The following is a 144,179-nucleotide window of genomic DNA, read 5'->3' as shown; positions in this document are numbered from 1 at the left end:
GGGTGACCTTGGGGTATAGCTGGATCCTCGGGCACCACGGAGTTAAAGCTTTTAGCTGCTCCCAGGATGCACTTGGGTCCATCCTCCTCTATACCCCACCCCCGAGCCACAGGCACCTCAGTTGGTAAGCAGCCAAGGCCAGAGGAGGAGACGAAACAGAGAGAAGGAAGACTGGAACACACAAGAACCATACTCACAGAAATGGGAGATGGAAAACCGGTGACCAGTCACAGAGCCCATATGAAGCCAGGTGCGTCAGGGCGGGTGATAACAAAGGTAAATTCTTACCATATCTCTTGTTTTCTACTTCAGGGTCCATAGGGGTCCACAGGGTGACCTTGGGGATGTCCCAAAGCAGTCCAACTAAGGGCGGGGACGCTCCTGTGCTGATAGGAGAACCCGGCACCCAAAGGATGCATCCTGAGAGGCAAAGGTGTTAAACACATAGAACCTCAAAAAGGTCGGAATGGAAGACCAGGTGGCCGCCTTACACAGCTGAACAGCAGAGGCGCCACGGCTAGCAACCCAAGAAGGGCCCACAGACCGGGTGGAATGAGCCTTAACAGAGGCTGGAACAGGTAAACCCTCCTGCATATAAGCCTCAATAATAACAGAACGAAGCCAACGGGCTAGAGTCTGTTTGTTGGCAGGCCAACCCCTCTTGTGAAAACCAAAGAGGATAAACAAAGAATCCGACTTCCTCACAGAACTAGTCCGGTCCACATAAACCTGGAGTGCACAGACAACATCTAAGAAAGCCTCCCCAGCCGAAAGATCAGGCGACTGAAAGGCTGGTACAACTATTTCCTGATTAATGTGGAACCTGGAAACCACCTTAGGCAGGAAATCAGGACGAGTGCGAAGCACCGCTCTGTCCTGATGAAAAACCAGAAAAGGGGGACGACAGGAAAGCGCCCCCAAATCCGAAACCCTCCTGGCAGAAGCAATTGCCAAGAGCAAAACAGTCTTAAAAGTAAGCCACTTGAGCTCCACTGACTCCAAGGGCTCAAAAGGAGGACCCTGTAAGGCCCGAAGAACCACCGCCAAATCCCACGGGGCCACAGGTGGCACAAAGGGAGGCTGGATTCTTAAAACACCCTGGAAAAAGGTGTGTACGTCCATGCCGCAGCAATCCTGCGCTGGAACCACACCGACAGAGCAGACACGTGCACCTTCAGTGAGGAAAGACGTAATCCTAAGTCCAAACCCGACTGAAGGAAAGCCAGAATACGCGAAACCCGGAACACCTGGTGATCATAGTTTCTGGCCTCGCACCACTGAAAGTAAGTGTGCCACACTCTGTGGTAGATCCTCGCGGAAGCAGGCTTGCGCGCCCTCAGCATGGTGGTAATAACGGAGCTAGAAAAGCCCCGAGACCTCAGGACAGCTGTCTCAAGAGCCACGCAGTCAAAGATAGTCGACCCAGATCCGGGTGAAGACAGGGCCCCTGAGACAACAGGTACCGCCGTTGAGGTAGGAGGTACGGAGCGTCGATGGACAGGCTCCGCAGATCGGAGTACCACGGCCTTCTGGGCCACGCTGGGGCCACCAGGATCAGTGTGCCTCCGTCCTGCTTGAACTTGCGCATTACCCGAGGCAGCAGAGATATCGGAGGGAACAAGTAAGCCAGGTGAAACAGCCATTTCACCGACAGCGCGTCTATCAGACTTGCGCCTGCGTCCCTTGTCCTTGACCCGTACACGGGCAGCTTGTGATTGTGACGGGACGCCATCAGGTCCAGCTCTGGCAGCCCCCACTTGTCCACGAGTAGTTGGAATACCTCTGGATGAAGCGACCATTCCCCGGGATGCACGTCGTAACGGCTGAGGTAGTCTGCCTCCCAATTGAGGACTCCCGGGATGAAGACTGCCGAGAGAGCTGGAAGATAGCGCTCTGCCCAAGCCAGGACGTGGGACACCTCCGACATCGCAGCTCGACTGTGAGTCCCTCCCTGGTGATTGATGTACGCCACCATGGTGGCGTTGTCTGACTGCACCTGAACGGCCCTTCCGTGAAGAGCGGTGCCGGACGACTGCAGGGCTCTGTACACTGCCCACAGTTCCAGGATGTTGATGGGAAGAATCGCTTCCTCTGCCGACCAACGACCCTGAAGTGACAAGGAGCCTGTCACCGCCCCCCAACCCCGGAGAATGGCATCTGTCGTGAGCAGAAGCCATTCCGGGATCCAAAAGGGGCGCCCCTAGAGGAGATGAGCCGTCTGTAGCCACCAGGCCAGGGACAGACGCACCTCCGAGGACTACACCAGCATCTGAGAGCGGATCCTGTGTGGCAATCCGTTCAATTCCGAAAGAATCAGCCTCTGCAGGGGCCTGGAATGGAACTGGGCAAACTCCACCATGTCTAATGCCGACACCATGGACCCCAAAACTCTCATCGCTGAGTGCACCGACACTCTGCCACTGCTCAGACAACTGTGAATCCGCAGCTGTAAGGAGGAGATCTTCTCTGGAGTCAGAAAAATCTGTTGCTGACGAGAGTCCAGCAGGGCCCCCAAATGAACCATCCGCTGTGATGGGATGAGGGAGGACTTCTCCCACTTGATCAACCACCCGTGCGCCTGTAGACAAGCGACCGTCAGGTGGAGATGCTGGATCAGTACCTCCGGGGAGCTTGCCAGCAAGAGGAGGTCGTCTAGATACGGTAGCAACCGTATCCCCTGGCTCCGAAGGTGAGCCGCCATGACCGCCATCACCTTGGTAAATACCCTTGGTGCCATGGAGAGGCCAAAGGGTAGAGCCCTGAATTGGTAGTGGTTGTGGAGAATAGCAAACCGCAGAAACCGTTGGTGCGATGTTGCTATAGGCACATGGAGGTAGGCGTCCTGGATATCCAGGGAGACCATATAATCCCCCAGTTCCATCGCCAGAATGATGGAACGCAAAGTTTCCATCCTGAATTTAGGAACCCTGAGAAAACTGTTCAGGGACTTCAAATTGAGGATGGGGCGATGAGAGCCATTGGGTTTCTGCACCAGAAACAGCGTAGAGTAATACCCATCCCACGTTGAGATTGTGGTAGGAGTATAATGACCCCCGCCATCAGCAAGGCCTCTATGGCTTCCTGAACCTGCAAGGCCTTGTTTTTTTCCTGAGAAGGACTCGTGCAAAAAAACTGGCAATGCGGCCTGTGCCGAAAAGACAGGGCGTACCCCTAGGAGACCACTTCTCGCACCCAGGCATCCGTGGTGGTATTGTGCCAGCACTGGGCGAACTGAAGAAGTCAGCCCCCCACTCTGGGGTCCCCCAGAGGGAGGCCCGTCCCATCATGCAGAAGGCTTATCTTCTTGCTTGGAAGAAGGGCGCCTAGGCTTGCTTCTTTGGCTTTGAGGCGGTCTTGGTTGCGGACTGCCTCGGGAAGGACTGACCCTTTGCCTTGCCCTGAACCCGAAAGGAGCGAAAGGCCGAGCTCCGGACCTTAGCAGGTGTCGTAGCTGAAGGGAGGAAGGCTGACTTGGATTTTGCCAGGGTATCTACTATTTTGTCCAGGTACGGACCAAATAGTAACTCTCCATTAAAAGGTAAGGCCTCCAAGCCTTTCTTTGAATCAGCGTCTGCTCTCCAAGACCTCAACCACAAGGATCTGCGAGCAGACACTGCTGCTGCCGAAACCCTAGAGGTCAGCAGGCTAGCATCCAAAGAAGCTTCTCCAATGTAGGAAGCGGCATCTCTCATCTGTCCTAACAACGCCCTCTGGACATCCGGAGCTTCATCCGTAAACGTATCTTCCAAGGCGTTGGCCCAACCCCCATTGGCCTTGGCCACCCAGGAGATGGCCATGGACGGCCGGGCTACAGCCCCTGAGAGAGAGTAAATAGACTTTAGACAAGTCTCCACCTTCCTGTCCGTAGGATCCTTCAGCGAGGATATAGACGGCAATGGCAAGTAGCACTCCTGATGAGGCGTGTTACATGGGAATCGACCACAGGCGGAGTTTCCCATTTCTTACAATGCGCCTCCGGAAACGGATAATTGGATGCTAACCGCTTCTGTGGCAGGAATCGCTTACTGGGCATCTGCCAGGCCACCGCCATGTGATCCGTCAACTGATCAGACAAGGGGAACGCTGCAGAAGTAACCTTAGCTTTTTTAAAACTAGGATACCTTGACTTGGGAGCGGGGGTGCCTCATCCTCAATCAGAAGAATGGCCTGCACCGCCCTAACCAGAGCCCGTACATTGATGGAAGACTTAGTGTCTACCTCCTGGACTGAGGCATCTGAGGCTGAGTCATCCTGCACCTCACCATCATCCGAGGACCCCTCAGAGTCCGAAAAATGCTCAGCCTGCGCCATAACTGTGCGTTTAGACGCCCTGGAGGGCACGTCACTGCGCAACATTGACTGAAAAGCCGAAGATGCTGCCGCCAAATCTTGGACAGTGTGGGAAAGCGCATCCACCCAGGGTGGAGGAGCTGCCACAGGAGCCTGAAACGGCACCACAGCCTGCTGCGCAACAGGGGTGGACTGTATATACATTGGCAACCCCGCATAGGGACCAACAGGCTAAGACCCCGGGGGAGTCTGCAATAATTGTGGGACACCCGGGGAATGGGAGATGGTAGGCTGGGGCAACGCCCTAGTAGGGACGGCAGTCGGGACCGACAGACGGTCCGCAATGGACACCAGCACCTGGGAAAACATCGCCCATGGGGGCTCCTGCGACATAGGAGGTTTAGACATACCAGGGACCGCCTGGCACCGTCCGCACAGGCCGTCCTGTGACAAATCCTCCCTATCCACTCCTGCAGAACAGCGCCTGCAGGAGAACAATACCGGAGCCACGGAGTGCTCAGTCTCCTCCTCAGACATGACAGACATAGGAAGAAAACGTGCGCACTCACCAGTGTGCTGGACAACAGCCCACAATATGGTACTGTGTAGCACACAACTGTATGTGACGGACCTCACAAATACGTGATTTATATAGGTGAGGTCTGTAGAAACGCCCCTCCCCCACACACCTGCGTGCCGTAGAAGGAAAGGGATAGGTATAGGCTGACAGTAAGTAGAAATTAGCACAGACAGGCAGCACTAGCAAAAGTCACATACCATGCAGGAAGATATACTCACTGCACCTTTCCACTACAATCAACCTGCCCAGATTCAGTGTCTGGGAGGGCTATAGTGCTGTGTACACTGGCCCTGATTCAGAGCCGGACGCTCTGACCAGAGCGCTCGCTCTGAATCAGGGCCCACCTCCATTAATATGGAGCGTCCTCCTGGACGCTCCTATAGCTGTGGGTCACCACCCACAGCATATACGAGCGTGCAGGATGGTCGCGATGGTATTGACCATCGCGACCATCGAAACTGCGAGCAAAATCCTGCGGTTGAGTTTTTCAACCGCAAGGCCAGGAGTGATTTTGGCTCTATCAGAGCCAAAATCACTCCCACTGACATCACTAGTGATGTCAGTGGGGCCGGCTTCAGACGGTAGGCGTTCCCTTGGGAACACCTCAGTCTGGCAGGCACGCCCCCGACATGCCCACCAAAGGGGGCGTGCTGTCAGTCAACATCGACAGCACGCCCCCTTTGATGAGACACTCCGAGCAAAGGAAAGTCCTTCGCTCGTCGGGTCTCGCGCATGCGCACGACGGAGCTCCCTCCGTCGTGCGCATGCGCAGTGCGGACCATCAACCCACTTGCGAGCGGACAGCCGCTCGCGAGTGGGTTTGAATGAGGGCCACTGTCCTTTTGCAGGGGAGAGGTACACAGGGGGACCGGTCCGCGTGCTCCCTGAGAGTATCTGCGCTGCCACTGGAGAAAATGGCTGCTGGAGACCTCAGAGGAGGAGTGGCCGAGTATCTGCAGCTCAGCGACGCCAGACTACTAGCTGAAAGGCGCGCTGAGCTGAGGGGAGGAGCCACTAGACAGGGAAGGCTTCCTCCCCTGGCTAGCATATTAACCCCCGGGTTCCCAGCATCCCGCTTGCCGCGTTATTCAGCCTGGTGGTCTAGTGGTCTGGCGGTGTATGCCTCCAATGGAGGGGGAGCCCGCCGCCACCACTAACGCCCCCGGTCTGTCCCCTAGACCGGGGGCATGGGACTGCGTTTAAAAGGAACCCGTGCACCGCCACTAATCAGCGGTGCGCGGCTTACCTTGATCTCCCCGGCGTCTCCGGCAGCAGTCCCGGGGGAAACCAGAGTCCGGCCAGTACAGACCCTGGCTTCCCCCGCCGCGTTCCTCAGTTCAGTACTGGCGTCGCGGCGCCAGCAGGGAGGAGCGGCAGTGTGGGCGTCTATACAGACAGCCCATCGCTGCCGCTCTGGAGAAAAAAACTGTAGTTAAAAAAAAAAATTAAATAAATTTAACTAAGTTAAAAAATAAAAAGCTTTAGGGGGCTGCCCCCCCCCCCCGCAGGGTGACCAGACTCCGGCCGGGCACCAGCTTAAACTGAGGTGCCTGAGGCTCGGGGGCGGGGTATAGAGGAGGATGGACCCAAGTGCACCCTGGGAGCAGCTAAAAGCTTTAACTCCGTGGTGCCCGAGGATCCAGCTGTACCCCAAGGTTACCCTGTGGACCCTGAAGTAGAAACAAGACTTTTTTTTATCCATGGAGGGAGGAACATCCTCTATTTAAATGACATCACAAAGGATTTTAGCTTTCCCCAATTTTCTCAGATTCAGGAGGATATGGCCCTTCCCTCCAATTTTTTTTTCCAATTTTTGCAACTTAGGCATTTCCACTCAAAGGTGAAACAACTTCTAATTAATAGACCCCTTTCCAACTTAAAGGTTCTATGTTTGGGATGCTCCTGAACTAGAGAGCTAACTTCCTCCCTATATACAATGCTTGTTGGGGAGCTGTCTCCACAACGTGATACTCATGAAAGGGCTTGGGAAGTGGACTTGGGTACCTCCTTAGATGATGAGGAATGGGTCGAGATCTGGGATAATGCTGCCTCTAGCTCCATATGTGTTAAAATTAAGAAGAATACGTACAAGCTATTATATAGATGGTATTATGTTCCCTCTCGATTGTGCAGAATGTATCCTGGTACGTCTATAGGTGCTGGAGAGGTTGTACCGCTGAGGGCACCTTTTTTCAGATCTGGTGGACTTGCCCTAAGATAGTAGGTCTTTGAAAGGAAGTCATTGGCCTTGTACATCGCTTGCTCAATATACCCATCCCTTATGACCCTAAGTATATTCTTCTCCCGTTAGATCTTCCCACGCTGACTAGGCACCAAAACAAATTGATGCGCCATATTGTTAATGCAACAAAATGTCAGCTAGCTGCAGATTGGAAAAAGCTTGATTCTCCTTCTATGCAGTCCATTTTATCCCGTATTTGGTATATTTATCATATGGAATATATGACTAGTATCATTAACCATTCCTCTAATTCTTTTGATAAGATTTGGGGCCCATGGTTAGCTTCTCATTCTGCTCCCTCCCCTTTTGCCCTGTGACAAGTTATTTATATTAGCATATGTATGAGTTTCTATATGTATTTATAAGATCTGTATATACATATATGTGTATGTTTATTTTCGGATTTTGGGTCCCACCCCAGGGATTTTTTCTATTTCTTTAAAAAAAATTTCATTTATTTTTATTTAACATTTTTTTTTGTTTTTTTCTCTTTTTATTCAATAATGTACGATTTATATATTTTTTGTTTTGGTTTTGTGTTAAATTGAAAAATGATCACAATTTCTAGTTCTATTTTATGAGACACGGATCTTTCATCAAGTGATAATTTTGAGATTACTGATTACTATGGTCTCTGTTATTTTTTTATGTGATCCTTCTAATAAATAATTGCGAAGTTTGAGCTCCACCGGACTACCCCAGCTCGTGTCTCAAAGGACTTGCAAATAAGAACATTTCGTTGGAATGCTATAAATCATTTATTTGGATCGCAATAACAAAATATTCACATTTATCTACGTGAAGTAATGTTCTGACTCTCAGTTTCTATTAGTCGAACAAATTAAGCGACAAATGTTCCTTTGTGCAGGAATTTACTGCCCTGTGTGTGTGCTGAGAAGCCAACAACAGGTTCTGAAAATTGTCCTCACTCTTAACTTGACCGAGGTACTCTTGGGTCAAAGCAACTCCCCGTTCAGCTGGATCATTCACAACAGAAAAATCGTTAAAAAGTTCACAGGCCTAAATCTGCACAATCATTCCACTCGGCAGGATCTTCATCTAAAAAAAATCAAATTGCAAAGCAAATCTCTTAAACATACATACAGATTCTGGAGAAACAAAGTACATAATTAAAGGTGCCTACACACTAGGCGATATTTTACACGATCCGCCCTATTCAGACGCATCGGAAAGAGAGATTGTGTAAAATATGTCCAAATCGTGAGTGTCCACTCACAATAACGATGCCGATGTGCGTACCCGCTGGTCGTACATCGCATCTTCAGATCCTGCCTGCAGCAGGCAAGATCTGACAATCTCAGTCACGATGCACTGGAATAGTTAGGATGCACGATAGATCGTGGGTCAATTTGGACAGTTTTTAACATCAAATCGTGCCCACGACTGCCGGGGTGGAAAAATCGGACACGATATCGCATCGTGACCACATCACCTAGTGTGTAGGCACCTTTAGGCGGAACAGCCAAGCGCATGTTCTTTTTCGTCTCATCCAGTTCCAAACCAGCAAGCATGGCTGTGACCATGCTGCGTTTTGTCTCCAAACAGACAGCATCATTCAACAGAGCAAACCCAGCTAATTCAGGTGTCAGATACCAAAGGTGAGCACAAAATGTTTTAACAGCATATTCTGAAACTCTTGTTGACATCGCCATAGACATGCAGGCGTTTCATGAAATTAAAATCATGGTATTGGGCAAGTACAGCACAGGAAGCTGTAAACCATGCTCTGACATACACAGTTGTTACAAACAAAGAGAAGTCACACAGTCCCACTTCCTCACGACGCAACAGTTTAAACTGGTTTTTAAAGAGCAAGACCTTCAAAGAATCTATTGCTCGAGCCATGAAACGGGCATCGTGAATGGCACCAGGTGGGGCAAATTTGATAACCTCTTTCAGGACTTCCACCCAAATATATATACAAACAAGCTCGAGAAAGTCTCTGTAATCGTCCCGGCAGTGTGTCTACTTTCACAAAGAAAAAATCATTGGCTAGTTAACATTTAGTAATCGGTAAGTATTAAAGTGTACTTTACTCTCCAATACCTGGAGCTTTTCCATGACAAAGAAGAGTACTTCCTTTGCATTCTGTTTCAGATGCGGTGACAAGTGTCTGTCATCGATCCCTGTGACATATGAGTTTTTGTCTACTTCTTCCAGAGAGTCTCGGAACCTCTTAAAAAAAGAGTTATAAGAATACGGACAGTGTCAACTCGAAAACAACCTTCAGAACCACCTCGAACATATGGTGTAGACAAGCTACTTACAGAAGGTCTCGGTCAAGCATTTTCTCCAACATAACACAGATGCCATTTATGGAACCTGCGAAACATGTTTGGACAAGTATAAGAAAATTACGAAATATATGGCATTCCTGAACAATAAACGCTATTCCTACCTGTGTTGCTGCTTGTAGTGTCTGTGCACATCGCTTGAACTTTATCTGACAGACCTCATTCATTGAGATTTGCAACAGCGTGGGCCTGCGCCTGACCCATTGCATGGTCTAGTTTTGGTGCACCCAATAGCTGCTCTTCCAAATTGTGACTGGTGACAAGGACAGGCAATCTTTCCTGGACAGGTGCTGTACTTGCACCTACCTTCATTCGCTTCCAGTCCCAGTGTGCTGTCAGTGATGGCGAGATAACTTTACTCTTAAAATGATCTTTCACTTTCTGGGCACTTTCTTCTTGCAAGCGCCCTAGAGCACGGTGCAGTGTACTCTTATTCACATTAACAGTTTTCTGGTCTACTGTTAAAGCACCTGCTGAAGCACCTAGTACACAGGCTGACCTTCTAGCACTCAATTTGTCAGTATCCAAGCTTGCTACTAGATGTGGTGTAATGACATTCAATCCTCCTATTTTCTTTTTAGGATCTGGCCCCACCAATTGCATACCCTGTGTTTGCTGTTGCTGCGTCGACAACTGGACCTTTTTTGTGGAGTGAACACCTCCTCCTCACCCGTGGAATCACAAATATCAATGACTGCCGACATGGATGAGCCCGCGGCTGTGTCTGCGTACACAAGAATTGATGTTTTATGATCTATTCATGGCCAATTTCTATTAAAATGAACTTTGTGGCGATTTCTCATCTTCTCCTCCATTTCCACCATCTTCCAACGCATCTCCTCCTTTTCATGCAGCTTTAAATCTATGGTAGTGAGCATTACTCCAGGTCTTCCCTTCATTCTTTGGTTTACCAGGAAGCCCTTGTCTGATTGAATCTTGATCAAATCAATTGCATTCTTGTGCGCGAGGTCAAAAAGATTATGCGCCCCTGCTTTGAGCCTACCACAAATAACAGTACGCATGGCACAAACTTACCCGGAGAACCATAAAGTTTGAGAAAGTCAAGCCTCTTGAGGCTATTCGGATCTTTGAATATAAAGTGACACCCTACCGCCAGGTAGAAAGGAAGGGGCATCAGACGGAGACTGCAGATGGGCCCCCTCCTCCCTTAATACACCTCTGGTCAAAACTAATCGTGATCTATGATACCTTCCCACTACCATTCCTATTCTTGTACAAAAAGTGTTCAGTAAACAAATTTAAATAAATGACTAGTTTATACAAAAAATATCTAATACATTGCATATTATAACCAGTTCACATTATGTCACATTGTAGTGCCCCCAGTTCACATTATGTCACATTGTAGTGCCCCCTTCACTTGCTTACATTTTTTCCCCAACCGCTTGTAGATTTTTTCCTCTAGCTCCTCTTCAGTATTCACAGGCTCTTCACTCACAGGGATGAGGCGCCATAAGTCTTGTGCGCTGAGAGAAAACAACTAAAATGATAGAGATGAGCACATGCACCACGGCGCTGCTATAGGACAAAGGTAGGGAGTACTGCCGCAATTACTACTCACTTCAATTGTGACCTACCAAATATAGAACAGCCAACAACCAGAAGTTCACGATGTCGGACATCCCTGATCTTGTACATTTTAGAAAATAATAGGTAAAGTCTAATTGGCTATAATGGGAAACACCTCCACTATTCCTTTTTAGAAGTTTTACTAAATGTAGCCCATGGTGATCAGGTTTGTGTGATTATACCAACAAACACCAGCAATAACTACTATTCAGTACTTTCTATATTGCAGGATTCTCTATGTACATGTTTATTAGGTTTATATTTTCATGTTGGGTTTGGAAGCAAAAAGAAATGACTCAGGAATGGTAAAATACACAGCACAGATGGTGTAATGGTTAGCGTTACTGCCTCACAGCACTGAGGTCATGGGTTCGATTCCCACTACGGCCCTAACTGTGTGGAGTTTGTATATTCTCCCTGTGCTTGCGTGGGTTTCCTCCGGGTGCTCCGGTTTCCTCCCACACTCCAAAAAATATACTGGTTGGTTAATTGACTCCCCACAAAATTGACCATAGTGTGTATGTGTGTGCGCATGTGGTAGGGAATATACAGTAGATTTTAAGCTCCACTGTGGCAGGGACAGATGTGAATGGTAAGATATTCTCTGTAAAGCGCTGCGGAATATGTCTGTGCTATATAAATAACTGGTAATAAATAAATAATAAATATATTGCGAGTATAGGGTATACTGTGAGTATATATAGTATATACTATAGTGTGAGGATGCCAGGCTAAGGTTTAGCTCCTTTTCATCACTCAGCACTGGAAGATGCACATTGTGCTGCTTAAGAGTTCAGAGTATATCTGTGAGTTCAAAATCATTTAGACAAGCAGCTGGGAAGGGTATACAGTCACATAATCAACAGTGACCATGTTGCCATTCTTAGAATGCCACCAGCTAGGTGCCACTGAGATTGTAGACTTTAGGACTGTATACTCCTTTATATTGTGTTTCTCTTAGTTCCTTCTTCTGAGATAGTTTGATTCTTTATCTCTCCTGTAATTCTTCCAGTATCAGGAGTTGAATAGATCAACCCACACTTTGATTTTCCAGTTTCTTATTCTTGGCATCTTTGAGGATACTATAAGGGGATCCAGGCTGGTATCAGTATTTTTTTTTTTTGCTGCAGTTAAGCAAGAATTAAGGATTGAACTATCTGCAGAGCTTTGATCCTAAGATACTAAATGTTGACGCCATAAATCACAACCTTCATTACATAATCATACTTTATACATGTTTCCTGAGGACCAACAAAATTAAAATATGTAAGTCCCTATGAAAAGATGACACAACCCCTTATCCCTCTGATGTTCTGGGGCTATGGCAACAGTATTCTTATAGTGGGCACACGCAGATTATATTTTACTTACATATGCATTGTACAATGAGGAGCTGGCTATTAAATTAAAACATAACTTTTATTAATGAAAAATAAAAGGCGAAATATGTAAGAAAATTATGTACAAGAAAATATAGTGATTAAAATGATGACAAAAACCTATGTTGTGTATAAATTAATAAAGATTGTTATCCTCTTTGTTTGTCCTTATATTGTCCGCATAATCCACTGAAAGTTAAAAAAAATATATTTACAGCCTTATTATGGCTTCTTAATAGAAAGTAATTGTCAGAAAAGAGAGTATCTTAATACAACTATTATGTTAATACCAAAACCCTGTGACAATATTATGTCACCTCATTCAAGGATTATATAAGTGGGATTCATCTCTTACTAATCAAATAACTTTCTCACATATCAATAGTATTGAACACTCTTCAATATCTATCTAGTATAAAATGTGTGGTAATGCTGCTGTGTAAAGCCTATCAGAAACGAGTGTCCAAATACTGGTTACATTGGACCTCAAGTAAATAGCCATGTACGTTTATGACAATGTCATTAACAGATTAATTTATGCAATATGTTCAGTAACACGTGTCAATTATTGGAGCAGTGTTTTTATAAAGTGGTATATCGTTCTATAACCATCATATTGCTTTTTCAGTTTGTCATTTCTGATAACTGTATCATGTTGCAACAGATCTCAATAGTATCTCATCTCAGAATTGGCCCCTATGACTAAGCCACTGGCGAAACGTGCGTCAGGGTAGGGAGGATACGTTGCTTGGCGTCTCCCCAGTTTTAAGAGACAATACCATATGTCATAATAGTACATGGCTATTTACTTGAGTTCCAATGTAACCAGTATTTGGACGCACGTTTCATGCGTGGTAATGCCGCTTTACACAGCGGCATTACCACGCATGTTATACTAGATAGATATTGAAGAATGTTCAATACTATTGATATGTGAAAAAGTTATTTGATTAGTAAGAGATGAATCCCACTTACATAATCCTTGAATGAGGTGACATAATATTGTCACAGGGTTTGTGGTATTAACATAATATTTGTATTAAGATACTCTCTTTTCTGACAATTACTTTCTATTAAGAAACCATAACGCCGTAAATATTTTTATTTACCTTTCAGTGGATTATGCAGACAATAAAAGGACAAAGAGGATAACAATCTTTATTTATTTATATACAACATAGGTTTTTGTCATAATTTTAATCACTTTATTTTCTTGTACACAATTTTCTTACATATTTCGCCTTTTATTTTTCATTAATAAAAGTTGTTTTAATTTAATAGCCAGCTCCTCATTGTACAATGCATATTTAAGTAAAATATAATCTGTGTGTGCCCACTATACGAATACTTTTTCTTGTTTTTGACCTGGATTATGAGGTCTATTCTTAGGTGCACCTCCCCAAACAATTGAAGAATGTGGAATTTATTAGGGGAACAGATTCATAGAAACATTAGTTCCTGTGCGGATATTCCATATAGCTATGGCAACAGTCCCAGTTTTTCTCTCCTGTTGATTATTCCAATATAAATTGCAGATATTGGCAATAGTCATCGTGATGTACCGTGGTTTTGCATTTCATTTTGTTCTTGAAGTTCCAAAAGGGGTTGTCTTTACTAAGATACCTATTCAGTCTGTTGTACTGCATCTAGGTTTGAGTTGGTGCACATGGTATGGCTTCATATCACAAAAAATCCCCAGATGTCTCATAAGCCCTCATGGGAAGAGGGGGAGAGGGTGACAAGAAATGGCAATAGCTACTGCTAATACATTATCTCCAACAGAAAAGAAAATATTTTATTCACATCAGTACATAACAAATAAAAAAATAATCAAAAAAAAAAGTTTTCCTACCATAGTGCATTGGTGTGTGTGTGTATATATATATATATATATATATATATATATGTGTGTGTGATATAGATGAAAAAAATCCCTGGGATACACCAAGACTATATGTACATAAACACTCAACAAGGACAGTGTTAATAGCAAGATGCCCAGCATATTGTATACAACCGACGCTTTTCAAAAATGTCTTGATAAAGTCTCATCTAGGTTTGGAGGTGGTGCACGTGGGGTTTTTGTCAAGGACATGTGCACCACCTCCAAACATAGATAAGCCAGTATCAATACATTTTTGCTGAATACTTCTACCATGAATTAATTTATTTTTATTGAATTGTTTGAAGATAAAACAGGTTTTCATTTTCCTGTATCCACATATTTATAGATTAGGAAACTTGAGGACGTCTGTACATGTAGACAAGTGTTATTTTTTTACATTTTCCTAGAGACATGTGAAGGATACATCTAAAAGGAAGAATTTCTGCTATTCCTGATATCCATAATTTGTTGGGACTTTGATTTCATAATTTCCCTGGGGAAACTCTCTGACTTACATATTGAACTAGTACTTACAGTATTATTTTCTCCTCACTATAGATTTTTGATGCATTAGCTTTGCTAATTGTGGTTTTAGCCAAAAGGTTTAAGTGGAGACTGCAAGAGTTGGAGTGCCTTCATTGAATGTTATTTGCTATTTTGTATTCCTGTATCATAGCATGTGGCTTTTCTCTGTAAAGAAGATTAGTCAAGTTGTTCTAATACTGAACCATAAAGCTACTTGCACTAGGGAAGAGGAACAGCGCCTCTATTTGCCATCAGGGCGCATGTTGAAAACAGTCTATCTCGTATGAAGCTCGTCACATTGTAATGGCTGCCAAAGAAAAATAGTTACATGCTGCACCTGTTGATAATGACATTTCCCCAGATCATAGAATAACAGACCCCAGTCATATCGCGTTGAGACCGAAGCAAACAATGTGTTCGTACAACAATAAAGTCACAAACATTGTCAGTTCGCTTCATAATAGGACATGCCATAAAGCCCTTTTGAAATAATTTTTGTTTCAAGAACACCTTATACATTACCTGGCCTTTTCTTAAGATATTGCTTGAAAATAAAAATTAAACGAAAGGTTCTTGTTGTTTTGCAAAAACACTTCATACAGACACATACCACTAGATGGCAGTGTAGCCTACATCTTGTCAGCTACAACTATCACAATCCACAATACGTTCTGTCAAAATAAATCAATTTTACATTTATAATGTATGGAAGTTAATTATAAACACCATCATTAATCCATACAGACACATGAACCATGAACTGAACTAACCTAAATTATCAAAATTGAAGGATTATCGTTTTCTAAATCCGGTGTTCAAGCCAATATTGTATTATAATACACAATATCATAAGTAACGAACAAATGTAGAACATTTTGTAACATGTAACACTGCAGCACCAAATTACAGGCGGAGCAACCGGAGTGATCCAACACCTTTGACCTCCAACACCTTTGACCTCGCCCCCCCTACCACCTATTTAAAAGGGCTCAGTTCCCATCTACACCCTAGCACCAAGATTATGGGCCATATTCAATAAAAGGCGAAAAGCCTTTTTCACCTGTTTTTTTTGAGAAAATTCACCTAAAATTTTTTTGCCAAATTCAATTCCAGGACAATTGAGCCTAAGTGGAAACTCGATGCATTGAATTCTCCAAAAAAGATTTTCCAATCAATAGCAAGTGAAAAGAAGTTTCAAAATCTTTATGTTGGGGTGCAAACACGTGGAAACAACTCAGAACCCTTGGGGAAGCCCCGCAAAAGACAAATCTGCAAAAAACCCAAAAATCTAAGAACACCCCAAAAAAGACGTCATTTTTGGGGTAAAAATGTAAAAAGTGGGGGGGGGGACAACCATAAAAACAAGCGAAATAGGCTTCTTGGGGGGCTGCAAGGACGGGTCAGGTGTTTTGGGGATTACAGGTGCATGCAGCAGGTGGATTTTTCACTTTTTTTAAAAGTTCACTTTAGAGATATATATGCTAACACTCATTTTCAAGTACCCCAAATTTGACTGGACTACTTATTTTCACCAAAAAATACTGCTTAATGCCATTCTTCATCACTTTTACATAGACGCTAATAGCAAGCAATTTACACAACTTAAGTACGCAAAATAGTTTTATTAGGGCTATTAGTAGACATCTATATTGATTTCCTATGATAGTGCATATTATTCTTATCTCTATAACCTACAGGATCACACCCCTATTGCTGATTATCTGTCATCCTGTGCCCTTCCCAAGATCGACTCCTCCACCTCCGAGTCACATTTCTATAACTGAGGAAGAGGTCTCTAACGCTTTTAAACTACAAAAACCCTCGAAGGCACCTGGTCCAGACGTCGTTCCTCCTTTCTCTTATTATAACACCTTTCACAGCTCGCTAATTTCCCATCTTACAAACGCTTTTAACTAAATTCTTGAGGGCAGCTTTTTCCCCCCCGGACACCACTCAATCCAAAATAACAATCATTCCGAAACAGAGTAAGGACCCTCAAGTGGTAACTACCAGCCAATTTCCCTCTTGAATACCAACCTCAAAATTTTTTTGCCAAATTGGCTAGATCCCATCCTTCCCTCTATTATCCATTCGGATCAGGTTGGCTTTGTACCTTCCCGCCAAGCCCTCGACAATACCAGATGCACAATAGACTTTATCCACCATGTAAATTCTCCTAGGCTCCCCTCCCTTCTTCTTGTCCTTGATGCTGAGAAGTCCTTTGATAGGGTCTCTTGGCCATTCATGAGCAATACTCTCCTTAATTTGGCTTCAGAGGCAAATTTTTTCAGGCCATCAAGGCTCTCTACCACAACCCCTCTACCAGAGTCCTTGCAGGAGGGCTTCTCTCGGAATCCTTCCCCATCTCTAATGGCACCAGGCAGGAGTGTCCTTTCTCCCCGCTAATCTTTGCTCTAACTATTGAACCCCTGGCTTGTAGGATACGAACGGGTCCGGACATATCTGGCGATGTTCCCTACAAACTCACCAACCCACTGATTTCCCTTCCAAACCTTTTTCAAGAGCTCTCTCTCTATGGACAACTCCCTGGTTATAAAATTAATAATGACAAATCAGAAGCTTTACCCGTACATATACCGAATTCATATTTAGACCTCCTCCGCCTCAACTTCAATTTTACTTGGCGTACAGAATCCATTAAATATTTAGGTATCCATATTACGAAATCTTACCACGGTCTCTACAAAGCAAATTATCCCCCCTTGTTCAGAGCTATAGAACAAGACCTCTCTCATTTACGGACATTGTTTATCTCCTGGTTTGGTTGCATTAATGCGATTAAAATGAATGTACTTCCTAAACGCCTTTACTTATTCCAGACTCTTCTGTAGCAATTCCCCCTCGTGTTCTTTCTTCTTTAGACAATTTATGGTAAACTTATTTTGAATTATAGAAGACCTCGTATTCGCAGAGAAATACTCTTCGAAAGTACTGCAGACGGTGGTTTCGGTCTCCCATCACTGTCCAAATATTACCAAGCCTGTAGACTTGGCCAACTAGTTGTCTAACTTTCTCCCAAAGGTACAAAACGCTGGGTTGAACTTGAGTCTGCTCTCCGTAAGGTCTCTTCTGCTTCTAACCTCCCATGGTTCTCCCAGAAACACAGACCTACCTCAATTTTGATGGTCCCTTCAGTTATACATACTCTCTCTACTTGGGACTCTCTCGATACTATGTTCGTCTTGTCTAATCACCCATCGCCTCAAACACCTATATGGTTTCATCCCTCTTTTCCCCTGGTAACTGACCCCCACATGGTCTCTACTTGGACGGCGGCTGGCATCACTCAGTTTCATCATATCCTGGGTGGATTTGCTCCACAGTATTACTACAGGAGAAACATTCTCTATCACAATCATGTTTTTATCAATATCTCCAGATTAGTCATTTCATCTCTCTTCTCCGGATTCTTTGTATTTATAGGTCCCTTAACAAGGGCATCATATCTCAAATATATCATTCTATTCTCGTTCAGGACTCTTCACCCTTGGTGGTCAACAAACAGACTTAGATACTTCTCTGGGTGAAGACACATAGGAGGCAATACGCCTCAACATTTCAAAATGCTCTATTAGTGTTTCTATCAAGAAAATCTCTTATAAAACGATATACACCCACTGGTACTTTGTTCCAGAACGTTTACATCAAATCTATCCAAACACCTCTAACCTCTGCTGTAGACAATGTGGACAAATCGGTTCCTTTTTCCACGTTTGGTGGACATGTCCATATATTTCCCTTTTTGGTGGATGGTCCAATCCCTTATATCCTCATTAGTCTCTCTCAATCCCCCTCTTACTCCAGCCTCATTGCTATTGTGTGCCCTAGACCACCAATTACCCAAATGTCTTGGAAGCAATGTCCTCCAACAGCTTCTTAACCGCATTTGGTTTGTGGCCAAAATGGAGTACATGTCTCCAAAACAACACTGTGGACAAATTTCTTGCAGTATGGTCTCCTTTGTATAGGTCTCAGGGTGTAACTCCTCCTGGCCTTTTCTAATCACTTGCTCTGTCTCCTCTTCTGTTCCTCTCCTACTTTTTTTTCTTCTTCTCTTTTTATTCCCCCCCCCTTCCCATATCCTATTTTTAGAATTTTCTATTTAAAAAAATATTTTATTTATATACTGTATACATTTTTTTTTAATCCTGGTAACATTCATTAATACTGTTAATAAGTTACTTTACGTCATGTTTTCTAGATAAGCATGTTATATTTGCTTGTTTATAGATTATTCATGAGATTACTTGTTATCTACTGTATATTTTCTCAGTGATTGGTCTGTGTTATTTCTGTCTGACTATTTTTGGTTTTTTCAGTAAAAATTCTAAGCTATATAAAAAAAAAAGTTGCTTCAAATTTTTTTTCAGTAGATACACAGAACAGTATAAGGTAGTACTGCATTCGGGTGACCAGCATTCATGTTTGATATAGTGCATAAGATTTCCCTTAATTTGAGCCCCTCAACATTAAATCAGATTTAGATCATGAATCACAGTCCAGTAATCCCCAGTAGTGAATCCTCGTCTCACTGCTTGATATCAGTAGAGCAGCAGTCTTAGAACTCAGAGGACAGTGAAATGTCACTTATGTTAAAAATGTGGTACAGTTAGACATACATAGTAAAGTATATTTGTTTTATTCAGTTTCCTTATTAGGTATGTAACAAAGGTTCCCACGTGGCTCTCTCCAAACACTTAAGATAGTAATTAACCATGAATTGTTACATTTCTATAGTCGTAGGCGATTGTATGAGTGCAGCCTTTATATGGGGGTGTACTTTATAACTGGTATTGATAGGATTGCGCTTAAGTAACAGATTCTATATGTGCCTCCCACTTAAAACGTGGGAGGCACATATAGAAACCATTGTAATTCCTACACCGTTCACCTGATTTGGATGTAATTATCCTCAAATTAAATCTGAAAGTCTGCAGTTAAAGCACATCTTGTTCGTTTCATTTCAAAGGCATTGTGGTGGTGAATAGAGGCCAAAATATGAAAATTCTGTCAATGTCCCAATATTTATGCACCTGACTGTATATACACACCCATACACAGAGACCCCCTGTGAACCAGGGATCAGGCTGCACTCGGCGGGCTTCAAAACATCAAGTTGCGATTTATTCCATTTATCAACATTTCAAGACAACACAAGTCTTCATCAGGATATACATTAAAAAAATGTTTAATGTATATCCTGATGAAAAGACTTGTGTTGTCTTGAAACGTCGATAAATGGAATAAATCACAACTTGATGTTTTGAAGCCCGCCGAGTGCCGTCTGATCCCTGGTTCACAGGAGGTCTCTGTCTGTACCATTATGATGGATGGCACACCGGCATAATATCCTCTATTACGAGTTCCCCTCTACATGGTGTGGTATGATAGAAATAGATATATATCTCTATCTCTATCAGTTGTATCCAATTAAACCACATTTTTAAAACTTGTGACATTTCACTGTGCAAACATATGAATGCTGATCATAAGACTCCATCGACATACAGTGTATACTGTTCCGTGTATATACAGGAAGAACACATCACTCTAATTTTTCAATTATCTTTTCGGTCTTTATTTTTCCCTATCATTTTATTTTGCGGACATGAACAAATGTATTACCAGTTACTTACATAGCACACACAATTTTCGCAGCGCATTACAGAATAATTAGCCATTCATCAGTCCCTGCCATAGTGTTTACAATCTACAAGGTGTGGCTATTAAATGAGACTAATGCTATAATTTATGTTTTATTACAGTAAGTGCTTTTTAACTCCATTCCCCTTCTATGTACTCCCCTTCTGCATCCTTATTTTGCATTGGTCAAAGTCATGCTGTAGCTCATTATCTGTCACCTGTCAACAGCTCTGTCAATTTCTTCTTTACCTTAGTAGCGGATGCAAAACAAGTACAGATTTGACTTTAGGGAAAAGAAAGAAGTCACACAGTGCTAGGTCTGGCGAGTATGGAGAATGTTCTAGCACTGCAATCTGTTTCTCTGCCAAAAAAATGTTATGGAACTTTGCGAGAGCGAGCGGGCTTGTGCGTTGTCCTGATAGAGGGTGAAACCTTTTTTCTCTGGCTCAGTCTTCTGATTCTTTCCCGCAAAGTTCCATAACATTTTTGTAGTAATGTTGCTTCACTGTTTCGCATTCTGGTACCCAGTCTTCCAAAATAACACCCTTGATATCAAAGAAAACAATTAACATGGCTTTGAATTTGGGATTTGCTTTGATGTACCTTCTTCATTCTTGGTGATGATTGTGTTTTCCTGTGCATGGAGTGGTGTTTTGTCTCAGGATTGTACTGGAAGATCAAGGCTTCATCACAGGTAATAAACTATCTACAAAATGTGAATGCGCTTGAATTTGTTCCGAAATGTCAGTACAAATTCACTTTTGATTTTCTTCTGCTCGGCTGTGAGAAGCCTTGGAATAATTTTAGCACAAACTTTTGTCACGTTAAGATCTTGATGTAAAACTGGTCTAACAGTTTCTTTGTCCATGTTTACCATTTTGGCTATCATTCGGATGCAGAGCCAACAGTCCTTTCAAACAGTTCTCAATTTTTTTTTTCCCACATTTTCATTCATTTTTGAGGTACAAGGCCTTCTGGGACGTTCGTCTTCGATATCCTCACATCTGCCAGTAACTCTCTTGTGCCACTTAAACACATATGCACTTGACATACAATCTTCACCGTAAGTTTCTGTTAGCATACCAAAAGATTTGGTGGGCGTTTTGTTGAATGCAACTAAAAATTTTCAGTTAACACTTTGCTCTACTTTTAAATTAAATTTTTTTATAACGCACGGGAAAAACAACTTCTTCCAATGCTGTGTGACAGCAAACTATCTGTGTAAGAGGGGTGAAACTTGCATAACCATTTTGGGAGAAGTCCAAGGTCATTGTGCCCCCACCCCCTTTTAAACCACGCAGTATGGTTTATTTAATATCCACAACATGTATGTTCCCTACCGAATGCACACATACTGTATATACACATCAGGGATCATTTTTATTGTTGAGCGTGGGGAGGGAATGAACCTACCAGTATATTTTTGAAGTGTGGGAGAATACCCAAGCAAGCACAGGCATAGATACAAACTCCACACTGTTAAGGCTGTAGTGGGAATCGAACCCAAGAACCCACAGTGAATTGTAATAGAATACAGTGCATTCCACACCAAATTACTGATGCCAGAACTGGAAGTGAGGTCTGAACTTTGTACCACATACTGTACTCACGAACTCTAACACCGTGTAAACAAAGCCCTTATACATGAAAGAAATATGTGTGCAATACCTTTATTCAAAAATGAACACATTAAGATCAATGTTTATAGTCTTTTTTGACTTTTGGTGGTGACTGGTTGTTTAAGAGATCCAAATATATGCCAGTGCTGGCGTTCTCCATGAGAATAAAATAGCCGGATAGTACAGGGAGGGTAAGATAACTAACAGTCCCTACCTCTCCCTCTACGTTAGTCTCCCGGATGGATAGCTCTTGTTCGGCAGTGTTCGTCTGGCTTGGTGCGCTATGTGATGACGTCACGCTTCTACTTCCTGGTTCCACGTTCAGTACTCTAACGCATTTTGGGTCTGTCGACACTTTGTCAAGGCTGAGGACACTCCCGGGTTGTTAGAATTTATACTAGAAAAACTTTATTTAAAATAGGAAGTTCCATTCCGGAAGTAGTTAAAAAAGAGCGGTAAGCTCATGTTAGAGTATCTACTCTCTTTTGATGGAATTTTTTAGGTATTGCATATTAAAAATAATTTTAGATGGTTGTGTGAATATATAAAAATTTATTTAGTGATTAAATTAATTCTATAAAAATGCTGGCGAGTTCTATATGCAAACAGGAACAGCGATGGGAACTCCAGTCACACCAAGCTATGCAAATCTTTTTTGAAGCAAAATGGGAGGACGAGAAAATATGGAATAACACATTCAAGGACATCATCAAATGCTGGCATCAATACATAAACTACTTGTTTTACATTTGGGACTGCCCAGAAAGTCATATGGAAGAATTCATTAAATATATAGGAAACAACATCGGACTAGAATTCACATCAACATCGAGTAGAGAAATGGTGGTCTTCCTGGATCTGGAAATTTACATACTATTATCTTTTATCTATACCAGAACACACACAAAAGGAAGTAAGTGGGAACAACATGTTATCAAGAAGAAATAACCATCATAAAAAGTGGCTAAGAATATCCCTGGAGGTCAATTTAGGAGAGTTAAAAGAAATTGCACTGAAAAAGAAACCTATCGGGAGCAGAGCCAGAGAATGAAAGAAAAGTTCCTGGAGAGAGAGTACAAGGAAGAATTCCTACAACAGCAGATTGAAAACAGACCAATTGGAGATAAAAGATCTGATTCAATATAAACAAAAAACAATAGAGGAGTTCCAAATGGCCTTCCTGACCCAGTACAAGAGCTAACATTACCTTTTTGATATATTCTAAGAAAGCATTGGCAGATACTCAGATTAGATGATCAATTAACATCTATACTTCCAGGCAAACCAAAAATTATATATAAGAAAACCAAAAACCTAAAGCAAGAACTACAAAAAGATTTATTCCCATAGATAACACCAATAATATAAACGAAACTAAAAGGATACTTCCACTGTTTAAACTGCATGGCCTGCAGAACTACAGGAATAAAGGGGACTAAACCAAAAATTTATTTTCAATATAATAATAAAAAAAAAAAAAAAAAAGAATAACCTGTGAAACAGAAGGGGCTATATACTTGCTAGAATGCCCCAGTGGCTATCAATGTTGATCAAACCAAACGTAAAATTAAGACCCATATTGCGGAACATATTTATAATATAAAAAGGGGACTCCAGACCCACAGTGCCCCCCAACATTTCATGGAAAGTCATAAGAAAAACCCCAATGAATTTAAATTTATTGGGAGAGAGAAGGTTTCCCTCCACTGGAGAGGAGGAGAAATCACTATAGATTTGAGAAAAAAAATTAGACAAAGGGGATTTACTAAAGACGTTGAAACCGCATGGTCTAAATATAGATATTGTGTTGAATGCATTGTCATAGAATTAATTTTATCATTACTAAATACATTTTTATATGTTCACACAACCATCTAACATTATCTTTGATATGCAATACCTAAAAAATTCCATCAAAAGAGAATAGATGCTCTAACATGAGTTTACCGGTCTTTTTAACTACTTTCGGAATGCAACTTCCTGTTTTCAACAAAGTTTTAAATAAAGTTTTTCTAGTATAAATTCTAACAACCTGAGAGAGTCCTCATCCATGACAAAGTGTTGACCGACACGAAATGCGATGTCCTTGAATGTGTTATTCCATATTTTCCCATCCTCCCATTTTGCTTCAAAAAAGATTTGCATAGCTTGGTGCGACTGGAGTTCCCATTGCTGTTCCTGTTTGCATATAGAACTCGCCAGCATTTTTATAGAATTAATTTAATCACTAAATAATTTTTATATATTCACACAACCATCTAAAATTATTTTTAATATGCAATACCTAAAAAATTCCATCAAAAGAGAGTAGATGCTCTAACATGAGCTTACCGCTCTTTTTAACTACTTCCGGAATGGAACTTCCTATTTTAAATAAAGTTTTTCTAGTATAAATTCTAACAACCCGGGAGTGTCCTCAGCCTTGACAAAGTGTCGACAGACCCAAAATGCGTTAGAGTACTGAACGTGGAACCAGGAAGCAGAAGCATGACGTCATCACATAGCGCACCAAGCCAGACGAACACTGCCGAACAAGAGCTATCCATCCGGGAGACTAACGTAGAGGGAGAGGTAGGGACTGTTAGTTATCTTATCCTCCCAGTACTATCCGGCTATTTTACCCTCATGGACAACGCCAGCACCGGAGAGTACTGAACGTGGAACCAGGAAGCAGAAGCGTGACATCACATAGCACACCAAGCCAGACAGACAATGCCGAACAAGAGCTATCCAGCCAGGGGATGAAGGTTGAGGGAGAGGTAGGACTGGGAGGGTGAGCTAACCATTGAGCTATTTTACCCTCACTGAGAACGCCAGCGTTGGCAATACATTTGGATCTCCTAAACAACCGGTCACCACCAAAAGTAAAAAAAAAAAAAAAAAAAAAGGACTATAAAACATTGATCTTGGGCCCTGATTCAGAGCCGGACGCTCTGACCAGAGCGCTCGCTCTGAATCAGGGCCCACCTCCATTAATATTGAGCGTCCTCCTGGACGCTCGTATAGCTATGGGTCACCACCCACAGCATATACGAGCGTGCAGGATGATGGTCGCGATGGTCTTGACCATCGCGACCATCGAAACTGCGAGCAAAAGCCTGCGGTTGAGTTTTTCAACCGCAAGGCCAGGAGTGATTTTGGCTCTATCAGAGCCAAAATCACTCCCACTGACATCACTAGTGATGTCAGTGGGGCCGGCTTCAGACGGTAAGCGTTCCCTTGGGAACGCCTCCGTCTGGCAGGCACGCCCCCGGCACGCCCACCAAAGGGGGCGTGCTGTCAGTCAACATCGACAGCACGCCCCCTTTGATGAGACACTGAGCGAAGGAAAGTCCTTCGCTCGTCGCGTCTCGCGCATGCGCACGACGGAGCTCCCTCCGTCGTGCGCATGCACAGTGCAGACCACGACCCACTTGCAAGCGGTCAGCCGCTCGCGAGTGGGTCTGAATGAGGGCCTTAATGTTTTTATTTTTAAATAAAGGTATTGCATACATGTTTCTTTCACGTATAAGCGCTTTGTTTACACATAGTACAGCATCCTAATTACAAAGCAGCTATTCAATTTACACATTTAGCGCGACACACTATTATCTGTACCCACAAACTCTGACTTCAGATGCACAAGAGAAAGCAATACATTAACATAATGAATGACAGACATATTGTAGTACCAGCTTGATCAGAACCACAGTGAGCTGCTTCATCTACCAGTCTGTGGCTTCCAGCTCTACTGTATTCCTCTCCTCACATCATATATGCTGCAACTATCACAAGGCGCTGTCCTCACTAACACACGTCATTGTCTCGCACAGAATCAGAACACTTCTCTCTTTAAAAAAACAAATCTGTGCTGGAGCATCAATTCTGATACTGGCTATAGGTGTTTCTATCCTTGGTGCCCAGATAGGCAAGATCAAGACTGAAAAAATGGCAAGGGCTTTAGTCAAACATACTAAGATAATAATAGTTAAATGGAGTAAAAAAACAAATAAACCCAGAACTAAGGCATTTGACTGTTGTGGTTGAAATATATTCAGCAATTTAGGCCTTAAGCTGGGTACACTAGAGCAATATCGGCCAGATTTGCCCAGTTCTGGCATATCGTGCAGTGTGTATGCCCAATTTGTGCACTCCCGAAATCGCATGAGAACGTGTGATTGGTTGTGCTGCACTGTTAAGCACACGATATCACATGCGGCACCGTGCATATTAATGAAGGGCGGAATGAGTGATAATTTCGTAGTTTATTAAATCGGGTAATGTGTACGGGCAATCGTGCAATGTCAAGGTTGAAAGTAAATCACCCTGAACATCGGCACAATTGCTGGTCACTCAAATGTGTACCACCCAGCTTTAATGTTTTAAAATTATAGTAAATTGAATAAACATTACACATAGGGGTCAACATATAGGAGAGATATGGCTTGTGCAAGCCGTTTTCACTCAATCCAAAGCGGCATTTTTTTCTTTTTTTCAGGAGGAAATATTTTTTTCTAAACACCCCCCCCCCCCAGGGCACAATGCAGAGCCCCTTAAGACAGACCCCTTAATGAACTAATTAGGCATTTAGGAGGTTTTCATTTAGCTTAATTTGCCCAATAGTTACATAATTTTGGGGTGTCAAAAAAAGAAAAGTGGCCTCAAATTACCACAAAATCATTTATTTTTGCATATTTCAATTAATTCGTTAAAAAGTTTGTATTTTATAATAAAAAATGTAAATGTATAAAATCAGCCATTTGACACCATTTAAAAACTTCTAGAACTGTCCTTATGCCCACTAATATCCTTCTGTAGGATTCTGCTAATGAAGTGGTCACCTTTTTGGAGTCCAGGATGGGCTCCCCACTTTTTCATGCACTTCTACGAAGTCGCGTGCTATAAAAAACTCACACACCTTCACCGCGAGTAGCGCGAGTTAGCATTTCTAAATTTGATTGCGCGTTTTTCGGGAGCGAGCATTTGTGCAAGTTTTACAAAACAAACTCGCACCTATTTGGATTGACCTCATAGTACCGAAAATAAAAACATGCGCCACCAAGGCACTCTATCACTGCTTTACAACTCCAAGGGGCATATTCATTTAGCGGCGGGATAATTGTCGACTTGGACCTATTCAGTTAGGTTCTGCATCCCCTCCCGCTTAGCCCTGGAGGGTGCACTTTTCCTCACAGCTACAAGGAAAAAAAGTACATGTTAAAATGCACCCTCTGGGTTTTAAACCCATAGATTTCATTCATTTAACGCAAAATCTATGGGTTATTGGCCTACTTGGACATGCCCCCAAGGGTATGATTGCACACAAATACATATACACGTGTAAAGGGACCTGGCATATGCCAAGCACCTCTGTCTGCCACACTCTCCCGTCTTTCTTTTCAGCCCTGCCTCCTCTATCCACTACTCACCACCCCCTACTGCCTCAGGCCCCCCTCGTTCTTGGAGGCCAGCGGGTTACCCACCTCTCCGACTAGGAGCCGTACTCAATTTGAGCTGAGCCGCGATAAGTTAACACGGCCCGGACTTAACACCGACTCTGCCTGTTTTGGAGGCGGAAAAGTATCGCGCGTGCACGCTTTACCCCGTATTCAATTTGAAAGTACGCGTAAACGGGACCCAGCGAAACTGTTACAAGCGGCAAGTAGTCATTTTTGGGGAAATCAGCCTGACACCCCCAAATGATGCTCTGACATGGGGGTTCACTATGGTACCCCCCGATTTGTCATGCTGAAGGTATTTAGTGTTTTTAAACGGGCTCAATAGCTGCTAAATAGTGTTTTTCTATACGTGATGCAGAATAGTATTTAGGAGCATTTTTTTCATAAAATAAGTTATCCCAGCAAATTTGAGGTACTTCAAAATGGGGGCCAGCATATTTAAAGTTGAAAAAGTGAAGTTGAAAAAATCGTGAAAAAATCCACCTGCCGCAAACACCTGCAATCAAAAAAACACTTGGGGTATACTTGGGGACCACGCCCCAGAGTCAAGTTCGCTAGTTTTTAAGTTTGTACCCCACCATTTTTTTGCCCCCTTTTTCAGTCAATTTTTGGGGTGTCCTTAAGTTGTTTTTCTTTTAAGTTTTTTTGACACATTACCTTTGGGGGACTGTCTGAAGGCTGCAGCGGGGTTCCAGCAACATTGCACCCCAAAACCCCAATTCTGCACTTTTTTCCGCCTGCTATTCATAGGCGATACTTTCCGCCTAGGCGGAAAGTCAATGCAATGTAATAGGCGGTAAAGTCTTTTAAATTGAATACGGGGTAAAAGCAAAACAGGCGATAATGACTTAACGCTTCAAATTGAATACGGCTCTAGGTCTGTCCAGTTTCCCTAGCAGTGGAAATTGCTGAAGGGACGGCACACGTCCAGGCTCCCACTGCGCGTGCATGCTAGACACGGGATAGACCTTAACAAAATTATTATACAGATTACGCATATACACACACAAAGCTTAACTGAAATAAAAACCTATAAATAGCACCTTTTGTCTAATCTGACAATATATTAAAAGTAAAATAGAGCCTGAATTTTATTTGTCCAGTAACATTTTCTATGACCGTTCTTGAATGTCAAACAAAGCCCCATATTTTGTAACCTGTTTTAGCAGAAGTGCTGCTTCATGCCATTAAAATTGCATAGGAATCGTGTTTAGTTAAAGAGGCTCAAGAGTGAAATGCTATATGTTTCTCTTTCCAAATGAAATATTTACATGGATGCGGGGGGTGAAGGCTGACAGATACTAGTTACAACAATAGATATGAACCTCAGAAAGCTTTTAAAAGTAAGAAGGCTTACAGGTTAAAGAGGGGTAGAACAAAAATACTTCAAATGTAGACACAGGCAATGTGTAATGGAACGACATAGGGGTAGATCCAAGTGGCGTCGGGGACTTTGCGTATATAGGTGGATCTTCCTCATAGTGTCGGCTCTATAAGCATCCTGCGCGGCCACTGACAATGGTCTTTAAAAAAAAAAAAACCACAAGTCATCGTTATGACAGATGTCACAGGGTCGTTTCAGAATAGCAATTATTGTAGCCAGAAAACAGTACAGTTTTGAAGGACTCAAACTTTCCTATTTATCATCAGAATTTGGTGCCGATAATTATAAATTATCGCAGGAATGTACCAAGTTTCTCTTCCAGGGACAGCGGTGGTGACAAGAGACTGTCCCCATCATGTGGCGATAACTTTACTTCCCGGTTCGGGGGGCGGCCACACTACAGCACATGTGCTACCAGCATTCCACTCCCGGTAAATGTTGCGAAGGCTACAATGGCTTGGTAAACTCTGCATTTTTACTCCCCACCCCCCTCCAAAAGAAAACCTATGGGAGCTGTTTTCGCAGATGAAAATGGGACATCTCCAACATCTGTTGCTGCTCCCCGTAAATACATTCAGGGGATACCCAATATTTGCAGGTACCCCCTGAAAACTGGTGTTTGAAGGATATCCAGTAAGAATATAAAATAAGCCTCAGTAAATCTAAGATACTACACTATGGCCCTGATTCAGAGCCAGACGCTCTGACCAGAGCGCTCGCTCTGAATCAGGGCCCACCTCCATAAATATGGAGTGTCCTCCTGGACGCTCGTATAGCTGTGGGTCGCCACCCACAGCCTATACGAGCGTGCAGGATGATGGTCGCGATGGTCTTGACCATCGCGACCATTGCCAGTGCGAGCAGAAGCCTGCGGTTGAGTTTCTCAACCGCAAGGCCTGGAGTGATTTTGGCTCTATCAGAGCCAAAATCACTCCCACTGACATCACTTGTGATGTCAGTGGGGCCGGCTTCTGACGGTAGGCGTTCCCTTGGGAACGCCTCCGTCTGGCAGGCACGCCCACCAAAGGGGGCGTGCTGTCAATCAACATCAACAGCACGCCCCCTTTGATCAGACACTGAGCGAAGGAAAGTCCTTCGCTCATCGCGTCTCGCGCATGCGCACGACGGAGCTCCCTCCGTCGTGCGCATGCGCAGTGCACACCATCGACCCACTTGCGAGCGGACAGCTGCTCGCGAGTGGGTCTGAATCAGGCCCTTATTCCAAGCCCTCAATATTGCATGAGTTCTATAATATGGTATGTGGCTACTGAAGGACAATGTAAGAGGGTGCTTAGTCTTTTATGGAGGATTACTGCAGAAATCATAACTTCAGCTACCCAATACATGATGCAATGTTACGGGAAGTTCTACATATTTTTATGGGTAGAAGTGCAATGATACAAGATGGCTTTTCATAATGGATAAACGTATTTAGGCAGAATAGTCCTAACCAAAAAGAATGTCACCTGTATGCCAATCCCTGAGCAGCACGAAGAACATTACACCTCAGTAAGCTCACTAATTATATTTGTGAATTGATAGGCTGCATTCAAACAATATATAGGTATGGCCCACAGTATGGCTGTGTATACTGTGGGAAAGGAATTGGGGCACTTTCAAAGCTTATTTCTAGCTCTTTACAGTGTCTAGCAATAGCATAACGCAATTGTAAGCCTCAATCACGCTCAGCCATCCAAGGCCAGGTTAATACAGATTGCTATAGCTTCCTAGTTACATGTGCTTGCGGTGTGGTCAGAATAATTTACATCCGTTCAGTAAATGTGCACTGTAAGGAACAGGGTCCATTAGGTTAATGACAATCTGCATAGTACGGCCTAATAGCATTACAAAGTGATACACTCTAGCACCACAAAATGACCAGTCACACACTTAGTTCATAAATTAGACAGAAAATAAGCAAACATCATCCATTGTAAACATCAAGCACATCTTTCGTGGATTAAAAAAAAAAATTCCATTAGCCAAGTTATTCCACAGTAACGATTCCCATCCAGTGCTCAGTATACTAGGGATCATGGGTAACAAGGACAATGCTTAAAATAACTAAAATATGGATTTTGGAATACGAGAATGGGGAAAATTGACAAAATAAGCCAAAATTTCTTCAGTTTAAATTGTACAGGTGTTTACAAACCTGAGTTTGTTTCAATATTTTAACATTGGTGTCTCGCAGACACGAAAATAAACAATTTAAGTAACTGGCATGTGTGTCACAGCACCACAAAAGACTGAGGGCCTGATTCAGAGACGGACGCTCTGAATCAGGGTATTTTTTTTTTTTTGTGCGGCCTCCTGGCCGCTCGCATAGCTGTGGGTGACCACCCACAGCTATTGCAAGCGGCCAGGATGATGGTCGCGATGGTCAAGATCATCCCGACCATCGGGGCTTGCGACGAGACCCTTGTGGTAGGCAAGCCCCAGAGAGCTTCCTGCTCTAACAGAGCAGGACGCTCTCCACTGACATCACTGGTAATGTCAGTGGGGCCACCCACAAACGGCAGGCGTTTGCATGGGAACGCCCCATTTGTGAAGCCACCCCCCCCGCCATGCCTACAAAACAGGGCGAGCTGTCGATCAACATCAACAGCCGCCCCTTTTGTAGTGAGCCACGGAGCAAGAGAATTTCTCTCGCTCCGGGGCTTGCGCACACGCAGTGCGTGCGCAGAGCACATCGACCCGCTCGCGAGCGGGTCTGCATCAGGCCCTGAGATCGCTGCCTGTGCTACTTTTGTTCAGATGTGAGCTTCCAATGCCAAGATGATTAAAAAATAAAATAAATCCTAATGTTTCAAAGTTCTTGGTGTCCTGTATTAAAAAAAAACAACGTACATGGCAGTTTCTGTACCTATATGCTACCTGTTGGAACAGCATATCCAGCCTCACAACAAGCAGCTACTCGCAGCAATGAGGTTGGGGAACTGTGGCAGAAAAATGTAGAATGGAGGGGACTAGGAATCATTTGCCTCTACGGAAAAAGACAATGGAAAATAAAGTAAGCTCAAGTTTCACGTTCCCATTTCCATAGTCTTTTTTTATTAAGACAGCAGCAGAAGGCACTGCGTTAGGCTATCTTTAACGAGATCAATGATCTTGATGAGAGTTTGTCTTCGTACCGGTTTAAAAAAAAAGATAAAATAAATCCTTGGGTACAGTGCGATATAGCAAAAACACACTCAGGGCGACTATTAGGTAAACATGCTCGTTACTGCTAAAACTGATTCAGCCAATCATATGGCAGCAACTCATACTTCATAAGATCATGCAGGGATAGTCAAGAGGTTCAGTTCAGGCCTCAAGCCAAATTGGGGCACAAATGTTATCAAAGACACTTTGATTGTAGAATGATTGTTAACCTTGTTGTTGCCAGAGAATGATTTGAGTATTTCAGAAAATTATTCAGTTTTACAAAGAATGGTAGGCACAGCAAAAATCATCCATTGAGTAGCAGAAGTAGAAAACAATATCAAAACATAGCACTGTCTCTCCCTTGCTGCTCCATCAATAGCAGGAATGCAATTTACTTTCTACTATAGCAGGTGTAAAAGTGGTTTCTACTAGGTGTGAACAGGGATCCATGAAGACAATACTGCTACATGAACGGCAGGTGATAGTCCCCATACTCAGACAGTGTAATCTCCATCAGCTCCTTTCTGTGCTCAGCGTTCTATCCATAAGGTTTATCACTTTCTGTAGGTAACGCTAGGTATGTTACTTACCAGTAATAAGCTTCAGCATTGAGCAATGGGCAATTAGTTTTGATGATCCTAATGATCTGGTTAATAGGGTGGGGGTGGCTAGTACCGTAGGAGGGGCAAATAGAGGATTAGGTACGTGGTGTCTTTCCATCTTCTCCTGTTCGCATATTATGCGCTTTATTGTAGATATTAGGCTAGAATAGGAAAACGTTATAGCGGTGGGATGGCAGTACTGGCAGCATGAAGGAGTACATTACTAGCTGTAGGATTGTGTACAGTGCTTAGACAAGTGTGCAACGCATCTGAGAATTCCACCCTGCATATACTTTGTAGATCTGAAAAATAAATGGTAAGATGTTGCCAGATAAAGCAGAATACTTTAGGTCCAAACATAAATGTTTTCCGGTACAACAGGATCTCAATGCCTGACCTCTGGCGTAGTAATGGTGGCTCTGGGTAACTGCAGCCTTAGGACTGTCTGGATCAGTGATTGGGTTTAGTGCTTGTACTGTCTGTATGCGCTGACTGTAGTTATAGTTGATCATATCACTCACTGTACAGAGCTGTGAGGCCTCCTCAGGTTGGTTTTCCTAGACAGCATTACGACAGAAATACGCACAGAAGGGTCTTTCAAAGTTATCTCTTGTATCACAAAATAAAAACTAGGCACAGGACAAAAATATCTTTATTACAGATATTATTTATAGATGAATTCTTCAATAAGGTTAACAGTCATCCACTGCGCTATCCCACAGGAGCAAGCAGCAATCCTTTTCTCCAAGTCCAGTTGGGGGGGGGGGGGGGGGGGGGACGCGGGAACACACTACTAACCGTGGGGAAGAGGACACAACGCAAGATTTGGCACTCAATCTGCTACAGTTTAATTTCTTTGTAACGTCGCTCTTCCCCAGTATAAACCCTCCTTGCAATAGCTCCTTAGTCCTCTTCTAACAAAGTCATGAGCATAGGGCTAAAATAAGAACCGTACAATAACATTTATGGTAACCACGGAGCCAGTAGCGTCTCTCAAATGGATTTAGAGAAAATGATTTAACAAACTGAAGTACAAAAACCCTAATTTTCTCACATCCTCTTTGGAGGACACTGTGAAGCTTAGGGATGTGCCGGCCCTAGGGGAGGGTACACACAAAAAATCTGTGAAAGACAAACAGTAGTCACCAAAGCCAACTACTTGGGAGACAGACCACTATACATTAACATTTTGGAAGTGTGCACAGGGAATCTGCCCAGCTATGGCTCTATACCACAACATCCATGAGGTTCTCGCCAACCTGGAAGATCCTGTCCTGAATACTAACAGGGAAATAATCCAAAGCGCACAAGCTATGACGGACAAGACTCTGGCCACCTAATTCATTGCCCTCCTAAGGCAGACGAAAAACAGGCCTGAACCAGGGATGCACACAATGCCAATTGCTGCTGGGATCGAGAATATGCTAATGACTCACCCACCATCTTGTGCCCACCTCCGTCTCACATCCGCCAATTACATACAAAAAGAGAAAACATTAGTTGCACATCGGACCTCCAAGTAACCCTACGCTGTCTCAGAATCAGCGTCTCACCATATACGACAGAGCATCTCCAGCTGCGTACGAATTCGCAGAGGCTCACTAGGGCACGCCCAGAAAACAGATCCGACGCGCCTGCGTTTTTCTAGCCACCACCATTACCTCCCCCAAACACTGACTACCTGCCTCTCACTTTGTGGAAAATATATCCTCTGTGACCGCAGTCACTAACCAATCACCACACACGCGCAGTGCAACTTTAACGCATGCACAGTAGCAAGACAATCGCTCCACTGCAATCCGACATGTCCGATTCAGGCCCAAAGTCTGAACAATGACTCAAATCACTAAGAAGCAATGTTACACAGTGCTGTTCGTACACAGAGTATTTAAGAGAGCATGTGTCATATTAAATGGTTCATACATACTAGACAATTCACTCCATGATCAAAAACGTCTAGTGTGTGGCAGGGGTATGCTTATGGTCATTAACGACATTGAGCAGACACACTGAACGATACCGTTCAGTGCCGGGCACCCTCCCTCATCCCCAAACATGCAACAACCTGACAATATAGTCAGGTTGGCCTGCATATTCGGGCGAGGAACCACAATGACCAACGGCCCGTGGTGAGCGCGCACCGCTGGTCGTTCATCGTTCGTACACACTGGCCAATATAGTGAACGATTGAACGATATCGTTAAATATATCGTCAAGTGTGTACGCACGTTTAGTCGAAACCACTTAGGAGCAGATTCAAATAGCTGTGAACCTCCACAGTAGCCTGGCATTATGTTTCTGAGCACATTACCAGCAATTGCGGGAACGAAAACCACTTATTTGTGTTTGCGCCCCTTTGAGGTGCAAGCAAATATGAGCAAAGACCAAAACCTAAATATCATGCCGAAATATAACACTCAACGCTGATACTGGGATCTTGCGACTAATGGAAATGGCCCATTAATTTAATTCCTTCTTGTTTGTACAATTCACATTTAAAAAATAAAACACAAATCTCCTGAAGCATCTGTGAAAGAGGGAGATCAGCTAATTTGTATAAAGACATGATACAGATAAGGTGCACTGTATGTAGTCTACTCACACACAGCTAGAGCTCCTGGATGCAGGATCGTAACTGAAATTCAGGTAGCTTCAAGTAAAGATTGGCTAAAAGTTGTTAAGCTACATGCAGTATTTCACCACTTCAGTCAAAACTAAGCTAATAATTAACACAAACACACAAAAAAAGAAGCCGGAAACTTCACAAAAGTCATAATTTATTGAATGTTTAGAATTGGCCGATGGTCTCTCACTCCCGGGTGTGGTCCTAAACCATGGCAGCTAGAAGAGATTTAAATGTTATACAATTCTGTAAAAGAGCAAATGACACTTTGAAGTACAGTTGGAAACAGTCGGGCTTCGACACAGAAGCCATCGCAACTATTTCTGAAATGAGATCCACGTCTACAGAAAATAAGAGTGCCCTGTGGATTAGCATAGCACAACATGTAAGCACAATGATTTTTTGTTTTTTAGAGAGGAACAAGGTTTTGAATCTAACCGTCGGCACATATGTTGAAGCAGTTTCCTCTGTTTAATGTAACATCGATTAAGGTAGAAGGTTCTGCAGTAAGTGCTTTGTGACACAATTAACAAACCCCATGCCAGGAATAAGACTTTCAAGGTACAAGTTTAAAAGGTTAGGGAAATCATTTTTCCATTTTAATCAGTTGCACATTGTTTATTTAGAATTGCCAAAAAACTGAGGCGCTCATCCACTGCTGGGCAACCAGACTATGTCCTGAGTGACAGCTAAACAACTTACAGTAGCTATATGGGTGGGACAATGTAGCATCCCGTTCTCAGTCAATGCTGTTTATGAGAACATAGTTGCAGCAGCTCACAGCGCAGGCGGCCTAATTTCCCCAGTCAGTATTATACTGCACACTCCTATGCTGTTCTGTTGGACAGAACTAGGAGGACATACTGACAAAACAACCGGAAAAGTAATTTGAGCTGCAGCAGCTGCCATCATTATAGAAACAGGGAGGTTATGGTTATGGCTATGGGTCCCCCCCCAACCACCTATTTACTACATGCATAAGGGGGCCAGCAGCAGTCAACCCTTATAAGGGATAATAGGGGTAAGATCACCTGCAATTTAGAGTAGGGGTAGGAAGATCACATTAAAGTATTTCATTGCACAGTACAGCCAACATTTGACTACGTGTTGTACAAATATTTGAATCGGTTAAAATATATATATATATATAAAAAAAAAAAAAAACACACAACAGAAACCCCTTACCATATGACAGAAACATAAAGGACAGGTTTGGATACATAAATTAAAATAAAAGGGAAGACCGTATCTGCCCTGTAAGTAAGGGAACAAGGTGATAAACAACAGCATCCTTTTATTGTACAAGCACTACAAAAAAATAACGTGCAACCAACCAGTGACAGAAATGTTTAGTGGTTACGCGCTTACACCACACCTCTGTGTGACAAATACAGATCAAACAGCATTATTTATAGATCCCCTGTGCGTATAAAACTACAAAACGTTTTACTGGTTTGGTTAAATTGATGCAGTGCAAAAAATTAGTTTGTGGAGACAGAGTGAGACTGAAAGATCGTTATAAACTAGAAAAGGAAGAAGAAATCAATAAGATATATATTTTTTTCTTTTACAGTGTTGCGCAATGGGGAGGGGGGGGTTTGGGTGAAAAGAATAAGCAGCATGAAAGAGGCAGCTAAAGCAAGACAGGCTTATTCACAGAGACACAAGCCATATAACCAAACTGGAAACCCTCTCAGCAAAGATAACCATATATTCTAGCACCCATCAGTGACTAATACTAATTTCAACACCACACATGGCACAAATCTGTGCATTTTGGAACAGGGTAGGATGTGTACAGGATGTTACATAGGTACACATGTCAAGAGAAATTTCTATTTTATTTTTGCAAAAAGTTTACTCAACCATTCTGCTTAATGCTGGTTCAATCGTACTTGTGTGTGGGTGTTTGTTTGTTTTTTTAAATATATACATATACTAAGGTACACTTGAAATATGATATAATTTTCTCTGGACCGAGGATGTTAGAATGGCTGTACACAACATTAAAAGGACACCGATTGGGTTACAGAGTCTGTGCAGTTCATTGCTGTGTGCATAGATGTCCAAAGGACTCGGTGCCTTCAGTATCTCATGGTGCTAGATGCTCGAAAGTAAGACAGGAACTTGAAACACAGACTAACTACAAAGTACCAGATGTTTCTTGCCATTTGTGATCTTGCAATGAAGACACGCCAAATTAGGACCACAAGGATGGTATTGAATCCATAGCGAATGTTCCGTAACCTGGAATGTAATGTAATACACAATTAAATGTATGAGGAAAAGTCGAACATTAGTTATCATAAAACACCACAGTCCCCTTTAACAGTCAGACTTCATGTTCAGCTTCTGCAGAAATATTCATTACGTTATCTTTTTGCCATCCTCCGTTGCATGGCCGTTAGAATCAGGTTTGTGCTAATTCAACAAATCCTACAATGGGAACTGCCGTCACTCTTCACTAGTGAATTACAGATGCGTCCACATACATCTTACTTCCTTGTGCATTAAACAGCCCTTTAAGTCGTGCCATGGCGTGAGTCACCGAGCGTCTTTTCACCTTCAAATGCGTCTTATTTGCACAGCGATGCAAACAGGAAGCACAAGCAGCTCCTGCTGATTAAATGATATGCGGCATGCCTGAATTCTGTGTGCCACTGCGGCTGTATCTGCATGCAAAATTCTATGTTACAGTCAGTGGCGTCACAGGGGGGTGACACCCAAAGTGAGGGAGCCGGAACTGCAAAACAGACTGGTCCCAGGGGGGCAGTCCGCACCTCCGGCACCCACGGAGTGACAAAAATGGGGGGGGTTCGGGCTGCGAGGCCATGCACCCTTTTTGCCAGCATGCGGCCTCCTGTCTCTATCTGTCCGGGTGTAACAGGTAGTCCCGGTTGCAGTGTCAGTGTCACAGTCGGATGCATCTGCATGCGAAATGCTATGTTACAGTGTCACAGCCGCTGCATTTCGCATGCCTATACACCTGGAGTCGCACACAGAATATTCACATTTTAATCAGCAGAAGCTGCTTGTGTGTCCTATTTGCAGCGCTGTGCGAATATCCATTAGCAGATGTACTTCTGAGCGATGAAAGACAAAAGATATCCCTTGAAAATTCCAGTGACTGTGCTGAATGATATCTGTCATGTACATGACAGATTTTGGCAAACGATGAACGATATCGCATAACATCATTCAGGAAGTGGATTTTTTTTCTCTGTAGCTCCTGCTAATATCTTCCATCGTTAACCGCATATAAATTGCTAATATCGTCCAGCTATATGCGATAATTGACCATCATGATGGAGAGATGATAAATGTGATTTATCAGCCACGGGAGTGCGCATCTGTCATCGTTCAGGGCCTACCCATTAGCAGATATAATGAACGATAGATCGTTCAATCGTTCATTTTATCTGCTAATGGATAGGCCCCTTAAGACTCATTTGAAAGCAAAAAGTCACAAGAAGACGCATGTCGCTACCAAGTCGCACGGGCCTCACACGTTCTGTTTAATTCGACTTGTAGCACACGGAGGTAAGATGTATGTGGACACATCTGTAGTGCTGCTAATTACAGGTTCTTACTGTAATTAACAGTGGACATAGGCGGAAATGTATCAAGCCTTGTAAAAAGTGAATAAGATCAATCAGCTTCTAGCCAGCATTTAACATTCTAAAAAATGATAGGTAGAAGCTGATATCAGTTACTTCTACTATTTAGAGGGCTTAATACATCTCCCCTTTAGTAGCTACTTTGATAGGGCAGTGGTTGCTGCTGCACCACGGTCAGAGTAATTTTAACATGTGCTGTTTCGCAGGTTTGTACTTCTTTCAGCCCAGCCCACAAATTTACCAGCTAATTCTATGGAGTTTACTATCGTCAGGCTTCCTGACTTCTGATCTGCCGTTTGTATAAGGTGGATGTGCTGGAAGCAGCCAAGGTGTGACTTGTACAGTTTGTATCACGATCGGCCAGTCAAAGGGCGGAATTGGGTTCACAAGCGAACCTCAGAAGTGACGCTAAGAAGGAGACCAGTTCAAACAGAAGAGAGCTGAGGATCGGTATTTCACGATCCTGGAGAAGCCTTACGTAGGTGAAACGCGTTGAGTAAAATCGATCTAGTCACAAAGCTATCAGGAGCATAAGCATTTAAATCCTGTTAATATCTGCGATCAGCGTTACAAGTGCAGAGAAGTACCTTTTTTGATTCCACAAGCAGAATTTCTAAATCTAATAGAATATTGTTGCATCTAAGGAATGCTTGTTACTCGAGTGAGTCCAAAGACTTAAGTACGGTGCTGGACAGAGGTATTTTTAATCATTGCTTGTCTGGGATTTCCTTAATACACTATACCTAATGTTCTGAGCAGGGCCGGATTAAGGGGGCGACAGGGGCGGTCGTCCCCGGGCCCCCACACACAGAGGGCCCCCACACTACTGCTGCATCAGCTTGGGGCAGGGCTGTAGTGTGGACGGCACATAAGTGCCGTCCGCACTACACAGCACAAACACACAGCCACCGGCGCCGGCAGCTGTGTGTTTGTTTTAGCAGCCGATGAGTCACATAGACTCATCGGCTGCTGCGCTGCGGCCCACTACCGGAGCCTCCGTCTTCCGGCTCCCGCAGTGGCTGATGGGAGAAACGTCATGACATCGCTCCCTTCATGCAGAGCGAAATGTGTGTCTGGCCTTTCGGAACGACTACCACTACTATGGGTACTGCTGGGGAGGGAATGGAATACTCCTAAGGTCACTGCTGGGGGGGATGGACGGATGGACTACTCCTAAGGGCACTGCTGAGGGGGGGGGGGGGGGGGGAGGGTTTTGAACAGGCTACTACTAGGAGCACTGCAGGGGGTACCACTAGGGGCACTGCACACTGGTGGGACCACCGCTGGGGGACACTGCATAGAGGGGGGGGTACTACTAGGGGCACTGCTGGGGATAGTACTGGTGGCACTGCACACTTATGTGACCACTACTGGGGGACACAGCATAGAGGGAGATTACTACTAGGGGTACTCCTGGGGGGACTACTGTTGAGGGGGTCTGCTAATGGGGGCACAGCTGGGCTCGGCTCTGTGTGGCTTGAAGGGGGCCCCCGCAACTTAGTTGCCCTGGGGCCCCCACAAAGCTTAATCCGGCCCTGGTTCTGAGGATTCAATAAATAGAGACTATACAAAAGAGAAATCTTCAGAATATAATATTGGAAGTGGACCGACACCTTTGTGCTTCAGGGGCGAACTGTCTTTTAGGTTTTGTATTGTTTTATTTGGTGAAGGTTCTTTATAATATATGTTGTATATACCGGTATTAAGACTTCTTTTAAAATAAACCGGCCTTTTTTACATCAATATAGTGTTGCACTATTTATGAATAAATTATTATCGGTTTTAAATATTTTGTGTATCTAATTTTCTCTGACATAGTATGTGCTGAACTCTTGCTACTCTAGGTTATTTCCTTTGTGGAGTCTGTAGATCCGGGATGGGGAACCTCAGGCCCGGGGGCCGTATAAGGCCCGCAGAATCATTTGGTCTGGCACTCAGCTTTTTTCTGCTAGCCTCATCTGGCTATGAAGGTGCCTAGAATGGCACTCTGCAGCCAGAATCTATGCAGCAGTGCTGCCTGGAGTGTCCTTAGGACGCTTCAGCCGGTAACACCGCTGCCCTTACAGCTCCGGGCATTGCTATAATACTGGTGACTGAGACCCCGGCCACGGAGTCGGCGTGGCCTGCACCGTGCCCACGAATAAGGTTATATCTATCAAAATGGCCCATGGCAGAAAAAGGTTCCCCACCCCTGCTGTAGAGCATCCACTCCATTCTAGCACCAATTTGCCAGAGTTGGACGGTCCTCATTATATACGAGGTGTGACTTGTGCCTACACAGAGTGAATTAGTCATGACTTTACAATAAATAAAACTATAAAAACTCCAGTGAAATGAGACATTGCAACAAAGTGCTACTTACTTGTTTAAGTGCTTCCTGGCTGCGGGGAGACCTGACATTTCCTCATTCAGAACGTATTTTTTGGTTCCCATGCAATAGTTTTCCATGTATTCTGCCCAGTGCAGTTGTCTAACATCAAAGTTAAATACCTGTAAATAAATACAGACTTATATAAACACCGGTAATTCTCAGCAGCAGACGACAGTATGCTTGCGCCAGGTGCAGAACAAAAGTACTTTAGGCAATTTGAGAGTATATATTCTACTCCCCTTAAAGCAGCTTTCCACCAGCTAGTCTGACAAAAGCTCGGAGCAGAGTGTCTGCGGGTTAGTGGGCATGGTCACATGACAGGAGGCGCTCACCTTTTTATCTTCTGGGCTCAGCTGGTTCATCAGCATGTTGGTGTTCTCGTTGTTCCACACCCAGGAGTTACTTGAAAAATATTCCAACAACATCATGGCCTTGTGTAGACGTGTGATCGTCTTCATCATCCTTAACCAAAGCAAGGGCCAGAATGATTGCCAGAACAAAACCATGCATCAAAGCTGGGGCCAAAAACAAAAAACCTTGAAAGCCCCACCACACTTTAAATGGTACTGTGCAGTTTCGTTAGTAAAAGTTTGTATAACAAACATGCACATGTAGTATCTACCATGCAAACACACACACAGATTAGCTTTGCAGGGTAATAAAATCACAATTTTGCAAGAGAAGGTTAATAAATATATATATTTTTTTTATTATGAAGTTATTCTTCCATTTCAGCGCAGATTTTAATTTGCAAACGTGATTGAAACGAAAGCAAGACAGACAGAGGAGGAACATGGAGAGCTGTGAAGGATAAAATCAGCTTGGCACAAGACATCACTTGCTTAGCTAGGGATAAACTTCATTTTACATGGCAGCATACGTCACTGGGCTGCAAGTGGAAGGATCTTTCTGGGAGCTGTGGCTTGGCAGCAGCTCCGGGCTCTAGAGCTTACGTCTATCCCGTGTGCACAGCAGGAGGCTCGCACTCCATCCCCAGCACATATTTTGGATCTATATTTATACATGAAAAAGTGCCGTGATTAATACACCTCGCGCAAAATTGATGCCTTTACTTGACCTAAATAATGACTTGCGACTATCCCCCTCAGGTCACCCATAGGGGCAGTTGGTACTTTACAAATGGCAGCCAGGATGTGTTGACCAGTGGAGGACAGTAGGCTACTCCTATAAAGTCATATGACCAAACATGTATAGCTTATATTACCAACTTACGCTAACAGCCTCCTAAAAGCTACCGATTAATAGCAGTACTGCTAACAAATGCAGTTGGCGTAGTGGTGTGCATTACTGCCTCACCACCCTGAGGTGATGTGTTCAATACCTAACCATGGCCCAATCTGTGTGGAGTTTGTATTGGTTTCTTCCAGGTGCTCACATTTCCTCCTACACTACAAAAAAACATACTGGCAGGTTAACTGGCTTAACGTGTACGTGTGTGTGTGTGTGTGTGTGTGTGTGTGTGTGTGTGTGTGTGTACGTGTGTCTTTCGCTAGTTGTCAGCACTTATTGTAATCCTTTTCAGGTCAGTAATGTCCGCCTGTACACAATGTAACTGTGCATGCAGAGAAGCTAAGTGCACTCCATGTATTGAAAGAAACGCCATTATCAGCAAACTATTATTCAGAGAATCAGAAGTGCGATGAGTCGGTCATGGGTACATTAGGACTCCACTGCAGTATAATGCTTCCAGCAGACTGGATGGAACTCCATGTTTGTGAAGAAAGGCAGAAGCTGGTCAGTTGCAGATCTACTTTGCGGCTTATAACGAGGACCCTCTATAGGACACAAGGCCACCTTACTTTTTATTCCCTGCCATGGTTCTACTTAACAGTATCCAGAACCCTGCCAACTCCATGTCACATTACCATCCCATGTCAATCCCATGAAAATGCCAGGCAGTATTATACAAAAGCTAAAAATTATTCAAAAACATATTTGAAAAACACCTTAAAAGCAACAACTTAGGTGTATAGTACATAGTTAATGTACTAATCTGCTCTTCAATAAACAATGTACATTGTGAAACCAAAACAATTTCACGTTAAAAGAAAAAACAAAAACAGACTAAAAAAACCAACTAATTTTAAATATCATCAATTTAAATGCAACCTGGGAACCAAGATATAGATGCTACTACTGGAAACAAGTTTCATTTAGGGGCAGGTTAGTTAAAATATTTTTGATAGGAACAAACACTACACGGATTTGATTTTTCTGCCTTTGGGTGTCCAAGACATCCAGGATCTGTAAAACTATGTACAAAAAAAACAAAAATAGCTTGCAATCCAAACCTGAACCAGTTCGACCGCCTTTAGCAGAACATAATGTTATACACCAGCTTGTTCTTCTGTTGCTCTGTGTCCATGATTCTCTCTTATGAACAGTCTGCACAGCTGTATGTTATCCACAGCTGGTCAGCTTAGCCAATACAGTACATAAGAGACTTGATTCAGATTTGCCTTGAATGATCATCTTTTTGAGCAATGTGTTTGTACTGGTTTAGAAAAACACAAATTTACTGTGGCACCTCTCAGGGGTGTATTTTTAATGTAAACTAGTTTGCCATATTGATTTGACATTCTCCAAGTTGTGAACTTGACAATACTGATAAGCTTATCTCCTAGACAGACAATAGGTAATGCCAGGCTCAGACACAGACATTGCAATCGGTGCAAACCTTACATAAACCTATAGCACCCGTACTCTTATATTGCACGGACATATTTGCAAATTAGCTTTATAACCATCATGGCTCGAAAACAGTGGGTTAACCGGGGCACAGGAGGTGATGCAAACAAATGACAGCTTCTAGAGGATCTGGGCAGCAGGAGAGAGGAGGGTGGATGAAGCACAGGGGCATAGAGAAAATAAATACATTAAAAAACGTTTTTTGCTCTTAAGCCAAAAAGATTAACTTGCACCTTTCACCTACAGACAATGGAGGGGGGGGGGCATTCTTCTCTTTTTCTAAACATAGATTTTGTGCTCAGATATATTTTACGGGCTGATCCAAAATCCATAAGAAAACAGCATATTGGTTTAGATTGAACCATTGACATGAGGGACTATGTGAACATTTGTAAGATCGCTAGTGGCTGGATAGGCCGCCTCCTTAAGCTGGGCATACATTATGCCATTACCGTTCTGATCAGCTGATTATTGGTGGATCGGGTCGATAATTGCATGGTGTATTGCCCCAACCGATTGGCAGTGTATGCACCCGACATTTCCCCTGTTCCTTCACAGGGGGAACAGGGAAAGCTTGCCCCTTCCCCAGGGGAGGAAAGAAGATACCGTGTGGCCATACACTGTGAGATCTCTCAGTGTATGACAATATCTGCTGGGTTTCAGGCTGTCATAAAAGTCTGTTGGTCTGACAGGCGTTTTATCTGACAGTGTATGACCAAAGCATTACGCTATATTGGTCCAGCAGTGCTTCCACTATATTGTCAGCAGACGACAGGTGCACGTCCACAGGTGGAGCCGAAAATACATAATACTTAATTATACTATGCAAATCCAAAAGGTATCAACTGTGATCTGCTTCATCAGCTTTGCTAAAAGGACTAGGGGGGATCTATTATCTGCAAATGCAGCCTCAAAGGGGTTGCCCACTCTCAGATGACCAATTTATGGGCTTTTGTCAATGAAACTATCATTTTCTATCTTATAAATTGCTCATTTTAGTAGAATTGTTTACATTGCTTACCCTTTGAATACATGCCATATTAGTTATCTGAAAGTAAACAAATCTCCCTTTAAAAAGGCAGTGCTAGTCAGTATTCAGCACTCCAGAGGTTACTGAACCATAGATACACGGCAACACAGGCAGATGAAAGTGTGTAGTTCAGCAACAGCTGGCGGGCCGATTCCTGGCAAACCAAACCGGGATATTGCTGGCGCTAGGAAACGTCAGGCAGCCAGTCTTCACTGGGCTGTTACAACCGCATCTAGAAAGCTGCTGGATCACACAGAAAACTCTGCGACTAAGAGAAGAGACTTATTAGCTTGAGACCTGCAGCATTGTATTACCTCACAGTGACCCAAATACTGACAGAGCCTCACTGCAGTGAAAAGAAGAAAGGAGAGAGAGTTTACAGGAGGAAAAGAACTGTGCAGTCAGCATTGTGCGGACCATTCCAAGCAATGAATCAGCTTGTACCAGGAATGTTCAGCTGTCTAACGAGGGAACCTATTTACAGCTATTCTGGACGGGAGCTAAAGAAGCAAATAAAATTAAATAAAACAAGAAAAAAAAAACTTAACTAGTATACGTTAGGCTTGGATGTGCCAATGGAACTAGTGGGACATCATTAGGATGCAACTTTGGAACCGGATGTAGACTCTCGGACATTGTAATCAAGAACACATTGAACATTGCAAAAGCAATAGCAAGTGTCTACAATGGGTGCGTGTAAGACAGGATTAAAGCTTTGGAGAAATAAGCATTAGTTCTCATCCATTCAGAGAGCTACAATCTAAATTACTTTCAGCCATAGTATAATTACATAACCGCACGGCAAAAGCTGCCCTTTACTCGCCTTTTAAGCTGTTGGTCGAATCCTTTTATTCCGCAAGTCCTTTGTTCTAATAGATATTTAACGCCCGGCTATAAATCTAAAAATGGCTGATATATAGAATACCAGTCAAAACTGACTGCAACTTGTATTAACGCAGAGAAATGTGACAGGCTTGATGGCAACAAGACCGTTAAATTAGTGGGGTCATCTATAAAAGGAGGAACCATTATCTCTAGATTTCCAAAAGGAAAAAAAAACAAAAACCATTCCTGCCATTGAGCCTGCGTGTTCTCCGGACGCCTCCACCAGGATAACTGCAACGCCTAGCTTTAGTTAAAAAAATAAATAAAATGTATTTTACTTTAAACGCAACCTCCTTACCAGGGTTTCTGACCTGTCAACCTGAGAATAGCATCAAACAACACTGCAGGCAATATATGGCTGACAGCCATCCAGTAATGATGCAAAAGGGGATTGTTTCGCAGATTAACATTGGGGCGCCTGAGAGCCTGTTCTAAAGGATTCATCTTGAAGGATACATTTACATAATACTCTGTAGGAGAAATAAGGATCAGATGCAGTGAGAAAATGCACACAGTCTGGGGCTAAACACAGAAGCAAAACAATGATGCATTTATAAAAGGGGAATGAACTACTATACCTAAACTATAAAAATCTCGTTTCAAATTCCAGTTAGTCTTTCTTTCACGCTCAAGTAGTTCTCCCTTCATTTATAGAGGCCTAGATTAACAGATCTGTCTTTCCCTCTTGGCATCACTCATGCAATAGGTCTGCTGGCAATGTTGCTAAAGGCCAACTAAATATAAAACATGAAACTACCTCGCTGTGCTTGGAAGAACTAATACAGCTCCATTATTGGAGGTACAAGCATTTCTGACACCGAGATACAGTGCACCTTCCCATCCTGCAGCCTGGAGGTGAAAGATATGAGGATCTTGACCCACCAATGCTCTGTAGCGTATTGCAAGCGCATTAACCAATTCACCGCCAAAGCCATTGAGAGACATTAAGTACCAACCAATCAGCTCCTGTCATTTTTCAAACACAGCCTGTAACAGGACAGTTAGAAGCTGATTGGGTGGTATAGCACACTTACCCCATAGAAGCTTAGCGAGCAGAGTGCAGGCAGCTTGGCCATTAGCACCTCCTAGCTCAGATACTGTATTAGGATTTAAAGGATATAAACAGCGTGTATTGAGTTGCTATATGTAAGACCATAAAATCTAGAGATTTAGCATTACTATGAGAGATCAAAAAACATTCATATTTTGTTGATATCATGAATATGCAGACCAGATTAAAGTAAAGAAAAAATGTTTTTTATTATACACAAATAAGGCACAAAACATATTAAAAATGAATTACGACAATTCGAGCAGCAGAGACTGGGATGATGTTAGAGAGGACTCAGGGCCTGATTCACTACCGATCGCAACAGCGATTACGCACGCATAATGTATATAATAGTGTATCATTTATGCACGCCCCTGCAAAGGCGTTCAAACGCACTGGCACGCTTGCATTTCCCCGACGGCACTGTCAATCTCTCTCTGCGATGGGTCTGCGTGGTCACTGCAATCGCAGTCTCGATTGCAGTGGCCGGCTTGCGGATTGCAATGCAAATGCATGCGCAGTACGCAACAATCGCCCAATTGCATGCGTATTAGCCGATGTGATCCATGATGACTCAGGCCTTCAATCTGCCCATTAATCAGGAGGATTTTTCAATATTAAAACCGTGCCATTTTTACTTTAAATAGGTCCGCAAAATCTACCTCATATATACCAACTCACACGCGCTGTTTTTCTATACCCATTCACTCCGGTGTCAAGTTTGGTGTACTCAGGCTGCTATTTTTATATTTGGACCACCTCCATTGAAATCCCTGTAGCCCATGATCTTTCATGCATTTGTGTGTGTATTTATATGATATTTCTTGTTCTCATTCTAAACATTATAAGCATTACAGCACCACAAGAGTTTTTTTTCTGCCTAAATAATTCCTATTTAAGGAACCTGTACTGTACTACAGATTATTTCCGGTGCTAGAAGCCATCTTTGAGTTCTGTGACCTTTGCAAAAGAACTTGGCCAGGAGCCCTTTGTCTCAACTTGGTCATGCCAACACTAGCTGCCCTTTGAAATGTTCTTTACACACACACAGAACAGGCACAATTAGCGGAGGTAGCAGTAACCCTGGAATCAGAGAAAAGACAGAGACAGACTGTGTTCTCATTAATATTGAGTCTCAGACCACAAACAAGCCTACACCTCTATCTCAGGGCTGAGCATGCAATTGTCTTCTAAACCAGGAGGCGGAAGCAGCATTGTCAGAATACCCAAAGGACGAAGAGCAATAATGTCACCAAGAGGGAGCCCACACATATATTTGATCAACGTCCATATCAGCTGGCAAATGCAAATAAACCAGAATTAAACTAGATCATAATTTTAGGACTAGGCAGTTCATACCCCTTTCACAAATAGACTGCTTACAGGCTGAGAAAACTACTAATGGACTATCTAGGGCGGTAAGCGTACAGTAACTTTTTCAACCTTACAGGTGTGTCCACATATACTAAGCCACGCCATGCCTCTCGACACAGACTTTTTCATAGACTATGCGCCTTAGTTGCATCGCTACTGCGTCCAATTTACAATACATAGGTACCCTGGATACTGGAGCTGGCACTGTATTTAGCTGGTGTGATTCGGACACTAACCGTACAAACGACGGAGGTTCCATACAAGTGAGCCGCGTCATGCTTCACACTACTAAATGCGTACTAAGATGCAAATTTGAGGAACAAGTAGCACAATGAATAAAAAAGTAGCAAAGTTGAGAAAAAAAAAAAAAGTATGCAGTCTGTGTAAAGGTGCCCACACACAGAGATGTATTACCCGATCTGGCCGATTCCGACACATTGGAACTACAGATCGTGTAAAATATGCCAAAATCGTGAGGAAATCGTGAGTCCCCACTCACAATGCGATGCGCGTCCCTGCAGGTCGCACATTGCATCTTCAGATCTGCTGTACTGTTGGGCAGATCTGACAATCTCAAGTCAGGATGCACTGGAGTAGTTAGGGAGGCACGATCGATCGTGTGTCACATTGCCAGCTTTTTCACACCAAATCTTCTGCAGGACTGCCAGGGAGCTCCTGGGGAGAGTTCAGGGGTAAATTGTGTATATCGGCTGATCGGGAACACATCGCTATGTGTGTGGCCACCTTTAGACGGTAAGAGACAAGTCCGCTAGGAGTGACTCGCGCCATTCATCGTTGTGCTTCATCTGCACCTTTATACAGTACCAATTCCTTTGCAACAAAAAAAAAAATCATCCTTAATGGCAAGTACACTAACAAGCGGCTACGGTGCGAATAAGACGCTAAATTTACGAAAATTTGAGAGCCCAGTAATCGCTACCTCTGGGGCAAAATGGATAGGTGTAATGAGAACACATCTGTAGAACAGGGCCCGTATTATAACACGGTGGAATAATTTGTGCCTAAAAAACATATAAACAGTAGATTACAGAAAAGGAGGCTACCAGATTAACGAGCCATGTGCAGCCTGTAAGCTATCTATTTATCGCTACAGCCCAAGTGGTTAGTATTGGGTTAGGTGAACACATGCTTCCGTAAAACAGCAGACGACCCATCCGCCGAGTGTTTGATTCATGATGATGGAGCTTGACATGTAAGAGGAATAGAAAAATCACAGAGCTATTCACCATTACCTTGGGGTTCTTCCAGTAATCCTGAGGTAGATATCATACAGGAATGCTGGGGCCTTATGGCTTACAGCAATCCAATAGTGATATAATAGGTGATTGGAGGTTAGATTTACATTGGGCCGTCTGAAGGCCTGTTCGAGAGGATTCCTCTTGAAAGTAGAAATTACATGGTATTCTAAGAAAGAAAAGTTGTTGAATAGCTTAACCATGTAATGAACGGGAATTAAAAAAAAAAAAAAAAAAGTTATAGTATAATAATAAAAAAATTAAAAAAAAGTCAGACTAATTAATATATCACAAACATCACAACTACAGAGGGAACATGCCAAGAGGAAAAAAACTGCTACTCTGGGCAACACTGCCTGCCATTATTATCTCTATTTGTCTACAGGGTAAGATCAGCTTGGTATCTGGGTTTTCCTTTAAGCCTATATGTAGCTTTTCTTTTTCTGTTCCTCTTATACTCTTCCCAGTTCCCAGATACTAAATTACCATTGGCAATATTAACGGATCTAAAAAAAAACTCCACAAATTAAGACAAATACTTAAATTTACTAAAATAAATTAAATTCTAGGAAATGTAACATTTACATTTTTGAATTATCAAAAATGTAAAAAAAAGCTGCATTATATTTATACTTTAAACCATCAAGCAAATTAGATTATATAAACTAAAAGTCTAGACGCATTCCCATTTATTTTAGCCAAATAGTTTTCTTAAGCAGAGTTATCCAGATAACCAAGTGATAGGATTGCAAAAGCTTAATTGTCAGAGCTAAGGTGGAACCGGCCAAAGAAGTAATCAAGTAATTCATAATTCATCGGCACTTTTACAGGGTGCTGGAGACTCTCTGCTGAAAAACTTGATTTTTGGTGACAACACAAGTAAATAGTTCACATTTAAAGCTTTAAATACTTTACATAAATCTAAAAAAGGTACAGAAAAAAAACCCCATGAACTAAATAAGCTTAGAAACAAAATAAGGATACAAAAGTGACAGCATACTCAGAAGTGCTTTCCATAACTAATTACTGCAAACTTCCCTGCAAAAATAGAACACTATAAAATAAATAAAAAAACCAGCAGCATTTATCAGCAACGTTTTAGCAATATGCCATATAAAGCTATTATTTAAAGACAAAAAAAAAAAAAAAGAGAAAAGAGAACATACCAACTTCACCCCAGTGGAAGGGATTTGTGCCACCTGTCGTACAATTGTACACTAGAATATTTTTAGGTCTGAAATTAGAGAGGGAAAAAAAAAAAAAAGTAATACATTACATTGATTTGTTAGGAGCTGTGCAGGCAGACTGCATTATTGTAAGAAGTTGGTTGACAATGAATCCGTGTCACCTGCTGTACCTATTCACTCCAGAATACCATGCAGCGGCTACGGTTGTATTTACAACGACATCTACTGGGATGAGATCAGCAACGGCATTGTTAGAAGCTCTCATTGTGCGGAGGATTCCCTTTCCTGCCTGTAAAGTAAGTGAATTAAAAAAAAAATAAAAAAAACACACACCACAGCAATCACTGTCACAAATGCAAGTAAATGTAGCAGATAAAAAAAAAAAAAACAACTTGAAATAACAAAACATCTAAAATCGAAAAACACTGTTAAGATGCCTATACGTTAGGCGACCTGAAAGACTGAACGACCTTCAGGTTGCCGAGGTGCAGTGCCCGCACTAAACGGCGTTCACTGAATGTCATTCAGTGCAGGAGTCCTACCTCCTATCTCTGAACATGCCAAACCAGACGATCGTCGTCAGGTTGACGGGCATGTTCCGTAGATAGTCGGGGGTCGACAAGGACCCACCGTGCACGCGCATCGCTGGTCCTTGCCGGCTATCCATTACACGACTTTGTGAACAGGATCGTTCTAAAAGTCGTGTAATGGATAGGCCCGTTTACAGAGGTTTTAAATTCTAAATTAACAGATTGCCTCTTTGGGCGGATTTAGATATCGGTCACCAAGTGACCACTGTAGTGGTCAGATGTTGTATGTACCACTGATGGTTAATAAAATGAAGTGCTCCACCAGAGTTCTCTGGTTCACTGAATTAAGGAAAGGTTAGGGAGTGTGTTCCATAGTTTAAAGACGGTAACCTCTATAGCATTTCACATACTGAGCAGGAACGCTATCTTACACGGATGAGTTCCAATACGGGCAAAACAGTCTGTTGTCTCAAAAAGCCAACATTTTATAACCAGAAACAAGCCACCCAAAATGAATTGGCTTATTTTCTTGTGAGGGTCTTCAATCACTAGAAAAAAAAGTTACTAAACCAAACCTCTGCTGTCATGTAGCCTGAGCAAGTTGTTCTCATGGCACACTGGAATCCAGAGCAAACTTACATCTCAGGCCCGAAAAAAGGTCTTAAAAATAAAGCAAACACACAACAGACTGGGGAGGCCATTTACTTACAGCAATGAAGAGTCCGCTTGGACCATTGAAATTATCAATCCAGCCCTGCAGAGAATAAAAGCACGTGTTCAGTTCAAACCTACTAGGAGCCAGCTTGTAAGTCAACGTCAATCTATTGTAAACCAACAACATGAACTAATTCAATGTATACGATGGATCTGCTCTTGGCGAGAGCCTGGATACACAGATAGGAATAAGCTGATTGGTTGGGCAACTGCTCCACCTGTTCACTCATTAGAGAGCTTGCTACATCTCCTTACTACCAGTAGGAATGTCAAAGATCCTGACCAGATGATGAGATCAGGGGTCTTTTGACCGTTTGAGCCCAAATACACTGCTGTAAACCACTACACACCCTGTGATTGCTTAGATCAGTATTAACCCTTATTTAAGCATTGCCATGACACCACTATCAGACAGGAGGAGGAATAAAGGACACAGCTTAATAGATGTACTGAAGTTGAGGTGGAAAATAAGCTGGAGTTCTAGACCATACAACCTGCTATAGAGAAAAGAATTTGTATCCACCCATCAATTCACTTTGATAGTTTATAAGTGACAAATATTTTTCCTTTTCTGCAGAAAGTGCTAGAGGGCACAAAACATTGAAGTAATAGGCTCCAAGTTATTTCACAAGCAACACTTAAGGTCAATGATTTACCATACAGACTACCGAAGGAGGATGGAAAGGAAAGTGTACTGTGGCGTTACAGGCGGACTTACAGGAAACGGTTCTTTCCAACTGGCCCCAACAATGGATGGTCTGACAATCGCTATGTTCAGTTTGCTTCCTTCTTGCTGAACTATATACTCTGCCAAGGCTTTCGTATAGGTGTAAGTGTTTGGCCTGTCCCCTATGAGTTTTGGGGTGATATCGTTCACCAAGCCATCGTCCATCCATCTGTAAAACAACAATGATTTCAGTGTTGTTACAGGGAGAAATAGGTGATTTTGTAACCAAAATAGAAAATGTATTCTGCATACTAGTCATTTTAAAGACGGTGACAATTCGAAATTAAAAGTAGATACACAACCTCATCAGCATGTACAACCATCACTGCTCCAGGGAAAACAGCTTGGGGAACAAAGATGAAAAACGCTGCTCTATGGGTGGGGATCAATGCAAATCATTGGACGGGGACCACCGTACTGCACGTGGTGTATAATACGTATCACCCTGGTACACATCTCTTGTTCAGTAATGTAGCAGTACTATACTTTCCTTTTATTAGTAATAATAAACCAGTTAAGATTTTTTTTAAAAGGCGACAGGACCATTTTGCTGGAGTGTTGCATCTAAATCAAGAACCACCGCCTTACATATACAAATTCTGTGCAAAATGTAACTAGTATGGGTGTAAATAAAGACTTACAGTTGAAAAACAATGCAGTACATAATAGGATACAAGACATATAAACATTACTGCATATGCAGACATCATACCCACATGGCAGCACCAGCCAAAGTTCAGTGCCACTGCTAGCATAGGGGAGGTTATGCAGGTATACTGCAAGTGAGGAGAGAGCCCTGCTTGTGAGCGCTTACAATCTATAGGGGAGGCGCGGGCAGACAGAGGTCACAGAAATGCAAGACAGTGTGCAAGGAACACAGAGGGGTGAGCTAGGATTAGAGCTGGAAGGCTTTAATAAAAGAAATGGATTTTGAGAGCCTGTTTGAAGCTTTGGAGAGTCTGGTAGAGAGGCAGGGGTTGTTGGCAAAGCGAAGTGGGCGGGTTTAAGTGTGTAGTGACAGGAGGTCAGGTTTAAGGGGAGAGGATTGGGTGACTGAGGAGTCTGAACTGGGTGCTGTAGGTGAAGGGGAGACGGGATAGGGCTTGGCAGAGAGGGGAGCGCCAACGACATATATTGTACTGATACACATCGCTCAGTGTGTACCCAGCTTTACAAGGAGAAGGGCTACATAGGTTCTTGATAGCAAGTGCTATTTTAAGGCTTGAACAATGCATACACTATAATTCATGTGTTACTTATAAACAAGAGAGCCAGAGGCCTCTACCACCACATGCTTCTTACACACCTGCCCTCTGTAGGCACCCGCATCAACTAGCCAAATACAGGATTACCATATAGGGCTCAATCCAATTAGCCACAAGGCCCCACACAGTGCGAGTAAGAGTGACTATAAGTCGCACTTACGGTACCGCCGGACTTGCATGAGTTTATTTGCAGCCCCATAAGGCTGCATACAAAAATGCGAGAGTCCGGGTGAGACTGGGCCGCTCGCAGCAGATTGGATTGGGCCTATAGAGTTAATACAGTATAACCAATGGGTAGTGGTTCTGGGTTTATTCATCTGTAAGAGACACAAGATCAGATCCGACACTACTTACGGATTTAGACATGCGAGTGCTAGGTGCTTGACATTTGTTATTAGATTTTTTCTTTTTTGTTAAATCTGTTTTATGATAGTTTTCAGATTATCAAAACAATGCAGTGTAAATCAGAGATTGCAAATATTACAGATGAATAAAAAATTGCATCTATTACCAAGAACACTTGGCTTACCTAGCCTGTTAACATTCAAAATGATGCATATGGTGAAAGGTTGCAATCCCATCAGTACAGTATATACAAATATTAAATGCCAAGATAAAAGAAGAAAAAGAAAAGATGATAAGGAGGAGGGGGGGGGGGGGCACACAAGAGGATAGTGGGTATGGGGGAGGGGGGGGGGGGGGAGTAAGAGGAGGGGGGGTCTGAGATAGATAAGTGGACTCTTATACATAAATCTGAGTGTCTTAGCCTAGATACCTCGCAATATAGATTATTACATAAACAGAGTTATAAGTTCTGTAGCAGTTGTCTGTGGAGGAACCACTCCGTCCGATCAAAAAACAAGAGATATGGTAAGAACTTACCTTTGTTATCTCTGTTTCTACGAAGTCCATAGGGTCCACAGGGTTGACCTTGGGGTATAGGTTGGGAACCAAATCCGGGCACCACGCAGTTAAAGCTTTTAGCTCCCAGGATGCACTTGGGTCCACTCTCCCTATAATCCCACCCCCAAGTCAGAGGTACCTCAGTTTGTAAGTAGCCAAAGGCCGGAGGAGGAGAGAAAAAGAGAGAGAAAACTGGAACACTCGATAACCACTCACAGAAATGGGAGACGGAAAACAGGTGACCAGCCACACAGCCCATTTGAAGCCAGGTGCGTCAGGGCGGGCGCCCTGTGGACCCTATGGACTTCGTAGAAACAGAGATAACAAAAGGTAAGTTCTTACCATATCTCTTGTTTTCTACTTCAGGGTCCATAGGGGGTCCACAGGGTTGACCTTGGGGATGTCCCAAAGCAGTTCAACCAAGGGAGGGGACGCTCCTGTGCTGAGAGGAGAATCCGCCGCCAAAAAGGAAGCATCCGGAGAGGCAAAGGAAACCAATGCCTAGAACCTTAAAAAGGTGTGGACAGAAGACCACGTGGCCATCTAGCAAGGCAAAACAGCCAAGGCGCCACAGCGAGCCACCCACGAGGGTTACATGGCCCGAGAAAAAACAAGCATTAACAACAGAAAGGCCTACCCATGGGTAGGCCCCTGAAGAAGACATACGAGGCCGTCCAGCCAACATTTGGCCATAGGCCGGCCATCCTTTCCTGTTAAAACCAGAAATCTCAGACCACCAATAAGGAGTCCGATTTCCGTCAGGAACTTGAACGGATCACATAAATCCACAGAGGCCGGACCACAGTCAATGAGGCCACACCAGCCGAGAGGACTGGGGACTGAATGGCCTCACCATAAGTTCCAGAATAATATGGAACCTAAAAATCACTAAGAAGAAACACAGGGTGAGAGCAACTCACACCCTGACAAGATGCCCTCCAGAAGAGGGAGCCACATGAGAACGCTCCCAATTCCGACACTCACCTGGGTGATATAAACTCCCTGAGAGAAAGAGAGAAAGCCAAAGCAATAGACCATGTAATGGCTATCACAACCAGCGGTTCCATTAACTTTCCCCGGAGTTAACGAAGAACCACTACTAACTCCCAAGGAGTCCCTAGGGAGGACAAATGGAGGCATAATCCAGAAAACACTCCAAAGGATGAACTGGATACCAGAGCGGAGCAATTCCATATCTTAATCATACTGACAGTGTAGAGATCCGCACTGTCAGGAAGGCCAGGCCGAGGGTGAAGCCCAAGCCAGCCGGAAGGAATGCCAGAATATCTGGAAATCCTGGACACCAGAGGATCATATCGACAGGTATAATACCATAAGAATTATGGCTGCCACAGTTTGCGGTAGGTCCCAGCAAAAGCTGATCCATGTGCTCTAATCATTCCAACGATGACAAAGCCAGGGAAGCCGTAAGACCACTGTAGGAACGCAGTCAAAGACAAAAGACCCAGGTCCAAGGCAAACCCCAGGACCCTGAGACAACAGGTCTGGGCAGTGAAGCATCAGGAATGGAGTATCGATGGAGAGACTCCGAAAAACCAAGTACCCCTGACATCTGGGGCAATCAGGAGCCACCAGCAGGAAAGCATCTCCGTCTCGATTGAAACACTTCCCTCGAGGAAGAATGGAGACTGGAGAACACAGGTACGCAAATTGGAAGAACCACTTCACCGACAAAGAGTCACTGAAGGTTGCTTCAGAATCCCCAGAGTTGGACTGTAACACCATAGTGTGATAGAGTCAGAAGGCCATGAGGGTCACCTCAGGAGGACCCCCCCCTGCTCACCAGGAGATGAAACCTCTCTTGGGGAAGAGACTAGTCCCCTGGATGCACGTCGTGACGGCTGAGGACTCCCGCTTCCCAATGGAGAGCACCTGAAATGAACACTGTCGAGATGGTCGGGAGGAGACCCTCAGACAATGTCCGAATGTATGACATACCTGACATTGCCACCCAACGAACAGTATTGCTAAAAAGGAAGCCACTGTTCTGACCCTGTCGGACTGAACTTTTTCAGGTTCACCGGGAAACAAGGGCTATGCCAGAGTGAAGGCCCAAGACAGGCTAAAGTTCCAACAAGTTAATTGACAGGGTGGAATCGACAGACATCCAACTGCACTGAAATGGATGCGAACCAGACACTGTCCCTAGCAAAGAATACCCTGGACGAGATGGCCATAGTCACCCGAAAAGGGACCGACTTGCCTCCGGGGAGAGCATCATCGTTTGAACAGTGATCAGACAGAAAAAAACTTGTTCCATCTGGAGATAAGCCAATTATGGAAAGGCCTGGAATGGAACTAAGCCCATTCCACCCTTCCAAAGGCAGACACTGAATAGTGGACCATGCATCCCAGAGTGTAAAGACATATGTCGACTGCGCAGACATCCATGTACTCTTAATGGAAGAGTGGAGATGCCGTCTTACGCCAGAAGAATTCTCAGATTCTGAGAATCCAGCAGGGCTCCTAGGTGAAGAATACCCAGAGAGGGATGCAGGGAGGACTTTTTCCCCATTGATTAAACGTCTGCACCCTGAAGAAGCCACAGTCAACCTGACCCGGCTGTAAAGTACCCCGGTGATCCTGCTAAGAGCAGGAGGCCATCCAGGTACAGGAGCATTGGGATATACTGAACAGAAGAACTGTCAGAAAATCCAAAACGCTGGTAAACCCCTGTGGGGCTGAGAGCAGTCCCAACAGGCAGAGCCCGAAAAATCGTAAGTGCTGTGATACAGCAAACCTCAGTCCATGCTGAGGTAAGGTCTCTGTAAGTACCCGTAGGCACGCGTCCTGTATATCCAGTGATACCATAAAGTCCCCAGGTTCCAAACATAGTATGATGGAGCATAGGGATTGCCTCCTGAGCCCAGGTAGCTTTAGGAACTGGTTCAGGGAATTGAGACAGAGAATAGGCCAAAGAGGACCATTCAGCCACCGCACCAGAAAGAAAGCAGAACCAGTCCCTCGCTGAGAAAGTGGGGATGGCCCAATTAGCTCTGCTTACCGCAACAACTGTATAGCTTTCTGGATTTGTAAGGCCCTGTTCCGAATAAGGGCCTGCGTACCATCACATGGAAATAGGCCGCCTGAGCAAAGAGAGTGCGTACCCTCCTACCCACGTAGCCGCGGCAACTAGACACTAGTACCGGGCAAACTGAGAAATCGCCATCTCCCAGTGGTAGGCCTGTCTCGTCAGGCTGACGATATATCCGTAGGTTCAGAAGCAGGATCGGCTGGCAGTCCAGGCCTGCTCGGAACTGGATATGTCGGCCCTTGTAAAGGCCGACAGTCTATGAAGAAACAGACCTTTAGGCTGACCCAGAGGACAAAAAGACTTAATAGTCTGAGGCCCCGTAGTGAGCATAGCTGACGGCGGGAAATTTGTACTGCCACTGTCAAGGTCAGGACCCAACAAGATATACCCTATAGATGGTATCTGCACCTCTGCATTCCCTGAGCGCAGCCATAGGGTATTACGGAGGATACCGTCGCAGCCGGAACTCTGAAAGTTAGGAGCTGGTATCCAATATAGGCATGTCCACCTATGACAACTGCATATATTACGTGAGCGACCAAATACATTTGAACCCCAGACGTGTTGGAGGGGAAAAAACATTACAAATGCATCAGCTCAGTATGCAATAGTATTAACCAACCATGCTATAGCCAGTATACTGATTTCAGGCAGAGTTACCACCTACGGATCAGAAGAATCCGACCACACAGGAATGGGATGCGTAGTAACGTCTGTAATCCGACGAGTAACACGCCCATCCACCCCAGGAGGGGCTCATGATGACCCTCAGGGAATTTGGGACAGGAGACCAAACACTGTTGTAATACCTCATATCTGGCAACAGCCAGAGTCCCGCCATGCGATCCACCCGCTAGTCAGCAACAGGGACCCAGAAGGTGCAGGTCAACATTCACTCTAGCCAGAATGGGCCTGCTACCAGCCCCAAAGCAGGGATAATAATACCTGAAATAGGCTTCCCCCCGTGTAAGAGGGAAAAAGCCCACAACAGTATCCAGTTCCCGGTAGAGCCAAGTGGGAAGTAACCACAGGGCGTCAACCACGCCAATTTGCGTTTCATAGAAAAATGACATCCACCCAGGGTGGCTGTTGTGGTAATCCCTGCAAGGGGCATGACAGACTATTGTGGCACCAGGGGGAATTCATATACTCGAAAAACCCCTGTAGGGAGCGGTAGTCTGTGTCACAGGGGATGTGCAAGAAACTGCGAGATACCCTGAGATGAAAAAGGGCAGTATGGTGAAGTAACCCCAAGTGAGGTACAACAATGGGGCCCGCCCGGCGATCCGCAATTAAGAGGATCCCGAGAAAACAAACCGCCCAAGGGGGTCGTGAAAGGGGCCTGCACCCGATGACGCCACATACAGAACCCTTTAAGAGTTAAATCCTCCGCACTAACACCTGCAGCACATGGCTTGCAGGATAGTAAAAATGGGTGCAGTATAACGCTCTATCTCCTGGTCAGACATATCTGACCAAGCCTTGCGATCAAGCAGCGCTATACTGGTCCTGACTGATACTAAAAATTAGCTGCAGGGACCCATTTTCAGCGTATGCAACACACAGTTCCACTCAAAAATATGAGATATGGTAAGAACTTACCCTTGTTATCTCTATTTCTACGAAGTCCATAGGGTTCCACAGGATACCTTGGGGTATAGGTGTGACGTCAGTCGCAGGGCACCAAAGAGTTAAGCTTTCAGCCTCCCAGGATGCACTAGGTCCCCCTTCTTTACCCCGCCCCCGGGCCAAGGCACCTCAGTTAGTTACCAAGCCATAGGCCGGAGGAGGAGAAGGAAGAGAGAGAACAAAGATCTGGACACATACAAGAATCACATTCTCACCAGAGGGAGACGGAAAACCGGTGACCAGAGCAAAGCCCATCTGCAGCACAGGTGCGACAGGGCGGGAGTCCTGTGGAACCCTATGGACTTCGTAGAAATAGAGATAACAAGGGTAAGTTCTTACCATCTCTCATATTTTCTACTTCAGGGTCCATAGGGTATCCACAGGATACCTTGGGGATGTCCCAAAGCAGTATCCTTTAAGGGTGGGGACGCTCCTGTGCAGAAAGGAGAATCCGCCGCCCGAAGGAAGCATCCTGAGAGGCGAAGGTGTCAAACCTGTAATACCTCACGAAGGTATGGACAGAAGACCACGTAGCAGCCTTGCAGATCTGAACTGCCGAGGCACCACGTCGAGCTGCCCACGAAGGACCCACAGACCTAGTGGAATGAGCCTTCAGAGAAGGAGGGACCGGTAGGCCTTCATGAAGATAAGCTTCAGAAATAGCCATACGGATCCAGGCTGCCAAAGTTTGCTTTGAAGCAGGCCAACCCTTTTTACGGAAGCCAAAGAGGACAAACAAAGCGTCCGACTTCCTAAACGAAGAAGTGCGGTCAACATAAGTCCTTAAGGCCCGCACAACATCCAAAGAGGCCTCACCCACGGAAAGACCCGGTGAGTTAAAGGCCGGAACAACTATTTCCTCGTTAATATGAAACTGGGAAACAACTTTGGGAAGAAACTCGGGCCGAGTGCGGAGCACTGCCCTGTTCCCATAAAAAACCAAGAAAGGGGGTCTACAAGAAAGAGCCCCTAACTCAGAAACACGTCTGGCCGAAGCAATGGCCAGAAGGAAAACAGTCTTAGCTGTTAGCCATTTAAGATCCACTGAGCCCAGTGGTTCAAACGGCGGTCCTTGGAGAGCCCTCAGGACCACAGCCAAATCCCAAGGCGCCACAGGTGGAACAAAGGGCGGCTGAATGCGGAGAACACCTTGCATAAAGGTGCGCACATCCGGGATTGTAGCAATCCTACGGTGAAACCAGACAGATAGGGCCGAAACTTGTACCTTCAAAGAAGCAAGGCGAAGCCCATGATCTAGTCCCGCTTGCAGGAAGGCGAGAATCCGAGACAGACGAAACTCCCGCGGTGCATAACCTCTCGGTCGACACCACTGGAAGAACGTATGCCACACGCGATGGTATATCCTCGCGGAAGACGGTTTCCGAGCTCGTAACATGGTACGCACCACAGAGCTGGAAAACCCCCGGGACCTCAGCATGGCCGTCTCAACAGCCACGCCGTCAAAGACAGCCGAGTCAGGTCCGGGTGAAGGCAAGGACCCTGAGACAGAAGGTCCGGTCGTAGCGGCAACCGCAGAGGAATGTCCACGGACAGACCCTGAAGGTCTGAGAACCAGTGCCGTCTGGGCCACGCGGGAGCTATCAACAGGAGCGTCCCTCCTTCCTGTTTGAATTTCCGGATTACCCGTGGAAGAAGGGAGACCGGAGGGAACAGGTATGCGAACCGGAACGTCCACCGGACGGACAGAGCATCCACCAGAGACGCCCCTTCGTCTCTTGTGCGAGACCCGTACACCGGCAACTTGTTGTTGTGCCGGGACGCCATGAGGTCGATTTCTGGAAGACCCCACCTGTCCACCAGTAGTTGAAAAACGTCCGGGTGCAGGGACCATTCCCCCGGATGAACGTCCTGGCGACTTAGAAAGTCCGCCTCCCAATTGAGCACTCCCGGGATGAAGACCGCTGATATGGCCGGAAGATTGCGCTCCGCCCAAACCAGGATCCGAGAGACCTCTACGAGAGCCGCCCGACTGCGAGTTCCTCCTTGCCTGTTTATGTAGGCCACGGTGGTAGCGTTGTCCGACTGGACCTGCACCGGGCGACCCTGGAGAAACCGCTGTGCCTGCTGGAGAGCATTGAAGACCGCACGGAGTTCCAAGATATTTATTGGAAGCTCCGCTTCTGTCGGCGTCCACCTGCCCTGGAACAAGTGTGGACCCGAAACTGCTCCCCAGCCCCGAAGACTGGCGTCCGTTGTCAACAGGACCCAATTTGGAACCCAGAACGGACGTCCCTTGTTGAGGTGGGTCGTCTGTAACCACCACGTAAGGGACAGGCGAACCTCCTGGGTGAGCACAATCGTCTGGGACTTCAGAGACTGAGTCAGCCCGTTCCACTTGGACAGGATCAGGTGCTGCAGAGGTCTGGAGTGAAACTGGGCGTATTCCACCATGTCGAACACCGACACCATGGAGCCCAGTAACCTCATCGCCGAGTGTAAGGACACCCGGCGGCTGTGCAGACAACTGCGCACCCTTGACTGTAAAGCAGAGATCTTGTCCTCCGTCACGAAGATCCTTTGCTGTCCCGAGTCCAATAAGGCTCCAAGATGCAGAATCCTCCGAGACGGGATTAGAGTGGACTTCTGCCAGTTGATTAGCCAGCCGTGCCGTTGCAGCAGTGCAATGGTCAGGTCCAAGTGGCGTAACAGGAGCTCTGGAGATCCTGCCACCAATAACAGGTCGTCCAAATACGGCAACATGCGGACTCCCTGCAGCCGCAGAGAAGCCGCCATGACCGCCATCACCTTGGTGAAACACGTGGTGCTGTTGCCAGGCCAAAAGGTAACGCCCGAAACTGGAAGTGGTCGCTGCTGATTGCAAACCTGAGGAACTGTTGATGGCGCCAAAGAATAGGGACATGCAGGTAAGCGTCCTGTATGTCCAATGACACCAAGTAGTCCCCAGGTTCCAGCGCCAGAATGATGGACCGTAGGGTCTCCATCCGAAACTTCGGGACCCGCAAAGACTTGTTGAGTGCTTTGAGGTTGAGAATCGGACGATATGACCCATTGGGTTTCTGTACCAAAAAAAGATTTGAATAGAAACCCTGGCCCCTCTGGGAGAATGGAACCGCCACTATAACTCCAGCCTGGAGCATAGTGTGCAATACCTTCCGCAGCTCCGTAGCCTTGTTCCGGTCTGATGGGAGACCCGTGGTGAAGAAGCGAGCCGGGGGTCTGTGCCGGAAGGAGAGGGCGTATCCGTGGGAAACCACCTCCAGAACCCAAGTGTCTGTCGTAGTGGTCGACCAACACTGGGCGAACTGTAGCAGGCGGCCTCCCACCCTGGGATCCCCCAAAGGGAGGCCCGGACCGTCAGGCCGCAGGCTTGTCATCTGGCTTGGGGGCCGGACGTCTGGTACTCCATGCCTGCTTCCGGGGCTTGACCGATTTCTTAGGGCCAGCCTGTCGAGGAAATGACTGTGGTTTGGGCCTGCCCTGGGCCCTAGATGACCGAAAGGACGATGGTCCCGAACCAGAAGGAGCAGCGGCCGACGGGAGACAGGCAGATTTGGCTGCCGCCAGCGTGGCCACAATCTTATCCAGATCCGGACCGAAGAGAACTTCTCCGGTAAACGGCAACGCTTCCAGACCTTTCTTGGAATCTGCGTCCGCCTTCCAGGATCGCAGCCACAAGGTGCGACGAGCAGCTACCGCTGCTGAAGAAATTCTAGACACCGGAGTACTAATGTCTAGAGCCGCCTCGTTGATGTAGGTGGCCGAATCACGGAGATTGCCAATCAACTCCGCCTGATCGGCCGGACAGTCGGATTCAAAAGAAGCCTCTAATGAATCCGCCCAGCGCTCCATCGCTCTGGCAACCCAGCAAATGGCCATAGCCGGCCGTGCTGCCCCCCCTGCAAGGGAATAAGCGGACTTCAGGCAGATTTCTACCTTGCGGTCCGTAGCATCCTTAAGGGAGGACATGGATGGCATCGGCAATGTGGCACTACGGACAAGACGGGTCACGTGAGAATCCACCTGTGGAGGGGATTCCCACTTCGCAAAATAATTATCCGCGAACGGATAAGCCACCGCCAGGCGTCTCTGCGGCTGGTATCTTTTGCCAGGTTGTTTCCACGCCTCCTCTAAATGGTCCACCAACTGACCCGAAAGAGGAAAGACTGTGGCATCGCCCTTCACATCTTTGAAAAAGGCATACTTAGATTTAGCCGCTGGGGGAACTTCGTCCTCAATCACCAAGGCTGTGCGGACCGCCCGAATAAGTCCAGGAATATATACTTTGGACTTAGCATCAGCGTCCTTAGTATGGAGAGGTTCCTGATCGTAAGGATCTAGAATCTCCCCATCATCAGACGTCCCTTCGTCATCCTCATAAGGAGCGGACAGAGACGCCACCGGCCTTTTATGAGACCGCATCACAGACTCCCCTTGCAACACATCCGACAAGTGCTGTACAGAACTCGTCAGGGAGTTAACCCACGCTGGCTCCTGAGAACCCGGGAGCGGGGAAATAGGGAGACTGTGGGGTACCACCAATTGTCGTGGGAACCCCTGCATGGGTGACGACACCACAGACTGCTGGGACAAACCCATCGGAGTAAACGCGGGCTGCGGAGCTAACTGGCCCACTAAAGCTGTTAACGCCTGAGCGAAACAAGCCCAGGGCGGCTCCTGTACCGGTGCTGTAACCGTACTAGGCCGCGCCATGGACAAACACTGCCGGCAAAGGCCCTCCGCGCTACCCTCCCCCTCCGCTAACGGTACTTTGCACGTGGTACACTGTAGCCGGAGGGGAAAATCACTTTCAGACATGATGGCACCACGTATGTGACCTCTCTCACCAATTAAGTATTAAATAGGCGAGAGACCACCCTGCAGCACCGCACCGCAAGGGCTTTAGCAGAAAGAACAGGGACAGTAATAAAGCTGACAGTTTAGAGAAGTAAAGATTACAGGCAGCAGCGCTAGCACAGTCACATACAATGCAGAAAAATAATTCCTGCACTAACAGCGCTGATCACTCAACTACACAGACACAGGGCCTGGTAGGACACAGCGCTGCATACACAGACCTGACCACAGCGGAGGAGAGGTATGCGGGGGGACCCAGACCACGATGCTTCCGTCCAGCGCTTCCAGCAGCGTTCACCATGCGTTCTGGAGAAGATGGCCGCCGAGGAGCAGAGAGGAGGCTGGCCTGGGGGAGGAGCGCTGCCACAGGACCAGTCGGCAGCATGCAGAGAGGGCTGTGTGCAGCGGGGGAGGCGCCGGCTGTGAGACAGGGAAGGCGCGCTCCCCTGGCATGCATTTAACCCCTGGGACGCCGCAGCGCTACCGCTCTGCTGCGGTCCGCTGTCCCAGGGGGTAGTGGAAGCGCAGGTTGGTCGCCTGGCTCCACGCTGCAGCCAGTCCCCAGGGAGCCCCCTGCCTGGGGACTTAGGACCATGTGATCAGCGGGGACCCACCGCGGGACCCCGCTGCTTACCTCTGTCCCCCTTGAATCCGGCCATGGTCCGGAGCATCTGGGGTCACCGCTAGCTGTGACCCCAGACGCCCACCAGCATCCCCGGATCAGTACCGGCGTTCTGGTACCGGCGGGGTGTAGGGAAGACAGCATGGACGTCATGACTGACTGTCCATGCTGTTCATCCAGTTGTGCAGCCACAGCTGCATGAAGAATAAGCTTCAGGGGCTCTTCTAGCCCCCACTCCAACAGGTGCACCCGACTCCGGCCGGGCACCAAACTAAACTGAGGTGCCTTGGCCCGGGGGCGGGGTATAGGAGGGGGACCTAGTGCATCCTGGGAGGCTGAAAGCTTAACTCTTTGGTGCCCTGCGACTGACGTCACACCTATACCCCAAGGTATCCTGTGGATACCCTATGGACCCTGAAGTAGAAATATGGCAACGTGCAGCACGCAACAGTATGTGACAAACCTCACAAATATTAACAAGTATATAAATGTGAGGTCTCAGAACCACCCCAAGTACAGCTGTATTAGGGCAGATAAGGAAAGGGATAGATATACACTGACAGGTGAGAGAATAAAGTACAGTCAGCACTAGCATAAGTCACATACAATGCAGATATATACATATATACATAAACATGTCATATAATATACTGCACTATTACACTGCATGCAACTTACCCAGATTCAGTGTCTGGGAAGGCTACAGCGCTGTGTACACTGACCTGATGGTGAGGTACGCAGTGGGACTGGACTCACTGCCATCTCCAGAGATCTCTGCTGCACCACAAGAAAATGGCCGCTGGAGACCTCAGAAGAAGCGTAGCCCGCGGAGGAAGCAGCTCAGTGACGCCAGACTATAGATACTGAAAGGCGCGCTGAGCTGAGGGGAGGAGCCTCTGTAACAGGGAAGGCTGTCTCCCCTGGCCGGCAATTAACCCCCGGGACGCCGGCTCCCTGCACCGAACACTAAGTCCCTGGTGGTCTAGTGGACACACGGGGTATGGGGGGCCCGCCGCCACTGCCGGCACCTCCGGTCTGTCCCCAGAGACCGGAGGCACAGGACTGCATTTCAAATGCGCGGATCACCGCAAGCGGTGACCCGCGCCTTACCTGCTCCCCGTGGATCCGGCAGCAGTCCTTGGCGCCCGCAGAGTCCGGCTAGTACAGACTCTGGGGTCCCGCTGAGATCCCCAGATCTGTACTGGCGTCTCAGCGCCAGCGGGGTGACGGAGCGGCAGCTTAGACGTCCTATGGACAGTCTGACGCTGCCGCTCTGAAGAATCCAAAGGAAAAATAAAAAACTCTGTCCTTTAGAAAAAATAAAGCTTAGGGGCTGCTAATCAGCTCCCCACTGCACTAAACGGTGACCCAAATCCGGCCGGGCACCAACTTAAACTGAGGTACCTCTGGCTTGGGGGTGGGATTATAGGGAGAGTGGACCCAAGTGCATCCTGGGAGCTAAAAGCTTTAACTGCGTGGTGCCCGGATTTGGTTCCCAACCTATACCCCAAGGTCAACCCTGTGGACCCCCTATGGACCCTGAAGTAGAAACACTAAATATTTGGTTCTGAATATTATTTTCCAACTTGTCAATATAAGGACCCCACTTTTTGTAGAATCCCATGACGTCTTTTTCTGGGTCCGTCTGTGCAGATTTTCTATCTAAATATAGGATTTGGAGCATCTTCCTTTTTACTTCGGCAAGAGATGGGGACGAACGAAAAATCCAATGCTTTAGAATCATTTTTTTTTTTTAGACAGTCAACAACATGGTAAGGATGGGTATTAGGGAGTTTCGAAAAGGGCCTAAATCCCATCCAGAAAAATTGATACATAAACACACTACTGGGTCTGGTAGTACATGAACCGAGAATGTTCCGTTAATGAAGGCTATAACCTTATTCCAAAAATATCTAACTTTCCTGCACTCCCACATACAGTGGAAAAAGGAGGCTGAGCTGATATGATATTTATAACATGCTCCGGTGTGTGTGAGGTTAAATCTAGCATACTGTGCCGGAGAGATATAGGCCCTCTGTATTGAACGCAGATGGACTTCTTGTAAATAGGAGCAATTGAGTATTTTCATGGTTGAAGCATAGTGTTTGTGAATCTGTGTAGCTCCTGAAAGGGAAGGGATATCTCTCTGCCACTGAGTCAATAGCTTATCCCAATTGGATTGTAAGGAAATCTCTTATTAAAGAGTATAAATATTTAATACGAAATGTGGAGCGGAGACATATAGTAAGGACGGTTTTTAATCGGATCTATATCTAAGTTTGAATTAGTATCAATAGGTGAGGGTAAGGATTGTAAATAATGTCGGGTTTGCAGGTACATATAAAAATTTGTCTGTGGGAGATCATATGTCAATTTAAATTCAGAGAATTGAAGTAATCCACCCCCTGGAACAAAAACTTTTGAGGAATTTGATAAACCCTTATCTCTCCATGTTACAAAATATATATCATGAAATAAAGGGTTTTGGAGTATACGGGAGGGTTTGTCAGAGGGCTTGGAGTGTAGTAAAGCTCCAGGAGAATATGGAGAGAATACAGCTCTGTCCAATTGTTTATTGGTGAATATATCACTTTCTAACAGCCAGTCAGCAACATATCTAAAAAGAACTGCAAGAGTATAGGCAGCATAGTCTGGGACCCCAATACCACCTGATTGTTTAGAAGCTATGAGTTTATTTAGGGCAATAGAGGGTTTCTTAGACTTCCAAATAAAACGTGTCCTAATTTGCCGAAGAATGTCTTTTTTGGAAAGACTAATGGGTAGCATTTGCATTATATAAAATATTTTAGGAAAAATAATACTCTTGATTACCGCTGCCCTTCCTAAAATAGAGAGAGGGAGTAGTTTCCAATTATCTAGTAAAGTGCTAACTTTGGTAATAACAGGGGAGAAGTTTTCTTTATATAAAAGGAATATGTCTGCAGGAATTTAGATCCCAACATAGGTTATTTTCGTGGATGTACATTTAAATGCAGCAATGGGAGAAGCTATAGGGAATGACTGAGATTGTGTGTGCAGGAACAATAGTTCCGATTTGTCAATATTTATTCGGTATCCAGCTCGGCTCCCAAAAGACCCAATTATTTGTAAAATTTCGGGAATTGAGTTTTCTGGGTCCGAGATGAACAACATGTCATCGGCGAACAGGGCTATCCTCAACTCCACATCCCCAACCCTAATACCTGAAAACAAGGGAAGCCCTTAAAGCAATAGCCAAAGGTTCTAATGCTATAGCAAAGAGAAGCGGGGAGAGAGGACAACCCTGCCTAGTTCCTTTTTGAATTGTGAATGGGGGAGATAGAAAGCCATTACATGAGATTTGGGTTTGAGGTGAGGAATATAACAATTTAAGATTTTGAATAAACAAATCTGGAAAGCCAAACTGTGAGAGGGTATTAAATAAGTGTGACCATTTTACCAGGTCAAGTGCTTTTTCAGCATCTAGGGTAGCAGCATTAGACTCAGAAACAGCAGTAAGGACTCCCCGAACATTTACCTCTGAGTGACGTCCCCAGATGAAGCCTGTCTGATCTGGATGGATGAGCCCAGGAAGAAGAATTTTCAAACGGTCTTCAATAATTTTAGTGAGTAATTTATAATCCAAATTAAGAAGGGATATGGGACGATAGGAGCCAGGTAATGTGAGATCTTTGCCATGTTTAGGGATTACTTTTAGGATGGCTGTATTAAAATGGAGGGGTAACTTAGGGGATTTGAGAAGGGAGTTGAGTACCTTCACTAAAGTGTCACCTATTCTAGGTAAGAGTATTTCATAGAATTGTCCGCTAAAGCCGTCTGGGCCAGGGGCTTTATTACTTTTAACATGTTTTATCGTATGCTGTATTTCCTCAAGGGAGATTGGGGCTGTGAGTGATTGGGCTGATTCAGAGGAAAGTCTTGGGAAAGGCAGCTTATTCCAAAAATCAGAAGGAACATCAGTATTGTCAAAGGCTGTTGTCTGGTGTGTCTCGGCTCAGAGTAAAGATTAATATAGAAAGCCCGGAGTACCTCTGCTGCTTCCGCATTAGTAGTGGTGAGAGAGTCCTGAGGTGTTTGTAAAGGTTGTGTTATCATAGGGGGGCGCGTGCCATTGAGCAGATTGGTTAAGAGTTTTCCAGTCTTGTTTCCAAAGTTATGGAAGCGATGATTAACAGAAAATAAATATTTGTCACCCATTTGGCCCATAAATTCATCAAAATGTATTTTGGCTAAAAGATAAGACTGCTTTGTTAATGGGGTAGGGTAGGATTTATATTGCTGAAATGCTGCCGTCAGCGAGGATTGGGCATCTAAATACTGAGAAGCGTATTTGTTGTTGACCGAGGAGACATATGATATAATATTTCCTCTGAGAACAGATTTAGCCGTCATCCAAAATAAAATAGGATCTGTATCTAGATGGGAGAAATTATTGAGACTGTATTCTTCCCAGGCGATTTCTAACCTCTCTCTAAACTTGGTGGATTTCGCCAAGTACGATGGGAATTTCCATATTTTAGGTATAGATGCTTCATCTGTAATGCATAGAGTAATTGATATTAAGGCATGGTCAGAGATGGCAATTGATTCTATTTTGGATATCTGTACATTAGGAAGAAGAGATTGGGAGATCAGGATATAGTCTATCCTTGAAAGTGTCTGGTGGGCCGCCGAAAGACAGGTGTATTCTCTCTTGATAGGATTCAGGGCCCTCCATGAGTCTATAGCCTGTAATCTTTTGGCCAGTAAAGGAATTCCTAATTTCGGGAGCGAGGAAGAGCTTTTGGAGGGTTGTGATTTATCCAACATGGTAGAGGAAATAAGATTAAAATCTCAGCCAAATATTAAAGGGTACGAGAGTAAGGAGTGCTAAAATCCTCTGAAAATTTTTTTTGGAATAAGTGTTTGGGGCGTAAATGTTGCAGAGCACATAAGTACGTCCCTTGAACTTAATTTGGAGCACTAGATACCTTCCCTCGGGGGCAGAGAGAGTGGATATTACTTCTATTGGTAAGTGTTTTTTACTTAGAATAGTCACCCCCCTGGCCTTAGAGTTATACGTGCTGTATCCAAGAACCACCCAGTTTAACATATTGAGTTTCACCACTTCATCTGGACCTAAGTGAGTCTCCTGTAACATTATATCGATTTTCATTTTGTTTAGATATAAAAGAATTTTTCTCCTTTTAGCAGGGGAGTGAATACCTCCAACATTCCAGGATCCGATACTAAGAGAAGACATAGTGCGATTTAGGGTGCATATGTAATATAAACCACAAAAGATATACAATGTGAAACCACCATGGGAGGGGGATGGAGAGGAAAGGAAGGGATGGGAAAGGAAGGGGGGAGAAAAAAGACAAACATTTCAAAAAAGAAGAATATTATGAGACAGTATATATTGATTAATACGGTATGAGCAAAACCATAAAGAGAGGTGTAATAATATACTGTGCTTCCGGTGAAAATCACAAATCAGAAATTTCCCAAAAAGCCAAAGATTAGAAATGGATAAACTTCCAGCCAGAGTGAGAATAAGAATGAGCTCACACCTAGCTCACCAAACCGGTTCTAAAAAACATACTAAAGTACATAACTAAACCCCTATGGGAGTTACAATATATTCGTTGAGGTAAGTACTGTGGTTGTAAAACCATGGAGTATCATCTCCTGGAGAGATCGGAATAACTATTATTGAAATATGCAATTATACCTATTGGAATATGCATACAAACTAGTATCAAAACATAGAGAGCATAGTAAACAGATTAACGTGAGAGATAGTCATATGGCATATCAGTGAATAATGGACAGCTCAGCAGCTCATTACTTGATAAGACAGAACAAAAATTTTCCGGCCGCATCTATTTGTTAATGCATTATATTATTTCTGATTTCCTCATCAGAAAGGGATACTGATTTCATTCTGTGGGTTGATCACTGATATCAGAAGTAGTTGCCTGAGAAAGTTCCTGTAAGTATGCAGTAGCATCTGCGGGTGTAGTAAAATCTTTATGGGATGAACCATCATATATCCGTAGGTCGGGCAGGGTATAACAAGCCAAACTTGCGGCTCTCTGCAACGAGTTGGGAACATATGGGGGAAACGAGTTGGGAACATATGGGGGAAAAATAAAGAGCTTATGATCCTCCCACATCATATTTTTCACTCGGCGAGAAGCGGACCAGAATGCCATTTTGTGCAAATAATTGAGGCATTTAAAAAGAGTGACTCTTGGGCGCGGCCTATGGGGAGTCGGAGGGGGGCCAACTCTGTGCACTCTTTCGATCACCAAATCACTACATTCCTGTTCAATCCCTAATATTGATGGTAGTGTATTGCGCACAAAGTGTGCTAACGCAGGTCCTTTGACCGCTTCAGGGAGACCTACTAATCTTATATTATTTTGTCTAGAGCGGTTCTCTATATCGTCCAGTTTATTCCAGATTTGATACCCATCATGTTTCAGCTCCTTCACTGAGCGTTTTATCCCATCCATCTCATGCAAGGCAGCACCCACTTGATTCTCTGTTACTGTGACTCTATGGGAGAGCAGTTGCAGTTGTTGAGAAATATCAGCCACAGCCTGTGTGAGAAGGGGGGTCCATGGTGGATATGATGGCTTCCACTATTTCCCCATAGGCGACAGGGGAGTCAGGAGGGCGGCATACCTGGGGAGAAATAGCGTCCTTCTCTGTGGACGGCCGGGAGAGCCTGATCAGCTCCTGCTCCGGCGTCATATTGCCGCGTTTCTTTTCCTGCCTTCCAGGCAGCACTCCCTGTTGTGTAGCGGGGGTGGTATGCCGGTCAACCCAGCGATCCATGTCCCTCCTCCGGTTAGTGGATGATCAGCGGGGATGAGGGGGGGATATAGTTTGGAGGCTGAATCAGCCTTTAAAAGGTTTTTTCCGGCGGTGAGCGAGCGGAGCTGAGGTCGCTGCTTCCTCACTCCATATAGCCGGAACCGGAAGTCTTGTTATTAGATTTAAGGGGTTTGGTTACCCCCAAGACTAGGCAGCTCTTAACAGAAGTTGACAATCTCTAAGGGCATCAAACATTTATTTCTGTTAATACAGGATGAGTGCCTGACAAGTGGGGTTTGAAGGAGTGGGGTAGTCAAGAAGAACTCAGACAGAAGACTTGTGGGATACAAGAGTTGGTGATGTTGATGAACAGTGAAGTGGAGGGAGGTGAGGGAACTCAGGGGGGTAGCAAGACAATGAGCTGTCTGAGACAGGGGGAAATAGACAGATGGAGACATGAGTAGGATGAGAGGGAGAGAGCTCAGGGGAAGAGAGGAAGATTTGAGTATCATCAGCCTAGAGAGTTCTGGAAGGAAAGAGATTATGAGCTCACCCAGGGAGGCAGTGTAAAGGGAGAGGCCAAAACCATAACCATGAGGGACACCAAGTGGTAGTGGAATGGGTTGGGGGGGAGAGATGGTCATGAGAAGAGACAAAGAAAAAGGGGTCAGAGGCAAGAGGACAGCCAGCACGGGATTGCGTCATGCAGGCCAAGGGTGTGAAGGATTTGTGGGAGAGGATGGCCCACGGTGTTGTAGGACAAAGAGGTGAGCAGCAAGATACAGTTCTTGGATATGGCAGCAAAAAGGTATTTACTGATTTTAGTGAGGGCAGTTTTTTGCAGAGTGAAGGAATCAAGACTGAAGTATGTCTAAGAGAGAATAGGAAGAAAGAAAGGCAGTAAGGCCGCTGTAGATATTCCTGCGTTTAAGGAGCTAGGTGGCAAAGGGTACGAGAGAGATGGGTCAGTAATGAGAGCGCCAGGGATTTTTTAAAGATGGGAGGGACTTGGGCATGCAGGTGGGAACAGATTGATGAGAGAGAAATGTTAAAGAGGTGGGCAAGATGGGAAAAGGCAGTGGGAGCGCTGGAGACCAGAGATATATGATATGATCAAAGCAGGAACCGGATGACGGCCATATCTTCATCTCCAGAAACTGGAGAGATGGAAGTCAGGGTTGGCAGGAGGAAAAGGTGATGAGGAAAGGCTGCAGTGGAAGGGATAGGGTGGGATGAGATGAGGATAGCCTGGAAGGAGGGGGGATGTCACGACAGATGGATTTAATTTTTGATGTGAAGTGGCAAAGTCAAGGCCAGTGAAGGTGGAGGGGCGGTGAGGAGGGGCAGTGGAGGTAATTGAAGGCGATAGAGGTTGAAGAACTGAGAGAAGTGTTTTCAGTTAAGACTGTTTGGAGAGGGAAAGTGTTGTGCTGTAAGAGGGGAACATGAATTTGAAATGGACGAACCCCGCAAAGGAGCACTATTTCCTTCACTGGCGTTCAGCGATTCCAGAACACTTTCAGGTATCTGGTGCATCTGAAATGTCATAGTGGAGGCATGGATCTATGAAGGTTGAGCAGTGATCGTCGGAGCAACATAGACCAGAAAAGAAGGGTGTTATTTGATAGGGAAACTACTTCAGAGCAGGAGAGGGTGACAATTTGAGACAGAAGAGAGTTGAACAAGGAGGATAAGATGGCAACTTTGAAAAGAGGAGGTATCCCTCACCCCTTTTTATAAGTTGAATGAAAGAAGGTGACTTGTCAAATCTACTCATTTGCTAAACAGGGAGTGGGGGGGGGGAAGAGAGGGTTAAACCTAGTTTGGACACCAACTTTAATACATGCAAGGTATCCAATTTGTGGAAAAGTGTTAAGCCACATATCCACTACACAATATTGCTCCATGACCGGCAGTGGTGTGCTCAATGTCTCAAACGACATTGAGCACCCACACTGAATGATATATCGCTCAGTGTCTGCACCCTCCCTCATCCCCGTACTTGCAGAACCTGACAATATTGTCAGGTTGCCCTGCAAGTACAGGCAATGTGCAACGTCGTCAATGACCAGCGGGAACGCGCATCGCTGGTTGTTGACGGCATATCCACTGGCCTATATAATGAACTAACACGATATCGTTATATTTCAATCGTTCATTTTATTGGTTAGTGGATACGCGGCTTTGGACTATCTTTTTTTTCTTTCTGGTTAAACTGCTCCCTGCTGGACAACTTAGACTACACGAAAGAAAGTAGAAAAATCTCCATTTGAAATGGTGGGCCTTGCCGTGATGCTAGTGCCAGTACCCAGAAATCAACTTTATTTAAAAAATATATATATATTATATAGTGAATTTTAAATAGCAGTCACTTAATTTTGTTTTCCATGGAGTGTAGCTAAAGATATATCCTTGAGGACTCATAACTCACCCACACAAGATAAAATGTGAAAACTCCACTCCCATTACATAGAAAACTAAAGCCAAATCAGCAGCTTCGGATCTCGCTAAACAAATACTATGCAGCATTCACGCCCAATCTCATACTGCTGCATAGCACGTTGTCAGCTTGCCTTTTACAGTATAAAGGTCAGATCTGACAGAAGGGCTGGGCACAATGTAAAGATCATTGTACTCGTGGCTAAAATACTAGCACTAGAAGTTTTCAAACCTGTTTCAGAATGCAAAATATCTATGCAGCTATATTGAAAGGAAAGAAAAATGAAAAAAAAAATAATCAAAAAATGTATAGGAGCACTGAAACTTGAAAGTTTTAAAAACAGATATAATGGGTGTATAATCATACAGGAATGATTCAAAAACAGAGAATTTCCCTTTTAGGTGCACTCATAGGTTGACAAAAAATTGACTTTCAATAAATATTTACATAAAAATATACATATATTTTATGGACTCCGTAATACAAACAAAGAACATTCAATAATACAAACAAAAACTATTTCTGCAGTCAACTTGAAACAAATATATTGCTGCAGTGTTGCTCTGAATAGAGAAAATCTACTGATATTGTCTTCTATAATAAATGAGCTCTGTTAGTGTGTACACCTGTAGTCATGGCAATGTGTCCAATTTAAAATAAGAGTTTTGCAACTTCTATTATCTTGCTTTATTGCACAGGGTATAGTGAAGCAAAAGAGTGAAATTTTTAATAATCCAATAGCCCAAATGTGGAACTTGTGATATTCCTATTATCAGGACAGAGATCAAATTTATACAGGATACAGTCTCTGTCTCTCTGTCACATGTTCTGCTTGGGGTAGGTTAGTATGCTGCGATTGATCACAACTCAATTAATTAACCCATGCTGACAGTTCACTTAAAACAGATTTAATATATTTGCCTCTTGGTATAGTCTCCACCAAATCTATTTTAAGGTTTAATTTAGGGGTGAACGGGTTCGGTTTTACTCGGTTCTTATCGCCACTTTACCGCAATTTCGGCTCGATTTCATTCGCTATCCAAAACAAGTGTTCGGCGACAGCCAATAAAAAGATCCGAGTAAAACCGAACCCGCTCACCCCTAGTTTAATTACACATCAATACACAGATGTATATATGAAAAAGATCACAATTTTGCCAATCATTCAGTATATAAATAGTGGGACCCTCTCAAATGGAGTACCTCTATATCAGGTTTTCTTTATCTTATGATACATTCAATGAACAATATTTATTAAAAGTTATGTTTTAGACAATTTTTTTGTCAACCTATGAGTGCACCGGAAAGGGAAATGCTCTGTTTTTGAATCATTCTTGTATGATTCTACACCCAATATATCGGTACATTGACGTTTCCTATGGTGCACCACCAGCCATAAGTAGATTGAGTAGGAGGTCTCCATATAGACAATAAATGTATAAAATATAAAAGGCTGGGAGAAATAATAGACCTATTTATTTTTTCCTGTGCGGATTTAACGTAACCCCCCCCCATTAGCGATAAGTTTTAAAAACAAACAGAAGTTTATGGAGTGTATCTTAAGAGCACCGAGAGTAGGCGCGCTTCTCAAATTGTCCACATTGTGAAAACTATGATTTATTCGCTTGCACAGTATATATCTGTCTGCACTAATATGTAGTATATAATAATTCAATTACCCGCGGGTAGTGACGGGTGTTAGCCCCAGGCCCTAATGCCCAGGGCTATTCATTTAGCCTCCTGAAATCACCTGATAGCGGTGTTAATGCCCTTTAACACGTTAATTTAACGAGCGTTAACACAGAATCCATGTAAAGTACATGGATTTGTGTGTTAACTAGCTATTATCTTCAGCGATAACTGCAGGGTTAATACAGATTTATTTTCGGGTCTCAAAAGACTCGAAAAGAAATCCCCGATAAGAGGAGATAATTGAATAGGGGCTGGTGTTCAATTAGCACCTGTTAAGTTAACGGGCTAATTGAATCCCCCCAAACGTGTTGCTTCTGCTTTAGCACCTCTTCCATGCTTTACAGCCATGTGTCTTTGTATCAAACTGTACATATGCTGTCCATAAGTAGGACACAAAGGTTGTCCTATGTATACAACCAGATTCAATGCAAAGAGCGTAAACCAATAGCTAAATAACACTGCTTTATGTTATAAGGGCATGGCTGACTTGCACAGGGCAACACTAGAAATGAAAAACTAAAAACGGTTTATTTAGGAAGCATCGGGTTCTAAAAACCTGCCACTTCCGAAAGCATTGCCCTTTTAAATTTCGGTTGAAGCCAATAATTAAAGCTGGTGGAGAGTTTCTTTAACATGTTCGCGATAGTTTGACCATAAAGGATAAAATAAAATATATTACTAGCAAAATACATTTAGAATGTCACGATAATTCAAATCCCATACATACTCTAAGAAACATTCAGCTAATACTATACAGAGAAAGACACTATGAAATGACAGGCTTTGCATTGTCTGATCCCCTGCAGCCATCGCACGGCAGTGTGAGAACTATTGCACTGTTCACTCTGCCCAATTTCAGCAACTTATTTTTACAGTCACTTACTGCTACGTGGGTTACCCGGAGCATTAATAATAGAATGTTTGGCCCTGACGTTACATTTCCACCCATCAACAGTCACTGAATTAATTCCCTCTGGCATCATGAAAAGGAGCCAGAAATGCATAGCATATAATTACCTCGCTATGTCACCTTTGTTCTAAGACTGCGGCAGCCAGCTATGAAAATGGATATAGGGAAAAATCCATACAGGCTTTCACCTAAGAGGAGTTTGACACACACAAGCACCTCTAGAAATGAAGGCTTTGATAAGGGACTTTTATCATTTAAAATGAAGCTTAAGTTTGATGTTAAACATATTTTGGAGTGTCAGCTGCACGGTTTCATCCTGCCATTCTGCAGAACAGCTGTTACTTGGGGAAGCGATTACACACTGGCTCACTTGGTACAGCCATCTCCCTGCAAAAGTGCATTCATATTATCAGTACCCATCAGCAATGGAAGTTTATTTGCCCCCCCATAGTACCTAGAACAAAGAACTGTCCTTATTTGGGAAAGATCACAGTAGATTCCATTAACACAGAGGAATATACGCAACACATATAGAATGAGAGGCGATTGGCAGCAACTCTTAGCGGATGTGAAATTAAAAATCTTCTTTGGAGTGGAAATAACAGTGCCCACCACTGCATGCCAAGGAATGCCCCCAAAAAGGGTCTCTCCACCACTTTATCTCATTACAATGATTTGCTCTGCAAATATGAATATTAATGTCTGCACTTCCTTTTAAAATGAGGTTTCCTTCTGTATTTCAAGTGGGGGACCAGAGTTAATCTGCTGAACTCCTCCATTTTGCCTGTGTAAATTGTGGTTCCTCTGCAAAACACACCCGGCTACCCATGCATCTAGGGACACTGAAGCCAGCAGCGAATCCAAAACTGCTTCTGCCCCATGATCAGTAATAAGATGCTAGTGAATTTGTAGGCTGCATGCCCATGAACGTTATGCTGGGTACACACTGCACAATACATCATTCAGTGCATCTGGCTGTGTGTACACGATTTATCTGGGAATAACATCGTTCACAGACATATTGGATCGGCCGTGCAGCACAGCAGATGAATTATATCTGAAAGATACATCGTGCACATTCGCCTGTGTTTACGGGCGACAGACCAGTTATGCTGATTACAGGAACCAGCGACAATGACATCACAACTGCGCGGGCAAATTTAAATGCCCGCCCAGTTGTGATGACTGGCCGGACATATCAAGCAGCCGATTAGTAAGTGTGTATGCTTACGAAAATTGGTTGCTCGGACGACGGACGGCCGCTGTGTTGGGTCAGGTGTGTACTCTGCATTAGTTTCCGAAATTGCTGCTCAACAATGCCAATTTCCCTATAGATTGTAAGCTTGCCAGCAGGGCCCGCTTACCACTAGGTCTGTCTTTTACTACCCAATCTGTTTGTTCCCTGTATCTGGTAATAGTATAAGCAGGCAACAATTACAATAACAAACAAATGCATTGTCGTCAAAATACTTTTATCATCAACATTTTGTCTATTTGTAAAATTAAATAAAAAAAGTGCCAAATTTGTAGTTAGTATTGTAAAAGTATGAGGATCCCTTTATACAGCATAGTTAGTTATTTTATTCCCATGTTAATGTACGGTACTGTGTTTCAATGGTTCTCTTAAGTCTGTAATTATGGGGAGATTCGAATTGCGCACGTATTTGTAGCATAGCGCGTGCTCAGCGGCAGCAATGGTGAGCGATACAGAGACATACTCATCTCCAATTACAGATGAATGGGTGTAACTGGGAGTTGTCAGGGCATTAAAGCTCTGCTGAGTTACGTTTATGCAGAGGCCCATCTGATTTCAAATGGGTCTCTTGCACCAGGTGCAAATGAGTGCAGATAGTGATGGCTACGGTCAGGAGCGGATGGTTGGGGACGACCAAATCGGAATAGGTGGTAAATATTTATTTCTGTGCAAGCAATGCGGCCGCACTTGGGCAAATCCGAATCAGCCCATTACTGTGGCTTTTGCAGAGTAATACATTAACTGTGTGTAAATTTACTTGCATGATTAAGAGACTTCCATACTGTGGAATGAAAAAGAAGGACCCCATCATCCACAAAGACCCGGTGCCACATGAACCTGGATCATTCACCAGGGATGTAACGGATTCCTAGTTAATATTAGTACTGGCTCAGCCCACGCACTGGATGGGTCAAGTTGCAAGTTGCTGGGGACACTTTATAAACAATAAATGAGTAAGACACTGCACACTCACTCTAGTGACTCAATGAGCTTCCTTGGGTCCACAGGCGGAGGATATACTATTTCCTCAATATGCTTCCGGTTGCAGTTGGCATATGCAGTTGAAACGTGTATAAAGACTTCCAGTTTCTTCATCCGCTGGGCTAGATGTAACATCTGTCGTGTTGCAATAACATTTAGTTGCATGGCATCTCTAAAAACAGAAAAAGAAGTTGTAGAAAATAAAACAAAAGCAGGAGGTTACCATAATCCATGCTACTGTGCACAAATGCCTGACAATAATAAATCTAGTATTCCAAATATATGCACCGCCTAGTCCTGCCTGACACTTATTGCTGTATAACAACATCTACTAACACAGCAATTAGACCCCCAGTAGAAGATAATCAACTTTAGATGAAAAAAATACTAACTGTAATTATTACCAAAACCAATGTTAAGTCATTTTACACAAACGTCCCATCGGTCCTCACACTCGTATGGAAGCATGCCGACAGTTTATATTCAAAATGGTCTACGCTCTTACGCTGTCAGAGGAGGCAGCACCCAGGAGGGATCAATACCAAAATACTATAGGTCTTTTGCTAGACACAGACACATAACATGGTACATAGCCCGAGACCATACTGTAGGTGTAAGCACGGTATGTAGTCACAATGTCGACATGGTCTGAATACATACATTCAGAAGGTTGACATTATCTGTCCATGTCGACATTTCAAACATGTCTGCATTCAATGTAAACAGTGCTGGTTTAGAGTTAGATAGCATTATGAAAGTGTTTGAACCCCAACTGCAATGTCGACATAATGTCCATATCAACATTATAATAAAGTCGACATTTCATACTACACCCATAAGCACAGGAGAAGACTGCACAGCAGATCAACTTGACCAAAACTACATTACAAACAAGAAACAATATAATAATGAAAACAGGTAGAAAAGGGTCGGGGTTACCTATAGCAACCAGTGTGTCATATGCAGAAGAACCAAAAGCAAATTTAGAAAGCACTAACCCTAACCTTCCCCCCGCCCCCAATAAGTGCATAACCCTAACCATCCCGGGGGGGTGCCTAACCCTAAGTCCCCCCCAGGAGCCCCTAACCTACCCCCCCCCCCCCACCCCTCTCGGCTGTCCGCGCCCGGCTTACCTTCGATTGGTATGTCGGGCTCTCGGCGTAGGTAAAATGACATGCGTCGGGATTTCGACGCCTGTCATTAGACCCCTGCCGGGATTAGACAGTTGGGAAGCCAGCGGTCGGCATTTCGACAGTCGGATTCCTGGCTGCATCCCCTTTAGAATATATTCAGTGAACATGTGTGCCCGATTTCCAAACAACTAGCAACAACACGAAAGTAAGCTGGAATGAGTTGGACTAAAAGACGTATGACAGAAAAGAAATGGATTCATCCAATTCACGTCTGCGCATCTGGCATTATCATGGTGCGAAGGGACTGGTAAGTAAGAGCTGGCTGCCCAGTATGGGTCTATACTGGAAAAATATCATTAATAAAATAACAATCAGTGGCGGTAACACGGACAACACTTCATTCATCCAAATGATTAGCTCTTTATGTAAAGCGTTTCTAGCTTATCATAGGCAGCGGAAGTGGGGCAGCTTCATTAGCCCTATAAAAGCCTTGAGAGAATCAGACTCACCGAAGAGACTCATTGAAGCGGACTGTGGCTGCACAATGGAACACAATATCAATGCACTCTATTAGCATGTCCTGGTCTTTCTTACTGAGGTCCAGCTCCGGCTGTGTAAGTTCACTGCTCACTGCTATCAGCTTCTCCGCACATTCTGGCTGCTCATTTCTCAGCCTGTCAAACAACTGCAGGGGGGAGAAAGGCAATTTACTCACAGTCCGGCCAACAATTAAGATCAGTTTAGTGTCTAGATAAATATTTCATAACCTTCGCACAAACAAAGAAGAAAAACTATTCAGTACTGTGACAGAACCTCAGTTTATAGCCAAGTTGCTTCGTTGTGTTTTGATTCTTCTAGAAATTATATTCAGCTATTTGGGTGTAGGAGAAGACAGCTTAAAATTTTAACTATATACATATATTGATATACTGCGTACACACCTACATACTGTATATACACACACACACACACACAATTTAATTTCACTCTATTTCCAGACAGCTGGCAGCAAGTATATATTGTTCCTTCTAGGGTAGGAAAGTGAGCTGAAGGGCACTGCTCCATGATGGAAAAGAGGCGTGGTCACTAGGAAAAGGGGTGTGTCCTTGATATGCACCCCCTTTCCATCACTGTAGGGGGCAGTGCACAGCACTCACTCACTGAGATACTGGGCTGTCCCCCAAGCTCTCCCCGTAGCGTGAATGCATACCGTACCAGTGATTAACTTTATTATTTAAACTGCACCAGACAGAGGGAGGGGAACTAATGTAATGGTTATAGTGCAGGTTTGCACCTTTGCTCAGTTCTTACCTTCAAATCATTTATATAGGGACACTATATTACAGAGTGCTGTACAGTGGACACGTAATCATTTGCATCAGTCCCTGTCTCATTGCAGCTTAGTCTAAATTCTCTACCACACAACTGTGCAATGTTGGTAAATAACCAGCAATATTTTTTGAGCAACTAAACCGAGCAGCACCACTACCTTACAGGAACAAAACTATACATGCAGGGGCCGACTCAGAGTTTCACATCAATCGGCCGCAATTATACTCCAACTGTGTACGCATGTAAGTGACCGCGCCGTTCCTTAGTCGTTGTCATAGTTATAAGCGTGCACTTCCCCAGCACTATACTTGGTGCAAGACATTTGTCAGAAGTCAGATGGAGCTCTTCTTATGCACAACTCAGCACGGCCAACAATTCCTACTACAAGCCCTTACTAAATTTAGCCTACATGCAAGTTCCTATTGCCGCCCAGTTACGCCCACAGTCACAAGTGCAGCTGCAAATGAGACGCGTACAACTCAAAGTAGTCTGCAGGGGATGTAGTCAAAAGGTCGACAATGACCAGGTCTACATTCATAATGTCAACACCACAATGCCAACATGTCACGTCGACATTCTCAGTGTTTACAGGAGAAACGCTGACATTGTCAGTATGACATTAGGTTTAGGTTGCGGGCAGGAGGGTTAGGGTGTGCGTGTGGGGGGGGGGGCGCTACGTGAAGGTTTAGGCACTAGAGGGAGTGTTAGTGATAGGGTTGGGGGAGAAATACTCACTGGAACAACGGAGAATCGGAGGTCTGACCCGGAAGTCAGAGTCACATGACCATCGGGACACGGAAGGCGCCGCAGGAAGCAGGCAAGTCACCGCTGGGCCACCAGGAATGATACGTTGACATTCCAACATGTCCGAATATCACAGTCTACATGATGGGTGTTGACATGGCCAACCTTAACATTATGACCAGGTCATCATGATGAATTGATAAATGTTGACATATCATACCCATCCTGTCTGCAGATGCATACTATAGAGCAGTGCTAAAAAATCCCAATATCCATCCACAATACGAACCCTTGTTTAACTTTGAACCTGGCCCATAATCTTAAGTCACAATACTCCATGAAGCTAATAATACAGTTGGGTTTGTATTTAATTAAATTTTACATGTAAAATGAGATTTGCATTTTTTGTTGACTGGTGAGCCTATCCTCTCTGGTGTGCATGACATCTCATTACATTGTCATATTGTGTACGAATAGGGTAACGCATCTTTATTATCTGCTGCAATCCCTGTCGCATCTCTAAACAGCATATACATGTAAATACTTTTTCTTTCTTTCTCCTATAAATCTTTTTGTACGTATGGTCACAATATGATTACCGCAAACTTACAGAACACATTACATTGGAATGGGAAGCCGTGCAATAAAAGTTGATCAGTAACATACTGTAAAAACTATGCACAGCTAATAACTGCATTACACAAACTCTAAATTAGTACTGGAGCATTGCGGTCTCACTGAAGTTCTGCTGGTTGTGTTCACAACAGAATTCTTTCCATGCAAATGCAGGCCATTCCAATGAGATATACTCTATGCCACCTGCAGAGAGCGATGGGATGATTCATTGACAAAACAAGTGATGGTGAATCAGCAGGGAAAGGACAAACCACCACTAACATTATATAATATATATATATATATATATATATATATTTTTTTTTTTTTAGGTGGACAGAAGCCTATCCAAGTACAGGGCACAGAGTTCTTTACAGGCCACTGAGAAAAATGATCTCAATATGTTTGCGATCAGGGATAGGACGCGATGGGTACGGGTTGCCGGATGGTCAGAATCCCGACGCGGGCATCCTGACACCTGTTGTTCGGTATCCTAACCACCCCCCGTCCCTACCCTATCCCTCCCTCGTGTCTAAACCTAACCTGCCCTTTGGGATCCCGCGGTTGAGAACGCCGCGCCGGGATTCCGGGAGCCTGGCATTCTGACCTTTGGAATCCCCTCCATCTGCATTTTAACCGCATCCTGGATAGGACACAGTAGGTTATGGTTTTTTGCAGAACCAAAGTCCTTCCATTGGGGAATATAGCAACTGCAGATTTTGTAATGTTAAAATAAAACTACAAAGACCTTGAGGTTTATATTGAAAAAGAGAGCGCGGTTGCGCTAATAATGTTAGACCAAAAAATCACTAAAAAGAAAGGGGCAGCTGGAAGTATGTAGGCTACCCCAACTACGTAAATATTGTAAGCAAAACAGGGGAAACCAGAGCTCACCTAATGGGACACAAAAATAATCCGGTTTGAAAAGAATGTATCTACTATAAAATAATGTAGCAAACAAAAATTATATAAATTTTTTTTTTTTTTTTTTAAAAGAGCTTATATTTCAGAAGGAAAAAAAAAAAAAAAAGTTGTCCAGTTCTCCATTTTAAATGGTCCACCTAAAATTGTCATACATCTAGCCTTAATACGGCATGCAACGAGAGATGCCTGGTGTGAGTGAGCCGCCAGGTCCCGTGCGAGTGCCTGTTGCTCAAAAATGAGTTAGTCTCAATGAGACACTTGTAGATCTGTGTATGATGCCGTTTGCAATAGGTGTACCTATATTGTGTCTGTAGAGGAATAATCTGGTCTCCATGCAGATAATTGTTAAATTACAAAAAGCCCATTACTCTGCAAATGACCTTGTGTAACTATATGAACAGTGCAAGTTTTACAGCATTCCTGGTCAGCCTCCCATTCTTCTCACTGAGGGTGCCAGCACAGGTATAATCTAAAGTAAACACTAGATTGCTCGTTCTAATAGTTGTACAGCAGCCTTGAAGCGACTCCCGGGAACCTGAAAGTCAAGACGCGGGTGGGCAGATAACAGCCATCGCAAGAGATCAAAAAGCATCACGTGTAATGCTGGGTACACACTGGTCGATATAGTCAACGGCCAATATATAATGCCCCCGTCGGCCAGTGTGTACAGATGATATGTCTGAACTACGTTGTTCATAGACATATCGCATTGGCTGTGCTGCACAGCCGATGAACAAATATGTCTGCAGACATATCCGTCCATCAGCAAGTGTGTATGGGCGATCAGTCTATCGCCCACACACACACAGCCGCTACACGTCCCCTACCTACTAGACCCGCTACAACATGCAGATGATGGTCGTTCAGTGTATATATGTACGACCATCACTTGCAGATCACTCAATCTGCAGATATATCGCTATTGTGTGTACCCACCTTAAGAGGGTATATACAGAAATATGCAATCTCCTCTGACATAAGGTGCGTTTAACACATTGCTCCATTTACCTGGAAGACGACACTTAGTGCCAGATCCAGACGCCTCTCCAACTTATGCTGCGGTCGCATCCGAGTATTTATGCGAAGGTCAGGTCAGATTTTCAAAGAACTGAGACACCCACTTGCAGCATCTTAAGACACTGCATTTCCGTCACTGTGCGTATTTAGACGCACCATTCAAACTTGCACCAGCTCTATGGCAGGAGCAATTTCTCCTTCAGAGTATGGCCTCCGGTGTAGGCGGCTGTGTGCCTTTGTCACACCAGTTACCTCCCAGGAACGCCCAAGACCGAACAGCAGATGGGACGATGCGATGGACAGATCGGGTGCACACAGCACACGATGTGTAGGATAAATATCGTTCCGATTAGTGTTGAAACAATATATCGTACAATGGATCGTATAGTGTGTACACAGCTTTAGAGTTGTTCCTTTTCCCTTTGGGTTTTAATGCATTTTAGTCTTGTGATTACCATAGCAACAGCCGTAACATTACATAGGCAGTTGTATGCAGATGGTCTTTTCCAGGTTTATAAAGTAACTGCTTCTGCCATCTCCTGACCACCAAGAAACACGGCGACCGACTCAGGCTAAGGATCAGGTTGCATGATCCTGGAACGCGTCTGGGAATAAGCATATATACGCTTATGTCCGAATCAGCAATTCATCAGCATTACCTAGGTGAGCACGCCCCCGTAACAGCTAGCCAGACTTATCAGTTTTTAGCAGTCCTTAACAATAATTGTGAAAGGGTGTTTCCGGGGCATGTGCAGTGTGAAATCACGCAAGAGGCACTCGTCAAACAGGCGTATGATCCACTATGCATCAGCCCCTAAGTGTATTTTGGTGATCGGGTCCCTTCCAGCAAATGTTTACTTTTTCTGAAGGATAGGAGAAGCGGAAACGCTGGACAGAGTTCGCCAATTATAAAACACCAACTATTTTTTAGGTAGATTTAGCCAACTAATATTTACACTTTGATATGTATTAAGGTAACACGGACTTCACTTTCACTTTAATCATACAGCTGTGTCCACTGACACCTTTGCTCAAATCGCTCCAAATAGTCCCGTTTGGCACGCCACAGACTTTGAGACTAAGCCGTGGCACACATCTCGCCACTGTACGAGCATGAGCTAATAAGCGAACTATAAAAAGGTAACATTGCAATAGTGTTTTCAAAAACTTCGGATATGTAGCACTGTATCAGATGGATGTGTCTGCCAAAGGAATGAGCATGGCGAGGGCTCTATACTCCCTGCAATCCGAGTCAGGTCACAGAGCCCAAGAACTATGTCAAACGGCACATATAAGACAAAAGGATGCTTTGATTTCCACCTACACATCACCCGAACATTATGGCGTTCTGACCAATTTGGCCCTGAGGTGGATAGGCTTGCATGCCCACTTGGAGGAGTTAAGACTGTAGGGGACGTACTGTTGTGTTTTAATAAAAGTCTGTAAGCAGCAGCTCAGAATATGTTGGCACTATACACACACACACACACACACACACACACACACACACACACACACCTGTGTATGCCTTTGATTGAGGAATAGTACACAGAATACATATTTCTGCGGTCAGTCCCTTGTCTAACATGCAACATGGTAACCAGTACAAACAACTTAACCTTATGCTGCTGTGTAATCCCACAGAAAACATCACTGCCCTAATAGCGTGAAAATAATGGACTCAAGGGCATACAGTATGTGAAGACAAACGCAGCAGCAGTTACCTCTCAGGAATTAACACATGGCATCATTAAATCTCGCTATGCATTAACCAATATAGTATATAGCACCTTCATAGAAACTTGGCAGTTGGGTGTAACCAGTCACAAGAGATTGTGGTGCATGAAACTGACCCCCCTCCCCCCCCATGTCTGCATGTTATTATTATCCTTTATTTATATGGCGCCACAAGTGTTCCGCAGCTCCTTACATAGTACATAGAAGTAATAGGTGAACAAGAAACAAGTAACTTACAGTACATTACAGTGCAGGACAAGGACACATATATACATTGCTGCAATAGTGATTAAAGCACTCACAATAAGCTGCCGGGAGTTGGCAGTCACGTGTTAGGTGCCCTAATGGGGAGTAGAGAGTAGAAGAAAATGTAAAGAGAAGCACAGGAGGGAAGAGGTCCCTGCTCGTGAGAGCTTACATTCTAAGGGGAGGGGCAGACAGACAGGCATGACACAGAAGGGGAAGATAGAAAGGAAAGAGCATGAGGTGGGTTAGGATGAGAGCTGAAAGGCCTTGATGAAGTAGTGGGTCTTGAGAGCCCGTTTGAAGATTTGTAGAGAGGTGGAGAGTTTCACATAGGTGGCACTGTGGCTTTACATTGTAGCACATGTGGTAAGTTTTCTGCTAGGGACCACCATCCAATAGAGCTTTTAAAATAGGTCAGAAAAAAAAAGTCCTGGATCACATAATGTAGCGTCCCCGCTAGGCTGTTTAAGCGGGGTGCGGCGCCCTGCCCTCCTTCTGGGGAGCAAAAAGCGCCCTGCCCTCACAGCCTGTGGGTGCCGTCTTCACCCACGGGTCGCAGTGTCCCACAGGTGGGGAAATGTGCGGCGACCCGGTCATCTATTCTCCCTGTCAGCAGCGCCTGGGGGCTGCCCAGTGTGTCCATAAGTACGGGGCACACCCCCAAGAGTGATGCGTCTTATAGACACGCCCCCTTTTCAATGGCCACACCCCCTTTTCGGTTGCCTGCCGCAGGAGCTAGAGTGAACACTACATAATGTGTATGGAATTATAAGGGTTATATCTATAAATATTATATTTATATAGATACCTAAAATACAAGCTGTGTATACAATGTATTATACCCTTATTGTGAGCTCTTAGCCAGCCTGCCATCAGGGACACGACCTAGACAAACATGTCACAGTAACCTTTACACTGAATTCTGCAAATGGATTGCAACACAATCACACGGACTCAACCTGTGGTTCTCATCGGTTTGGAAGTAGGGAGTCTTTTTGGGGCAAATTCTGGCGTTTCGCTCGAGCACTAAACTAGCAGAACATATATGCACTGAACTGGTCATTGCGCAGATAGGCTAAACACTCATATGTAAACATTATCCTTCAGCTAAATGTAACTTGCAGCTTTTTGTCACTAGTGTATGTACAAATGGGAAGCTATCAGTTTCTGCCTTCCAAAGTCTATTGCCGCACCTAGACAGGATGTTATGTGGTGATAAAAACTTTGTGAAGCCACAAGTGTTCGGTGCTGTATAACCTACCTTACAGCTCATCATTTCAGACACCCTCTCCTCAGGTTTCTGACCCGCTTTAGGTCGAACCAGCACATAAACGGCTTTTATGCCTGGACAAGACCTCAGCAGCTTCTCCAGGAGAACCTTTCCCATGAAGCCGGTGGCTCCTGTGATGAGGACATTCTTCCCTCTGTAAAAGTCTGGAATGGATACCATGATGAACCAAGTCCTAGAAGGGAAAAAAATAAAATAAAAACACAAAAAAAGTTTACTAGTGGTGCAAAACAAATAACTGTACCAGCTTATAGAGTACTGGCCAGACACAAAGCACTTCTGAAACCTGTTACATGTGCGCCCTTCACTGAGCAGTGCTAGTCTTAAACTAGTCTCTATCCATAGCGCAGACAGGACATAGCGAAGCAGCACATCTGGTCCAGAAGCTGCAACCTGTAGCAGAAGTTGCGGGGATTAGGTGAAAGCCGGACCGGACTAGATTCCGGAACGCCGGACTGGGACAGTACCCTGCAGCGACCTCTGCTGCTGAGGAGCTGTCAGCTATATAATGCGCATCCCCGACACCCTGTCCGGGGAGTGTGTCAGTGACAGGCAGGGATCGATCATTACAGTGGCTCCCTGCTGGACAAAATGCCGGGACGCCGGAAATGCGGTAATGCGCGGTCTGTCCAAGGGAGCCGGCTGTAATCTCCCATCGTTCCCCTCCAATCCCCCCCCCCCACCCCGGTGACAGGCTGTCACTACACAACCCCCGGACACAGCTTCTTAGCAGAGCTGGTCCGTTCCGGTGTTCCGGCAGGGAGCCACTATAATGAACGCTCCCTGCCCGTCACTGAGACACTCCCCAGGACGGGGACTCCGGGACGCGCACTATACAGCTGACTGCTCCTCAGCAGCAGATGTCGCTGCAGGGAGCTGCCCCAGTCCGGCGTTCCGGAATCTTGTCCAGTTCGGCTTTCACAGATACCCGAAGTTGCGGCATCGCCTGACAGCTCTGGCTCAGTTATTCCCAAACTTAGGACTCCAGTTTCTGTAAACCACCATACATTATGAACTTCGAGGGAATTTTGATAGACATTTAAGAGCATATTTACTAAGCAGTGTCTTTTCAAAGCAGGATTAAAAAGGGCAATAATAAATGCATAACCAGGAGTGTTTTACACTTAATAATATTGCCCTTTTCAATCCTGCGTCATGAAAAACGGCCAGAAAGCGGCAACTTAGCAAACATGCCCATTAGTTTACAGGAAAAAAAAATATGGTAAAAATATTTATTCTGAAAAGAATTCTACAGTCGATATAACAAATGCAGATTGTATTTACTCAACATTGGTTATGAGCCTGCTAGAGACAGAAGTGCAAGAGGAAATTTACTTTTATAAAATAACATGACAAGCAGGACACAGGGCTCTCTTTAATATACACAATATATATCCAGACATAACCAGTAAGGCACCTTCAATAATCTCATCTACTGTGTAGATTGTACTTGTTTTTCTTCCCTTTATACATAAACAAGAGTTGCGGACATACAGTCCCCACCCAGCAATGGGACTTCCTCATCTGCAGACGTGAACTCTGCCTTAGCACAATGCTCACGGTGAATGTGGTTATGTTAGAGGACGACTGAGCGTTCTGCAGAGTCACATAAGAAGAATAAAAGCACTACAGCAGAATGTAGGCAACCTGTGGCTCTGCAGCTGATGTGGAACTACCAGGCCCAGCATGTACAGATTGCCTAAGCCTGCACTAAAGACTTCCACCTATGCTTGTTAAAAAGGTAGTTATAGACCTACCGAAGAGACAATTGGTAATGTACCAAGGGTGGAGCACAGTTTCATAGTTTCCTATAAAGAACCATACGAATTTGTATTTTCTATACACATTTCAAGCGGGACACGTCCCAATAAAACTAAATATTCCCAGTGACCCAACACCAGGTGTTTGGAGCGGCTGCAGGAAAAAGGAGGACTCTGCAGGAAGTTCCTGATCACTGCCAGAGCTTTCCCTGGGGACTGGCTTACAGCGTTATACAGGCACTGCAGCAGCCTATCGCCAAACACCGGTCTGCTGTCCTATATGATGTAGACAACTACAGTGCGCATGAACCAGGGCACATTGGGGGATATCGCAAAAAAAATGCTGTAGAAAATGAAGACAAAAAAATAATTGCAGCATGGTTGGCGCAATGGTCAGCGTTACAGCCTTTTAGCCCTGTTGTCAGGAGTTCAAATCCTGACCAAGGCCCAGGTATGTTCTCACAGCTGATGTGAAAGACAAAACATTCTCTGTAAAAGCGCTGCGTAATATGTGTGCGCTATGTAAATAACTTAATAAAAAGACACCCTGCATATATACAAAGCTGCACCGATATACTGCTAAAGTGGATGGCAGACGATCTTGTTCTCACAGTAACCAGAAACCTCACTTCGGAGTAATGGCGCATACACACGGTCACATTTTTCTTCAGATCTGAACGATAACGATTTAAAAAATTGTTCAATCGTTCATATCTGAAGGAAAATCTGACATATCCGACATGCCTGAACGATGAACCATGCGCGTTCCTGATGGTCAGATAACGATATCGGACATCTGATGTGTCTGCAGTCAGATTTGGACGACTCCATTCATTTTAATGCAGTCAAAAATCATTCAATGGTTCAAATCCTTGGTACAATCGTTCAAATCATTCATCTGACAGATCTGACAAGTCTGACCGTGTGTATGCTCCAAAACATGGCAGATTTTCCTTCAGATATGAATGATTTTTAAAATAGTTATCGTTCAGATCTGAAGAAAAATTTGACCGTGAGTATGCACCATAACTTTTCTTTAACCAGGAGTCCGGACCCTGGTAGGTACAGCCCTTTCCTCTCATAGAACCCCAGCACTATACACAGATGGGTGGTCGACTCCATTCTAGCTGCAGGGGCAAGCTCCTCTCTATGTATCAGCAAATTCCAAGGATATCATCTTACCGGGATGCATCAGAACCACGATTCTGCTGAATACCAAACCAAGGCCCTCATTCAGAGCGCACGCTCTGAGCAGAGCGCACGCTCTGAATGAGGGCCGGCCTCCATTTTCATGGAGCGTCCTCCTGGACGCTCGTATAGCTGTGGGTCACCACCCACAGGCTATACGAGCGTGCATTGTGATGGTCGCGATGGTCGAGACCATCGCGACCATCGAATTTGCGAGCCGGAGCCTGCGGTTGAGGTTTTCAACGGCAAGCTCCGGAGTGATTTTGTCTCTATCAGAGCCAAAATCACTCCCACTGACATCACTAGTGATGTCAGTGGGCCGGCTTCTGACGGGAGGCGTTCCCGTGGGAACGCCCCCGTCAGGGAGGCACGCCCCCGGCACGCCCACCAAAGGGGGCGTGCTGTCAATCAACATTGACAGCACGCCCCCTTTGATCGGACACAACGAGCGAAGGACTTTCCTTCGATCGTCGCGTCTGGCGCATGCGCACGACGGAGCTCCCTCCGTCGTGCGCATGCTCAGTCCATAACATCGACCCACTTGCGAGCGGACAGCCGCTCGCAAGTGGGTCTGAATCAGGCCCCAAGTCTTAATGCTCATTTGCATATTCAGCTTATTCACTAAATACAGGAAAAAATGTGAAATTGGACGGCAACTCCCTGAGGACACTAAGCTTTTCCCACGAAAAGTGGATCTAGCTGCATTTTTCCCCCGAACGTGGAGGACGACACAATAAAATTATGAAAATCAGTATAATAACCTTCATCCATTGCTTGGTGTGGCATCAGCAACATAAAAGGTGAAAACAAATCATTGTATAATGAAGGGGGAATATTTTTATAGCTCGGTCAGAACATTCACTACTATCTAGTTCGTAAAATCAATTGAAGAGTCACAGCTACTTGCACAGCTAGAGATAAGCACAGGCACGCTTATCAGAGCAAACTACAATCTATTGATTAGCTCAGGCCATATACCTAATCACTAGATACTAAACAAAGACTAGAGCAATAAGACACAGATAAGTAGGCACTCCATAAAAGACTTCCACTGGTGGCTAAAATAATCCGTACATAGAGGCTGTATTGTTACAGATGGGAGAAGAGGGTATGGCACACACTGGCACAGCAACAAATGCCAACACTGCACAGCTGAACGGGCTCAGGATTAAGCTACATATTAATCTTTGCAACACAATCAAATTATAGTCATTTGGGGGGGGGGGTTGAAGAAAATAAACCACATTTAGCCATTATAGAAAGAAATTTACAAAAAAAGTAATAGAACAGTTATGTAAACTATAACCCATGTTCTCTAAATCATCCATGTAAAACACAAGCTGTTAGCTGATAGACGCTACCATACGCATCTCTCTAAAAAGAAGTGTACCCTCTGTAAAGCCCTGCAGACTATTCTGGCACTAATTATATATTAACAATAATGCTGCATACACAATGATTTTTTTTAAACGATTATCGTTTAACGATAATCGTTTGAATAAAATCGTTCACTTTCTGAGTCAAACAATGAACGATTATCGTTCACGTTTGCAGTTCAGTCAGACTTGTCAACTCAACGATTTTCATTAACTTAATATGCAAAAATCGTTTGTAGCTCAAAAAAATTGTTCATGACACTTTAAAAAAATCTGACAGATAATCTGACATAAAATCGTTCATAAAATCGTTGGTAACAAAATCGTTGTGTGTCTATGCAGCTTAACCCACAATGGTATACTTTGCAAACAAGTGCCTCAATTTAAAAACTGAAAGTGTGTTTTACATGGTAATTCTTAAGAGGAACAATTACACTTAGGTGCCTTTGGAAAGATTAACTTTTTATTCCCTCAGCATCCATTCAATTGATCCATAAATGCAGCATGTGAGGCTGTAACTAGCCAACTATACGGACATTAAAACAAACCAAATCAGATGTACAAGAGTTTTGTTAGCGATGCAGGAAAAAGTATGAATGAAGATGAGTCAGTGAATCGCGTTAATGACTCATCTACTGAAGGTTATAACTACTGAGGGTGGACAAAGTCACAAGGTTTCTGATTCAGTGCGATTGACAGATGTTAATAGACAGTCGCATACAATGAAGGGGGGTGGGAGAGAACATTTATATGAAAATAAAAAAAATATGAAATTGAATCAAATTAACTTCCACTATAGTAGCTTCTGTACATGATGAATGTATAGATTTTAAAATAACTAAAGTCTTATACAGTGGATGGAAAATAAAAAACAAAAACAGGAGAAAAGCCTTTCCAATGACGCAGACCAGATATCTTAAATCATGCAGTGTGATACTATAGCTGTATAATGTATAAATGCATGCAAACATAACTTACCAATTTCAGATGAACGTTTTCCTTCTCTAACTCCCTCAGCCTCTTTTGGCATCAGCAAATAAGCCTCAAACAGCGAAGCGTGTTTTATCGTTTGCGAATTACTACAAACGCTGCTATAAAGATTAGCTACAGCGATGCGCTGCTTTAAGTGAAAAGTACCAGTGGAAATGGAAGGATACTCTAGAAATGGTGATCTGCAAGAATATTTTTGCTGCAGGCTGTAGTTACCGAAGTTCGTCATCTGCAGCTGGCTGAGAACAATCCTTACGCACCTCAATACCAGAGGCACTTTTACATATTAAGGCTGGTAAGGTGCCATCAACCAGCCTAAAATGAAACAATAAGACCTCTCCAAATTGAGAGAAACCAGGCCCTTCAAAAAGAATGACAAATTCTGCAACATATCATGCAGAAGCTTTAGGACAAAAAAAAAAAAAAAAACACTAAAAATCTAAAAAGTTCCCCTAGAAGATAAAAAAAAAAAAAAAAAGTTCCTAAACTTTCTCTGAGCAACAGAAATACACAGGAGTGACACGAACCTAACAATCCAAAAGCAAGAACACCGAGAAGCACATTAGCAAAATTATGGCATGCCACTTACACAGGCAGATTAGGAGGCAGAATAAATGTACAGGACGCTACATAAGTAAGCAATTAAAGCTAACACCTGTCCACACAGCACATTTCTGCAATGCAAGTCAGCAAAACGGTCACCGTCTGCTTGCTCAGTTTGAGAAGCCTCTCCCTATTATCATGGCAACCTGCTACAGGGGACTGCAGAGTTAAGCTGGCCATACATCCAGCATCCATCGGGGTAATTCCCATTCTGCCTTTGCGTGGGTCAGGTGATCAGCAAGATACGTTGGACAATCTCGATTCGCCGTTTCAGACCTGAAAATTATCGGATTTGGCGAGTTGGGTATTTTTAAGATGTTGGATTTTGACGATCATCGGATTCGGCCAATTATTGGATTGGCATCGGGAATTGGCCTGCCAGATGTATGGCCCATATTCAAGCAGTAGCGCACCTGTTGTATATTATTAAGAGCAGCAATACTCGGTCATTATTATATATTAACATTTAGTAGTTTCAAAATTAAGCAACCAGTGGCACTCTAACTGTCTTGGAAATACAAATCCCTCCATACTTGATCAGACTGAAGTTCCACAGTTTTGAATGACCCTCCTCTGTTTTTACTAGGAAGCAATGCAGTATGGCTTTTAAGCCGGTTGCCCGGTAAGTGCGAACAACACACTACACCTTTACAGCAGTAATCAATGTCTTCAGTAGCAGAAAGAAGTACAGAAGGGTTTTCATTGAGCAAAAAATAATTGGATCTTTTGTTGCCTGTTGATATCCTAATGTTTGCTATATGTATGGACTAGCAAGCCTTTTACGCTAGTACGGTCAAGTAAGGGAATTTGGTAGCACCAGCAATTGCCCATGCCATCGTATTGCAAAATAAAAAGCTCCAATGCTTAGAACCAGAACTTGGACTCATTGTAACAGCAAGTAGTCTGTGGACAGAATGCTCCAAAAAAAAAATCTATAAAATGGTTACCAGTACTGTAAACAACCCTGCTGAACATATCACTATCTGACCTACTGATTGGTTTCTAACCAGCACTCGGTGCAAACAACTTTGCCCTGTGTTTCACAGAACTTGTGTGTGTTCTGTCTTGAAATGGCTCACAAAACCCAAGGTGACTTTACCAGCATCGTATGGTTATATTTACCTTTCCAAACATACAAACATAACATCAATATATAAGCCTAAGGGCCCCCATAAACTGTGCGATTATTTACACGATTTGTCAGTTTTCGATCGATTGGAACGACCAATCGTGTAAAAAGTGCCGTGTGTGGGGATGATCACGATGCGCGCCCCCCACCGTCGTACATCGTCGTCGCTAATCAACTGAACCTGCAGAAAGATATCGACCTCTTTCATGACTTGGCACACATCGTTTCTTGTGTGTTCACGATGAACGATGCGATGGACGATATGTTGTCAGTTTTCCTCCCATTATTTAAATTCCAGCATTGTGAGGTTGTACGCTACAAACAAAATAGTTTATGATCTGCAGTAGTTTACGACCCATCTATATCGTTTGTACAATCGTTCCATGGTGGGCACAATATCATTTGACCGGGAGAGTTCAGGAATTCAAGGGAAATCGCAAACGAGCTTGGATCATTTGCAGATCACAGTGTATGGGGGCCTTAACAGAGGAACGGCAAGAAGTCTCCAAAATACAAGATTTTCTGCATCTAAAGCCAGGCTGCTGAATGGTAAAATAACTCTAGGGATACTGGGTATAATATGTACAGTAATGCTGGGATTTCTCGCTGGTACAGAGCGATGTCTTTGCCGGGTGGCGTGGCCCATGACAAGGTTTTTGTGATTGAGCTGGTGAGCAGGGCCCTCTTACCTCTCAGCCTGTCTACTATTAACCAATCTTGTTTTATTACGGTTTTATTTTAAATTGTCATGCGCAATGGAATAAGCTGGAGCTACAAGAAACTGCTTACACCACTGTTTATTATTTATTAACAGTCACTCCACGAATTCCAGTATTCGTTAGGAATAAGGATAAGGCCTTATTAAAATGTTCTGGTTGCTAACTCTAGGGTCCTTACATTGTGTATTTTCTAATAGATACACAATATATACATAAGAAAAATCAATAACCAGCATCTTTGAGAAAAACTTCCCTTCAATTGTTTTATCGCACCCTATCTCCCGTCTAGTGACGGGAGAGGAGGGTGAGGCATTCAATTGTTTTTGGGTGGCCCCATGCCTTATCGCGCCCAATTAGACGAGGTGTAGCCGCTTAAAATGGCTAAACCCATCTAACGTCCTGATTAGCATGCCCAAACCACGGACCAAAAGTTTTCGGATTTTGCCACCTCAAGAGGGTGCAAGCATGAACGTGTGCTCCCGTGGGCTCTTCCCACCCAAATGGAGTAGCAATTTAATTGCTCCATCAAAGCGCCTATTAATCAGAGCCGCTGGTGCAAACAACTGAATTCCCTCCATAAGCTTTCAGATGGAGGGCCTGATTCAGAGCCGCTCGTTCTGAATCAGGGCCGGGCTTTTTTTTTTTTTTTGATTGGCCTCTTGGCCGCTCGCATAGCTGTAGGTGACCACCCACAGCTATTGCGAGCGGCCATGATGATGGTCGCGATGGTCAAGACCATCAGGCTTGCGACGAGACCCTTTTGGTAGGGTCTCGTGGCCACAAGCCCCAGAGAGATTTCGGCTCTAACAGAGCCGGAATCTCTCCACTAACATCACTCGTGATGTCAGTGGGGCCGCCCCAAAACGGCAGGTGTTCTCATGGGAACACCTCAGTTTGGGCAGCCACCCCCACCCCCCCCCGCCCACCAAAGGGGGCGAGCTGTCACTCAACAATCGACAGCTCGCCCCCTTTGGTGCGAGACCCGGAGCAACGGATTGCCCGTCGATAGCCGGGTCTCGCGCATGCGCACGACAGAGCTGGCTCCGTCGTGTGCATGCACTGTGGGCCACCATCGACCCGGTTGCGAGCGCTCAGCGCTTGCGACCGGGTCTGAATCAGGCCCGCAGTTCATTAAAATATACTAAAAATTGTAGCGTACACCCGATATGTCTGAATGACCGCCAACACTGACCTCACAACTGGACGGGCAAATTTAAATGCCTGCCCAGTTAGGTCAGGCCAGACATGCAAGTGTAGAGCTTACAAACTGGCCGCTCGGACAGCAGACCCGTCGTTATAGTGTGTACCCAGCTTTAAAGCTTCAGTGATCTAGCAAGGCTGTCTTCTCACCCACAGAAGGTGGGCTGGAGTCAAGTGCCCAGTATTGTTGATGCCTCTAGTCAATTTTCTGCGCATGAATAGTGGGAGGGGCATTGACAAAACCACTGTCTGCTTTATAACCATTTTCATGATGGTACAGTGGCAGATTGTGACCATTCGCCAACTGGGAGTAAAACTATGGCTGGGCATGCTGGGATGCAGACGGAGTTCCTTTTGCTCTACTATGAGATTAATTCTGGACACTTAAGCTGGGTACACACGTAAAGATTTTCTGTCCAACCATCCAACTAGTTGATTGGTTGGAATGAAAATCTGTTAACATATGGGAGTAACTGATGATCAGCAATTTGCTCTTAAATGCCAGAAAACAGATGAAAATGGTCGTCAGACAAGTTTGAACAAATTGTTTAGATCAAACATTTAAACAGTTTTTGTCCATTTTCTGGCATTTGGGAGCAAATTGCTGATTGTCATTTGCTTTCATACCTTACCAGATTTTCATTCCAACCAATCAACTAGTTGGCTGCTTGGACAGAAAATCTTTACGTGTGTATGCACCTTTACTTTAAGTGTTAGTATGTAACCAGCCTGACAGGATTCCACCTCAGTACACATACACTCCAAAAGCAATGTACCGTATATACTCGAGTATAAGCCGAGTTTTTCAGCACAAAAAATGTGCTGAAAAAGTCCCCCTCGGCTTATACTCGAGCCAAGTGTAGCGCTGACCAGACGGAGTTCGGTCAGCGCTACACACTGCCAAACACATAGCTGCCGGAGCCGGCAGCTATTTGTTTGCTGTAATCAGCAGCCGCTGAGAGTCTGTCAGACTCTCAGCGGCTGCTGCTGCTCCCACTGCGGGAGCCATCTTCCGGCTCCCGCAGTGGGTGATGGGAGACACGTCGTCATGACGACGTCTCTCCCATGCAAAGCGGCCGGAGGAGCGGACAGCGGCGGGACCAGGAGCGGACAGCGGCGGGACCATGAGCGGGAGTTTCAGGTAAGTGTTTATTTTTTTTTTTATTGTTATCACGTCTCTCTCTACTTAGGTGGGGGCACTACCAGGGGGCGATGACAGCAGGGGGCACTACCAGGGGGCGATGACAGCAGGGGGCACTACCAGGGGGCGATGACAGCAGGGGGCACTACCAGGGGGGGATGACTACAGGGGGCACTACCAGGGGGGGATGACTACAGGGGGCACTACCAGGGGGGGATGACTACAGGGGGCACTAAAAGGGGGGATTGACTACAGGGGGCACTAAAAGGGGGGATTACTACAGGGGGCACTAAAAGGGGGGATTACTACAGGGGGCACTAAAAGGGGGGATTACTACAGGGGGCACTAAAAGGGGGGATTACTACAGGGGGCACTAAAAGGGGGGATTACTACAGGGGGCACTACCAGGGGGGATTTACTACTGGGGGCACTGAAAGGGGGGATTTACTACTGGGGGCACAACCAGGGGGGGGATTTACTACTGGGGGCACAACCAGGGGGGGGATTTACTACTGGGGGCACAACCAGGGGGGGGATTTACTACTGGGGGCACAACCAGGGGGGGGATTTACTACTGGGGGCACAACCAGGGGGGGGATTTACTACTGGGGGCACAACCAGGGGGGGGATTTACTACTGGGGGCACAACCAGGGGGGGGATTTACTACTGGGGGCACAACCAGGGGGGGGATTACTACTGGGGGCACAACCAGGGGGGGGATTACTACTGGGGGCACAACCAGGGGGGGGATTACTACTGGGGGCACAACCAGGGGGGGGATTACTACTGGGGGCACAACCAGGGGGGGGATTACTACTGGGGGCACAACCAGGGGGGGGATTACTACTGGGGGCACAACCAGGGGGGGGATTACTACTGGGGGCACAACCAGGGGGGGGATTACTACTGGGGGCACAACCAGGGGGGGGATTACTACTGGGGGCACAACCAGGGGGGGGATTACTACTGGGGGCACAACCAGGGGGGGGATTACTACTGGGGGCACAACCAGGGGGGGGATTACTACTGGGGGCACAACCAGGGGGGGGATTACTACTGGGGGCACAACCAGGGGGGGATTACTACTGGGGGCACAACCAGGGGGGGGGATTACTACTGGGGGCACAACCAGGGGGGGGATTACTACTGGGGGCACAACCAGGGGGGGGATTACTACTGGGGGCACAACCAGGGGGGGGATTACTACTGGGGGCACAACCAGGGGGGGGATTACTACTGGGGGCACAACCAGGGGGGGGATTACTACTGGGGGCACAACCAGGGGGGGGATTACTACTGGGGGCACAACCAGGGGGGGGATTACTACTGGGGGCACAACCAGGGGGGGGGATTACTACTGGGGGCACAACCAGGGGGGGGATTACTACTGGGGGCACAACCAGGGGGGGGATTACTACTGGGGGCACAACCAGGGGGGGGATTACTACTGGGGGCACAACCAGGGGGGGGATTACTACTGGGGGCACAACCAGGGGGGGGATTACTACTGGGGGCACAACCAGGGGGGGGGATTACTACTGGGGGCACAACCAGGGGGGGGGATTACTACTGGGGGCACAACCAGGGGGGGGGATTACTACTGGGGGCACAACCAGGGGGGGGATTACTACTGGGGGCACTACCAGGGGGGGATTACTACTGGGGGCACTACCAGCTGTTGCCATTTCCCACACTAGGCTTATACTCGAGTCAGTAAGTTTTCCCAGTTTTTTGGGGTAAAAGTAGGTACCTCGGCTTATATTCGGGTCGACTTATACTCGAGTATATACGGTATACCAAAATACCAGTAATCAGTCTCAGGAAATAATGCGTAGCATTCATTATGGAAAGGAAAGGCGCAGGTCAGTTTTTCATTCCCTGTAGCTTACACAAGCCCTCTTCCAACTGATACACTAAGGCCTGTGCTTTATCTTTTCCAAGTATGTGATTATATTGCATTGTGTTTGCCCCAGTATACCGCATATCTGTTGTGCTCTCTGCTTTACATGTATCTGTATACAGAGGTCAATTGTATATGTCATATAGACTGATTATACAAAGGCTTGGCTGAAAAGCAGTTACGAAGCAAAAGAGAAAACCAATGTATTTAATTGAAAATTTGTTTTCAAAAAAATTCAATAAATAAAAAAAGGGATGCTCCTTTTACCGCTCATGAACTTACTACCACTATATCAGATAAGCCGCAGAGCCTCTTTTAATATACCATTTGTGATGTTTTTTTATTAGTGTTTACATATTTGAAAAGCTCTTATATGTGTCTTTGAAAGACATAAAATAATTGTATACAGTACGTGATTTATAGTTATTTACCATATATTTATTCATCTTGTCTTTTTAATTTGCTTTAAAATAAAGTCAGAGAACAGTTTTGATTTTCACACCATTTGCACTCTATTAGGGGGTAACATTGGTTTATATTAAACACTAAGTTTTTCATATTCGCACTTTATGGTATAAATACTACACAACTATCTGATTTACTTGAATTAGCTTTTTATCATTCTTTATTTATGCACAGCACTGTGTTTAGCACATAGGCGCTCCTAAACAGATCCAATTTTTACGCTTTTTTTTTTTTTAATCAACAACAGATCACCACTATTGTATTCCTTCTGTTTGAGCCGACACCCACACAATAGGGGAGTGCTATATACACACACGATTTTGTATTTTAAAGAGATATATATTTATAACAAACACGTTTTATATATTTATTTCTGACTGAAAAGTATTTTTAAAAAAAGAAAATAAATTTTCTTTATTGAACTGAGTAAGGGTGTTTATTATCTTTTGGCGCTGTGTCCTTTCATTTTCTATCTATATCTATATATCTATCTATATACATATACACACACACACCTATCTATTTCACTCTAGGACCAGCGCCTGGGCAGGGCGCCGGACCTAGAGAAGGGCCACAACAAAAGGGGGTGTGGCCACTCTTTGGGGGCTGCCCCCAAGCGCTGCTGCATATGTGAATAGATGCCCGGCATCCATTCACTGGAGGTGACCGCTACACCGCAGTTTTCCCCACCTGCGGGATACTGCCACCTGCGGGTGGGGACGGCACCCGCAGGCTATTTTAGCATCACGCCGGAGGGCTGGGTGCTTTTTGCCCTTTAAAAATAGGGAAGGTCGCGCACTGCTTAAACAGCCTAGTGGAAATGGATATATGCATACACATACATATATACACACACATACATATTATACATATACATATAGCGTTCCCGCTAGGCTGTTTTAGCGGGGTGCGGCGCCCAGCCCTCCTTCTGGAGGGCAAAAAGCACCCTGCCCTCCAGGAGGAGGGCAAAAAGCGCCCTGCCCTAACAGCCTGCGGGAGCCGTTCTCACCCGCGGGACGCAGTGTCCCGCGGGTGGAGAAACATGCGGTGACCCGGTCACCGCTGGAGAATAGACGCCGGGCGCATGCGCCCGGCATCTATTCTCACTGTCTGCAGGGCTTGGGGGCTGCCCGGCGTGTCAGTAAGTGCCGGGCACGCCCCCAAGAGTGACGAAAAGGGGACGCGTCTTATAGACACGCCCCCTTTTCCAATGACCACGCCCCCTTCTCGGCTGCGCGCGCCTTCGGCACGCGCATGCCCTCTCTAGCTCCGGCGCCCTGCCTCCCGCCGGAGCTAGAGGGAACACTACACATATATATATTTATTTTACATTCACCTCTACTCCTCTGGTGCTAGAAAAATGACCATAGGCCTAACACAGAGATGGATCACTGAATCTATGCTAACATATGGTAATGCATTAGAAGGCATCTGTAGGGAATACAAATAGACACCTCCTGTCAGCATCTGTGATCGGAGTCCTGCGTCTGAAGAAGCAGCATTGGACCACCATCGCGACCGTCAGTCACACTAATCGCCCAGTTAATTTAGTCTGTCAATCAGGCTACAGCTTTTGAGAGCTGCAAGAGATATCGCAGTAGAAGGCAGACGCATGTGCAATACAGGACGCATGCACCGATCCAACAGCAGGGACGTACGCAAACCATCGGGTATGTGCAAGGAATAGGAGTTTACATTTCACTTTTTCCTTCAATCTCTGGAGTAGACTTAAAGGGGTCAATCCTATTGGTCACGAGTCTGCTTGCGGTATGATTAAGTGCAGCTATATGCCACACTTCCGGTATATCTGGACTTGCTGCGTTTTCTACACAGTCCCATGGGTGCCCTTGCCGGTAGTTCCACACCACTGCAATGGCAACTCGCATCTAAGAGGATTGATCCCAAAAAAAATATATATATATATATATAAAAAAAAAAGAATTCATTTACACACATACACAAGTTCATGCTGCATATCCTCAAAAGCAGTGTCATTCAGAGTCAACATCTTAGAAAGCACTAAGCAATTCTAAGAAAATAACTGTATAAGAGTTTATTGTAGATTGGATTAGGGAGTAAGACTATATGTATCCCAGTCTGAATCTGGACACCATCCACATATGACTTACATCTGTGCTTTAAATACATTTGGCAGCCAAATACTCTAACCACAGCTCTATACAAAAGATAAATAATTATAAGAGGAGTCTTCCCAACTAACAGATTAGAGAACGTTGTTTGCTTACATCTTAGCAGCACAATTCCAAGTTGGTTTAGGGCAGAGTGCCAGACGTTCTTCATCGTGATCACACAGAAATAAAAAGTAAGCCTATAAAAAAAAATGCTGTGTACTGAAAGAAATGCAGTAACATTAGATGACTGTAAAGTGATCGCCTCCAGAGACTGTAGATCAGGACCGCTGTGCACGTGGTCAGACTGCTTTGTGTGGTTGTTTATACTGCTACTAAGGGTTATTGACGTTGTAATAGTATGCATGCTGTCACACAGGTGCCTTTTCATCCCAGTACCATAACCCCCCCTTACCCACAGAAACAAAAAAAAGCATCAACATTCCCGGCCCTCAAATAGCACTGTGGGTACACGGATGCATATTTGGGGTAAAAGTGCTCCTGTATTACAGAAGCAGGTGCATTAACTACAAAGCATAACATTTATGTGAGCATTTGTGCCATGTTTACTTGCTTTGTGTTAAGCCGGGTACACACTGGAGCAACGAACAGGGATTGCCCGTCCACACTTGAACAACGGAACGATCACTGTTCCGTCCTTCATTAACTTGCTACAGGTCGCAGGCGATATCGCTAGGTTTGATGTGCAGTATCGCAGTACACAGCTCTCTCAGACACCAGCAGGCTGCTCACGTCCAGCACCAATACAGGTGTATGAAAGTGAAGGTGCAAATTCCAGGCTGGCTTTATATTGTTTTTCTCTTCCATGTAGCAGAGTCACTCAAAAGAATTTGGATGATCAAACACAGACCTTGGCCTTGGAATTCAGCTTGTATCTCTTTGGAAGTTTTTATTGTCTCGTTTCCACCATTCCCACAATCCTGCTGTATAATCTGGGTTGACGTTCTTCTGGTGGCCGTGTCCAGGGAGGTCGCTACAGTTCCATGGATTTTAAAACTTCTTAAAATTTGCATCAAGCTGCTTGGAGATGATCTTATAGCCTTTACCTTTAACATGATTGTCCATAATGGTCTTTCTGATCTCCTCAGACAACCCTCTCTCCTTAGCTTTCTCTGGACTATGTTCAGTGTCGTGCGCACAATGAGCACGATTCAATTGAACGCAAATTAAATAGCGCCGGGATTGAGCTCTCAGAGCTATTCAATTCAGCACGCTTAGGTCGGAAAATAACCGTTCTCACGCCCCTAACATGTTTAGGGGCATATTCAATTAGGTGCGAAAAGTCCCGTACTTTTCGCCGACATAGCAGGTTTTCCATGCGAAAAAGTATTGCGCACTTCCCCGCTTATCCTCGTATTCAATTAGAAATTGGCTAAAACGGGACCCTACAAATTCAGACTGGGCGAAATGTCCTGTCAGATTTGGGGAAATCAGCCTGACACCCCCAAAACATGCACTGACATTTGGGATCACTCTAGATACCCCCGAATAGGCCTGCTGAAGGTATTTGGGGTACTTAAATTATCTCAATAGCTGCTAATTAGCGTCTTTGCAGAAGTGGTGAAGAATAGCATTTAGCAGGTTTTTTGCAGAAATTAAGTAGTCCCAGCAAGTTTGGGGTACACGAAAAATGGGTATTAGCATATTTTAAAGTTGCTAAAGTGAAGTTTTAAAAAACTTTAAAACTCCACCTGCCGCAAACACCTGCAAACGTAAAGACACCTGGGGCATACTTGGGAGCCCCCCTGGAGTCTATTTCGCTACTTTTTAAAGTTTGTCCCCCAACTTTGGTATTTTTCGCCCCCAAAATTAAAGTACTTTTTTGTGGTGTTCTTCAGTATTTTTTTTTTACTTTCTTTGACAGTTTAGCTTTGGGGGACTGTCCCAAGAGTACTGGGTGGTTTCCGGATGTTTGCACCCCAAAATTCCAATCCTGCACTTTTCTTCGACAACTATTCATAGGCGAAACTTTTTCGCCGAGTCCATTGCATTGACTTTCCGCACCGGCGAAAAATCTCCGGAATTGAATACGGGGTAAAGTTTTCGCATGGCGAAAATGATGCCACCGGCGATACTTTCAGCAGAAACTGACTCTTCGCACCTAATTGAATATGGCCCCTAGTCGCGAGATTGGGCATTCTCTGACTAAACTGCCCGATGTGATGCTGTTTTCGCGGCGCTAAGGGCAGAAAACAGCATCACGCCAGTACTTTTGTCGGATTTCTGCTCACACCCCTGGGAGGTGTGTAAGAAGAAATCCTTAACAGCGAGTTGAATTGAATAGCTTCGGGAGCTCCTTCTCGGCGCTATTTAATTTGCATTCAATTGAATTGAGCCCAATGATACCAAACACCAGAGGGACTACTTTTCTCCTTTTAAGAGATTGAAGGCATATAATGCGAATTCAGAAAGCAATTAGTTTGAAATACTATAACCAAAATATTTTTTTTATATTTTCTATGCGGTACCAACAAATCTGTCCAGGCCATTTTAGAATGTCTTTAGAGAATAACCAATAATTATCTCTCCGCAGTTTTGTTGCTTTATTAATCCACTAGCGACCCGCACAGACTTCGCATGGGAGCAATTTTGAATTCACGGCGATCATCTTTTTTAACAGAGGTCTTATAAAGATTACCTTGTAGACATTAGTCGTTGTTCCTCCTGATGTCAACATGAAAAGATTTAGTTTTGACGTGACACGCAAAAAAGCCACGTAAAGTTTTCCATGAGAAAAACCAGTCTCCACTCAGGTCAACTCCAGCCACATTAAGTGTCTGTCCATGTGCTTTATTCATGGTCATGCCAAAGCAGACTCTTATCAGGCATTGGACTCGTCTCAAATTAAAAAATCGTTTTTCACAAAAATGAAATAGGAACGGTAAATAAAAATATAAAAAGGGAAAAACTTAAAATTTTGTATCAGTAAAAAAGGGCCTAATCAATTCAAGAGAAACTGTATAATACGCATCAATCTCTACATGTGGGGAGCTTCAATTAAGCCCGCCGTTAATAACCCTGGGAGTCCCCGAAGCTATTCAATTCAGCGCACTGTTAGGACAACTAAAGGATTTCTTCTTGCGAGTAGTGTGCGAGGAGAAATCCAACTTAAGTGTTGTCGACTTAGTGTGCCGCCAACAGCCTCTTGGCCAGCACTTTAGTCGGGGAATGCCGGTTCTTGCGACTAAACACCCAGGATCACAGCCTCCGACTTATGTTGTAATAGTCAAATAGTCCAACTAAACAGCGCGCTGAATTGGATAGCTCAGGGACCAAATTCCCACAGCTAGCATGCTTAATTGAATCGCCCCCATTTTATAAAATAAATTCCATCGTTGTGATATACTGTATCTTTAACGATTGAGGCAGTATAGCAGGCGCTCGGACGTCCCTCGCCACTGCTCGGCTCACTTTTGTCATACATTAAAGTTTCTACACCTAAACCTTCAACAAATTATCTATAGAATAGAGAAAACAGCGTGAAAATTCATACAGGGGTTCTCTATATTAGCCTGAACAGACAAGACTTTATTTTATACTATATATAGATAGATGACATAGCAAAAGTATGCAGGTATACCCCCTGTATAACAATAGCTTTTAAGGTCTTCAGTTTTCAGGTGGAATGAAGCATTGTTTCAATGAGCTGTAAAGGTACCAACTTTGTCCACGTCTGTATATTACTACGAGCCAGCCAAGTCCGATATAACCAAGAGCAGTTTTGTAATGTCAAAATGACTCCACATTTTCCAGGTTTTAATTTGCCTTCAGCAGAAAGCGCCTTGAAAACCTCCCCACAACATTCTGGGATATGCCACAAAAAAACCTGGCACTACATGAAAAAGAACATTCTTGGATCTCTCACTGTTACTTTTCGTTCTTTATTATCGGAAAAATCCTGCTGCCAACTATAGTGAGAAGAAAAAAAAAAAAAGAAGTATATATATATTTTGTTTAGCTACAAAGTAATGGAGCATAAACACGGTCAGATTTGTCAGATGAACGATTTTACCAAGTTTTGAACGATTGAACGATTTTTGACAGCATTAAAATGAATGGAATCGTCCAAGTCTGACTGCAAACACATCAGATGTCAGATATCGTTATCTGACAAACGGGAACGCGCATCGTTGATCGTCCATCGTTCAGGTATGTCAGATATGTCAGATTATCCTTCAGATATGAACCATAACTATTTAAAAGTCGTTCATATCTGAAGGAAAAATCTGACCGTGTGTATGCACCAAAAGGAAACAGCAGGTAGTCCAGTCTACAATCTATTGAAATGAATATGGTTAATAAAGGCTATCCTAGACCTAATAAAACTGTTGTACGGTTGTGATAGATTGGCAATTACTGTAAGGTAAAGTAAAGGCCTCAGCTTATTCTTCATCACTAACCAATGAACAAAAAATTGCAGACCTCGTTACCTGCGCAAGTGCAATTAGCCAAGTTAAGGCGCTGGATGAATAACCGTGCACTTAGGAGCACAAATACGCTTCACTTGGCCTAACCAACATAACACAGTTCCATTAGTTGCTACTCATACAGCAACTGGTAACAGTAAAGCTGATGAAGGGATTTCATACTGGTGTTACAGGTTAGAGCTGCTTGTGCAATTCCTGGAAAGCAAACATAACTGAACGCTAAAGCTGCAATAAAATAAGCATTTACTATTTTTTAAGTTGTCAGCAACAGTTTGTGTTGGTTACATAGGAGACAGAGGACTCCGTTTAAGCGGATCTATGGAAAAAGCTTTATTCTAAAAACAGGGGACATAAGAATTGTACCACTCACCGACCAGGGGTATTTAATTAATTAAATATTTCTTTTGATGCTCTAAAAATGAAACAATGTAGGCAACAATATGGGGGAAATTAATTAGCCACGTTAACTCATTTACATAAATATATTTTTTTTCCCACCAATGAATAATAAAGTATCTTATACTGGCAGGCATTATTTATTACAGTCAATGTCAAAAGTTCAAATTAAACCCAGTACTGCCTCTTGAGTATTTATATTAGGGTTTTTTGGGGGGGCGGGGGGGGGTTTGACAGGATGGATTTTGGGAGATATTTTGAAATGGGATATCAGAAATATTGGTATGAATAGCTGAAAAATAATTTTTTTGTACTACCAACCAGCCCCAGAGACACATTTAATAAGTTATCTTCTACCACAAAGAACAATATTATCCGGATGTGACACTGCTTTCTTCCTCTTTCTTTTGGATAAGATTACTATACATCACAGCTGCCGTACATGTAACATTCAATAGAAGAGAACTTACATGGCAACATTAATGTATACTTATTGCTACATTGTGTGAGCACAAGCTGTACCATTCAGAACACAGTAGAAGCATTTGATAGGGAGCAGAGCCCAAGGCCTCAGTGATGGGACTGGCCAATACCCACTAAAATATTTATTGGCAACACTCCTAACTAAAGGGGCCTATCCATTAGACGGCTATTTAAACGATCCAACCAAAACCAGGAGCTTTTGGACGCATCATTCAGAAAGTTGTCGATGCGTGTGCACGCTGGGTCCTTGCCAACCCCCCACTATCTGACGAACATGCTGGTCAACCTGACAATGCACATCAGGTTCCATGTGTTCGCAGACAAGAGGTTGGTCTGCTGCACTGAATGGTGTTCAGTGAACGCCGTTCGGTGCGGGCACAGCACCCGGAGACCTGAAGTTTTTCAGTTTTCAGGACGCGTAATGGATAGGCCCCTTGACTTTCATCCAACTTATCTGTCCAACTAAACCATCATGAAGAAAAAGGAGGGGGGGGTGGGTGTTAAACAAAGGGGGGGGGGGTTTAACCCTCCACTGTTCCTCAGCACACTGAATTATACTTGCAACAATATATGAAGACTATGGGCCAAATGAAATAGGGTGAGAGTTTAGAAAATGTGAGAGTTTAGCAGTAAACTCTTACATTGGTTGAGTTTTATCTTCAAAATGGGAAAACATCTGAATGAGATTTTAAATCTTGAGAGTTTTTTAAGTCTAAAAAAACATGCAAGTTCGCTCTGTTACTTTGTTTTTGGACTTGGCAAAGTTTAAAAAGTGTCAGAAACTCTAACTTTTCTAAACTCTCACCCTATTACATTTGGCCCTATATGGTAATAGAAATTCAGAGATATTAGTTGCATGCATTTGCATATACATGGGAAGCAGCTAGGCCACGTCACGGCTTCTCTTTCACTAGCAGTCCCTAACACTAAGGGGTTCACGTCCGGGGAGCAGGGCACCCCTAAAAATGTCCAGGGCATTACACAAAAAAAAAGGAAGAAGGATGACAGTGAAGTGTAAAGTATAGCTGTGTAAGACTAAGTGTTGTCTTACACATCTATACTTTACACTTCACTGTCACCCTTCTTCCTTTTTTCGTGATGCCCTGGGGGGGTCCTGGGCTGGACATTTTTTGGCGTGCGCTGCTCCCCGGACGTAAACCCCTTAGTGTTAGGGACTGCTAGTGACAGAGAAGCCGTGACGTGGCCTAGCAGCTTCCCATGTATTTGCAAATGCATGCAACTAATATCTCTGAATTTCTATTACTATAAAGTATTCATATATTGTTGCAAGTATAATTCAGTGTGCTGAGGAACAATATGGGGTTAACTCCACCCCCCCTTTTTCTATTTGGTATGACCCCTTCCTTTCATGCACCTGAATAATACTGCCAGATTGATTGAGCAGCTGCCATTTTTTGTTTGTTAAACTATCGTGAAGTCTACTCCACACAAACAAATTGTTACATCAGCTCAGCCAACTTCTCTCCAATTGAGTTATATACTAGCGTTGTGACACCCATCTGCCAAACATTCCAACTAACCATCTAGTTGACTAGTTGGAACCATCATTTTCTGATGTGTGTTCAGCTTTATCAATATTACCTCAGCAAACAACAGCCACCACCATGTGTAGGCAACAGAAAACACCACATGTATACATGTATGTGTGTTGTGTAAATGTAATCCACATTTGGTAGGGAAAATAAGAAATTCTAGGAACCTGCTTCTAGTCTCCAACACTAACTGTCTCTCATCACTGCAACCAGGCCACACGGCCGGTACTGTAGCTGCACAGAAACGTCAGTCGCCACACTTTCCTTACCAGCAGCTTCAACAGTTATTCAGCTGCTTTATGTATTCCCCCTTAGAATGTCTTCAAGGACCCACTACATCATTGCCTTCCAGCTCTCATGCTAACTTGCTGCTCCGTGCTTCTCCCTCACCGTCTACCCTATCTGTGTCACCCCTGTCTATCTGCCCCTACCCTTTAGAATGTAATCTTTCACGAGCAGGGCCCTCTTCCCTCATGCGCTTCTCCTTCCGTCATACGATCATCTACTCCAGGGATGTGGAACCTTTTAATTGCAAGCCCGATGCAGACCACATCCCCCTCAGTGTGATGTCACATGGGGGTGGGGCCACATTCAACGGTGATTACAGCAATGCCCGGAGCATCATGAGGATGCTCCAGGTAGCTGTAAGGGCAGCGGTGTGACAGTCTGAAGCGCCCTAAGGATGCTCCAGGCGGCACTGCTGCATAGATGCTGACTGCAGGGTGACATTCTAGGCTCCCTGATAGCCAGATGAGGCTAGCAGAAAAAAGCTCAGAGGGCCAGACCAAATGATTCCGGGGGACTTATACGGCCCCCGGGCCTGAGGTTCCCCATCCCTGCTCTAATCCAATCTCCCCACAAGGGCACTTATCACTTGGTTGCTGACGCTCTGCTGCTTTTTTAAGTGGTATGATCTCTATTGCAGCAATGTTTATAAACTATGTTCTTATCCTGTATTGTTTTGTACTGTAAGTCGCTGTTTTCAGGTTTGCTTATTTGTTTATGTACTTTGTAAGGCACTACAGAACCCTGGTGGCGCAATATAAATAAAGGATAATAATAATAATAATCTCATTTGAGCACTGGAGTCTCTAACTGGTTTCATGTTATTATATGTAACTTGTTTGTGTCAGGATTCTTTCAGGGTACAGTACTGCGTAATAGGTCAGCACATTATTCGGTTAATAATAAAATTATAATCATGCTGCCAGTTTTCCAATTTACAATAAAATTCCTGCTGAATTGGTAAGGCTAAGCTTGTACAAAACCACATATAGCCAGAGTCTCCGCTAATAACCTTTACAGTCAGATATGCTGCTACAGAGAAGAGCCTCGCCTAGGATTATGTCCCGAAATTCAGCCTCTGATAGAATGAGAAACAAAAACATGGCAAAGTCAGCAAGAATTAAATTAATGTTATATCTACAGGACACTAGATCATTACAGACCAGCACATCGCTTCAGTACTCTGCATCCAGGCTGCACTGCAAAAGGGGAACTAACTGCTGGTTATCAAAGAGTAGATGGGTTACACTGGCAACAAATCCTTACAAGTGAAAAATATTATATAATATATATATATATATATATATATATATATATACATACATATATACATACACACATACACACACATACATATATACATACACACACATACATATTAATAAAGTACCACCATATGTCATCTGTACAATTGGGATTATGAAATATCTTTTCATATAAGTGAAGGTGAAAAATATACATACTGTAGAACAGGAATGAGGAACCTCAGGCCCTCGGAATCATTTGGTCTGGCCCTCTGAACTTTTCTCTGCTACACTCATCTGGCTAGCAGTGTACCTAGAATGGCACCCTGCTGCCATAATCTATGCAGCAGTGCCGCTTGGAGCATCCTTAGGATGCTTTAGAACGGTCACACCGCTGCCCTTACAGCTCCCCGGAGCATCCTCAGGATACTCCGGACATTGCTATAATCTTTGGCGACGTGGCACCACCCCTGACCTCACACAGAGGGGCGTGTCCTGCACAAGGCCCGTGAGATATATATATATATATATCTCTCTCAAAATGGCCCTGAGCAGAAAAAAGAAAGGTTCCCCACCCCTGCTGTAGAATAACTTAATCCCATACTATAAGACACAAAAGTGTATAAGACGACACCTAGTTCAGTGAACATATAGAAGGCACAATACAGCAGCCCCAAGTGTTTGTATAAAAGTCCTCTAACTCTAAAAGGCCCCCACACAGGGTGCGATATGCACCTTGTGATGCTGCGGCCGACATATTGGACAGACCAAACACACGGAGCCATCCACTGCCCGACATGCCGGCACCCCTTCACCCTGCTGCATGGGATCGTACATAGCATCCCCAGATCTCTTGTGCAGCATGTAAGATCTGGAGGAGCCATGTATGATCCCACGGTAGCGCGCACTGGCCGATATCATAGCCACACACTGGCCGATATAGCAGCGATATCGTTCCAATCCGTCGGATCTGCTGCTATATCACACAGTGTATGGGGGACTTAAGATGACTATTATAATTCACAATGCATTTCCTAGAATACGCGTTGCAATGTGTAATTGGTGGCATGAAGTGACAGTACAAACTAGGCACATTTTGCCTTCACAGAAAGGAGGTATGTACTCCATTATGCAACATCCTAAGTAACCAAATATAAGGAGGCATTCTAAATATAGTAACATCATTTATACATAGACTTAAATCAGTTCTACATATTACAACATTAATACCGCGGTCAGCCATGGTGGCCAACCTGAAAAAGAGCAGTTCTGTGCCATATAAGATACAAAGAGCCAACTGTTACCAGATTGCAAATATATATATTTTGTTGATTTAATTTTTATTTTATTTTACATTGATCCAAGGCTGTCACTTAGTATTTGTGCTACAGATCTGAGACAGTGGTATATTTTCTGAGTGCACATATCTGTCCTGAGCACTGTATAAGCATTCTTTTATATGGTGTGTAAACATAAATATAATTAAGCTTCAGGTTTTACAGGTTGATACTGTTTTTGTTGATGAGGTTTAGGCTGAGACTAGATGACAAAGAAAAGTGCCAAAGTCTGAATGTTTCTTTTAGTGTGTTGAATTTTTTTTTTCTTATTTAATGTGGATGTTTTAGCAATCCAAGATTGGGGCTAGTTACAGACAGACGTTCATTATATCCAAAAGTTTGCTTTCTGCCTATATAGCAGGGGGGGATATGATTTACTTATGTTATTTTTATCTGGTCATTCTGGCATTTATAAAAAATATAAATATGTTAGTGCACCTGCTTTGAACATTAGCATAAACGTCAGTGAAATGCCTTTACTATAAGAGAACATGCGATTGTCTCTAAAGCTGTCCACCCCCAGTTAAACCTGGTCAGGCAATTTGATTGCCAAAATGTAGGCCCAACAATGCTTTGTGGTGTACCTAGCTAACAATTATTTATAGCTACTGTAATCTGACTATGAAAATTCTCACATGTGAGCTGGGACTTGCCATCAGTTAGACAGAGAATTGCCCTTTCTACTTATAGTTTCATTTATTCAGACCAATAGGTCTTGTGTAAAGCTTGAATCCACCAGGTACGGCCAAAGCAGAGAAAAGTAAAGTCGGATAACACACGGTGTAATAATCAGGGCAAACAGCCAATTACCAACTGACCGGTCCGATTATTAGACACTTTACACAGTGGTTCCAGTGCGTAAGTGGTTCCGGACACCAGTCGGATCTGTTTCAGACATCTGTACTGCTGCACTACCAATAGTGTGCAGTGTGTACAGAGGGCCTGATTCAGCAGTGCACGCTAGATACGGAGGGAGGCCTGTTGCCGCTGTTGGGGGGTATGCACCCCAGTAATCAGATGGTCAAATGAGAGTTTCAGCTCTAAAGAGAAAATAAATGGTGCATTGTGTCTCTAACCTGTCAGGTGTGTACCTAGCGTTAGGAGCACATTTCCTGCTCGACCCAATGCTCATACACTAAAGCTGGGTACACAATGACAGATATATTGGCCGATCACTTGATCGGCCAATATATCTGTTGCCCATCGGCCAGTGTGTACGTCGTCAACGACGTCGTTCAGACATATTTTGACGGCTGTGCTGCACAGCTGATGGACAGATACATCGGCAAGTTGTGTATGGGAAATCAGCCGATCGCCCGTACAAATGCAGCGGTAGCCGCAGGAAGGGGCCAGCGGAAGTTGCCTGGAAATCGATGGTCGTTCAGTGTGTATGAAAGACCATCATCTACAGATATAGCTTTGCAGTGTGCCCCCACCTGAAGGGTGATCAGCAATCGTAATCAACATTGCAAGATCATTTGCCTGACCAGATCTGTACATGTCATAGACTTGATAAATCCATAATTCCAGTAATTAAAAAACAAATCTAAGATTACCATAGCCTAGGTATATTTTACAATTGTTACGGCCCGATATTCTGATTTTCATATGTCCATGCCAACACCTCGACTGCAAATAAAAATCTCAGTATGAAACAATTCACAAGTACGTTAGCAGGGTGTATCCCATATTTGTTTTACCAATAGTACCGCAGAGCATATACTGCTGTACTAAGCCTCCTTCATTCAATTCAACCTGCAGCAAATGTAGAAATTAAAGCTTGCAGTTCATACACTCCTTTAAAGAAGCCCAAAAGGAAAGTCTGCAGCACATTAGTAAAGTAGTTGTATTGCCCCAAGCCTTTGTTTCGGACACTCCTAATAGTTCAAATACTCCAAATTTAGTTCTTTTCCTCTGCAAAACTACCCAACGCAGTACTATGTCGGGTGTCTCTAGCTGGGGAACTAAGAATGAAGTGTTCTGTAGGAAGAAGGAATGCAAGCAAGCATGCACAACATGATACAATTCCAAATAGAGAAATGTGGTGTGATCAATGATAATCATTAAATGGTCTTTAAAAAATATTTGTGCGTGTAGCCTTAAACAAAGTGTATACTTTGATGGAGTAAAAGCTCCAATGCGTCAAAGCTCCACTAGCTTTCACTTTGGCTTTACCCATTTAGTCTTCAGAGCTTATGCAGCAAAACCATGGCCAGCTATGCAACCACTGATTAATGGATCGTGCAGTCTGGAAGTCTAAAGGTGCCCATCCACTAGAAGTTTAAATTGAAAGATAACGACAGTTATCGTTCAATCGTTTGCAAAAATGTCTAAAACGACCACCAATGCGCGCTCCCGCTGGTCATTTAGACATCCATCATCGGGCAAACTGCTGGACAAACTGACGATAACGTCAGGTTCAGCATGTTTGCAGATGATTGATTGTGCCTACACTGACCGACTGCTCGTTCATATCACAGACTGACAAAAGACTGCACAATTACAATGTCATAATCGTGCAGTCTTCTGCCTGTCTTCTAGTGGATGGGCAGCAGCAGAAGCATGGAGTAAACTGAATAGAGGGGGAAGCAAATTCAGCTGCCTTTTTAAAGCTGGGTACACACTAGGCCGACTGTGTCGGGCCTGATGTCGCAACTGGGCGGGCATTTAAGTTTGCCACTCTAGTTGAGATGTCACTCACCGCCAGGTCACTGAAGCTTGTGTACGGGCGATAGGCAGGTCGCCCGTACACACCAGCAGATGAAACGGTATATCTGCAAGACATCTTCATCTGCTGTGTTGCACAGCAGATAGGATATGTCTAAACGACGTTGTTCTGCTGTACACACTAGCAGAAGGCTCTTCCTGTTTACATTTTAAGGGGATCATTTAGATCTCTCTTAAGCCTGGTCGCAGGTAGTAGAAGGTACGTGGTCCTCTCTGGTACCTCCACTACAGCCTCCTAGATCACAAAAGCTATTAAATCACACATGCATTACTTAAACTAGACAGTGTATGAATGGGAAGAAAGAAAAGAAACCTCATTGGATGATTGCCTTGCAATATTGCCCAGGCCCTTTATTCAAGTTTACTATAATGCAATGCTGAGGTCCCAGGCTCCATATTAAAAGTACATCCCATTTACACAAGGTTGCGGTTTTGAGAGCTCAACTAATATTTATCAAGTCAATCAATGGACTAGGAACTAGTGTTAAACTGTTGGTTCCTAGAGAACATGTAGGCTGCAAACTTGGAAATATTAGTATAGATTTCAAAGTACCACCTTAAGGAGGTATTCAGACTTAAGCTAGGTACACAACTATACAATCGTTGCGCTGTTCTTTTGATTCCCGACCCGTTCATGCGATATCTTTGTGTACGTCCCTTCGATCAGGTTTTATCGGACAAAAACAGATAACATCTGAAGTTCAGGTTTTATGTGCAGTTTGGTGCAATATAGACAAAAAGTGAAGTGTGCACACACTTTCGATCGTTCTGTCCGATGCTTCTGCCTATACCCCTCCGGGAGCAGTGCCGCCTTTTTGCCTTTGTAGCAGACATTTTAGACAGATTAGTTTCCTGGATCACAAATTAGACTGTAAAGGTGTGTACGCATGAATCAGCACTTTGAATGGGACTTCCGAACTAAAGTGTAATTGAAAGTAAAATTGCATTGAAAGTATGATTATACAAGTGTGTACCTAGCTTTACAGTTCCATACTGTTAGGCACAATTGAGGTGGGAAATAATCTCCAGCTGAACAACCAGCCACATTAAAAAAAAAAACATTTCTGTGAATATCAGAACACACGGATTTATCCTGATTACTACCCCAAAAACAGCAAAATTGATGCAAACTCAGGGGGACGATTCAATTGCTCCGGCAGCTCTGGTTTAATGTACACCCGATGGAGCAATTCTATTGTTGCTCCGTTCAGGCTTGATAGCCAGCGGAATCTCTGTTCGCAGCCTCCTGGAACAGCTAGATGTGCAATGTTTTGGGCACCCAAACTACTAGGTTTAGTCTTCATATTTGCGACTAAACCCGGTCTAATTTGGAGCGACAAGCACGATAGTTAATAGGCGCCCAAAACAATTGAATTGCTACATTGGGCGCCCATTAATTAGTGTGCCTAAAAAAACTATTGAATCGCCCCATAAGACTTTCCGCAACAAGAATTAATCAGGGTTTTGTTTTTGTTTTTTTAAAGCGATGACCATATAAAAAAAATAAAAAAACTCACAGCAAGAAACTCATTTTCTCAAATGTATATTAGAAACAGTTTTATAACAAACAAATCTTCTGCATAAACTCCATTAAAACACACCATGAGGATAAACAAAATATTCCACCTAACACTGCTCTGTGCACGTTCTTTACAGACACTTTGGGGCAATTCAATTCAGTGCGATGTTGAATAGCCCCGGGAGGGAGTTCCCAGAGCAGAGAATGACGGTTCTCACGATTTAACCTGGGTGTTTAGTCGCGAGAACCGGCTTTCTCCGACTAAAGTGCAGGCCGTTTGGCTGTTCGCGGCACGCTAAGCCGGCAAGCAGTCGCCACTTTAGTCTGATTTCTTTTCGCACCCTCAGTCGGACCAACCAGCGAGGTGAATTGAATAGCTCCCTCCAGGGGATATTCAGCATCATGCGGAAATGTAATCCCCCCCCCCCCCTGATTCCAATGCAGCACAAGCTGGACCTTCCTATCCATCACACAATTATTTACTTATGTAATGGTAGTGATGTGCTGCAATCACACAGATCTAAGCATGACAAACACTGCCTAAACACTGAGAGGATGTAATGACACAAAAGGAAGTTAAACTAAGAAAAAAAAAAAATGAAATAAGGGAAGTTTGCTAAATCATAAGAGCAATGGGTAAAGGAATAAGGATCAGGGACATTTTGAGGTATGAAATAGATAAATGATAGCCATTTTGTTGTGGAAGACTGATAGACAAGATGATGGACAAAAGCCATGACGAATGATAAAGGCAGATTGGAATGTCAATGGAATCTGGACAAGCGAGAAAAGAGGGTGGAAAGTCAAAAACGCTAATTTCAGTCACTTGAGTGGGAGGGATAAGCTGCAGCATAAATTCTGACAGACAATGTGTAATTTTGACCTACAACAAAAAACAAAGTACTTTATACCGTTAGTCCTAGTATGAGGTAAATGTGATCTAAAATTAGTAGGAGTGACAGGAAGAACAGGGTATCCGGATCAACAGTAACAAACAATAGATCGACAGATACAAAAAGTTGACACAAAAATGGACGACAAGTTTTTTAAACATTTTGTAAGGCTAGGGTTAGGCACTTGCCAGAAGGTTAGACTGAGGAAGGGGACGGTTAGGTTTAGGCTTATGGGGAGTGATAGGTTAAAGATTAGGCTTAAATGACAAATTTTTTTTAAAAAGTGTCGACCATTTGTCCCCGTCGACAATATATGTGTTGACCTTTTGTCTGTCAACCATCTGTTATCTACACCAGGGGTGGCCACAACCTGCGGCTCTCAAACCGCATGCGGCTCTTTAGGTTCTGAAATACGGCTACCCCCAGTGGAACAGTGAACGCTGGCCTCTGAAGCGGTCAGAGGCTAAAGAAGCAGCTTTCCCAGTGCGGTGCAGTGTGAAGAGCCTGCCCTGCGCGCCTGCTGGATCTAGTTAGATCCAGTCAGAGGCAACGAGAGCGAGAGCCATAGCCAGCATGGTCAGGCAAGTACTGAGCTGGGGGCACTGCTTTAGGGGGCACTACATATGGGGCAAAACTACAGGGGGCACTGCATACAGGGCACAAATACAGTAATTTCAATGTGCTGGGATCGCCCCCAGTGTGACTAAAAACAGGGGCGTGACAAGGTCATGCTCCTGCAAATGTCATAGCAAAGGTGTGCGTACAAAAATGGGGCGTGTTCTTGTGACAGCTCCATTTATGTGCGTGCATGCTATTGGCTCTTTAGCTTGACTACAGATATTTCTTGGCTCATCGGGCACGATTCTATTCAACGCGATGTAAATAGCGCCGGGAGTGAGCTCCAGGAGCTATTCAATACACCGCGCTGCCAAGTCCGACTAATGATTTCTTCTCTCATCCCTCCGGGGATGAGAGAAGAAATCCGACAAAAGTCTTGGCGCGAGGCTGTTTTCTGCCCTTCGCGCCTGGAAAACAGCCTCGAGCCGGGAAGTTAGGTCGGGGAATGCCCGTTATCGCGCCTAAACACCCTGTTTAAGGCGCGAGAACGAGCCTTCCCCGACCTAACATCGCGATGAATTGAATAGCTCCGGGAGCTATCTCCCGGCGCTATTTACATCGCGTTGAATAGAATCGTGCCCTTTGTCTCTGACTGGTTGGCCACTCCTGATCTAGACACTGTCGATCTTCTATACCACACCCTGGAGACAGCATGTCGTCTTGGCAGGTAAAACAATACATGGTGGTAAGAACACAACAAGCCAAATTAGAACGTGGGCTAAGGAGTGGGAGCATGGGGTGGAGTAAAGGGCAGTGAGAAGGGATCAGTAGGTGCAAGTGGTGTTGTAATTACAGAAAGGGAGGGTAAGTGAGGTAGAGAGTAATAAAGTAGGGGGCAAAGGGAGACAAAATGAGTAGAGTGCAGAGGGGGAGGATCAATGTCATAGTAGGGAGGTACAAAAAGCAATGACAGAGTAGGGACATGGGTGAGTGGCAGAATTAATGAGGGGAGAGTGGGGAGCACAATGAATGAGGGGAGAGTGGGGAGCAGGCAGTTGATGGAATGAATTAGGGGAGAATGAATGCATGAGGGCAGATTGAATGTGGGTAGAGTAGCGAGTGGTGGGGCAGAATGAATGTGGAGAGAGTAGGGAATTGGTGGGGCGAGTAGGGAGTGGTGGGGCAGATTGAATGTGGGTAGAGTAGCGAGTGGTGGGGCAGAATGAATGTGGAGAGAGTAGGGAATTGTTGGGGCAGAATGAATGTGGGGAGAGTAGGGAGTGGTGGGGCAGAATGAATGTGGGGAGAGTAGGGAGTGGTGGGGCAGATGAATGTGGGGAGAGTAGGGAATTGGTGGGGCGAGTAGGGAGTGGTGGGGCAGAATGAATGTGGGGAGAGTAGGGAATTGGTGGGGCAGAATGAATGTGGGGAGAGTAGGGAGTGATGGGCAGAATGAGTGTGGTGAGAGTAGGGAATTGAGAGTAGGGAATTGGTGGGGAGAGTAGGGAATTGGTGGGGAGAGTAGGGAATTGGTGGGGCAGAATGAGTGTGGGGAGAGTAAGGAATTGGTGGGGCAGAATGAGTGTGGGGAGAGTAGGGAGTGGTGGGGCAGAATGAGTGTGGGGAGAGTAGGGAGTGGTGGGGCAGAATGAGTGTGGGGAGAGTGGGTGAGGCAGTGGATGACGGGTAGGGGAATGGATGGGGGGTAAGGAGGCGGCACGGCAGGCAGAGCTGGCCCGATCACCAGTACGAATGATCAGCGCATGGGAAGGTGACAGGCCGGCACACGGGCGGGACGCCAGAGATGGGTAACAGGGGGATGGGGTGCCGGCGTTTTCCCGTTATACACACATTCACACGCTCTCACGTACCTCGGCCCCGGCTGCAGCAGCTCCCGCTCTCCGTCCTCCCGCTGACAGACAGCACACGCTCAGGCCGCACTCCCCTCCCTCAGTCAGCGGCAGACCCGCTCAGTTCTCGTTCATTGGCCGCCGCCCGCTCGCGTCACGAAACAGGCAATAACCCCGCCCTGTGATTGGCCGAGGCTTTGGCAGGGAAGGAAAGGGTCCGTCCGTCACCGGGGACCGGGCGGGAGCCCCAGCATCAGGCCAGCAGCGGGGGATGATGGGTAGGGGCGGGTGGAGTATAGGGAGTCGTCTGCATCAAGGGGGGCGACGACCGCGTGTGAGCAGGTTACAGCGGGGGAATGTAACGTTATGGAGCAGTAAAGGATTCTGGGAGTCACGGTTACCATAGAGACGGTAACGGGCATCAGGTTCCACTGCAGGCGCTATGCTATGCCCGGTGTTTGAGTAGGACGGGACCCTGGGTGTAATGGCCGTTGGTGGAGCGCGGATTCTGGGAAATATATATATTTTGTAACAGATTTGTCTCTCTGTCCTGGGCTCCATGCAGATTTTTTTTGGGTGCAGTCATTACACCCACCAGTCCCTGTCCTGTGGTCCCTGCAGCCATTACACCCTGCAGATGGGGTGTGGGTGCAACCATTACACCCACCTGTCCCTGTCCTGTGGTCCCTGCAGATGGGGTGTGGGTGCAACCATTACACCCACCTGTCCCTGTCCTGTGGTCCCTGCAGAGTTGGTGTGGGTGCAGCCATTACACCCACCAGTCCTTGTCCTGTGGTCCCTGCAGATGGGGTGTGGGTGCAGCCATTACACCCACCTGTCCTGTGGTCCCTGTAGATGGGGTGTGGGTGCAGCCATTACACCCACCAGTCCCTGTCGTGTGGTCCCTGCAGATGGGGTGTGGGTGCAGCCATTACACCCACCTGTCCTTGTCCTGGGGTCTTTGCAGATGGGGAGTGGGTGCAGCCATTACACCCACCTGTCCCTGTCGTGTGGTCCCTGCAGATGGGGTGTGGGTGCAGCCATTACACCCACCAGTCCCTGTCCTGTGGTCCCTGTAGATGGGGTGTGGGTGCAACCATTACACCCACCTGTCCCTGTCGTGTGGTCCCTGCAGATGGGTTGTGGGTGCAGCCATTACACCCACCAGTCCTTGTCCTGGGGTCTTTGCAGATGGGGTGTGGGTGCAGCTGTTACAGCCACCAGTCCTTGTCCTGTGGTCCCCGCAGATGGGGTGTGGATGCAGCCATTACAGCCACCAGTCCCTGTCCTGGGGTCCCTGCAGATGGGGTGTGGGTGCAGCTGTTACAGCCGCCAGTCCTTGTCCTGGGCTGCCTTCTAGCAGATGGGGTGTGCGTGCAGCCATCCAATCCCTGGTGGAGGGCTCCCAGAGTCCCTACAGATAGGGTTTGTTTTCAGAGTGCAGACATTACAAACTCCAGACCCTGTCCTGAGCTCAATGCATAAGGGTCATTGGTGAAGCGATCCAGTCCCTGTTGGAGGGATCCTTCAGATCGGGTACTGCCATCGGGTAGCCTCCAATCCATGTCCTGTGCTCCCTGTAGATGAGTTATGGCTGCAGTCAGGAGCCCAGAGGCAAGATAGTTGTTGGTGTCCCCCCGCTTGCATTTACTATTAACACCCCAGCAGCACTCGCACACACTCCCCTATTCACTACCAACACCCCAGCATCACCCAGTCACACACTATACTCCCCGTGCATTCACTACCAACACTCCAGCAATACCCAGACACACATTCCCCCCCCCCACATTCACTACTAACACCTTAGCAGCACATAGACTCACACTCTCTCCCCCTGCATTCACTTACAACACCCCAGCAGAAGCCACACACTCTCCCTCCCTGCATTCACAAACACACCAGCAGCACCCAGGCACAAACTCTTCACTCTGCATTCACTGCCAACACTCCAGCAGCACCTAGATACAAACTCTCCCCACCTGTATTCACTACTATCAGCCCTGCAGCACCTATACATACACACACCCTCCTGCCCCTGCATTCACTTCCAGCACCCTGACCCACACTCTCTTCCCTCCCGCATTCACTGCCAACACAAAAGCACCAGACACTCTCCCCACCACCTGCATTCACTACTAACTCCTTAGCATCCACACAAACACTCCCCTTGCATTTATTGCTAACACTCCAGCAGTACCCAGACACACTCTGCCTGCCCCCCTCCATTCACTGCTAACACCCAGACACACTCTCACCCTCTGCATTCACTGCCAACACCCCAGCTGCACCCAGACACACTCACTTTCCCCAGCAATCACTGCCAACACTGCAGGAGCACCCAGGCACACACTCCCCCCTGCATTCACTGCCGTCAATAGAGCAGCGCACCCAGGCACACTCTCCCCACACCCCTTCATTCACAACTAACACTTTAGCAGCCAAACACACACCCTGCATCTGCATTCATCATTAAAACCCCAGCAGCACACAGACACCGCTGTCGGGATTCCAATACCGATTCCCTTCCCCCCCCCACTGCAATTCACTGCCAACACTCCAGCAGCACCCAGATAAACACCCCCCCCCTGCATTCACTACTAATACCTTAGCAGCACCCAGACACACAACCTCCCTCCCTGCATTCATTTCCAACACTCCAGCAACATACAGACGCACACACTCCTCCCCCAAATAACTAACTAAAAAACAACACACAAACACTACCTGTTGCTGATCTGGGTCTTCCGTTCTTGCTATTTGGTGCTCCCACAGCAATATCAGATGAAGCAGCTCCTGTGTCTGTGAGGGGAAAAGCCAACAAAGGAGTGAAGGGCCTTGCACTCCAGCCTCTATTCTGCCCTCTTTTGTACATTGGTGCGGCTTCCTTACTGGAGATGCATCCCTAGAGGCTAGGGATGGTTACCATCAATGGCATTTTTGCAAGTATCCATCGATGGTGACCAACTATGCAATGAATAACAATCGTTGGTTTCACCAACCGACGGTCATACCTGTTCTTTAACTGACTGGCCCATGGGCCAATCAGAACCGGGGGGCGGGGATTCATGGGTGTCATGGTCGGAGCTATGCTCCGTGTCCAAGCACCTTGCAAAAAAAAATGATAAAAATTCGGTTATGCTTTACCATCAATAGAAGGAAACCATCTGGTTCTCCCACATCGATGGTAAAAGCATTCAACATTGGCCATAAACCATCGATGATTGTGAATCATCGATGGTCGCTTGCCATCCCTACTAGAGACCGGCCTCCAGGGTGGAGACCCTGGGAGAGGGAGGTCAGCGGCACATGCCTCGTGGGCTCCCTGCTTTGGGAGTGCATTAAGCAGGACCTGGAACAATGGAGGGGTCAGTGTGCCTACTTCAGGGCTGCTTTCCATTGCGTCCTGTATTTATAATCTTGGGTACAGCCATTATACCCTCCAGTCCCAACTTCCTCACTGATGTAATTTGTGGTACTTTTATTAAAGTACTTTTATTCTATTACTGTGTTTTTAAATATTTTTCTAATAAACTATCACTGCCACCACCTATCTCATATTCTCCTCAGTTTTCAAGTTACAAAGAGGGGGCTATATAAAGTTATTGCATAATAGAGTTGTCCCACTTCCTTCCTTCACGACGTGTCATGTGCCATATTAAAATTGCCAGCAAAAGCTAGCTGGAGATTAAAGAAGTAATCCCATGCCCTTTTTATTTTATCATAAATGACTGTGACAGGCTATGAAGAACAGTGGCGTAACTAGGGTAAATGGAGCAAAATATGTGCGTGCACTGAAAAAGTGGGTGTGACCACATGCCACAAGGGGCATGACCACTGAAAAATGGGGGCGTGTCAGCATGACACCACTGTTTCTCATCACTCTGGGAGCTTTCCATTCCATATGCACCTTAATGCCCCCAGTAGTAGTGACTTTTACACATAAAACACGCATACACAGACAAATATTGTTACCTGAATCCCCATCCACAGCACGCCACTTTCCGCTCCTCCGTCCTCCCGCTCGGCACTATGGGAGAGACGTCAAGAGGTCTTTCCCTTCACCCAGTGTGGGGGCCGGCTGAAGGCGGAGCGATCCAGCCCTGGGTGCAGCAGCCAATGAGAGTTTGTCTGACTCTCATTGGCTGCTAAAACAACGGCAGCGGTGTATTTGCTTTACTGTGCAGTGCGGACCGCTCTACACACTGACACGGACACCGGTGAGGCCACCGGACGACGGCACCCAGGGCACGTACCCCTCCCGACCCCCCTTAGTTACACCACTGAACAAGAATCTTTGTGATCACTCTTTTTCCTTAGTTTGTTTCTTCATTCTACTATTATTGGTTTATAATTATATAGTTTCCACAGTCATGTGACACATGATGTACTAGTGAGTTGAGAGGCCATATACGCTCAGTCTGCACTGTAATTTCGTCCTTCCTCTCTATTCCATCACATGGCTTGCTGAGAGTTGTAAGCCTGTGTGTGTGTGTCTATCTGTCACTGGCAGCCATACATGTCTAGCCTCCAGAGAGAATTTGAAATGGAGATAATGATTTGTAGGATGACCGCTAAGAAATATGACTTGTATATATATGTTGTACTTAACTTACTTTTCAGAGAAAAAAACCCTATGTAGGATATCTGGTAGCTGGTTTAACAACTACTTTTGTATTCGCACTGGCAGTTTCAATTCACAGATGTCCGGTGAATGAGATTGACATATTGGCTATTGCCTAATTCTTTTATACCGATTGTATCCTGGAGAAGCTGTGTGCACATGATAACATACTATAAGCATTATTCTTGGACAGTTACAGATACCACTTGGAACCTGTAACTTGAACTCTAAGATTAGCAGGGAGATCGATTACAAATTAAAATGTTTGTTATGTAGGGATTGATGCCCTGATTCAGAGCCGGACGCTCTGACAGAGCACTCGCTCTGAGTCAGGGCTGTCCCTCTGAATTTAAGAGCGGCCTCCTGGCTGCTCGCATAGCTGTGGGTGACCACCCATAGCTATAGCGAGCGGCCAAAATGATGGTCGCGATGGTCAAGACCATCGCGACCATCGGGCTTGCGACGAGACCCTTGCGGTAGGGTCTCGTTGCGTCAAGCCCTGGAGTGCTTTTAGCTCTATCAGAGCCAAAAGCACTCCCACTGACATCACTAGTGATGTCAGTGGTGATGTCACTAGTAATGTCAGTGGGGCCGGCACCAAACGGTAGGCGTTCCCATGGGAACGCCTCCGTCTGGGTAGCCACGCCCACCAAAGGGGCAGCACGCCCCCTTTGGTGCGAGACCCATAACGATGGCTTGGCCGTCGTTATTCGGGTCTCGCGCATCGCACGACGGAGCCGCCTCCGTCGTGCGCATGCGCACTTGGCAAACATCGACCCGCTTGCGAGCGGGTCTGAATTAGGCCCTGAGTTTGTTAATTGCAGCGGTGGAGCCAGTGATAAATTTAGAGCTACATAGGCCTCAAACAAATTTCAAGAGCATTAGACTAAAACCTTAAAGCAAGGACCTGCAGGGTAGTATTACCTGAAATGTTACCTGTGCCAAATGCTAAACCTGATAGGCAGCGGCAGCTTAGGGAGGTTAATAAGTGCCAGACAACTCGACAGACTTGTCTCTCTGCTACAGACTCTACAGTAGGAATGGGCTGTGCCTCAATGGTAGGGTGCAGCTGAGCTGGTGGAAACATTTTGCTTATATGGCTGCCGTACAGTGTGTCCAAGAAATAGGGGCTTAGTAAATGGAATTGGCGGAGGACTTACAAAAGGTGATAAGGAAGCGAGTACAATTAGAAATGGCAGTGAAATGCAAAATGCTAGGCTGTATATTTACTGCAGTGCGGGTTTCTAGAAGTGGAGAAGTTGCCCATAGCAACCAATCAGATTCTTCTTATTTATCTAGCGCCTTCTAGACGATAATAGCTAGAATCTGATTGGTTGCTATGGGCAACATCTCCACTTCTAAAAACTTGCATTTTAGGACCCTTAGGAATCTTCCAACTTAGGGGAAATACAATCAGTGTTCAAAGAGAACTAAAATATTGTGGGTATAACTGAGAACTGGTGGAAAGTCATTCCTGGGAAGTGAATGTGGCAGTATAGAAAGTGTGGTGTGGTTTATCTATATGTAAAAGTCTGTGTAAGCCCTGCCCAGTGGGAGTGATGATCATGACCGTGTAGATTTATTATGGGTAGATATATACATTTAGAAAAAAAATCTGTACTGATTGTAGAATGTTATAAACCACCTGGCATAAATTATTTACTGAAATATAATTTTTATTATAAATTGAAAGGGATCACACCATGGCAACAGTGAACTTGAATGTCAATAAAATGTTTTATAAGGAAGCTATAAAAACCATGCATTTTAGAGGGGCAAAGTTTAATCCACTCAAAGGACCATTCAGATTTATAGATTGTGTACTCTTAAAGATACAAATTGATTCTGAACCGGAAGGATCTCTTTACACAGACAGAAACTTAAGCCGGGTACACACTAGACGCTGTGTGTACCCAGCGACGGCAGATGCAACAGAACGATATATCGGATGGTCCATACACACTGCACGATCTCGTGCACGACTGCCCGATATCTCGTTCCCCTGCCGCATCCAGAAGGCCGCCGGATCTTGATTTCTGCCTGCATTGCAGGCCTGTCACGACCAGGGTTTTCCGGCATAGGGGATGACGGGTATTACCTGTGAGGGCGCTGTGGCGTGGTCCTACCGGTGGAGGGGCTGGTGTCTGGCGGCGGGCATTGTATGTGTGAGGTGTTCCACGGGCACTGTGTCATTCTGGCCGGGGTAGGCCTGGTGGTGTTTCCAGTCCACTATGGTATGGGTGCTGCCATCTTTCCTCTGGTCATGTGACTTAGCTGCTCCAGTCCTGGCGTGTCATGCTCTCTCTGACCTATCACGATTCTGCGCTGGGTACTTAAGGGAGTCCAGAGCTTCCCATAGTGGCCAGTGCAACGTTTTTCACAGCGTATGCTGTGGGAGAATTCCTGTGCTCCAGTAAACCTGTCTGTTTTCCTGTGCTCCACTAAACCTGTCTGTTTACCTGTGCTCCTTCTGCATCCCAGCTTCCAAGCAGCCTGCTTTGCTCTGCCTGCTCCCAGTCTCCTGCTGGAACCACCCTGCACCTTCCATTAACCCTCTCCCTGCCTAAAGACCTGAGTGTGCAGTTAACCCTGTCCCTACACTGCCTCCAGTTACCTAGCTCTCTGCAGCTATCCTGTTTCTACATTGAGCCATCTCAGTGCTACTCATCAGTTATTCAACTACTCCATAACCTCTGGATTTCATCACACCAATATCAATTTGTAACCTGATATCCTGTCTGCAGCCTCGCAGTAACCATTTGGATTACAAGACCTTAAATTATTTCTGTCACTACCTGGACATTACCCACTCTTGCTTCATTTCAGTTTCAAGTTATCACCTCCCCATCTATATTATGGACTTTATATTATCAGTGTACATGTCTTCAAGTTCACCCATTAAAAAACCCACTTTCAGTTTAAATCTGTTCCGGTATCTGCTCCTGTTACCACCCCGGGTCCACAACAAACTCAGATCCTAGCAAGGCCGATCTGAAGATGCGAAGAACGACACACAGGCGCGCAATAGTGCATACACAGTGGACGATTTGCTGTTCCGATTTGTCGGAAATTGGTTAGGTTAGTAAATATAAAATATACTTACCTGTCGGGATCATGCGGCCTGCGGTAAATCATACCGATCCCACTGCAGCTCAGGAAGACCTGGTCACAGATGCACCTATCAGGAGACGTATTTTTCGCTGGTGCAGCTAGTTACAGTGATGATCAGCAGCACTAGTCGTTTCTGATGGCTGAATGTTATTTGATCTCTCCTGCTGATACTTAATGCAGGAGTGTGGCTGTTATTTTATGTGAAGTCGCGGCTATCTTTTCTCTTAATGGATAATTCCGTTTTGTGTAGTTCTATGCATAAGCTAATTTGTTAATTCTCTCTTTTAGATCACACAACAGTTATCATGGAGGTACAAGAGCCACAACAATACTTGATAAATAAACTGTTATTGCTAGTGGCAGACCCTTAAGGTGCGTATACACTAGACGATTCACTCCATGAGCGATATCGTCTAGTGTGTCCCCGGCAGTGTGCGTTAACGGCATTGAGCACACACAATGAACATTATCATGAACGATATCGTTCAGGGCCGGGCACTCTCCCTCATCCCCGAACATGCAACAACCTGACTGATCGTCAGGCTGGCCTGCATGTTCGGGCGATGAACGACAATAACCAACGACCCACGGGAGCGCGTATCGTTGGTCGTTCGTCGTTACCGTTCATTGTTTTAGCATACACACTGGCCGATATAGTGAATGATAACGATATTGTTCAGTCGTTAAAAATATCTGAAAGTGTTTACGCACCTTACATGTATAGGGTGAAGTTGGGAAAAAATGCCACATCACCATCAAAAAAATAATTTTTGGCAATCGATAGGGCTACTTGCCTTTGGAAAATAAATAAGTGCATTCTTTGTCTTCCTGCCAATGCGACTCGGACAAATGCGCATGACTTACAACATTGGACAACTGCATGCGCCAGCCCAGAAAATGGGGATGGCCAATGCAGAGTTTGCCAACGATGGTTGACGGGTTTTTAATCATCAGGAGGAAACCATCGATGGTCCCCATTTGTGCAAGGTCTGACATCGGACCTCCGTGGCCGATGTTCACCAGTAAACATTCATAGACGGTAAAATCATTACCATTGGTCTTAGACCATCGGTGGTTAATAGATGTCGATGGTCATTTCTAGTCGAAGGATAGAAGACATAGAGCCTGGTTCTGAGTTGGGTGCGATGCCGATATTAACACAAATGGTCGATATTTTTCAACTGAGCATGTGTCAAAGTAGTGAAAAAGTTGCACAGCGCAGGCGTCAAACTGTGTGCGTACAAAGTCGCAGAATCAATTAAGACACCCGGACTCGGATATGTATTGGGTTTTCCTGTGAGGTGGCTATTCAGGTACACGGAGATGGTCCATGTTATGGGCGTGTAATGGATGCACCAGGGGCCGAAATGAGCATGTGCTGTGATACTACTGTGACCTCAGTCGGCTATTTAAGGGCAGGGAATGAGCGGCGACGGGGACCGACGGTCACTAAGGTGATCTAATGCTGCGTCTTCGAACACAGCACTCGGTTCTGCGATACCGATAGCGTTTTGTTTTTTTTGTTCAGCCTTCTCCTGCGGTATTAGCATATTTTAGCGTAACTGCTGCATCCAAAGATGCAGCGGCAATGTTTGTATAAGGTCCGATGCTACTTACGCATTAAGGATCTGATGGTAGCGCACGTCTCTGATGTATTGGTGTCTGCACATGCGCAGTGCAGGTCCGGCATCTCCCTCGCAGCCCCCTCTCCTCTAGGCCACAGCATGATTGACATGTTGTTTCATTTGGGGGCAGAGCCCCTGTTTTCTGGGAGAGACATGGTCAGGGTCTGCGTCGATGGACGCAGATTTCCAGTCCACGCAAGTGACCAGACCCGGTCAGCCTGCGGTAAGCTTCAGCATCCGCAGCCTGGCCAAAGGAGCAAGCAGCTTGGCTGATGGTTGCGATGGTGCTCCCAGGCTATGACCTCTGTTTATTACAGACACCTCACGCTGCATTAGTATTTTAGATGGACAGAATTGCACAGCTGCTTGCGTGCGGCTTTGCAATTCCTTTCATCTCTGAATCAGGTCCTAAATGAAATTCAACTGGAGAAAACTGGGATGGGAAAATACATAGTAGGTATACTGCGTAGCATAACACAGTGCCAGGCAGCAGCTGCAGAGATCGATACTATCCTAGGATGCAGAAAGGGGAATAAATGCACATCATGCAAACAGAATAAATCATTAGATGAACATCATCTGCAATATGGGACACAGTTTTGGGCACCTTACAGTAGGAAGTACGTTGTTGCACTGGAGGTTATTGGGTTATTTTTTTGCCTTTTTCTATATCAACACAATTAGCATTTGAAACAGTGAACTTTATTAACCTCTGTCTTTTTTTCATCCTTATTCTGGCATGTATTTTTTCCCAGAACTGCTGCTAATCGCAGCTCTACTAACTGAGGGCCTAATTCAGCAGCTAGTGCACTGTTGAACGCAGATTCAGGAATCTGCACAGGCGCCAGACCCGTTCTGCAAGCCCGCACGTAAACTGGCAGCAGACTGGCAGTGATTGACAGTCTACTGCCATTTGGGGCGGCGATGCCCTCCGTTTCCCGAAATAGATGTGTGTCGCCGCCGTTGCGGAGGAGGGAAGAAGTCAGTATTTCCATAGGCTGACGGAGATTTCCTGGCCTCTTCCTGTAAACTGCAGCAGCCGGCTGCGGGACCCCATGGGTCACCACAGCCGGCAAATAGTACGCAGATTATCCAATGCTGTGTTGGACAACGCAGCTCGGATAAGTAATGCACAGGAGGCGTGATGCCTACTGCTGCATTACCATATCTGCAAGGATCGCAATTGCAAAGCTGCCTGCGTGCATATAGCATGTATCTATAGCTTGTGTGCAGCTTTTCAATTACGATCCTTGCAGAATCAGGCCCTGAGTTACAGAATCTTAGTTGTGGGACAGCTACTAGTAACCATGTGCTTAATATAACTGACATTCAGGGTCTGATTCAGAGCCGCTCGTAAGCGGCCGCTCGTTCGTTTCGAGCGATGTTCGCACATCTGCGTATGGGTTTTAGTACGCATGCGCGAACCAGTCAGTGCGGTCAGAAATCGTGTGCTCGCAATATAGCGAATGCCTGCTAATTTGAGTGACAGAATGAGGCGTTTGTGGGTGGTAACAGGGGAAGGTGCTTGAAAACGGGCAGTGGAGATCTGAACGCAGGAGTGCCAAACGGTCAAAACGGGCGTTTTAAGGGTGTGCATAATTAACAAAGCAGCGTCATCGACCACGTCAGTTGGGTGTCTTTTAGCCAGAACTGCTCGCATGATTGCGGTAGGAAAATCCAACCACAAGAATAGCGAGCAGTTCATTCGCCTTTCGATGTACTCGATTAATCTAATAAATAGCGGAGATGACGTATGGTACGAGCGGCCAGGGGGCGTTTTTAAGAAAAAAACGTCCGCATGTTTTGTTCGCTCGTTCAGACCTAGAGGCGTCAACAGACCGCAAAGAGCGAACGGTCAATTTAAATAGTCAGCCCCTTTTTCTGGACGAGCGAGCGCAAATAGCGTCCGGCTCTGAATAAGGTCCTCAGATCTTCTGGCTCCTCTTCCTGACTTAGAAGTTAAATCACAAACAGAATCAGGTCTGTGAAAATATAGAATTCTTAAATTCAGTTGAAAACATGCAAACATTGACAATGGTGGAGTCCTGTGGCCGTAGAGGTATATCGAGATTGCAGAACTTAGAATATCACATGATTAACAGAGTGTCAGAAACTCAGGATAGCAAATGGGTATCAGAGTATTAGATATTTGGGCTTCCACTCTGGTAGTGGTGTGTCATAAACTCAAAATTTCACATGGATAGCAGATTGCCAGGAACTCACAATTGCACAGACATGTCAAGATTGCAGCATAGCACACAGTGGGCCTGATTCAGAGCCGGACGCTCTTGAGCGCTCGCTCTGAATCTGGGCGTTTTTTTGTTGTTGTTGCGGCCTACTGGCCGCTCACTAAGCTGTGGGTGACCACCCACAGCTTTTGCGAGCGGCCAGGTGATGGTCGCGACCATCGGGGCTTGTGACAAGACCCTTGTGGTAGGGTTTCGTCCGTCGCAAGCCCCAGAGAGCTTCCTGCTCTAACAGAGCCCTTCCCCATGAGGCCGTGGCCCTTTTTCGGGTGTGTTATTTAAAAAGTTGGGCGCCAATGCTCTCTCTGGCACAGGGCCCCAAAAAGTCTAGTTACGGCTCTGAGTAGATGGCATTAGCTACCAGGGCCAAGCTCCAGACCTTGGTAAATGGCATTTTAGCAGCCCTCATAGAAACCAATGGATGCTTCTTTTGTGGTTGACAATGTCAGTCAGTGACAGATTTCTCTAATATCTGCTGTGGACCCCTGTTCATACATTTAGGGGATGCTTAGTATTTGCAGGTAGCCCCCCCAGCCCCCAAAAAAAGGTGTTTTCAGGGGGCTTTCCCGTAAATTTATTTTTATAAATATGCCCCTAAATACTTAACGGTGCGTATATGTATATTGTATATGAAAAGTACAGCTCTCCGGCTGTTGGAAAAATGGCAACAACAGCTATTATATAAAATTATGATTACTTTATAGTATGATGGTTAAGTAAATTGATTAAGTTCTTTAAACGCAAAAGATAATCCCAAAAACTGAAAAGTCAGTTTTGCATGAAACTATGGCTCCCAAAATATTACCCAGGGTGCGCCACTCAGGTAAGGCCATAGTACCCCTTTAAAGCGGGACACTCATGAATTACACAGGTTCTGTGGCTGGCTGACTTCCCGTCTGCGCTTCACTTGGTTTTAATCAGCCACAGAACCCCCATACATCTTCGACAGATTGTAGCGATCCTGCAACCCGGCATCGCAGGATCGCTGAAATCCAACATGTTGTATTGCACAGATATACTGATCACGATCAAACAATTTCCGACCGGCGGATCGCCAATCCCATCACTACATTGCTTGGTATGTGAAGTGCAAGCTTTTGTAACTACATAAATCTCCTTGCCTGCTATGCACAGAAGAAACCAAAGGAAAATGGAATATGTACAGCACTTTCATTAATTTTGTTACCAATAGATAACACAGGGCCTAATTCATGCAATCAGCGTGCAAGTACACTGCTGAACACAGATTACTTATTAACGTGAATCTGCGCGTGTGCAGGGCCCATTCTGCGAGTGTGCAGAATGGGTCCTGCTCAATCGTACGCAAGCCCTTGAATGCTTCTGCCTGATTGACAGGCAGAGGCATTTAAGGGGTGGTGCAGGGGCGGATGGCATTCCCGGAAATGGGACATTTCCGACCCCTTTTCCGGGCGTAGCCAGCCCAGGGACTGCGTAGACGTACATCGTCTGCTGTGCTCACAATCCGGCCAGCCCGAGTAAGCTGAGGGTTACTCACCTGGCTGGCCACCTGCCCTGCACCATCCACCATCGCGACCACTGTCCATCGCTGGTCGCAATGGTGATCCCAGCCTGCGTCCTCCGTCGCAATTGCACTACACACTACAGTATATGCCTGCGTGCAGCTTTGCAATTGCCATCCTTGCTGAATCAGGCCCGCACTTAGGGGGTCATTCAGACCCGCTCGCGAGCAAAGTTCGCTTGCTAGCGGGTCGATGTGAGAATGCGCATGCGCACGACGGAGGGAGCTCTGTCGTGCGCATGCGCGAGACCCGGCGAGCAACGAGAAATACTCGGGGTCTCGCACCAAAGGGGGCGTGCTGTCGATGGTGACTGACAGCACGCCCCCTTTGGTGGGCGTGCCGGCCAGACGGAGGCGTTCCTATGGGAACGCCTACCGTCTGAGTCCGGCCCCACTGACATCAGTAATGATGTCAGTGGGAGTGACTTTGGCTCTGATAGAGCCAAAGTCACTCCTGGGCTTGCGGAAGCGAGACCCTACCGCAGGGTCTCGTCGCATGCCCGATGGTCGCGATGGTCTTTGACCATCGCGACCATCATCATGGACTCTCGCGTAAGCTGTGGGTGGTAACCCACAGCTATGCAAGCGTCCATGAGGACGCTCCATTTGCAGGTAGGAGGGCCCTGATTCAGAGCGAGCTCTCTGGTCAGAGCGTTCAGCTCTGAATCAGGCCCTTAGTACACATTGCAGAGTATTATCCTGTAGACAGAAGCACTAAGAGCCTGATTCAGCAAGGAACACAGATGCTAATACGCACGCAATTGGTCAATGTTTGTGCTCTGCGCAAGCATATGCATCGCAGTGCGCATGTGCGAACTAGCAATTGCGATGGGAACTGTGATTGCTGAGGCTACGCAGACTCAGAGCAGAGTGATTGACAGGAAGTGCCATTGGTGAGGGGGTGAATGCAGGTGTGCCAGTTCGTTTCAACGTCATTGCAGAGCTCTGCATAAATAATCCACTGCGTGGCTATAAGCAGCCATTGCACCGATAGTGTGAGTAAGGTCAGGGCTTGTGCATATGGGTCCGATGTTACCGATTGTTTCGCTATGTTCCCCTAGTATACGGATGTAAGTAAGGGGAAGTGGGTGTCCTTATGTTAGGATGCGATTGCAACTGCGTTCCGTGCGTATAAGCAGAATAGCGTTCCATAGTGAATCAGGCCCTAAGACCAAAAGTAATTCCAACACGCATTGCACACTATATAAAACCAAAGTAAGTTGCAAGGGAGGAAAATGGATCAGCTTATTGATTTGCTGAGAGGAAGTGAAAGCAGTTCAATTATTCAGAATTGCTCTATTGTAATCATAAGTTTCTGCCCAAATCATGATCCCCCACCCTGCCAAAACACTCCTGCCCTTTATATTTTATCAACCAATGTCTGGGCATATTAACATATTTAGTGTGGAGGGGGAACCTGGCATTCCCCTTATTGTGAGTGGCTTGGTCTTTGCAATCCTGGTATAGAATTCTCCTTTCTGGTAGAGCAGTGGCAAACGCAGGATTTCTTGAGGGGGGTTTCCAAATGCCTGATTTTAGAGTGAGTGTGGCCAGTCCATGAAGAGGGTATAATTAGCACTTAACCAGCTTTAATATGCGTCATACAAAGTGTATTGTGTGTCATAATTCCAGCATATACAGGACCAGCGATCACAGTAAGCCATTACATGTGGCAGTAGGGCCATCCTGTCTGAGCTTAATGTTTTATGTTAGATGTGAGCACCATTCCAGAGCATTGGAGCAAGTTCGGGAGTCTGGGGGAGCAGCAGAAGAACCTAGCACTGCCCTGGACATATATGTACGTATTGGGCTCTATAGCAGTGCATCCCAAACAGTGCATGTTTTCCAGATCTCCTAGTTGGTGCACAGGTTATTTATTACTGATACATGTTAAAAGATCCACAGGCGGTGCTAATTATTTCATTTGTGATACTATGAAGAACATGCAGCACTAGTAAAATTCTGTTACATTGCTATTTCTATTGTGGTACCAGTGTGGGCTGGGGAGGGGGGTTTCCAGGCAGACGGAAACTCCCCCTGCGTTTGCCTATGTAGAGGTAATGCAGTTTTGGCTCTCAGTACATTGTGTTATTATAAAAAGTAAAATCACACTGTACAAAAAAAATCTATACAGGTATATGTGTAAATTGACACTTTTCATCTAATAGCATAATAGGAAATATCACCCAGAACCGATTCCCCACCAAAAAGTTAAAAATAATGTACACTATTTATGAAGTCAAATCTGACCCTAAGCAGAGATACAGATTGTATAATATAAGACAAAACATCAAGCTCAATACACCAACAATACATTATAAATCTATATGAAAAAATGCAGCAGGCGTTTGGCAGCATCCCCTGAATTTAATGCTCTTTATACACTTTACTTGCATGGCTCTCTAGAGAGTTACATTTCCCTATATTCATCACTATTTACAGTACTTACAGTACATGCTAATCTATACTGACAAACTGCTTCCCTGTTGAGGGCATGACTTTGTTACATCTAGGATATTTAGTACGATGATCTAAAGAAATGCTCCCTTGGGAGCGATTAGTTTGACAGAGCAATAGATTGAATCGGCTCAACTCTTTAGGTTAGATTGTGCATTATTTAAATAAGCCCTGCGACAGATATAGATCTAAAATAGATTCACATACTCCGCTATAGGTGACACAGCGTATCCATAAGCTGTAGCTGCCAGCATACACATGACTTTCCCAATGTCTTTAGATTTCAGCAGGAGCACCGGCATGCACAAAGCATCGGTGCACTTATCCACCTGGAGGGGAATTCAGTTAATAAGCACCCAGACCTGCAGGTGTATCTGGATGAAGACTTAAGCTAGGTATATACTGTACCTGAACGATTTTACTCACGATCCGACCGACTTTATGATTTTATGAGCGATTAAACGATCTTGAGAACATGCGATTTCTTCAGTACACACTAGAGATTCGCTGTTTTGATCTGAACTATAATCTGTCCTCAAGATCGTCAAAATGCTGACTTTTTTTTTAAATGAATTATTAGCAGAAATGTCAGAGAAATGATCAGAAATTCATGCACACTTCAAAATGTTGGCGATATTGGCTCATCGTTTTAGACAAATGTCGGGCAGCAGATCAGATCTAATTATCTGATTTGATTGCTTTTGGAACGATAATTGGCCTTGGGTGCTGCGTACACACTCTGAGATTATCAGGCCAAGCAGCCAGAAATCCTCTGATTGGCCCAATTATTGCATAGTGTGTGCCTAGCTTTACTCTCTCAGTAAGTAGGGTTCTAGGAGCGGCAATAACTCATCTGTTTTGGCAACTTTATGGACCTGTTAGAAGCAATGGTGGAAGCCCTCTGGCAATCCTAAGCAGCAGCAGCACAGAAATATGGGGTTATCTTGCACATAGAATTGCAATGTCATGAGAAAGCTGAAAACTAGGTTGGGAAAAGTAGGATAATTAAGAATGAAGCAGATGAGTTGGAGAAGGTAGAATACTGGCGGATGAAGCTGAAGCAGATGAGTTGGAGAAGGTAGAATACTGGCGGATGAAGCTCAAGCAGATGAGTTGGAGAAGGTAGAATACTGGCGGATGAAGCTGAAGCAGATAAGTTGGAGAAAGTAGAATACTGGCGGATGAAGCTGAAGCAGATGAGATGGAGAAGGTAGAATACTGGCGGATGACGCTGAAGCAGATGAGATGGAGAAGGTAGAATACTGGCGGATGAAGCTGAAGCAGATGAGTTGGAGAAGGTAGAATACTGGCGGATGACGCTGAAGCAGATGAGATGGAGAAGGTAGAATACTGGCGGATGAAGCTGAAGCAGATGAGTTGGAGAAGGTAGAATACTGGCGGATGAAGCAGATGAGATGGAGAAGGTAGAATACTGGCGGATGAAGCTGAAGCAGATGAGTTGGAGAAAGTAGAATACTGGCGGATGACGCTGAAGCAGATGAGATGGAGAAGGTAGAATACTGGCGGATGAAGCTGAAGCAGATGAGTTGGAGAAAGTAGAATACTGGCGGGTGACGCTGAAGCAGATGAGATGGAGAAGGTAGAATACTGGCGGATGAAGCTGAAGCAGATGAGTTGGAGAAGGTAGAATACTGGCGGATGAAGCTGAAGCAGATGAGTTGGAGAAGGTAGAATACTGGCGGATGAACCTGAAGCAGATGAGTTGGAGAAGGTAGAATACTGGCGGATGAAGCTGAAGCAGATGAGTTGGAGAAGGTAGAATACTGGCGGATGACGCTGAAGCAGATGAGTTGGAGAAGGTAGAATACTGGCGGATGAAGCTGAAGCAGATGAGTTGGAGAAGGTAGAATACTGGCGGGTGAAGCAGATGAGATGGAGAAGGTAGAATACTGGCGGATGACGCTGAAGCAGATGAGATGGAGAAGGTGGAATACTGGCGGATGACGCTGAAGCAGATAAGTTGGAAAAGGTAGAATACTGGCGGATGAAGCTGAAGCAGATGAGTTGGAGAAGGTAGAATACTGGCGGATGAAGCTGAAGCAGATGAGTTGGAGAAGGTAGAATACTGGCGGATGAAGCTGAAGCAGATGAGTTGGAGAAGGTAGAATACTGGCGGGTGAAGCAGATGAGATGGAGAAGGTAGAATACTGGCGGGTGAAGCAGATGAGTTGGAGAAGGTGGAATACTGGCGGATGAAGCTGAAGCAGATGAGTTGGAGAAGGTGGAATACTGGCGGATGAAGCTGAAGCAGATGAGTTGGAGAAGGTAGAATACTGGCGGGTGAAGCAGATGAGATGGAGAAGGTAGAATACTGGCGGGTGAAGCAGATGAGTTGGAGAAGGTAGAATACTGGCGGATGAAGCTGAAGCAGATGAGTTGGAGAAGGTAGAATACTGGCGGATGAAGCTGAAGTAGAAAATAAACAATACTCCAGTAGAAATCCTGCTAGGAGTGTGAACTTTATAACCACTTAAAAGACAAATATATATAATAACAAATGCAAACGCACACACACACACGCACAAACTATACTTGCCTACTTTAAAGCCTGGAGAGTAGACGCAGCAGGCCACTTTAGGGAGCGGGGCCGGACTGTCACGTCATTTTAGCACCGCCCCCTCCATACGGACCGGCGATTCCCGATATTATCTCCCCATCCTGCTCATTTCACTAGGGAGTGGTCGAGATGCAGGAGATCCAGCCCCTCTTACGGGGCTGCGGGGGACTACCCAAAAAATTGTGAGTCTCCCACACCTTCCGAGAGAGTAGGCAAGCATCACACACGCGTAGCATTTTCCCATCACCCTTGTAGCACAGATCTTCCTGTAGCAATTGATACACTCCCATAGCATTTCCCCCACTCTGTAGTCTTCATGCCCCACTAACATTATCTCCCAACTACTTTGTCACTAGGTCCCCACTGAAGCATTACCCCCACCTCCCCCTCCAGTGTCAGTAGATGCCTCAGTTACATTACCACCCAACCTCCCCAGTGTCAATGTATCCCCTGGCGGCATTACCCCCTCATGGAGAGCGCTGCAGAGTGTATCTCAGTGGGGGTTGATCATCAGTCGTCCTGAAGATCTCTGCACTCAACTTCAGTCACGGCCGCTACTGCGATATTAGGCGATTGCTGCAGCCGATGTGCTCTTTATTGAGATGCCCAATGGCTGCAGCTCTAATCCACAGTGGTGTGCACAAATCGAGCGAACATCGGCTGCACCATCAAACTTCTGAACAACTCTGGTTCCTCAGAATGTCCGGCCGTATTTTGCTGCCTGTGTCAGTGGAGTGGTGTTATCCCCGGTCACTCCATAGTAATGGTTATTTCTGGTAAGGCACTTGTACAGTACGTATGTACAGTGCAGTCTGTGGGGATTGGGAATTCGGTTTGTTATTTTCCAAAGACCAAGGATGTCTACATGGACCAAACAGGAGGACACCCATGGGTTTGGTAAGTATGATTTCTTTAAATAAAATTCTAAAACATACAGTGTCCATGTACTAACTTTACGTGCCAGCAGACCCTTAATGTTCCACAGGGCAGGGTTGCTGGTACCTGTAGTCCACTTGTAAATAACAATATTGTTATCTATTTTTTTTACACATTAGCCCTGCACCCACTGCCACCAGGGGTGCAAAGAATAGCCATTTTGTTTTTGGGGTCTTTTTGTGTCTTAACAATACGTTATTCTTATATTTATTTGTTGTTCAAAGGACATTATTCTATTTCACTGAGCCTTTTCGTTAGATCTTCACACTGTTTGTATATATATATGTGTTTTTAAATATGAGGGAAAGAAAAAGTTTTTATTTCTGTCCCCATATACTCATAAGCAAATTAGAGTAGTGATCTGCCACTCAGCTAGTGCCAGGTTATACCTCCCTGTGCACAGTTTAAGAAAGCGGGACATCGTGGACCATTGCCGGACAATGAAAATGTTTGGCAGATTACAAAACACCTTTGTGGGGCCACTGAGCTGCACCCCCCCCCCCTCCCCTAGGGTCCAGTCAAATCCGCTTCGAACAGAGGTGGGACCCTGCAGACCAGTAAGAAGTGGATTCCTGTTGGTCTGTGTGGTCATACCCTCCTAGGCATCACATGTAGTGCCAGCTATTCAGGGGCGTATCTATAATGGGTGCAAGGTGTGCAGTGCCGCGTCAGGTTCAGGGTGTGAGGTCCCGCATCGGGGGTCTCATTGCTGCTGAAAACGCCGGAAAATGGCCGCCGCAGCCATTTTTCCGGCGTTTTGAGCATGTGCAATCATTTCCCTGGCGATCTGCGGATGTGCAGTAGACTCTGGGCACACTCTAGTGCCCAGAGTCTACTGTAGCTGCAGTGGCCGGCCAGCCACGTCGGCCGGCTACGGGCCTCCAGGGAGAGAGAAGGGGGCCCTGGACAGGAAATGCACACGGGCCCCCTCCTATTTTAAGACGTCCCTGCAGCTATTGCTACTGTATATCCCATCCTAAAAATAGTTTGAGGAGAAGGTGTATCTATGGTGTCACTGCAAATGCCGGGTAACATCTCCAAATTGCCCAATCTGCCCAATCCACGGCTGTCGCTTAAGTAGCAAACAAGATATTGATACGTGAGTACTATTGGTGACATACACAAGATTAATAATAGTTGACACAGCAGAATCAGTATATGAGGCAGATCAGGCAGTGAGACATAATCAGGAGTTTAGGTTTATTGCAGTGCACAGATTGTACAGCCGTACTGTCGAAGCTGAATAATTGAGTGAGACAAGTTCAGTTTAAAATTTAATCGCAGCGACGCCATCTTGCGAATGGCCGCAAGACTCCATTTTAGAAATGCGATCGCAAGACGCCATTTTGCGTATGGCCGCCTAAGCGCCATTTTAGGTGAACTCACAGTATAGTACATGTGGCGATATTTTTATTAGCACTATGCAATCACTTCTTTCACCATTTTTCATACGCACAATTATTCCCACAAGGGCGCTATTAAATAATCGCAATTAGCGAATGCATGAGACTTAGTATGAAACCGCTGAAAAAGTAGCTCCATGCGCACGCATCTGCCCCAAATTATCTAGCGTCCTTATATCAAATCCCGAATACTCACACACTACATATTCGCACACAAGGTTCCATTAGCATCAAATTGTATGATTCAAGTTGGTTAAGTTAGTTTAAATGCTAAGAAATAGAGGTTTTTGATAACTAAGGTATTATACATGATAAGCAAGGTGTGTTTGGTTTCGTTCTGATGCGTACGCTTTTTACAGCATCCCGGTGTTATCGGTGGAGAGATCGCATCATGCAAACTCAAGTTACGGATCGCAGAACTTACAAGCAACAAAATGTTTAGCTGATGGAATGTTACAGGAGGCGTTACCAGAAAGACTCCGGCTGTTAGAGGCAGGGAAAAGTCTATTTGAAACAACCTGTTAAATGTGTCGTTACATACGCTTCTCTGGGAACCAATGAGATCAGCAGGAAGTTCTCCCTTTGTCCTGTTTCAGTCTGGGGGGGAATAAATACATGTTTCCGAACACTGGTTTGCCAGTTCATGCTGAATATTGGGTGAACTGAGGATATCAAGTTTGAGGTCTATCTCTGGGTCCAGAGGCGCAGCGTATGTATAACTGTACTTGGGTCTGTATTATTTCCTTTTACTCCTAACTTATGTATGTATAGATTGCGTGTAACTGACTGTACTTTTACCTGAATAATACTTGTGCGTTGGAACCACAGATTCCACTCCTGTCTTTATTTTGCGGTTATACTGCGTACGCAATTAGCGTTCTGTTTAGAGGTTTTAGGCAGGCTTTTGTCTTAGAGGTTCTAGGCAGGTGAATCTTAGAGGTTTATAGGAAGGAATATACTAAAGGTTAATACTGACGATTCAACAGTACTCACAGTAACACCAGCAGGCAGCAGACCGTCCAGTCATGTTGTGCAGCGGCAGTATGGGATAAACAGTGGGGACTCCCTGGAGTACTACACATCCATATAGTACTGTGGCGCTCAAACACAGTGACAAGATGGCGCTGAGCAAGCACAGTAGCACTGTCAGCATCCATCATGGTAAAGGACTGATGCTTCAGAAAAGGGACAGCATGAAAATAGCACAGGAGCGCACTCCATATACCAACAAAAAAGATGTCATGAAATGTCTGCTATTCTCAGCGGATGTCCATGTGGCCCGTCACTTGCTCTGTGGCTCTGCAAGGAGCATGTTCACATTCTACAAAGGTTTTTAGATTTCTTTCCAATGGAATTCAGGTAGGAAGCAAGACAAAGTGCCCTGAGGATTTAGATGTGCAAAAGAGTGGGAGGGTGTATGGTGTATGTATTCCTTTCTTTTGTAAAGTGTTTTTCATTGTGTCTATGAATTTATTTTACAGTATTTGTTGCATATAACAAGGCCTTTATTCAAAAAGGAAGGCAAAAGATTGACAGCCAGGCCACTCAGCCAGTCAGCGGCCGCTTACTCTAGTAGGCTGGAGGCCGGACAAGTGCAGGAAACCTCGTAGGGTTCCGTCACTTGCCGGGGAAGAGCTGTATGTGTATACACATAAAGCTCTTCACCGTCCAAAATGGCTCGGGCCTTCTGTTTTTTTGTTTTAATGGCCGGGAGTCTACTGGAGAAGAGGACTGACCTGCGCCAAGAGGTAGGTGAGTATGAATTTTTTTTAATGGAAAAACGGGGATGCTACTGGAGAAGAGGACCGGACACCGGGGAGAAGGTGAGTATAGTGTGTGTGTGTGTGTTGTATTTTGCAATATTACTGTCTACGGTGTGTGTGTACAGTGGTTCTTTTAATATTTTTTTACAGTGGGGGTACTGGTGCCAGCCGCCTGCTGGCAGTTGTACTTCTACAAGTCACAAAGGGCAGGCACGCTGGAACCTATAGTCCCACTGTAAAAAACAATATTACACATTATTTTGACTATTACCCCTGCACCCACTGACCAGGAGTGGAGGAAAGAGCCCTGGCCTCCGGCCTATGCATTGGGTGCTCATGAGAGGGTGGACCCCTTTATTGGGGGGACCCCACCTCCGCTGGGATCTCAGGCCTGGGCTGACTAGTTTGGGGTATTATAGCTTTGGCCAGGGGACCCGATGAAAGGGTCCCCTGTTTGCAGCATTACACCGTGGCTAGTGGAGCCTGGCGCTGGTTTTAAAAATACGGCAAACCCCACCCCATTTTTTAACCCCATATTTTGAAAACCATGACCGGCTCACAGAGCTCAGTGCTTGTTAATTAAATACGGGGGACCCCTACACATTTTATCCACCATTTTTTTTTTTAATCAGGACTGGGTCACAGAGCCTGGGGCTTATTGTGCTTTTTTTGGGGGGGGGGGACCCCAGGCCATTATATTTTTGCTTTTCACACTTTCTTTTACACTATACACACATGCAGCCTGCACGTATCTCACTGATATGTGCAGGCTGTATGTTCAGGAGTATTTGGCTGTGTGTTTCGGCTGTCAAAAGTCTCCCGTATTTCAGCGATGCTGTGAGCATTTAAACTCGGGCAATCTTGGACCAGACCTGATTCTTAATAAATTCATCCCTTGGTATTTACCATTTTACCTTGATTTGTTTCTTCAGTCTGCTTTGATGATTATGTTGTACACAATGGCAACCACAGTCACATAGCACATGATGCAGTGAGAAAGCTGTGTCTGCATTGGGACATCACAGGACATGCTGTGAGCTGTCAGCCTGTGGCAGAGGTGACACTCTTGTGTAGAGAAGCTTAGAAGCAACATGTATTTTCTTTATCAGAAATGTACAACAGGTATATGCTAATTCATTAGGTACGTAACTTATTTATTTATAGGCAAAACAATCTTCTATCTCTGATTGCTGCTTTACATGACAAAACACTACATCAGAAATAAAATGATCAAGTGTGATTTGTGTGGTATATTAAAACCCACTCAGCTCAGCACAATATTGTCTTTAAGTAATATATAGTATATCCACCCATTATCATATACAGTACATCAGATGTTTTATTTCCATATTGGACTGAATCACTGTGTGTAGTGATCTGTGTGCACCCCTCACACTGACTTTGTCATGTGACGTGTGACACTGTGTAATGATCTGTGTGCTCCCCTCACACTAACAGTGTCATGTGACGTGTGACACTGTGTAGTGATCTGCTCCCCTCACACTAACAGTGTCATGTGACGTGTGACACTGTGTAGTGATCTGTGTGCTCCCCTCACACTAACTGTGTCATGTGACGTGTGACACTGTGTAGTGATCTGTGTGCTCCCCTCACACTAACAGTGTCATGTGACGTGTGACACTGTGTAGTGATCTGTGTGCTCCCCTCACACTAACTGTGTCATGTGACGTGTGACACTGTGTAGTGATCTGTGTGCTCCCCTCACACTAACTGTGTCATGTGACACTGTGTAGTGAGAGCCCATCCCAGTGTGTTTTGCAGGTCTCTCAGACAGATGTTTGGAGACTTGTGCAGTGTCTTGCGGATCTGGGGAACTTAC

General features: G+C 44.9%; 1 protein-coding gene across 2 annotated transcripts; it reads right to left on the bottom strand.

The window, feature by feature from the left end:
- Positions 1-35,420: 35,420 nt before the first annotated feature.
- On the bottom strand, positions 35,421-120,363 carry FAR1 (fatty acyl-CoA reductase 1). Of its 2 annotated transcripts, none has more exons than XM_088449005.1 (12): positions 120,078-120,363; positions 88,136-88,337; positions 80,769-80,944; positions 79,119-79,298; positions 52,726-52,903; positions 52,003-52,047; positions 50,925-51,052; positions 50,743-50,810; positions 49,574-49,745; positions 41,604-41,733; positions 41,263-41,390; positions 35,421-37,530 (listed from the first exon to the last, which is right to left on the bottom strand). In XM_088449005.1, exons 2-12 carry the CDS (start codon positions 88,322-88,324, stop codon positions 37,368-37,370), a joined length of 1,557 nt encoding a protein of 518 aa, XP_088305131.1. In that variant the 5' UTR covers positions 88,325-88,337; positions 120,078-120,363; the 3' UTR covers positions 35,421-37,367. The 2 variants fall into 2 exon arrangements, with proteins under 2 accessions (XP_088305131.1, XP_088305132.1); XM_088449006.1 differs by having other exon boundaries at positions 50,934-51,052; positions 120,078-120,362.
- Between the last annotated feature and the right edge of the window lie 23,816 nt (positions 120,364-144,179).

This window comes from Taudactylus pleione, unplaced genomic scaffold (assembly GCF_031769625.1).
Source record: "Taudactylus pleione unplaced genomic scaffold, aTauple2 ptg000475l, whole genome shotgun sequence".
In the NCBI taxonomy this organism is placed as follows: domain Eukaryota; kingdom Metazoa; phylum Chordata; class Amphibia; order Anura; family Myobatrachidae; genus Taudactylus; species Taudactylus pleione.
The sequence above is the reverse complement of the archived record's forward strand: the minus strand, read 5'-3'. Positions and strand labels throughout refer to the sequence as shown.

Coding starts and splice junctions, on each gene's coding strand:
- FAR1 (XM_088449005.1), bottom strand. CDS start 88,324: ATGGTATCCATTCCAGACTTTTACAGAGGGAAGAATGTCCTCATCACA. Junction 52,904..79,118: donor AAGCTCATTGAGTCACTAGA/GTGAGTGTGCAG, acceptor GTTGTTTTACAG/ATGGATGGACGATGGCTTGG. Junction 41,391..41,603: donor TGAGCCCAGAAGATAAAAAG/GTGAGCGCCTCC, acceptor ATTTATTTACAG/GTATTTAACTTTGATGTTAG.